The following is a 121896-nucleotide window of genomic DNA, read 5'->3' as shown; positions in this document are numbered from 1 at the left end:
ACCAATGTCTAACCTTTATCTCCGCAGCCTATAGGACCTACAAATTGCATAGTTAATTACCTCAAAATTGATTAAAAAAATCAAGAAACCCCCTCGGCTCAAATCTAACGGTAGGGACTGCCCATACTGTGATGCAGGCAGAGGACGCCGAGCAGGAAGCATCTGCCCCAAACAGAAAGAAGATATTTTCTCGAAGCCACAGCACCATTTGCCACATCCCCCCCCGGGTGTTGTTTTTCTTGGACAAATCCAGGCCCGCAGCCACCCACCAAATCAGCCGAACACAGGGTGCCCAAATCAGGAAGGATTTTAAGGTTAACCGGCAGCCACCGGCTACTGCCCGTGACCCCTCTTTTTTTCCGGCCCCCTCCTCTATATATTACCCGCCTCCTTTTCTCCCTCCCTTCGCACCCGTCTCGCCTCTGATCCCATCCCACCCTTCTTCCTCGACTCCGTCGGCCACCGCCACCGCTCGCCGGCGCTGCCGGAGCTCCGAAAGGTCCCGCCTTTTCCCGCCAAGATCCCACCTTCCTTCCACTGCTAGCTAGCCGCTGCTGCTGACCTCGCCTGCTCCGTACTAGCTAGCCGTAGTTGATTGGTGGGGCGTTCTTGATTCGTGAAGCGACCGTACAGTAGGATCGTGCTCCCGCCGTCTCCGGGTTGCGTGCAGGATGGTCGTCAAAGATTGGGAGTGAGGAGGCGCAGCTCGACCGGTCGTGGAGCCTAAATGTACCGCAAGAACGACTCGGCACTCTCCTGCTTCTACCTCTTCCTCCTCTGGTTCTTCTTCTTGAAATAGACCAGCCCGGCCCAGGGGAGAGCAACTCGCGAGCTGCGATTGGGATCGATCGCTATCTCGCTGCCTGGTCCGTGTGTGAAGCTACTGAGGTGGTCCTCCCCTTGTTGTTTGCTCCGGCGAGAATCGCGAGGTGCTGGGAAGAGATGGAGCTGGATCTGAACGTGGCCGAGGTGGCGCCGGAGAAGCCGGCGGCGATGGCCGCGAGCGACTCCGGCTCATCGGAGTCGTCGGTGCTGAACGCGGAGGCGTCCGGCGGCGGGGCCGCGCCGGCGGCGGAGGGCTCCAGCTCGACGCCCCCGCCGCGGGCCGTGCTCGAGTTCAGCATCCTCAGGATCGAGAGCGACGCGGCCGGCGCCGACGACGACGACGACGCCACGCCGTCGCCGCCGCGCCACCACCACCACCACCAGCAGCAGCCGCAGCTCATCACCCGGGAGCTGTTCCCGGCCGTCGCCGGCCCGCCGCCGCAGCATTGGGCCGACCTCGGCTTCTTCCGCGCCGCCGAGCCGCCGCGCCCGCAGCCGGACATCAGGATCCTGCCGCACCCTCACCCGCACGCCACGCCGCCGGCGCCGCCGCCCGTGCAGCCCCAGGCAGCCAAGAAGAGCCGCCGTGGCCCGCGCTCCCGGAGCTCGCAGTACCGCGGCGTCACCTTCTACCGCCGCACCGGCCGCTGGGAGTCCCATATCTGGTCAGTACACCAATCATCTGCAAGCTCACCTTGTCCTTTCAGGTACCAACCAATCGCTTCTCTTCTAACACAAACGTCTCGTCTTCTTGTTGCTCGGAAATGCAGGGATTGCGGCAAGCAAGTGTACTTAGGTGAGCAGATTGCCAACTAATCCGTTAAAATTCTTCTCCTTTTTTCTTATCATAAATCATCCGTGGTCTAACTGATCGAGTGATCTGACTAACACAGGTGGATTTGACACTGCCCATGCTGCTGCAAGGTATGCACAGAATTGTCCTCTGAACCCTGTACTGCACTGAATTCATCAAACTTTCACTTTTGTATCACCGGACTAATCTTGGAACTTGGCAGGGCGTACGATCGAGCGGCGATCAAGTTCCGCGGCGTCGACGCGGACATAAACTTCAATCTCAGTGACTACGAAGACGACATGAAGCAGGTGAGCAACCGACAATCCATGTTCTTGCAACATTCAGCGGAGTGTCTGTCTGCAACTGAATATACATGACATGGCATGGCCTGTCCTCTTTGGCGCGCCAGATGAAGAGCCTGTCCAAGGAGGAGTTCGTGCACGTCCTGCGACGGCAGAGCACCGGGTTCTCGCGGGGCAGCTCCAAGTACAGAGGCGTCACCCTGCACAAGTGCGGCCGCTGGGAGGCGCGCATGGGGCAGTTCCTCGGCAAGAAGTGAGAACACTTCACACCCTGAATCATCAAATTTTCAGGATTTTGCTTTGCTGTGAATCCTTGTGATTTTCCTATGTTAGCCTCATGCTAGAGTCATGAGTTCCTAGCAGATGAACTCCCATGATTTCGTTGTTTATAGTTCAGTAGTAGTATAGGTTAGATATGCATGTAGCTTAATGGCTGTTTCAACAAAAAGAAATTAAGAGAAAAAAAGGGAGGTGGATAGGGAATTCCTAAGTCCTCATCGGTTGGAACACCATGCTTGGGTGCAGGTACATATATCTTGGGCTATTCGACAGCGAAGTAGAGGCTGCAAGGTTGTTCATCTTGGATTCACCATTGATGCAAAAAAAAAAGAGTTTTTTTCCTTGTCTTTTGATTTCCAAAGGGTTGAGTACCGACTCGATTCTTCTCTCTCTTCTTTTCGTTACAAAATTCAGGGCTTATGACAAGGCCGCGATCAAATGCAATGGTAGAGAGGCCGTGACGAACTTCGAGCCAAGCACATATGATGGGGAGCTGCTGACCGAAGTTGCAACTGAAGGTAGAAACTCTTCTCATAATCTTCAGATAAAGTTATTAGCTGATGAACTTGTTTGAACCAAGGTATTGAATAAACTTGATTTTTTTTTTGTTCTTCTGCAGGCGCTGATGTAGATCTGAACTTGAGCATATCTCAACCGTCATCTCAGAGCCCGAAAAGAGATAAGAACTCCCTCGGTCTGCAACTCCACCATGGATCATTTGAGGGCTCCGAATTGAAAAGAACAAAGGCAAGTGCTCAGGCTCTCCTTTGACAAGTATCAAAAGCAGTAAAATTTTCTTGTCGAATTCTAGTGGCTACCTGATGCACCATGCGTAAAATAACCCAAGTTTCGCTCTCACCATGCTAGTGACGTGACTACTATGCCTCTTGTGGATCAAGTCTTTTTAATAGTTTACGTCGGAGATCCTATTTCTACAGCTGTTGTCCTGTTTACATTTGACTGCCCTCTCAAGTCGGAAGTAGGCAAATTATTTTATCGCGTAGTAACAAGTTTCTCTTTTCAGAGTGATCATGACAGCTGAGCAGAACATTTTTTTCCCTACCAAAATGAATTGTTTAAGGAATTATATATAGAGCGTGGACAAATATGCAGGTATCCATAATTCAACTGAAAAATCTTTTGCTTCTGATGCAGATTGATACTCCCTCTGAACTGGCGGGCCGTCCTCATCGGTTCCCTCTTATGACCGAGCATCCACCAATCTGGCCTGCTCAATCTCACCCCTTCTTTACAAATAATGAGGTTAGGCGATACTAAATTACTGAAATGAGGGCATTTAAATTAGCTCCCTAAATCTTATAGTTGCAAGTATTGTCAGAGCATCACATGATTGTGTCAAATTGTCCGTATTATGAAAATCTGGCATGTGATCTTGACCATCCGATGAGCAAATTGTGCAGCCTGAAGATTTTTAGTTGGCTTCATCAAGTTGCATTTCTTGTGCGGTTGTCAATTTGGCTCTAGTCTTACATCAACGCTTCATTTTCTTGAATTCTATAGTCCACCTGGTCCATGTCGATTTCGGAGATATTAATGCGCAGCACAATGTTTCATATAGGGTTTTGAATATCTTGAGTTTGCCTAATCTGGGAATAATTGTATTAGCAGCCTTACGAATAGAGATATGTTTGATTTTTTTCCTTTAAAAGGAACATCTAGACCAACGAGAATTCAACATTAGGCTACTCAAATGATTGGTCAACTATTCCTGTCTGCGGCCAAAAAACCTTTGAATGGTTCCTTTTCATGTATTGCCAGTTATAGAAGTGTGACTATTATTCAAACTTTCCGTGGGAACAAAAAAAACACTTATGAATTACCATGTTTAATGCAATTATTATAGAACAGAAGTACTAAATTTGCCGTTTGTTTCAAACAAGCATGTTTTTACTATTCAACTCCAGAGTTTGGTCAAATTGAACCGTGGAACCTTTCAGCTCCAAAACTTTAAGGTCAGGTTCACATGTGTCGTTTTCCGATACTATTGGACGGAAAGTTTGAGCTTGACGTTTGAAGCTCGGCTTTCTGTCCAACTGAACTGATGGAAAGACTAATTTGGAACAGGCTTCCATCAGAAAGCATTAGGATTTAACTGTTCAATTTGTTCCTGAATTCATCCATCCTGCATCAAGTTTTTTTGGAAGCTCAATCCATCCCATATTAGGATGTAAGCATGATGAACAAACTGTTGTTGCATTATGCAGGGTGCATCAAGGGATATTAACAGGAGGCCAGAGGGGGGCACAGGAAGTGGTGTTCCCAGCTGGGCATGGAAAATGACAGCCCCTCCTCCCACCCTGCCATTGCCGCTCTTCTCGTCGTCGTCATCGTCCGCTGCAGCATCATCAGGATTCTCCAATACCGCCACGACAGCTGCCCCCGCCACCCCATCTGCCTCCCCCCGGTTCGACCCGCCGTCGTCGTCGAGCCATCATCACCGCTGAAAAACCAAGAAGCCACGCTGTAAATTTGCCGGGAAGCTGGCATTTTTTCCCCCTCTGGGCGTTGCAACTTTTTCGGTTTTGCGCCGGGGTGGTTTCTTGTAGTGGATTGGATTCAACTGTATTCTCATACTGCCCACGTGAAATGCTTCTCTCTTTACACACCTGAGATTGACTAACTTCAACATCTGAGATCGATTTATACAATATTGTGTAGAGAATCATTTCTGAAACTGTTAACAGAAGTATAGGTATCAATAATCATAAAGCCCTGCATGCCCACTACTTGTGGAAAAAGCTCAGCTGGAAGATTAATATTCCAGTTTCTTTCTTGGCTGTCAATTCGATTCTTGTCTTTGCTTTGGATCCAATTGCCTGCTGTCTCGTCCTGTCGTTGTTTGTTCTTGCACAGAGCCAATTTACTAGCTCGAATGGACGCTGACGCATTAATACTTGGCGCAAAGGATATATGCTTGCATCTGTGTTAGAAATCATATATGACACTGCATTTTTTTTATAGTCAACTGAGATAAACCTTTCATGTTGCTCATGTCAACTGAAATCCGTCAGAGACGATCAAGTTTTTTTTTTTTACCTTGGTCATAATGTTGCTGACCCTGCCGTCGTCGTCCCTGAAAACTTTTGTCAAGGAAATGACCGCGCGAGAAATGCCGACAGCTACTGTCGGCGAAAAGCAAAGGAATCCGTCATTGAGAGGACACAATTCTTTGAAGCCCACTAGATGCGTACTAGATTACTTAGGTAGATTCCCTTTTGAACTCGAGGGCGCATCGAGATTCGAGCTCTGCCCCCCTGTTCATCGATTCATTCCCTCTCTCGATCATGGTCTCAATGCTGGAATTGCTTGATGATAGAAATGCTGCACACCAACATAGGTGCAGTGTATCCATGTGGTAAGATGGCATGTAGTACTAGAACCAATCCCCTGGCTCCCTTGGATATCTTTTTTACTTGTCTCCATGTGCCTCTGAAGTTGTATACTAACCGCGGCACACAAGTTGGCCATTATACATTTCGTTGTTCTGATGGGGAGGAAGGAGGCGGCATCAACTTTACTTTACTATGGAATTAAGCAACATTAGTATGCATGAGATCTTTTCAATCCACCAAGAAATTAAATGTCAAGTGCAAGATTATATATGTTTATTTACCAAGGGGAGTTGTGCTATAGCTTTGAGATTCAGGATGCTTTTGTTATAATATTTTGTCACAACAGAAGCATTTTTTTTTGAACGAGGCGGCAAGAGCTTTGCCGTAATTTTTATTAGAAGGAGCAAGGGAAGACAAGAATACAAGAACAAAAAGGAAAAAAAAACACAGAAGCATATTGACCTTCCTTTTCTTTGAAGGTATATAAATGTTATATTTTTCATGTATACAAATCGTGCCGGCCTTTCTCTCCTCCTTTTCTTTTTCTGCTAATAAGAAAAGAGCTTGATCAATAAGGCTTATTAGTTTTTTAGTACATATGATTTCCTTGCATATCTTGAGGGACGAGATGTATTATGTGGCGATCGTTGGTTATAACAGTACGTGGTCCAGGCGACTTGTCAACAATTAATAAAGATCTGACCGCAGGGATTCTGAAACATCAGATAAACAATAGCTAAGTGAGAAGTAGCATGTTGATACCTGTAAGTCTGTCCCTTCATTATTCCCTCCTAGAAAGGACCCATACAAATATTCAAAGAACAACTCATCCATTAGATCACCGACAAACGACCATCAGGTACCATCGAAAAAATAGCCGCAAAGTTGAGAGCACAACCGCCCATTTGCAACACCAAGATAGAGAATATAGTAACCCTAATTAAGCATCAAACAACAAGTTGTATGTATGATGTGCCATTTTCAACTAATGCCAATTATAATTTCTGTTAAAAATGTCGGCTTGACCCTGTAATGTTGGCGTTCGAAAAGAAAACAAAAGGCATAATCGACTAACATATAAAGTGGTGATCTATATATGAGCTACGTCAAACAAGAAAATGACGGAAAATTTAATGCCCACCTTCAGGGAATCGAGATCTATCCTTAGAATTTGTGTGGGTGTTGGATGTCAGTGACGGCTCTAGTGACTTGTAAGGCATTGTGTGTGGCCTAAGCGATAATGAGAGGGCAATTGACAACATCCTATTTGGATTTTTTAAGGATTGGAGGTGTCCTTGTTTTCTTCCATGTGGTGTGGGTCTCTCTCTCTCTCTCTCTGCTTTTGGCATGATTCCATTCCTCCTCCGAGAGGAAATATATTGCTATTTTATGCATCGCCGAATTACGTCACTGCTTACGTTAATTCCCAATCGGATAGTAATAATCTAACAACCTTGTTGCATGACATGTATTATGGGCCAACATAAAACAAATCAGGCAGGTACTGGTACTATATTAAGCCCGGAGCCCTAATGGCATTTGTTTATCCTCTGTTGGTGTGATTGATTCCTTGTATTAGGTGTACTCGAAGGATCAGTTGAGCTCCTTTTTAAAAGTAGCCCTGTGTATTGTTTGAACGCTCTTTGTTGGGTGGGGATAATCTTTTCTACTCTGTGAAAAGAGCAATGCATGCACACTACACATGTAATGGTACATGTGTACTGCTTCTTTTAGTATGCTGCCATACTTTTCTAAACAGCATGATTAGTACTAAGCCTACCTTTGGTCTTATGTGTGTGTGATAGATGGTCTTAAACTTTGTACTCCACATCATACATGCATATCAATTCCTGCCAAGTTAACTATATATTATACTAATCGATTGTAGTAAGGCGTCCATCAACCTGCTCAACCAAGCTGCTGCAAAGCTAATATAAAATACATGCAGAGAGTCAGATGACAGATGTAACTTGAACCAGCTTGTGCATTTCTTAATGCCTCGATTGGTGATCTGATGCTGATTCTTTCAGTTTTAAACTCTCTTTTTTTATTTTCTGATCCAGTTGATGAGACAGATTAAAGCCAGTTGTAGTATAACTTTAGCAGTACGATACTAGATCAGGATTGGCCGGCCGTAGAGAATTTAGTTCAGGTTAATTTATGTGCTACGATAAGCTGCTATAATCAGCCGTAATAACTAAGCATGATGAATTATTGGCAGCTAGCAACTTTGTTTTTTTTAGGAAACAACTAGCAACAAATTTAAGATCCTCCTTGCTACTCCCTCCGTCCCAAATTATAGGTCGTTTTGACTTTTCTAAATTCATAGCTTTTATCCGTAGCAAAATTTATAAATCTAGAAAAGTCAAAACGACACACTACATCAAATTTTAATTTTAGATGAAGTATAATTAAGGGTGTGCACTTAACCATTGAAATATCTAAATACGTGGCAGCTAAAAAGTAAATCGCCGTCTTAGTTGTAGCCATTTGGTTGGACATGCATGTGTATATATATCTTTGTTAACCTCGTCTGACACGATACGTCAATCACTTCAGCAGAAAACCTACAATGGATGTAGCTAGCATTTCAGTTGACGGAGACGCAGCACCACACAAACCATCCGTCGGCATCGCCTCTCTCGCCTGCTGTCACTCTCAAAATTGCCGTCGTCATTGGATTCACACGTGTAGCACTGTGCGGTCGAGTGATATTATCCTTATTCCTTGACGAAGTTTCTTCAGAGTTTTGGAAGTTTGCAATGCAGGAGGGACCATGCAAATCCTGAAAAATGCATGCATGTATATGCTAGAAATACGGAAATCTTTCAAGAAAAAACAATCCTTGGACCATACTAGGTGCACCATTTGCATATTAGCCACACAGCGGTACTGGCGTCTATTTCAAAGTAATTTCGGCACCTTTTATTTTGCTATTCAATATTTGGTCATTCATCTTATTATCTGCAAATATTATTTGTGTAAAAAGGCAGAAATATATGACATGATTAACGTACCTTTGATCAAATTTAATGATGCTTTTCTCAGTTTACTTGGCTAAATGTTTTAGTGATCCATTGGACATCACCTTTACATGTTCATACACACATAACAATTTGTTGCCACCACTTGCACATTATATATCCATTTGTTGGCACTAATTAATTATCACAATATTATTTGTTGACGTCATAAATCTGTAATAAACTAGTAATGGATGGTTGAGCGTATGGCTCGTGCGCAGCCGGAATTCAAAAAACTAAAAAAAAAGGACGTCGGACAAAAATAGTGCTGTGATAAATGGATCCAACACCCAGACTCACGGATAGTCTGATCAGTGTGTATTCAGGCCGTCAGTGTATTCAACCTAAGGCCCAACTCAAGAAACCTTTTGGGCTTGTAATAGGCCCATGCAATGCAATAAGGCGAATTTTTCTTATTTTTTATTTTAATATTTTGTAAAAATATATGTTCTAATAAAAAAATTAGAAATCTATACCAATTCCGCCGTTTGAAAAATGACATCGAGATGGATCCCAATGAAACTTTTTTTAAAACTTTGTCGATTATTTAGCATAAAAATAGCACCAAATGAAGATAGTTTGACTACAAAGTTATAAATCTTATCAAGAGCTATAATTTTTATATAAAACTTATCTCTATCTTAATTCATATGAATTAGTTATGATTTTTATACGTGTGCTGCCAAGTTTCAGATCTAAAATTTGAATTTTAGATATGAAGCTTGTGTTGATTATTTGAGCATCAAAATGATACCAAATAAAAAAAGTTTGAACTACAAAGTTGTAGATCTTATCGAGATCTACAATTTTTATACAAAGTTTATCTCCATATGAGTTCATATGAATTAGTAATGATTTTTTGAAAGTATACTGCCCAGAGGAGGAACCTACCGCCGATTCTACCGCATACTTTCCGCCGTTCATTTGATTATAGCCGTTTCAAATGGCGGTATAGGTATATATTTGTAATAGCGGTATAGGTATATATTTGTAATTTTTTCTGTTAGGATATATATTTTTGCAAAATATTAAAATAAAAAATATAAAAACAAAAAATTCTAATAAGCCGGATCCAGCAGGCCTGCATCCAAATGGAACTGATTGGATAACGGGTTTTAATCTTCCAAGCCCATTACTGCGTGTATTGGGCTTTTTTAATTAATCAGTCATATGGCAGTAGAAAGAAAGGAAGCCCGACCCATAATCTGTGTCCTCGGAGGCAAGAGATCGCACACTCGCATCCAGACAGAACCCTCGCCGCCGCCGCCGATGACGTCCTTGCGCAGCTCCGCCGCGTCCCTGGCCCCGTCGATCCGCGGGGCGGCGGAGATGGTCCGCCAGGAGGCGCTCCGGCGCGAGCTGGACGGGTGCCAGCTGCTGGCGGGCATCTGGTGCCACGGGCTCACGGTGGCGCAGCTGCGGAGCATCCGGGCGTCGCTGCCCCCGACGGCGCGGCTGGTGGTGACGAAGAACTCCGACATGGCGGCGGCCGTGGCGGGGACGCGGTGGGAGGCGCTCAAGCCCTGCGCGCGTGGCATGAACGCGTGGCTCTTCGTGCGCTCCGACGAGATCCCGCCGGCGCTCAAGCCCTACCGCGACTTCCAGAAGGAGTGGAAGCTGCAGCTCAACGACTTCACCGGCGCCGTCTACGAGGGCCGCCTGTACGGGCCCGACGACTTCGCGCAGCTCGAGGCCATGCCCACCAGGGCGCAGTCCTACCAGTACCTCCTCGGCTGCCTCCAGATGCCCGCCGTCAACCTCCTCGCCGTGCTCCGCGCGCGACAGGAGGCCATGCTGGCACAGGAGGGAGAGGCGGCCGCGCCGGCGACGGAGCCGGCGGTGAAGTGATCCGTCGACGAGGTTTCTTGGCGTTCGTTTCACTCTGGCTCTGCGTTCTTGTATGTTGCAGCCGCGGCTTGGTTTAAAAGAAGCTTCCTTTTTCTTTGTGCTGCCAAAATTTGTTCTCGGTTTGGGATACATGTAGTAGAGAAACTGATAAATCATAACGGCACATTGCTCTGATGCATTGTCATGTTCATGAACTCGATTTTGGAATTGGAGTGATGCTGAATGGCCATTGCTGGTTCAGAAACCAGCCTCAGAAAGTGTAATGTGCAGTACTCTGTTCACCAGTGTTGTATGCTAGAGCGTTCAGTGCTTCCCATCATGCAAAGATGGTTGCTAAATTGCTAATTGATATGGTGTATTTATTCGGAAAAAAAAATTGGTGGGTGCATTTGCTGTAATGAAGTTACAGATTCAAGAGAACGAGGCCATGAATCCGTGAACCCTGATGCTCTGGAACAACAGGAACATAGCAGAGGCAAAAGCTAGCTCAAAACAAGGAGTAGCAACAATCATGTTTCCAAGCTGTGCTGAAGCTTAAAGCATTTCAAGACACAATATCTAAACATAACGAGCTTCCATATTTGCAAATCAAGATCGAATATGGCACATTGTGTTCATACTGAAGATACAATAATCTCTACCATGTCTGAAACCTTATATAAATACCTAACACGTTGCTTTCCTCTTCCTATACATCCTAACACGACGGATATTTTCAATTTACAGAAGTGTGCTGGCGCGTCCAAATATATCTGCCATCTCTTCTCCCTGCGGGTCCAAGACGAATCAACCGGAGAGAAGCCATCTCAGATGCTCGGTTCCATCAACATGAGCAGGAGCGTCATCAGGAGCAGCTACCCTTTTACGCATCAAAGTCTCGACAGATACAGGTTTTCTCTTCCGGCCACCTGCTGAACGCGGTCGCTGTTCATCAGCCTCAACAAAATCACCCTGCAAGCAATTGGTAGGAAACCATAAACATCCCATTGCAAGCTGCATTTCCAAAGGGGAAGGGCACAATATAGACTTTTTTTTTCGAAATTGTTATTGGCTGGTTATCTGTGTTAGTGTTACCTCGGTGTGCACATGAGCACTAGACTTCTCATGGTTGTCCCTTACATGCTTGTAAGAAAACTTCTTGCCACACCCAGAGAATTGGCACACAAAAGGTCGGCGCTGCTCGTGAACTGCCTTAACATGCTTGTCCAAATTGGATTTCTGCAGTTCCAAGTTCACCAAGAATGAGTAGCAAAGTACTTTTGCCAATAAAATCGAGAGAACAAACCATAAGAGAATCAAACAGTGTTAGATTACAAACCCGACCTTTGAAAATGAACATTTGCAGTCCTCAAAGTGGCATTTAACCCTTTCAGTAACACAGGAGCCTTCATGCATTTGGCGATGGCGCTTGAAATTCCTCTTTAGTTGTTTAGTGCCACAGACATCACACTGAACATGTTGATGGCAGGATTGGTTATGTGCTTTGAGGCATTCCACATTTGTAAAAGTTTTCATGCAGCCTGGTTCGCAGCAGATAACCTCTGTGTAGTCCAGCTCGACTGCACCACATGTACCAAAAGTTCATCACAACAAAGTCAACTTTGGTAATTTTCCCTCTGATCAAGAGAATAAGACGTTTCAAACAGAGCATATGTACTAGTTGCAGTTCAGTTTTGTTATCGGAAGAGACAATTCTCCTGACTGGAGGAAGTAAGAGATTACAGAGAGTTCATATTGGTAAAGTTGGCTAAAAGGATGGAATAGACTAGAAGTTTTTACTTCCAAGTAAAATCAATAAACTATAAAAACTTCATTGGGCGTTGCAAAGTGTGCTATTTAGAGTCAGTATCAGAAATATGGAAATGGCTGCAAAGTGAGTTTCTCACCATGTGATTCTTCGTGCTTTTTTAACTTGGAAGCATATTTGAAAGTCTTCCCACAGTTAACCTCTGGACAAATGAATTCTTTCTTGCTTTCACAAGGAGAACCATCTTTATGCATTTCCTGAACATGTCTCTGCATATTACCCTTGATATTGAACTTACGGTCGCATCCTTCAATGGGGCACACAAATAGTTTCCCTTGATGAGTAAGTAGATGTCTGTTCAAATGGTCCTTCCTACTATAGCTTAAGGGGCAACCATCAATGTGGCAGGCAAAGGGCCTCTGCAATAGTTATCAGAAGGCATGCATCAATATAGTATACAAAGCAAGGTTTGCTAGAAATAATGTAATAGCGCAGCAAACAGTACCACAGAGGGGCATGCTACGACATGAACTTTATGTAGCTTGAAAATACATAGAAAGTACAGTTATAAAGCACATGTAAATAACAACAGCAGGCACAAAAGGAAAATCTTAGAATAAGCAAGTTGAAACAAATGAGCAAACCTGAAGAAGCGTGTGAATAAGGCATTCTTGATGGAGCTTCTCAGGACAGTCTCCCAATCCTGATACTAGTCCATTCAAGGCCTTATCGCATTTTGGAGTTCTTTGGGATCCAATGCTTCACACTTTTATATCTCAGTAGGTAGTCTGCAAAAATCAGAGAATCAACTGCCATACAACAATCCCAACCAAAAGCAGAGCCGAACAGCAACTACTACTTATCCAAACACCTCAACTTCAAATGATAATTAATTTGGATCTAGGATGAAATATATCATTTCCACTGTAGGACGTTGAGATCTGATCATTTTAATAAACACATAGCTTAAGTTCAGCATATATTGGCTTCATACAAGAAATTATGTTTCCCTATTTGTTTTACTATTCGATAATGAGAAGACTGTCGGGTTGTAATGGCTAGATATACTCAAATGGCGTTGTAGCGTGAATCTGTCAATGATCAAATATGACTAATAAGGTAGACACACGACTCCTCAAAAAAGACATTCCATGCTGAGAGTGGACCTTTAGCATATCCCACGTAATAGCAACAGAAAGAAACAAATAGCAAGTAGCTCAGAACAGAAGAGACAACCTGAAGAACAGCGTGAAAGAGGCACTCTTGATGGAGCTTCTCAGGAGGGTCTCCCCATCCTGGTACTAGTCCATTCAAGCCCTTCTCGCATTTTGGAGTTCTTTGGGATCCAATGCTTCACACATCCATATCTGAACATACAGACTGTAGAAATCAGAATAATTAATAACTAATGGACTAAACTAGCATACACAAGAACCCAACAAGGCCATGGATACACAGCCCAATGGAACTACTAGTCAACCACAGAACCAATTGTTAAAACAGGCTTGCAGCAACCACACCAGAAGAGCCTGTACTTTTCATTTTGGCTTTTTCTCACAGAGGATATTCACTGGATAATGAATCAGATGAATATTACTAGCCTGAGCATTCATTGAGCATATACTACAACCCAACATGAGCAAAATACCTCGAGTGAATGGCTCTGCATATGTTGCTTCAGATGGGCTGGCTTCTTGAAGCTCATGCCACACTCCTTGCAGCCATGGGTGACCTCCTTGCGCGAAGCACTGCCTCCACCTTCCTGGTAATCCTCCAGATCACCCACTTCATCCTACAGAACAGAAGTACTATTCCAATCACAAAGGAAACACGCATCTGAAGTGCAAAACAAGTGACGGTGCCATGAGCATCACCACTACCTTATGGTGCTGGAGGACATGGGCGCGGATCAGGCTCTTCTTCGACCGAACCACGCCGCAGAACTCGCACCTGTACCGCCGTATATCCCTCATCGGGGCCGCCGTGGCCGCCCCTGCGCCGCCGCCAGCCTCTTCGCCTTCCCCCACCCTATGCTCCCCGTCCCCCATCTGGCTAACCCCTAAAATCACACCGGAATAAACGAAAAATCAGCAGAAATTCCAGAATCAGGGCCTCGGGCAACATCAATCGGAGGAAACCAACCTCGAATCGCGGAGCAAACCCTGGAATCGGAAGGATCGCGCGGCGTCGAGACTCGAGAGGTAGCTAGCCGCGGTGCAAGAGAGAAACCCTCGACTCGCGAATCGTGAATGCCAAGCCTAGCGGGCCTGTCAGCCAGTAGTAGAGGCCGGCCTAGCGGTTTCGGGTTCGTTAACGGGTTACGGGTTTCGTTCCGGGCGCGCACGTGCGCTCCGTTTCGGTGGCTGCATCCCCCCAGTTCCCATCCGCTGTGGCTGAGCTCGCGGCCGTACGCTTCCGAGCTCCACCCGTCTCACCCCCGACGACCAACCTCGTCGCCGGCGATGGCTTCCGCGGTGGCCGCTTCGACTGCCACGCGGTTCCTCCCGCAGCTATCGGCCCCGTTGCTGCGTCGCGCTCGCGTGGCGCTCCTGCCATCGCCGCTCCCGTGGCGGCCTCTCGCGGTTAGGGTGGCCGCCGCGTCGCGCCGCCCTGGGGACGGGGAGGGCGGGCGGCGGGGGAGGACGCGGAGGCGGCGCGCCAGGGGTGCCGAGCAGGAGGAAGGCGTCTCGCTCAGCTCCGGTGAGCCGCTCCTCCCCTCTCCTCCTCGCCGCCCAATTCCTTCACTCTGCTCCTGTGAGCCTGCCAGCCAGGGGCGCTTTGTTCTGTTGGAACCTGGAGTATTAGAAATGCGCGATAACTCGTGGAATTGAGAACCTAATGAAATCAGATTCTTCAAAAATCGATTTACAGTGATCAAAGTCCAGAGCAAGCTATATGCTGAGCTTATTCGTGTGGTGACTTCGTGAAATTCCTCTCTGATGGCTGACCATGGATACGTATGCAGAAAAGGAGCCGGTAAATTCTACTCCACCACGTGCTCAAACTAACAAGGGCACGGAGCCTGTACTGGAGTCCAGCATCACTGGGAAAGGTTCGGCCATTAGAAGGGTTACACTGGTGGTGAGTTTCCTCTGTCCATAATTTTTCCGATACACCTTAGAGTTTATTCTGTACATGGAGTTAATATGGGTTGGTGCAGATTCTCGCTGCAGTGCTCTTTGGAATTAGCATCGCCTTGAGGGATGGATCTGAAAAGGCATCGGAGTATTTTGCTGGGTGTGTGCTATGCGTATCTCATGATCTTTAACATCGACACTGGTTTACAAAATGGTTATAAGTTTTGCTCCCATTTGCATTAGGATTTTCAGGATCATATATGAATAACAGCCCCTTTAAGAAGTATGCAGCACAGCACTGCATATTAGCTTTAGCTTGAGTTCGTTATCGAACGGATCCTCCATTGTTTTGTGCAGTTAATTTGGCTAGTTACTTCTGACTGCTGAACTAATCGTACATCTTGCCATCTTGCTGTTTCCATATTCCAATATCATTTCTTTAAACACTATTAATTTGCATATTTGAAGACGTGTTTTCCATTGTATCAAATTTTATATAACAAGATCGATCATGATAACACATTTCTTAAACTCTATACATATCATTGTAATCATGTCCTGTTATGTAACAGGTATTTATTGGAACAGAGTTTGTCGGTGGACAATCTCTTTGTTTTTGTTCTGGTTTTCAAGTATTTCAAAGTGCCAAAGGAATACCAGGTATGCTTGATGGCTATTGTAACAGTTAAGGTTCAAGTGTACTTTGTACCTTTTCTCACCATTTCTGATATCTGAAACAAGAACCGAGTGCTTTCTTATGGTATTGCTGGAGCAGTGGTCTTTCGGGCTGCGATGATCGTCCTTGGAATAGCTACCATTGAGGTCAATTATTCTCTCATGCTAAACACTGGTTATAATTTTTGTTGCCATATTATATTAACTGTTACGATATTCTCATGTTTTGTAGAAATTTGAGGCGGTGAATCTGCTGTTGGCCTTGATCCTACTATTCACTTCTTACAAGGTAAGATTGTTCATTTTCATGAAAAATGATGGGCCACACTAACCCCTTTCATAGTAACTTGGTTATTGTCCCTTGTTTTTAATATTAACATAATAGTGGTTAGCATGCATTGTTAACATTGTGACACTAGCAAGCTCGTAACTTGTTCATTTCCTGTGAAAGTACCCTTTGTGGCAAAAGCAAAGCCCTGTTTGCACTTTTTTGAATGTTGGAAAGGCTCTTCAAGACAGTCATATAAAGCTTCTTTAAGTAACTTCAAGATATTCAGTAAGGGCCATGACACTAATACTGTAGTCTTAACATAATGGCAGCTTTTTGCTGAAGAAGAAGAAGAATCTGATCTATCCGATAACTTCATTGTGAAAACATGCCAAAAGTTCATTCCAGTCACTGGTAATAAACTTTATTCAATGATTTTCAGTATTCCTTATCATTCTTCTATTTAGGTTATTAAAATGCTCCACTGTCCACTCCAGATTTTAGACATAATGATCAGCTCCTCACCCAAATTCTTTGATCAGATATCTGAAATGTTGGAACGACATCATATTTTTAGGAGTTATTCACTTGCTTCTTGTGTAGATTAACTCATTCCTCTGTTTCTCTTGTCAGATTATTATGATGGTGATCGGTTTTTCACTATTCAAGATGGCTTAGGGAAAGTAAGTGTTGCCCAGTTTAAGATGGATAATTTACTAGAGCTCCATGGAATGACTATGTCCGGGAATTTGCAATTTTTATCCATTCTCCATTGTTTTAGTGTGTTACTATTTCAGCGTCCATCATTAAGCTTCTTTTTACAACAACACAGATGCATAGTTGGGTGGATAATTTCATGGAATTTTTCTATATTCAATTCTTCGTAAAGTTATATATGTTCCTGAAGATGTGGTTCTTCTTTTGGTCAATGTATGCAGGCCACACCATTACTCTTGACTTTGGCAGTGATTGAGCTGAGTGATATTGCTTTTGCTGTAGGCTCCTTCCCACGTTATTTCATGTACTTTATTTTCATTGTCATGACCTCCAAGTGTATAGGTTAACATTTGTGTTCCACAGATTGACTCAATTCCAGCAGTCTTCGGCGTCACAAGGGATCCACTTATAATACTATCATCAAATATTTTTGCTATTTCTGGTAAAAATTCAGTCTGTTTTTTTTTTGGTATACAACTATTAGCATTTGTTAGCTTAAAATTTTTTACAAGAACCACCTCCGCCATAGTGGTGGATTTGCTATCTGCTTGGTCTAAATCTTGTGTATACTGCAGTTTTTCTGCACTTCTGTACAATGTTGAGAACTAACTTGATGGAACTATTACCATGTAGGTTTGCGGTCACTCTATGTGCTCATTTCTGAAAGCATGGCTGAATTAGAGTATCTACAGGTATATTGCAAGGTTTCTTGTGTTATTTACCTCTTAATATTAAATGTTTAGAGATTATCTATTATCTTCTGCTGTTATCTTTCTTTAGAACAAACAAAACATTTGATTTTACATCACCTATTGTGAAAATTAGGTCCATGTAGTGGTAATTGATGGTATTGGTTTATTGTTAGCTTTTGAAACTCGTGTACTATGTGCAATTGTGACTGGTCACACGGGTTCATATGTTACTCTATTATCTGACCGCACCACTTACTGCTGTTGGCAATTTGCTCTGCAGCCTTCTATTGGTATCGTTTTGGGCTTCATCGGGACAAAGATGGTCTTTGACTTTTTTGGTAAGCAATTAGAACCATCAACTAGCTCTTGTTTTCTCACATTAATATTCATTATTCACCTAATGTTTTAATCTCTCCGTCAGAAGTACACCCAGTAACATTGCTGGCTTTTAAGTGCTTTTCATTGCATTTAATTATGGGTTTCTACTTATGGCAGGCTATCATATTCCAACAGAAGCTTCGCTTGCTATCGTTACCACCTGTCTTAGCGGAGGTGTCATATTAAGTCTTAGGAAAGCATCAAAGGAGGAGGGGGACAAGTAGACAGATGCAACGACACACGCAGGTAAAACGAATGGATCAGATTGCTGCATTTTCTGACAGATAGTGAAACTATGAAAGAAATGATAATAAACACTCAGAAGCCAGGTAAACATGCCCTTTTTTTCACAAAACTAATTACTTATATTAAAAATCTAACCATACAGAATATCTTGTAATCCATATAGTTAGTCTCAGCTGAACGCCTTGTGGCCTTGTTCATTTAAATAGCTTAATGAGGAAATACAGTGATTGCGAAGGCCACCACAAAGTTGGGCTCTTTAGGGGCTCCCATTCGTTTAATAGCATCTGACCATGAAACCATCTAGCTCCACAGGTTAGCTACACATGACATGGTGCATGTAACGCCTCCAGAGGGTTTGTCGAGGTGATCTGGTCAGATGCTGTTGCGAACAGGATTACCTACGGAGTGTACTTTTGTGATAACCTCGCCAAACTTTGTGCTGAACCATCATCATGCTGAAACCCCTACATCACCTCACATGAAGCATTGGATTGCTAATACCTATAATAAACATTTTTAGTTTTAGTTAGTGCAAATTCTAGATGTAGATTCTATACCATCCTTTAAACGCCGCTCTGATTGCAGTGAGCAAGAATCGTGTCAAGTATCAACCATGTTTGAAACTGACGAGGACTTAGGTAAACTATCATTACTCAGAGTTCTACTGAATTTCCTTTCTGCCTTATCTTCCCTGTGTTTTTGGATCATTAGATTGGTCAGTTTTCTTTTGAGATGTTCAGATTAAACTGTAGTTCTCATTGCATACAAGTCCAGTAACTATTTCTTAAATGGTGCATAATTCATGTCGTGTTTTTTTGGCTGAATATTCATGTCACGAAATGTGAGGAAAAAAGTCCAAGGAATTATCCTACATTCCTCTGTCAGACCTTGCAGAGTGGAAATCTTTTTCCCATTCCTAGATATATTGGTACTTACATCGAAACTGTTCTTTTCCCATGGTGCAGTGTACTTCATTCATTGTTCATGTTTGGAAGTAGAAGGCCTTGAAGAATGAAGACACTTGCAATTTGCGTAACACCAGTGCTGCACTAGTGGTAGCCTCCACTACTTAGCTGACTTGGAAGCAGTTCAGCTTGACTGCTGAGAATGGCAGACGCGATCAAGGCATGACATTGGTGCCTGATCCTAATCTGGAAGTTCCATGAGTTTAGTTCTGAACCAAACGGTTTTGGGTCAGTGGTCAATCAAAGACTGCAGGGCAAAAACATAGGAATCCGGTCCTTGTAATGCCTGTTGCTTAAGGTAGCACATAGAGTATATTCTGAACATGATGGACATCAAAACCACAATTTACAGTGTAACTTAAACAATAGTATGCTCAAGCTTAATATATTACAGCATATGAAATTATTCATTATATTTCATCCTTGTAGCTAATGCTTCTGACCTGAGATGTCAAATGAATTTATCCCCTATGCATGTAAATATGTACAACATTCTGAAATTCAGCCCCTCCGGCATAGTGCCCCTCATACAGAAGCTCTGATATTTGGAACAAGCTCCCAGGATTACAGTCTCAGCATAAAACAGAGCGGTATAGCAAGGTTAAGTTCACTTTGGGAAGTAGCAAACCAATTGTATTGAGAATGCAGTTTATTGTTCACACTGAAATCTGAAAATGCAGAATAAGTAATAGCCTTACGACTTCGCAGCCAGCATCACACGTATATACAAATTTAAGAGAGCTACAGTGACTTTGTTGACGACATAATACAGTTAAGCGGCACTAATCATAAAACTCTGACGATGTGATGATCACACGGGCTCAGACCTTCGAGCCATCAACTTCAGCAGCGTAAACCTGGCCATATTCACCCTTGTTGTCATCCTCATCCAGGTAATCAGCCCTTGCATTGAGGGCCAGCATCTGGCAAACAAGCCAGAAGAGAGCAGCGTCTAGGGCAAGGAAAGCGGCGCCACCAAACAGGCCAGTCTTTGCAGTAGGGCACTGGTAAGTCATGTCGTGGTGGATTGTGTTACTGCGGTGAAGGCCCTCAGTAACAGTTGCCCAGAGCAACATTGCAATAGCCAGGGCCGAGACAAGCCTGATTTCACATAAAGCAAACAGAATCAACTATGTGCATATTCAGTACTCCAAATTAATTTAAGTGCAGGAAACAGCATGATGCACAGTATAATCATACAATGGTGCTAATGGAAATAAGACTTCAATAGATTGTATGCCAAAACTCCGAATCATCAAAGCAGAAGATTGCACAATACAAGATTTAGTTCAATAACCTTCTAGATGGGCAATTCTACACTTTTAGCATTGATTAGCATTATTATACCGAAGAGAACTCAATGAAATGACTTCAGTGTCAGGGAAGACAGTTCTGGAATGCAAAACTTGGATGGATCATTTGCAGTTCAATATCACCAAATGGCAGGAGAGGACCCAACAAGTGAGCCATAAAAGAAGTAATATATAACATAGAAGGCATAATGTTTCACGTGAGATTTTTAGCCATATAGCTGAAAGGATACTCACTCTGCAACAACGAAGAACACAGTCAAGCTGGTGCTTTGAAAGAGCGCTCCACGAGGTACTGACTTGCCCGAGTACGGGAAAAAGATAGCAACGTGTCCTACAATGGCAGCTACAACGAGCGCCACAAGGGACAGGCTTCCCATTGCAATAGTTGGATCACTTGGAAACTTGCAGATGACAACATCCTTTCCTTGGATAGGAGTCCCAGCAGCAGGCTGCAACAAAGGCAACATCACATCACAAGTATGTTTAGAGGAAATCCGCAATAACGATAGTGTGTGGTGTTCCGCCGAAGTTCATCATCCTTGATACAACGTTCATAACAGGAACCGGGCCTGACCTTTTTGTTTTCCGCGATGACGCCAAACACGAACGCCAGAATCCCAAAGAACGAAACAATGAGGGAAATCCGTATCGGCGAAGACAGAGCCATTGCTCCTGCAGGATAAGCGAATGGCCCGTTGAGATGAAGAGAACCAGTAACCTAAATAATGGAATACAGAGAAAGGGACAAAGAGCGCCAACAACGCAACAGCATCGCAAGCTCCTCCCTCATAAACTAGGTAAACTCCGGAGGTACCAAGTAATCCATTTATTTATTTTGATGATGGTGACATAGCCCAATCCCATCAAGTGCAGCAATCATAATCACAAGACAAGAAATTAAAAAAAATACAAACTGTTTTTCCTCCGTTTGATTTCATCTGCTGACTGCTGATGCAGGGAAACGGTGTCTATCCCCTTGTCAGAATGACGTTCCAGGCCAGAAATCAGATTGGGGGAAATGCAACAACCGACGGATCGATCCATCAATCAAAGTGTTCAGTGGGTCAAGAAGTCAACTGCCCCAGTGAAAACCCACTTCCGGATCCAAGACGACTAACAGATTCAGTTCGCATCCGTCCCCAACCGGAAGAAGAAATCAGGCGGGGAACGGACTTTCACATGGCCGCCGGGTGGGGGGTTCACTGCAGCTGAACCCGCCAGCAATCCCGGTCGCAGGCAACTACTCCCCGAGACAAATTCGTAGCAGACTGGACGGAACAGAGTAGAAGGCCCCGAACGGGAGCGAAAGATTTGGCGCTGATCCATCGCAAGCAGCAGCAAAGACCCTAGCCCTAGGGAAGAAGACGAGAATTGCCCCCGGTCCATCCATCCAAGCAGGTGGGGTACATAGGACAGGGCTCCTAGACTCGTAGCGGACGAGGCGGCCGTGGAATGGAGGGATACCTGGGGGTGGCGGTCGCCGGAGAGGGCCCGATTTCGGTGGTCAGTCGCCTCGCCTCGCCGCCGTCGCCAGCGGAGGGGGAAGACGCACGGTTTGTTGGGGGAAGCGGGGATGGATGGGTTGCAAGGCACGGGCGCACGGCGAGTTAGTTAGGGGGAGGTTTTATTTATTTATTTATTTTGGCGCCCTTTTCTTTTGTGTGAGAGGGGGAGGGAGGGAGGGAGCACGCGCGCATCTAGGCGATGGTTGCGTGCACGCGCGCATCTAGGCGATGGTTGCGTCTTGTTACGATTTTTGGTTTTGCCTGTTGTAATCATTGACCTGGAGATTTGATTTCGAGAGAGGCAATTTTAAAGAAGACGAAGAAAAGTGAAAAAAATTTAGAAAACAAAAAAAAAATGGAAGTTTAGATAAGCAGAAATGGGTGTACCCGAAGTGTTTCGGTGGTTTCCCAAGCGAGGATGGGACACTTCGTGGTTTTTTGGATCTCTTGAAAGATAAATCTGTTGTAGTAAAACGTGTTTGTAGAGGATTTTTAGTAAAATCAGTTTTAGTTAGTTGTTCCGTTAAATTGTGTTTTATGAGTATCTTGTTTGGATGACGAAGGATGAATACAAGTTTTGTGAGTAACTTGTTTGGCTATAAAATTAAAATATGACGTATATTACTCAAAACATCACACGACTTATTTCACTTTCTCTCGCCATCAGCCCAATAAATGATCAAATTATTCTCCACTACTGTTCGTTAGTAGAAATGATGTGCAGCGGTGCATGCATGGTCGCTAGGCAGCAGTGCTCCACTCCTGTGTGCAGGGCTCCTCGTGCTTTGCTCCACTCCGCCGCCTCGTCTACCGTGGATAAGTTCACCTCTCGTTCTTTCTACCGTGCCCTCTCTCTTTATCTTTCCCACTCACTTTTCCCCATCTTATCCGCTCATCGCCGTATCTTCTTACCGCCATCGACCAAATCAGGCAGCCTAGGCTCCACGGCGACTCAAGCGACGCTTCCTGGAGGCTGAGACATGGATTGTCTTACTCTAATTCCTGCGTGGCATTGGCATGTTCTACTTTGAAATGAAGTCAGAGAGCATTCCCGTGGCCCCGACGACGCATCGGCAACTTCGCGGCGGTGGCGGCGGCGGTGAGGGGGGCTCTTCTGGAAGGCGCCGCACCGGATCTCACCACCGAGCTACAATGGCTTCCTCTACCATGTGTATCTCATCAACGCCGTCACTCATACTTGATAACTTCCCTGTTGCCTATGTACTGGTAAGTTTGCTTCCCTTCTTACTTGCACGCTGTAGCTAATGATCCTATTTTGCCTTGGGTGTCATGTTAATTTTGCAATATTGCTGCCGCACTAGATTTAGATTCAGTACTTGCATATCCTGATGAGAAAGTCTTCTATAGTAACTGACAAAAGTAGAATGAATTCACATTTAGTTTATTGTACAAATAAAATTGGGCATGTGCTAGAAGCATAGCAGTACCTTGACTAACATGTTTCTAGTTGATAAATCAAACGTTCAGAACTAAAACATGAAGTTAGAAAAACACAGAGTAATGTATCCAATACAAGATGTTGCACTTAAATAATCTATTGTAACTAATAACAAAACTTGAAGCCTGAAGGTGATAAAACCATGACTAATCATCATGAGATGGATGTGCAGTACGTTGTTGATGGTTAGTCCACAGCTGCTGAGCAATGTTTCCACGGACACGCTCACCAGCAACCCGTTCATCTTCTCGTATATTTGATCGACTTCTTACTGGTTCATCACCAAGTTCACAATTCTCTTCCATGCCCGTATCCTCGTAAAGCCCAAACAACTCATCATTCCGTGTAGCCTTTCGTATAAAGTTATGGATTATACAACAAACCATAACAATTTTTACTTGAGTCTCATATGGATAAGGAATTCCTCCTTTAAATTTTAAAATCGAAACGCGGGCTTTCAGAACACCCAAAGTGCGTTCCACCACATTTTGTAGCTATACGTGTCGATGATTGAATAAATCCTTTTCACCTTTGTAGTGCCGGTTACTTCCACGAAAAGAGCCAATGTGATAGCGATCACCACGATAGGGTGCAACAAATTTTGGTGTATTTGCATAGTCCGAGTCCACTAAATAATATTTACCTGCAAAATAAAGCCATTTGTCAATCAATCAGGACTAGAGAAAGATAGACATTGTTAACACTTCACACAGCTTTTCTTTTTACCTTCTGGTACAACAAAACCTCCGCCAGTAACAGCCCATTTAAGCTAAGTTTGATCTGATGCAGAACCTTCCCAACCAGCAACTACATACGTAAATGTCATGTCAAATGATACTACTGCCATAACATTTTGAGATGGAAAACCATGCCTATTTCTGTAGGGAGTTTGCTCATCAAACTTGATTTTTGCTTCAATATGTGTGCCATCAATTGCTCCAAGACAGTTCTTCAATGTAAATAGTAAGATAAACTTTATTTACTGAAAGAATAATGGACAAGACAATTACAAATGAGCAAGCAATGATAGAAAACTTACCTTGAAATATGGGTAGTATTTTGAATCAGCTCTAATTTTAAGGGGCACTTCATTGGGTGGGTCTGTTATGTATATATCACGCAAACCATTTATCGCATTTAAAACATTATTAAAGTGTCGACTAACAGTTTCTCCCGAATGTTGATGTTTGTCATGGACGACATGATTCCTAATACTGTGACCGACAACATGGAGGAACATCACTAACTGTTCATCCACTGTCATTCTCAGTGTATCCTGAAGTAAATTTCTCTCGCACAGTTCATCCTTTAGCAAGTAGAAAGTGTGTTTATCAACACGTAGTTGCTCAAAAAATCTAATAGGATGGCCTTCAAGTAGTTGCCTTGTCCTTTCAGCACCACTTAGTTTCAAAGTGTTACGACTGCTTTTGAAAAGTCTTGTGAAGAACGCATCACGAAATAATGACACAGCAGCGATATTGTTAATAACCATCTGCTCTGAGTCAGAAATATCATCATCTAACACTTCTGATGAGTTCATCTCACCCTGCATGATACAATATTCTTAGTACATAAAAAAATTAATTTCACATGAGCATAGCAAACATGATTATGAAACACAAACAAATCACTCAAAAATGAAAATTAATAGAGATTGTTCTATCACAAGCTGGAAATAAAATGCATATAGTCTGCATTAAGAAACCAAATGTAATCTAAAGATCATAAACTAAGTTTCTAATTCATAAATCTAAAGTCCATGTATTCATAGAGTCTGCATCTCCTCATCCATCTCAACAAAGACTCATCTTTGTTCAACATTTATAAATATTGCTGCAGCCTTTACTTTCTTGCTTGGGTCAACACCACTCACACACTTTAGTATTTCCATGCAGGCTTTCACTGAATATGCTTCCTCCTGTAGGGCTGCTCTTTTCTACATTTCAACTATTTTGGTAGTTGCATCAGCAAGACTATCTATTGCATTTACAACATCATCAGCTGTGCGCTTTTGGCCTCTAGAATTATCTTGAGGTTTACTTCCACTTGCATTAGATGGCTTTATCTTTTTGTTGCCGCCTTTAGATTTTGAGTAGAATTGCTTGAAGTAACCACTTGACTAACATGTTTCTCATTGGATTCATTTTCCTTCACTTCAGCTTCCTCATTAAGATTAATTAGTGTATGCTTGTTTGTCAAACTTGCACCTTTCCCTTTGCTTGATGTAGCACGAGACCCTTGTGCAGTTGAAGTTGCACATATCTCTTGAAGATCTATCCAACTAGGCCACACTTTATCACGATATTCTTGAACCGCATTGTTTTTCTACAATGTGTTAATGTGTTGGTTAAATTGTGCACTGAACTTTGGAATTTAACAAAGTTACATAATAGAAAATCCATTAGATTACAACATACCTCAATAAGTTCCTCCCATTTTTCCTTGGTAGCCTTGATCATTTTGTCATCGTCATCCCAACCAAATCCAGTGTAACTAAGAAGTTTGTTCATGGTAGTATAGCAGGACCTGAAGTACTTATATCGATTTTTCAATTGTTGCAGTTCAAGTTTCTCAACTCTAGCACTATTGAAGGAAGCTAAGATTTCACGCCATGCTACCTTTGTGTACGTGGTACCTTCTTTTCCACCATTCAGGGTTTGATCTTTCAAGATGTTGAGGAGGGATTTGTCCTCGCTAGCTTTCCATGTGTGCCTCTTTATGCAAATCTTTTTGTCCACATAGTCCTCCATGTTTTTCTAAAAGGAACCCATATAGTATGGCGATTGCTTATACAGACCTTATTAAACATAAACACTACCATCTATAAGAGAAGAATTCAACTCTAGGAATCACAAGTGCGAGATTTGGCATTTACACTTGCATGTTCTAACAGCTAACTGTGTGTTTCAATTCTATGCAGGCAACAAGCTAGATGTGTTACTATTCAATGATGACCCATTATTTTGCATTGAATTTATGCATAAGAAGAAGATATTACCTGAGATCAATGCAGCTATTGGCTGTTAAATTGGACTTGAGTGATTGAAGGAGGTCACGAAAGGGATGGCGATTCACCAACAGTCCGGCTAGCGGTCCGGCGGCGGCGGGCGACCTTCTCCAATGTCGATTGATTAATTAGATGCTAACCTAGTTGGGGCTTCTTATATCCTGCTTAGGCGGCAACATTAGGCGTGAAAAGCACGATTGCAAGAGAAAGTTTTGCGCGTTGCAGTGGGAAAATGATGTATTATGTTGGCGCCGAAATCATGGTTATGGAAAACCAGTTCCGCTAAAAATGATGAGGATCCGTTTTTGTTAATATGCATTTTTTGGGTTTCGTGAAAATCAGGTTTCCCTTGAACGGGAGGTGGTTGCGGGATCCAAACACGATTTTAGCGGTGGTTACGGAAAAGCAGGTTTTACAGAATCTTATTTTCGTAAAACAGGAGATCCAAACAACCCCTTCAGAAGTCATCGTAGATGCGCAAGTCAGAACTTTGCAAGGAAAACGAAGTCAGAACTCTCCTTGGGGTGGCTCGGGCGGAACTCGAGCGCCGGTGCCGCCGCCCCTTCCATCCCCTCCTCGCCGTCGCCCAAGCGGCCGCTGGAAGCCCGCGCGGCCGCAAGGAAGGCGACGGCGGTGCTCCACCACCCTCCTCCTCTCCTTTCCTCCTCTCTCACGCTCTCTTTGGTGGCGGCCATGGCGGTGGCGGTTCCCACCGGCCGTCCGCGGCCGGATCCGCCCTGGCTATGGCCGGATTCGCACCCTCGACCGCCAGATCTGCTTCCCCGGAGCCTCGGCATGTTGGGGATTTGCGATGGCGGCGGGCCCAGCGGCGGTGTGGCGCGGCATTGGGCGTGCGGATTGGCTCGGCCACGACGACGCCGGTGACCACGGCTCGGGCGGCGTGGCTCGGCTACGGTGGCGTCGGCGGACGGTGCGAGGCGTGGCTCGGCTGCGGCGGCGCCCGCGGCCGGCGTGTGGCAGCTGCCCTCCGCATCAGCAGCGGTGGCACCCGCTGCCGGCGCACGGCGTCACCCAGCAGCTCCGTGGTGATGTGGCTGGGGCTGCGGCCCTGCGGCAGCTAGTCACTCCAATGGCGTTGCGGCTTGACCCTGCGGCGGGCGGGCTCCAAGGTGGTGTGCAGCGGTGTGTCGGTGACGCCGTGGTGGTGTCGTTGGCTGCAACCGCACGGAGGCTCACCAGCAGCGCCATGGTGGTAGGGCTGGTGGCGCCGACCGTCTCTTTACACCGTAGTGACGATGTGGGTGAAAACCATCCCTCCTTGGGACGGCGTAGATAGCGCCATTGGCGTCATGTCCTTCTTGAAGGTGACGGTGGGCATCTCTTGCGCGGGCTTTGGCTCCTGTCTGGGGCCAACGGCTTGGATGCCGGTCTTCCTGTCGGATGAGGCTGGTGAAAACCCAACCTAGTTTTGGACTGGCATCGACGACATCTTCGACGTCATGACCTTCTTGAAGGCGATGTCAGGCATTTCGGGCAAGGTGGCTTGCTTCAGCGATGGTTGCTTCCGAGAGGGTGCTTTCTTTTCTTTCTTTCTCTTTCTTTTTTTTTAAAAAAAGGGAACCAGTATGTGACGTTGGTTGTGTGGTGGCTCGTGTCGACATCCTAATCCGACCAGGCAGAGTTCGTGGAGACTCGGGTCGATGTCCCAATCCGAGAGCGGGCGGAGTCTTCATTGAGGCTCGTATCGATGTCCCAATCCGAGCGGGCGGAGTCTTCATTGAGGCTCGTGTCGATGTCCCAATCCGACCGAGCAGAGTTGAGAGAGATCCGATTAATGTCCCAATCTAACCGACCGATGTTGTGTGGTTGAGTTGAGTTGTACGTTGGCGTGGTACGGCGCAGGTTGATGTCTCGATCTAACCGGCTAATGTTGTTTCTTTATTTTATTGTCCGATCTAAGTTTATTCTTATTTTTAATATAAGCGGCAGCTCTCCTCGTTAAAGAAAAAGTCAGAAGTGAGAACTTGCAAGAAAACAAAGATGAAGAAGGAGACGATAAAACGATGGAAATGAAAAGCTATGGACGGGCCTAGATTACGAGGAACAACGTGGTGGTGGGCTCCGGGCAGGTCAGTAGAAGAACCGACGTCGCAGTTGGACGTTGGGCTTCTTAGTGGCCCATTTAGCACAGTCGATGGCCCATGCATTTGGGTTGTTCATGGGTTGCCCAATATCATCGTACCATTGGGCCATAAATTAAACTGCAACTGGAAAAAAGAAGATTCCGTTGCCGGGACTCGAACCCGGGTCTCTCGGGTGAGAGCCGAGTATCCTAACCAGCTAGACTACAACGGATCTTGACATTTGCAGGTTACATAGATCAATAGATTTCTTTCTTGTTGACTCTGCTAATTGAGGACGCCAAAATCTTGCCAAGTGTAGAAACCTACTCCACGGATATCAGATTTGGTTGTTGTTGGGCTGCCAAATATCATCGTATCATGGACCATGCGCTACCTACCTACTAGCAAAAGTTTCTCTGCAAAAAATGTCAAAAAAAAAAATTATGCATGCTGCATATTGTTGTTTCATTTGTCATGATGCACGCGTGCCTATGGCGGCGGTCCCGGCCCTGTCAACTACCGATATCAAGTGCATGCATTGTAATGCCGGATCGTCGTCCATCTCTGCAAGAGGCCAATTATGTGCAAACAAACCGTACAAACACGAGGTTGCATGCATGCTCTGAATTAATTGCTCCATATCTCTCAGCACCACACATGTGATGTGCGCCCGCTGCGTGACATGGATCGGATCATCATAATCATATACCCATCGATCTTAATGCCATTTCGATCGTCCTCACATGCATTTATAAAGCGTAGGGAGCAATATGATGTTTGCTACTAAAAGCAAGGATATTCCCTAATTACTACACTTGAAATGAAGCATCGCATATACTCCCTCCATCCTAAATTACTATTCGTTTTAGTTTTTCTAGATATAAAATTTTTGATATAGATATAGATGTATGTATGTCTAGATACGTAGCAAAAACCTATGTACTTCATTCGTTCCAAATTATAGGTCGTTTTGACTTTGCACTTAAATATAGTGTATATCTATATGCATACAAATATTTATGAATAAAAAATTCAAAACGACATATAATTTGAAATGAAGGGAGTATCTAAAAAAGCCAAAACGAATAGTAATTTGGGACGGAGGGAGTATTGAGTAGAATGCATGTGAGGACGAAAACAATTAAGGACAATCTACACGTATGCATACTTCTGGTCCATCAAGATAATTAAGGGCAGTCGTCTTGATTCGCAGATAAAACCGCACATGAAAATGAATTTTTACATGAAAATGAAAATGAGTACATCATATTGTTTCTGTATGCGTGATTAATTAACTTCTTGATGGTCGTAAGAGAAGCTAACGACCGAGAGTTAGACTTTTTATCCATCAGTTAGCTGCCTAAATTTAGCAGCTATGGATCCAAACAGGAGCTAACTTTAGCAGCTATGGATCCAAACAGGAATTCTTTAGCTAGTTGAACCCAGCTAAACTAGCTTAAAAACTGGTAAAAGATCATAGTGCCCCTCCATTACCTCGGGAAAATCTCTATGCCCCCACGCCCCCGCTAAACTAGCTTAAAAACTGGTAAAAGACCATAGCGTCCCTCCATTACCTCGGGAAAATCTCTGTGCCCCCACGCCCCGCGCTGCTTGTTGGAAATGACCAAATCTATCAGTCTCCTCACGAACTCACGAAACTCTATGATCGCTCAGGTGTATGGTAAACACGTACACATTCACAAGCAGAGGCACACACGAGAAGTCTCTTTTTCACGGCACTGCACATCAGCGCCCACATCACTTCTATTCTCTTCACCACAGCCTGATGGACGCGGCGATTACGACTTAAATAAACACGCAAGCACACACTGGCACTGGTTGAGCCACGTCTGGCCGCACGATCACCACTAACGACTCCATGCATGAGCTATCTGATCCACTTTTCTCGCCATGACTCGTTCACTTAGATTTGACCACAACTCCAAGCCAACGTGTGCCTGCATGCTGATCAGACTAACAAACACATGCATCTGCTGATTTTCTCCTAAGCAATCGCCATGTCTCAACCAGGCACCTGGCCGCACACCGCAACACATACTCACACTCACGTCATGGCTGCCGATCTGCTTGCACTTGTAGGTCCTGGCCACTACGCCATGCTGCACGACACACACACGAACGCTCCTAACTAGAACTCAACGATGCGCCGCCGCCCCGCCTGTCGCCGCCCGCGCTGCTCTGCCCACCGCCCGCCCCGTGGGCACGCGGAGAAGCTCTGGCCGCCACACTGCTACCAGCGCTCTTCGTCGCGTTGCCCCCGAGGCTGTCGGTGGTTGCCCTGCTGCAGCAGATTGTTCACGCGGAGGGCGCGCGCGTGTGGCTCGGCGCCTACGACACTGCCGTGAAGGCCGCGCCACGCGTTTCGCCTGCGCGGTTCCAAGGCCACCCGCCGCCGCTCCCCATCCCAACGCTGCCACCGCCGGCGACGAGACCTGCAGCGGCTCCTTCGGCGGCGGAGCGACGGAGGAGTCCCCCTGGAATGACGGCAACCGGAGGACGTGGAACGACGGCCCCGCCGGCGCCGCGGACGACGAGCGTAGGCCGCAGTCGGCGTCGAGCGCCGTGCTGAACCAGATCGAGTCCCTGGGCGACGGCGGCCGTCCGCAGATTGCCAAGGCGGGCATGCCTCACGTTTCTTGTCTCGATCTAGAATTGTATAGCTCCTGCCGCATGACGAGATTTTGGTGCTCCGGCCGAGCTGTGGAGAGAGAGATTGGAGAGATGGTGGATAGATTTTGGTGCATGACAAGATTGGAGAGATGGTCGCCGCTCCCCTGCCAACGCCGAGAGAGATGGAGGATTTCAGAGAGATTGGAGAGGGAGGGAATGGCAAAGGCTAGAGGATTCGAGAGATTGGAGAGCTGTACTAGGATTCGAGAGACTGGCGGGCAACCACAGCTGCTGGCTGTCGGCTGCAGGTCAGTAAAATCTCGACACGTTTCTGCCCTTCTTCCGGGTAGTATCTCCGGTTGGTACTTGGCAGTAAAAATGGTGAGGGGGTGTTTGGGAAACACCTCCTAAAGTTTAGGACATGTCACATCGGATGTTTGGATACTAATTAGAAGTATTAAATATAGTCTAATTACAAAACTAATTGCACAGATGGAGTCTAATTCGCGAGACGAATCTATTAAGTCTAATTAGTACATGATTTGACAATGTAGTGCTACAGTAACCAGTTGCTAATGATGGATTAATTAGGCTTAATAGATTCGTCTCGCGAATTAGTATAGGGGTTCTGCAGTTAGTTTTATAATTAGCTCATGTTTAGTCCTCCTAATTAGCGTCCGAACATCCGATGTGACACTCCTAAAGTTTAGTACCTTGTATCCAAACACCCCCTGAGGGCAACTGCCTGAATCATCATTCTACACGAGTGACGACGACGGCAGTCGAGGTGCCGCACGGTACGGTCCAGTACAATCCGTTACTTCACTTCAGGAGGCGACTGTTTTTTTTTCCCTCCAACCAAGGGGGCGTTTGGTTCCCTTTGCTTATTTTTAGCACGTGTCACATCGAATGTTTAGATACTAATTAGGAGTATTAAACGTAGACTATTTACAAAACCCATTACATAAGTGGAGGCTAAACGGCGAGACGAATCTATTAAGCCTAATTAATCCATCATTAGCAAATGTTTATTGTAGCAACACATTATCAAATCATGGACTAATTAGGCTTAATAGATTCGTCTCGCCGTTTAGCCTCCACTTATGTAATGGGTTTTGTAAATAGTCTACGTTTAATACTCCTAATTAGTATCTAAACATTCGATGTGACGGGTGCTTAAAAATAAGTCAAGGACCAAACCAGGCCCAAATCTTCAAGAATCTTTTTTTGTTGACCACCGTCCTCTTTTTTTTTCTTTTTAAATCTACAATACAATGTAGAGATATACGAAGATGCATAGGGCTGAGTGCCCCAAGCATTAGCCGGCCGGAGGAATGAAAACCGTTGAAGTTGGTGAGCTACTGGTACAGAGGACAGTGGCCAATTATGGAACTGGATGTGTAGTAGCTTCATCCATTCCTTCTGATCGATCTGATGTCTCCTCCTCTTACTTTGATCTCAAGCAAAGCTGATAACTGTCGCCGCTGGTACGTGTACTACGTGTTACATGATCCGACTCTTATCTGCGGAGACTCTGACAAAAAAAAAAGGGGTCATTGTCTTCTGTGAAAGATTCTCATCACCTCGTGGACTCGCGGTGGACTAGTCATGAGTGCCAAAATTTTACTCTACGGTGTCAAGTAGTAGAATATTGTGTGCAACATACCATATGCTAGACGATTCCCTTGCAGTGACAAAAGCTTCCCAAGCGAAACAAATATGCATGCAGCAGTACCTTTTTGCAGCACAAGACAAGGGCTAAATTACTAGTTTAGAAGAATACAAGTACAGTTAACATTTCCACCGACCATTGTTCAAGGATAAAAGAAGTGAGCATAAGAGGTGTGTGTGTGTGGGGGGGGGGGGGGGGGGGGGGGGGCGCAAAAATGTAAAGCATGAGGGTGTAGTCTCTGAATATTTGCTTGGGAAAAAAAATGTAAAAAGGATCAGTGTCAGACTATCAGAGAGATCATCTATCCACATGGCCCGTGCAGGGGCGCCAAATTAGCATCATGACACATGTACACACATACAGTTTGGACTCGGACATGCTGTAACATAAAACAAAGGCAGCAAGATTGCAGCGGGATGCAAGCTTCACGTGGCTACCACCTACTGTGTTTTCATCAGGCCATGACTCATGTGCCCCTCACCTCCTAAAGTTGTTGGGAGCACAAAGAAAGAACAGTCACCAGCCTGTAATTTCAGAGATCACACTTACAACTATTACTGAATAGTGAATTGGAACTGCTAGTCATAGTAATTAGCATCAAAGGTGTTTAGGATTGAAGCTGGTAATTTGCACAAATGCAGGGGGTGTTTAGTCTTAAATCACTTAGGGGCTGTTTGGTTCCAGGGCTAAACTTTAGCCCCTGTCACATCAAATGTTTAGATACTAATTAGGAGTAAACATAGACTATTTACAAAACTCATTGCACAGATGGAGGCTAAACGGCGAGACGAATCTATTAAACCTAATTAGTCCATGATTTGATAATGTGCTGCTACAGTAACCATTTGCTAATGATGAATTAATTAAGTTTAATAGATTCATCTCGCCGTTTAGCCTCCATCTGCGTAATTAGTTTTATAATTAACTCATATTTAGTCCTCCTAATTAGCCTCCGAATATTTGATGTAACATGGACTAAACTTTAATTCTAGAATCTAAACACCCACTTGGGAGATGTGAGCTTGTATTGTTTTTGGCGCGGATCCTGTCCAAGATGCAGCATTTTCACTTGGGAGTTTGGGCCCATCAAGGTGATATTCATTCAAGGACCAATGCAAGAGATGGGATGGGAGGTTATCTCAACAGCATTTTTTTTTATAATTAGTACTTTTATCAACACTTTAAAAAAAGTTTCAATCAGAAAGGAACCATTGGCCTAGAACAGTAGGGCTTGGAAAAGGACCCATGAATCCTGCATTCCTGTCAAAATCAACAGCAAACTTGTTCTTTTCTGTAAACTAAAAGGCATGAACCTTGGATGTTACATTTCCACCATTGAGTGTGACTACGTACCATAATTCATCAATTTATCATCCATGGTTATTAATGGGTGATTTATTTATCATTCATCTATTTACTTTTTTTCTTCTTTTTGCAAGGATATGAGCTTTTATTGTCAGCAGTTTTGACTAGCAACCAAAAAGGGAATATAGCAACTCTCAATCGCCAAGCTATGTGATTTTCAGGCACCGCCTCAGTGCTGACAAAAAGAATATGCTTTTATGAGCATTGAACATTGAATTTCGACAGTATAACGTAATTACTTGAAAATGTTATTTTTCACCTAAAATTCAATTTGATTATTTTCCTCTAGAAATAGGTTAAGTATCTTTGCCATTTAGGTTTAGTTACCACCTTGCTGCTTGATCGTATTTCCTTGACTGGCCCGGTCAAACGCATGAAAACCCGGTCAAAAGCAAGGTTGAGATTGATGGTTAACAGCTCATTGGGAAGAGTCGGTACACTAATCTACTCCACTGGTCATCAATAAATAAATTACAAAAGACATGTACATTTGGATAGATCTGCTTTAGCATACTCAACACAATAATCAAATCCAATCAACACCTAACAAAAGGAACACGAATAGACTAATATACTTTTCGTAGGATAAAAAAATGCAAATCATTGATTTGAAGACATTGAATCAAAATTTAACCCAAACTTTAGAAAATCCGGTCAAAATGGCATCAACGATTATTAGCTACAAATCGACTTTTTTTACTTCTGTTACTGGCTTATTGAAATCCAAAATAAATAGAAGGAAGAAAACGCCACCTGGAGAAAATCGTTTTTTTAACATACTAGGTATTATGACAGCGGAATCAACTGATGAAAAACTAAAATCTTGTTTCGGCAAAAGATCCTAGTCCAACGTACTCATCCATCCCAAATTATAAGTCATTCCAAGAATCTTGGAGAGTCAAAGTATCTCAAGTTTGACCAAATTTATATAATAATATAATAATATTTATGATGTCATCTAAGTATCATTAGATTCTTCATCAATTATATTTTCATAGTATACCTATTTGATGTCATAAATCTTTATAATTTTCTCTATAATTTTGGTCAAACTTGAGATGCTTTGACCCTCTAAGATTTTTGGAATGCCTTATAATTTGGGATTATAATTTAGGATTTGGGATTATAATTTGGGATGGAGCGAGTACATTTCTCCCTGAGTCCTGACACTCTGACAGCTTAGACATGGCAAACAGCTTGAGCGCGTCAGTATTACGAATTTGAGCTGCCTCCAAACAAAGGCAACGATAAAAGGGAAAAGGTGGAGAGAGAAAGAGCGAAGAGGGGGAGGCCATTGATAGAGACCACGAGCTGTTCTAGAAGTCACCGCGCTGCAGCTCAGGGGGGCCTGCTCCCTGGATCTCGCCATTGCCATTGCCGCTGCCCCCTACCTACTGCTCTGCTCCTACACCCCTAGTCCTGCAGGTGTTTTGGATCGCATTGCTTCGTGCTTGGATTTCCCGTCTGCGTGTGGGACAGTGTGAGCACCCCCTGCCTCTTGATTCGTCTCTGCGGTTGTGTTTCTAGAGCCACTGCTTTTGTTGCTTCATCTGGTATTGATTGATGGAGTGGTTTGGTGTGGCTTCCTGCGAGAAAGATTTCATTTTGATGGTCTGGGCGAGGTTCTTCGGCTTGATTTTGGCAGCTAATTAAGCAGTTGCAGTCTGCAGATACCATTTTTCTTCAAGTGTCCGCTCTTATTGGATTTCTGAAGTACTCGCAGATTATCTATCAGTCGCGTTGCCTCCTTGTTTCTGATTATCCGTTTGGTGTTTCAATCTTCTGTGCGTTTTTTTCCCTTTCGTAGGGTGAGAGTCAGAAAGATCTCGTTTTGATCTGCTAAACAGCTGCAATTGTATCTCATATTGTTTCAGTCTCCTCGAGTAAAGATCTCAGGGCGGTTTCTCCAAGATTTGCATCTGAATAGCCTTTGTCTCGATGCTATTGTCTGTTTCTGCGTTTTTTGCTCCTTGTGGCCGGCATTTATTTCTTTGGCTCTTCGTGCTGCTCTCCTGATCTGTGCCAAATTTTGACAACCAGTCCCCTACTGTCTGTCTTTTATTCTGATACCCAATCTGCTAGTTGTTTAGATTTATATTCAGTTCAATTGTTCGAGCAATTGGCAACCCGCTGAACTTGATATTGGCTGGGCTGTTGTTCAGAGGAATTGGAGATGGAGAAGAGGAATTGCCCTCCATCGCCATCACCAAGGTCGACTGAGAAGTCTGGAAGAGAATTGAGATCCGGGGAGGCCAATGGCGGTGCAAATACAAATACCATCCCAAAAGGTGATAAGGAGAAGGGTGTCAATGTGCAAGTCATCCTTAGATGCAGGTGAAGAGGGCTCACTAGTTTTAGTCCGTCAGTAAGTTCCTTGTGATTTTACTTCTGTTCTCACAATTTGTAATTTGATAAATTCAGGCCCTTGAGTGATGAAGAGACCAAATCAAATACTCCAGTGGTGATTTCGTGCAATGAGCGCCGTCGAGAGGTTGCTGCCACTCAAATTATCGCCAATAAGCAGATTGATCGAACATTTGCCTTTGATAAGGTACTAGATCACCTTCTAGTATCACGTTATTATGAAATTACCTGAGTTCTTAGTTATTTGATACTTCAAATTCACCTAGTGTTCCAAATTTTATGTGTGCAAGTTTTGGCTAAAATTGAGTGAACTTTTTTTTAATTATTTTGGTTAGGTCTTTGGCCCATCATCGAGGCAGAAAGATTTATTTGAACAATCAATATCACCAATAGTAAATGAGGTCCTTGAGGGCTATAACTGCACTATTTTTGCTTATGGACAAACTGGTACTGGGAAAACATACACAATGGAGGGAGGGGGAACAAGAAAAGTCAAGGTAAACATTTCCTTATTCATGCCATTCAAAGTTGTGTCTTGGATCTGCATATTTGTTATTGTTAACTAGTTCTTCTAATGTCTAGAATGGTGAACTTCCGACTGATGCTGGAGTTATCCCAAGGGCTGTAAGGCAAATTTTTGACATTCTTGAGGCTCAGTGCGCAGAGTACAGCATGAAAGTCACCTTTCTTGAGCTTTACAATGAAGAAATCACTGATTTGTTGGCAGCTGAGGAACCGAAATTCCCTGTTCCTGAGGACAAGACGAAAAAACCTATTGCCCTTATGGAAGATGGCAAGGGGTTTGTTTTTGTGAGAGGGCTCGAAGAAGAAGTTGTGTACTCTGCTGGAGAAATCTACAAGATTCTAGACAAGGGTTCTGCAAAGAGGCGCACTGCAGAGACATTGCTGAACAAGCAAAGCAGTAGGTCGCACTCCATATTCTCAATCACAATTCACATTAAGGAATTGACTCATGAGGGTGAGGAGATGATCAAAATTGGGAAGCTTAATCTTGTCGATCTAGCTGGTTCAGAAAATATATCACGCTCAGGTGCTAGAGATGTGAGTAACTTCTGAATTTCCTGTTCATAGATTAAAAACATTCAAAAGTACCCCCCTAATCTTTGAGATTCAACGAAGCACTTTTGATATTGAATCTGCATTGCAGGGTAGAGCGAGAGAGGCTGGAGAAATCAACAAGAGTTTGCTCACGCTTGGTCGTGTTATTAATGCTCTAGTTGAGCACTCTGGACATGTCCCATACAGGTAATTCTAAGGAAAGTCCCCATGGCAGTTTTAATTTTAGTAATCTATTGCTAAAGTGAACTTATATGTAAATCTATTTGTTTCAGAGATAGTAAACTGACAAGATTACTGAGAGATTCATTGGGAGGGAAAACAAAGACTTGCATTATTGCTACAATATCACCTTCAGTATATTGCTTAGAAGAGACACTGAGCACACTTGATTATGCACACCGTGCAAAAAATATCAAGAACAAACCTGAGGTTTTCATCTTTGTGTTTTTCTGGATATTTCATGGTGCTTCATTGTTTCAGACAGTAGAAAGTTCACTAACTTGTGCTTACCGTTAAAATCAGGTAAACCAAAGGATGATGAAGTCTGCTATGATAAAGGACTTGTACTATGAAATTGACCGTCTCAAACAAGGTTCTTCTCCTTGCAAGTTTTTGTACCTTGAAGTGATAAGTATCATACATCATCTATTCATTCGGTCTCCAATATGTCTTCAGAGGTATTTGCTGCAAGAGAGAAGAATGGTATATACATTCCAAGAGAGCGCTACCTCCAAGAGGAAGCTGAGAAAAAGGTTTATCTTGATTTTCCAGTTAAACCCATATTTGGATTTGTTCAGATGAAGTGAGCCTAGCTTTATTTTATATATCATCATCATCTCATCCTTTTCAAATTACCTTTGTCACTTAGGCCATGACAGAGAAAATTGAACGACTGGGAGCTGATTTAGAAGCTAGGGATAAGGTTAGTTGTTTCAGCATATGAAAACAAGCAATTATGTTACTATGACTGAAATGTAAATTTTCTGCTAAATCTATGACCAGCAACTGGTTGAACTAAAAGATCTTTATGATGCTGAACAACTTTTAAGTGCAGAATTGGGAGAAAAACTTGAAAAGACTCAGGTACCCTTCTAGTCTCAGTCATATGGCTTCACATTATCTCAGCAAATATGTTTCTTATCACTTCCACCATCTCTTGATTGTAGAAAGACCTGGAGGACACCAAGAGTGCTCTGCATGACCTAGAAGAAAAATACAATGAAGCAAAGTCTACTATTAAAGAAAAGGAATATGTCATATTCAATCTTCTAAAATCAGGTTTGTTAAGATAATGTCTTATCATGTTCTGCCCATTTACTTTATTGAGTTTTTTTTTTTGCTAAGTTTAACTATGCAGTTGATATCCAATTTACAACCTTTCAAGGGTTTCATGGTTCCTCCATGCTTCGTTTTAATAATCAGTCCCATGCCCATTTAATGCTTTTACAATCATTCAATAACCCTCCTTTTTGTTTTTCCTGCAGAAAAATCACTTGTAGACTGTGCATATAACCTTCGTGAGGAATTAGAAAATGCAGCAGCAGATGTTTCTGGGTTATTCTCCAAAATAGGTTAGGGATCTTAACTATTTTTTGAGGCCAGGGAACTTAACCTGATCAACTCTATTTTCTGACTGTCATGGACTCGGTCTCACTTCAGTGGACACTATTCTTGACTACTTGTAGAGCGTAAAGACATGATAGAAGATGGGAACAGATCGCTCGTACAGAGATTTAGGTCTCAACTGACCCATCAGCTGGATGCCTTGCATAATACCGTCTCCAATTCTGTCATGCAACAGGAGGACCACCTTAAAGAAATGGAACATGATATGCAATCCTTTGTGTCTTCGAAAGATGAGGTAACTCAATCTCTTAGTATATTTCTCGCCGCCTTAGTTAATTATGTATGAAATGATATGCAATAGTATTTATTGATATGCATCAGTTACCCATTTTTAGGCAGCACAAGGGCTCAGGGAGAGTGTTCAAAAACTCAGAGTCCTGCATGGTTCAGGTATTACTGCTTTGGATGGTTTAGCTGGAGAAATCGACATGAATTCTCGGACAACATTCGAGAGACTAAATTCACAAGTACAATCACACACATCAGCCCTAGAAAAAGTAAGCTCATCTTATTTGGACCAACGTGGATGCAGTAGATTTTGCAGCATTTCTTATGGTTCTTTCTGTTTACAGTGTTTTGGAGGAATTGCTTTGGAAGCAGATAACTTGTTAAATGAGATCCAGTGCAGCCTAGCGAAACAAGAAGAAAGACTAGCCCATTTTGCAAATAAGCAGAGGGAGGTCTGTATCTGAACTTGGAATCATTTGCTGTTCTCCTAAGCCACATTTTCTGTTCTAACTTCTGTTGTTGGCACAGGGACACCTGAGAGCTGTGGAAGCATCACGGTCCATCTCTAAGATCACCTCTGGTTTCTTCCACTCGCTAGATGTTCATGCATCTAAACTCACCAGTATTTTGGAGGACACACAAAGTGTGCAAGATCAACAACTTCTTGACCTTGAAAAGAAATTTGAGGTGATTATTACATTGGCTATGCAGTTCATCGGAGGATATGATTTTGCGACATAATATAATTTTATTCCTTTTAACAGGAGTGTGCTGCTAATGAAGAAAAGCAACTTCTAGAGAAGGTGGCGGAGATGCTTGCAAGTTCCAACGCACGGAAGAAGCAGCTGGTAAGGATTATCCATTGGCTCCCTTGTTTTGAATCCATCTGATTAATGTAATCTAGTATATTATGTCCCATGAAAAGAAATAGTGTTCTGATGGATGGATGACCTGAACTACCACTCCACTGATACACACTGTTGATCATGGGCATGTATTGCAGGTCCAAACAGCAGTAGGTAGCCTTCGAGAGAGTGCTGTAAACAGGACAAGTCACCTACAGAAAGAAATTTCGACGGCCCAAGACTTCACCTCGTCCGTGCGGGAAAAATGGGGCTTTTACATGGAAGAAACCGAGAAGAATTACATTGAGGATACCACTGCAGTTGACCGTGGAAGGTCTTGCTTGGCTGAAGTGCTCGTAGAATGGTTAGTAAAGCATCATCATGTGATGGTGGTTCCTTGTGTTTGAGAATGTGGATGTTTTGAAATTTGATATTCACTTGGAAATTTGTTGCAGCAAGGTGAAGACAACCATGGGTGCGCAACAGTGGAAGAATGCAGAGGACTCTCTTTTCAGCCTAGGCAAAGGAAATGTGGAATCTGTAGATTCTATAGTCAGGTATCAGAATAGGAACCGACATGGCAAATATTAAAATTGTCGAATTTGAATTGAATGGTACGCAGCCAATATGTGTTGAAGTGTTGTGTGTATGTTGACAGGACTGGAACAGAGGCCAACCAATTGCTGCGTTCCAAATTGTCGTCTGCAGTATCGTCGACTCTTGAAGATATAGATGTTGCAAACAAGGCGCTCCTTTCTTCCATCGACAGTAAGACCACACTCTGAAACTTGACCTACCAAAGTGCATCGCATAGCATGGACAATTCCTTTTTTCTTACGACAAATTCCTGCCATCTCAGGCTCATTAAAGCTTGACCATGATGCATGCGCAAACATTGGCGCGATTCTTACCCCATGCCACGGGGAAATGAGGGAGCTGAAGGGGGAACATCACCACAAGGTTGTGGAGATCAGTGAGAACGCCGGGAAATGCCTCGAGGAAGAGTATTTGGTGAGCAGTCGAGAAAAGCAACAGATTGTTAGAAAATGCATGTGCTCTTGATCTCCAACTGACGAAATCGCTGCTGTACCTTGAAAATTGACAGGTGGATGAGCCGTCGTGTTCGACACCGAGGAGAAGGCAGATCGACCTGCCAAGTGTGGAGTCGATAGAGGAGCTGCGGACCCCGGACTACGATGAGCTTCTGAAATCATTCCGGGAGTCGAGGGGTACCTGGAAGCAGGCAAATGGAGACACCAGACATTTGCCAGAGGCAACGCTGGAACCTCTCGTAGGAAGAAATTAGATTTACGAAAAGCTTGTACAGAGAGAGAGAGAGAGAGAGAGAGAGAGAGAGAGAGAGGCATTTGTTTAGATTACCCTTTTTTTCCATATTGATGTTGATAGTGGTATTGGATTAACTGCTGTTGCTGGTTGACGAGTTGTTTGTTCCTAGGGTGGTCTGATTGTATAGTGTGGCATATACCTGCTATCGCATCGTTGAATCTGATGTAATATATGCTAGGGTTCATCAGGTGTCGTCAGTTCTGTCACTCTGTCAGTGGCTACATGTTAGTTCTAGATGGCGTTAGTCGCTCTCATTCGTATGGTTGCCGTAATAAAAATGGGAGGATTTGTGACACATAAAAATGCTGCATTCATCTGTAATACTTTCATAACTACATACTTTACCACAATTTGTTTGTTTAAACTAACACAAGTTATTTGCACTCTTGTTTAACAGTGTAAGCTAGAGAAGAAATGCCACCAGACGGTAGTGGTCGGTTCGCTGGCTGCTCTTCCAAAGGGCATCGATGTAGCATGGTAACAAATCATTACAGAATTTCTGGCAGCTGCTTCTCTCAACAGAAGAAATTAAAATTACCTCATTAACGACATTCATATGTGCGGGCTGATGGGAGATTGGGGACTCTACTGAACTTTCTATTCCATTTCATCCGAACATGAACACACAAATACATGAGATGCCTAACAACTTCAGATTAGAATTGTGGCACAGCAGCTGCACAAGCCCACTAGAAAAGAAAAGGAGTAGTAAACTACAGAAGCTCTTTTAAATTATGGCAAGAATGTACAAGCTATCTCAACTACAAAAGATTGATTTTGGCAGAGTCGAGGCCTTGTATAGCGGTGCTTGCTATGGTGTTCATGTCCATATATATAGCAACAAGAAGATGACTCATGTCCATATATATAGCAACAAGAAGATGAACACCGCTTTCTACCCTGCAAAACAGAGAAAAAGCTGTCACAATGGGGTTCATGGATGAACGGACAGCAGATTTGTATTGTCCAATGGTTAAAAGACGAGTGCAGTTATCAGAATATTTGCCAAAACAATTAAGAAGCTAAATGGTACAACTGAATAAAAACTGGAAAAGGTATTTAAGTGACAGTGAGCGCGATGAGGACGGATGCTATCAGAAATGTGCTTCCCACACTTGATCTAGTTTCACGAGCTATTTGTACTCATGACTGGGACTTGAAACTATAAGGTGTCCCTGAAATTGCTTCAAGCAACACTAACTAATGAAATATATTAGAATGAAGCCGGGCTACCACAACCTACTAAGTGCAGCCTGCACAATGGGGTATCACACATATAATTACGATATAGGAATATCACATCGATGCTAACTTTATGTAGGAATAATACAAATCAAGTGACATATCAATAGAATGGTCTCCCTCTATCAATGAAAAATCTGTAACCAACATCTGAAAAGAAAGTTGCCTAGTATTTCACAAACCATTGCTATAACTACGGGCCACATTATGATAACTGCAGACCAAAACCAGTAAGCATTGCATTTGGCATGTTAGTCAAAACATGACAATTTCATTGTAAAACAGACTGAGCTGTGCCAGGAAAGCATAAACCATCTTAGCATTTCTAATTTACATTACTGTAATGTAAAAAGAGAGAAACAACACTAAAAATGAAACAAATTCTCCTAATACTAGCCAATTGCAGAACTAAGAATAGATGACACAGGTAAAATGTGATTTCTGCCGAAATTACCTATGCTGACACTTCAACACATGCACAGCTGATTGAACCATGACATATCATTATTCATGGAGAGCATCCATGCTGCTGGTGTTCTCAGGGAGTGCTGTGTTGATTTTATTCTGTTCTGGATTGTCATCAGCCCTGCTGCCTGGTTTTGCATCTACTGAATCTGAGCCACCATCATTTGGCCTTGCATCAACGTAAACATCTCCACCAGATTCTTCATGATTTTTTGTTGATGGAACAGCATTAAGATCAGGATCACCCTCCATGCCACCAAAAGATGGATTCTGAGTTGCATGATCTCCCTCATCGTTAGCTTCTCCTGATACTGAAGGATCTCCATGGTCTGTCTTTTGCTTTTTTGCATTGTTCGCCGAAGGGGTCCCAGTGCCATCATCATCAAAATCATCGTTTGCTGCACCTGGCTCTGCAGGATCAGAGGGATCTTTCCTCGGTCTCTTCCATTTTTTCGTAGATGACGTGCCATCATCCTCAAAATCTTCCTCCTCCCTACCCCTGTGTAGATAGGTCCACAATTTTTTGTCATTATCATACAGTACACAAGGGTCACGTTCATAGTGCAAGCGATCAAGAGCACCGCTGACAACTTGATTAATAGCAGCCTCTTTATTGGCTTCTTCATGGTTCAGGTATTGTGAATCTCTGAGCAGTGTGCAGACATCAGCTCTAGTTCCAGTTCTTGCAGGCAACCTAGAAGCAGCATCTCTTACAAGACAGAGGATAGTAACATGTGGCGGACGATCAGGTAAGAGCATGGGGTGACCCCTAGCTTTCGCAGTGGGCTTTCCACCACCTCTTCTCAAGGGAGCAACTATAGACTTCTCCCCGTCAGCAGCAGTATAGCAAAAGGCTCTATCAGGTATTGAGTACCTCAAAAATTCCTCACGCTGGAAATATGCCCTTGCTTCATCTGAGCTTGGGCTTATTGTGTTCAGACTTTTCTGGGCTCTAAGCTCCTTGAATCTTTCCTTCAAATCCAAGTTTGCAGGATTTGGTGGTGGAGGTGGTGGAAGGGATCCTATCTGCTTAAGGGTTTCCTGACCACTTTTCAGCCAATTAGAAAATGCATCAACCAACTTCACAAGCATCTTGTGTGGTATACACCATGCTTCCGCAGAAGTTTCTTCATCAGGATCATCATATGATGAAACATAAGGTATTGGACCAACCCAAAACCAACTTTTGTTTGCCTTTTCATAGGCAACTAGTGCTTTCCAGCCCTTTGCTCCTAGAGGAGCTGTTCTAGATGATAGTACCTTCAATACTCCTCGAACTAAATCCTGGAGGGGCTCCTGAGTTTCAAGTATCCTAGGATCTCCAGGATTTGATCTAATTCGATTGACAATCTCTTGAACAGTCAGTGCCGGTGAATTGCTCTGTGCAGCCTGCTCTGCAGCACTGGCATCTGCACCCTCAAGAACCTGCTGAGTTTGTTCTGTCGTATTTTGTTCTTGAGGTGTTTTGCTGTTCTCTTCATTGTTGAACCATTTTTTGCCTTCCTCTCCATCAGGCTGCTTCGCTACTGCTGGAGTATCCTCAGCAGGAGAGACCATAGCCTTCTTTACGGCAGTTAAAAGATGTACAACGGAGAATGAAAAGCCAGTATGTATAGTTGGTGATATCGGTACATACTTCTTCTTGGGCTTCTCAATCTTCTCAGGCTTCTCCAGCTTCTCAGGCTCTACTGCTACAACATTATTTTCTGGCACATCAGCAGCGGGTTCTGCTACAGTAACTGCATCTGTGGTGCTCTCTGGCTTCTTTTTGCTTTTCTTCTTCGAGCCACCGATGTTCTCGGTCATCTTTGAACCAGATGGCACATGCTCACTTTGCTCATCCTGGCTAGGAACTTCAACTCTTCCTTTTGTTTTTTTGGACCCAGAGCTGCCACTTACTCTTTCAGTACCACCAAAATCACCATTAGAATCTTGGACTGCACGATCTGACCTACTGGCAAGCCTTTCACTCTCTGTTAACCTGAATGGATCATTGGCATTTTCATTGATTTCATGCACTTCAGAGTTATCATGAACATGCGTTTCCAAATTTGCCATCCCTTTCCGCTTCCTTTCACCACTTGCTGATGGAGGTTTCATGACATCACTAATCTGTTCCGTCATCTTCACATCCACATCACGTAAATAACCAGTCTCTGAAACCTTTCCTTTGAATCCATTGCTCCGAGAGGGTTCTAAATCTGCATCAGCAGTAGGATAACTCGTTTTGACCACTTTAGCAAGCTTTTTTGACTTTTTGGCACCATGTGCTGGTCTATGAAACCCAGAATGGTGATGCTCTGGCTTCCGTTCGAGAAAATGCACGTCCCCACCACCTTCAAACTGTTCTGATGAATCAGATTCTGTCTCCTCACTTTGAGAATAGACAGCATTGCCCCTGGAATGCTTCTGGCCAATCCTATCAAATTGGCTGCTGGGTTTACCTGCCATCTTCACCTGTGATATCTTGCTTCTAGGGTCAGACCCAACGCGAGTGTCGTTAGCCTGTTGCTCAATGCTTTTATAGGACTTAACCTTCAGACCATGGCCAGCTTGATCTTTCCTGCTCCTGTAATCACCTGCCAACTTCCCCTTTTGCCAGTCATCTAAGTGACCAGTGTGAGTACCAGCTGTCCAGTGCATCTCATCACCTGTTAGAGCTTTACCCTGCGCACCTTTTCCACCTTGCACCCAGTCTCTCTCCGAGTACCTTGCATTCCTTCTGGTTTCAAAATATGGAGGATCATACGCTGCTGCTAGAGTGACTCCCTGATTAGCACTGGGATTCCTGCCATAGTAGTAAGGAGAAGCAGTATTGTCATCATGGTAGTTGTTTCCATACAGATTGCCATCATAGCTCATAGTCAATTCCTTCTTCTTCACTGGCTTTGGCAGCAGCCTCGGAAGCCGAGTTCTTGACGAATCCTGTTCATACCCTAGCTCCTCCGAGTAAAGTCCGTCAATGCTCCTGTGAAGCTTCCCTCTATGCCCGCTCGAATCATATCCATACGCATTATCTCGATGAGAAAGCTCAGCGAGTGACATTGCAGAATGACGGCCAGATCCACCCCCATACTCTTCATCCACTCCTTTCGGCATACACACCCGCAGCAAACCCTTAGATCTCTCCTTCACTAACTTCCCTGACTTCTTCTGTCCAATCTTATCTAGCTTCAGCTGATTTAAGACCTTTTCCCCAGACTCCCTGCTCTCCGAATCAGTCTCTGACGCAGCCTGCCGAGCCGAAGCCAGAGCTTTTCTCTGCTGCTGCTGCGCCTTCAAAGTGTCCAACATCCTCAGCCTCTCATCAAGGCTGTACCCCTCACGGCCCTTCCAGCAATCCTTGATCTCCCGGAGGCCCCGCACCATTGAGTTGTGGTAACTCTGCAGCCAGTAGTAATGCTTGCGCCGCTCCGCGAAGCGGGTGCCTCGGCGGTAAAGGTTGATCCTGGGGTCGCAGAGCCCCCCTTTGAGCCGCTCGAAGAGGGCGGCGAGGGGGCTCCCGAAGTGGAAGTTCTGCCCCCCGAGGAGCTCGACGAGGGTGCGGGAAAAGGTCTCCAGGTCCATGTCGGGCAGCAAGGCGGCGAGGCTGAGCCGCTCGTCCTCGCTGAGGAGGGTGTTCCAGGCGTCGAGCGAGAGCACGTCGCGGAGGCTGGCGAGGTCGTAGAGCTCCAGCGGCACTGCGAAGCTCTGGTCCCCGACCTGACACATCTCGGCGCCAGGCTCCCCGAGCTCCGTGACCTCCAATTCGTCGGACCCCATCCCAGAGTCCCCCCCCTCCTCCTCCAGCTCCAGCTCGTCGTCGCCGCCTAACTCCTCCTCCACCTCCTCTGGCTCCTCACCTCCGCCGCCGTTCTCCTCCTCCTCCTCGCCGCCGGTGAAGCCGTCGGCTCCGGACTCCTGCGACGGCGTGGCCCGCGACTCCTCCTCCTCGTCCTCCGTGGCCTCCGGCGAGCCCTCCCCGCCGCCGTCAAGCCTCGGGAGCCGGACGCCGGGTCCAGTCCTCACGATCGCCATAGAGTCTCCCGCCTACACCGCCGCACCAAAAAAAGACACGGCAACAAAGCCAACCAGTTAAAACCCTAGCCCCCCAATCCACTCCATTGCCAAGAAGCAACAGGGAGGAAGGAATCGAGCGGAGCGCAAGAACGAGCGGGAGGAAACTCACCGGAACCACCCGGGCCTCGGCGGCGCGGCGCGGATGCGGGCGCGGCGAAACCCTAACCCTAGCGCGCCGATTCGGACGGGACGGGGAAGGGAAAGGGGGGGAGGTGAGCGACGGGGGTGGGGGCGGAGGGTAAATAGTGGGTGGGGGAGGAAGACGACGGCGACGTGGCGCGCGCGGGAGCCGTCGGATCCGGGGGGAGCCGCCGTGGGGGTGGGGTGGCGGCGGGCGGGTGGGAATAGCGCGCGGGGGCAGGGGGCCGGGCGCAAAAGTGTCCTCGTGTGCTGCGGAGGAGACGGAGGGGAGGAAGAGGAGGGAGCCGAGCCGAGAGGAAGGGGAAAGGCCAAGAGCGGGCGAGCGGGCGCGGGGCCCGGTAGCCCGGGTAGGCTGGCAGGTGGGTCCCGGTGGCCCTCCTCGCGGGTTCCCGGGTTTGCGCGGGAACTTAAGCATCGCGTGCTTTGTTTGGCTGATAATAATTTGGGAACTACGGTTCACACGGAGCAACCAAGCACGTCAACCAACACAAAACAAGCCCTTCGTAAAAAAATATTGTAGGCTACATGGTTTTGGCAAGCATTGTACTTGTTTTTATTTTTCTCAATGACTCGAGTTGCTTATCTCCTTGGCCACAACTCGTATGTCAACACACGCTGGTATACTCCTCCATCGAAAAGAAACGAAACCTCAAGTATCTTCTTTCTTTATCGCCTTTCTCATGTATATGGCATGTTTGCTTAACAACAAATTGTTGCATCTAGAACGTTTTTTCGTGGACATGTCTAAAGAAATAGGAGAAATGCCCACACGAGGAAAGTAGCCTACTGTGCCTAGATCAAATTCATGTGAGGGCAGAATAAGATAGTTGAACATATCACCATGGTTAGAGGTCGTTGGATCAAGATCATTCAAAAGAAGATGCGAATGTGTCAATAAGGATTACAAAATCTTTTTTATAAAGACAAAAAGGGTTGAGAGAAAGAGAGAATGTACTCAAATATCTCGATAGATTAACTAGGGACACTTTGGAGAATGGATGGGGTAATTGATTGCGTCCTTAGGCTAAGAGATCATTTGACAAAATACTGAGCGACAATGTTCTCTTCTGTGTTATGATTGAGGGGGAGTCCTATATGACTTCTAGTAGTTGTATAAACCGTATGGCTATAAGGCCCACGAGGGCCCAATTACGTGTAGACAACCAGGTAGCACAGCAGTCAAGCAGCGCCAGCGTCAGAGGCCCAACGCACTAGTAGTAGGACGGAGGAGGATAGGCCGGTGGCAAGTAACATACGTAAGCTTTCTTTTGCTTTGTTTTCTCTAATCCATGTTAATGATTCATTGTTTTTGTTAAATATTTATGATCTCGCATGTTCAACATTTTAAACTACTTGATTCAACATTTAATAAAACTAAGTTCAACAATTCTAATAAACTACTTCAATATTTTCATATAAAATGTTGAAATAGTAAATCGAAATTGTTGAATGAATATATTCAAAATGTTGAAATTGTATATTCAAAATGTTGATTCTTAAAAAGACACAAAATATATTCATATTCAATCTTATTTTGTTGTATAAATTCTAAATAACATAGTGGGAAATGGAATCTAAAACGTATTTACGATTTGAAAGAAAATTGAAACCAAAGTTTCAAAACCAAAGGTCCGACGGCTGCTAGTCAGGTGGCAGCATCTTTTCCTTCTGCGGGCAGCGCCCGCCCATATGCTGGACAGCTGGCTCGCGCGTTTCGTAGTCGTTGGATGTATACTTTTGCACGGATCTCAAAGTGGAAGTTATATAAGAAAAAAACTTCCGGAAGGTTTGCAGAGCCCATCGAAAGCCCATGAGCGGCAGCAGAGCAACAGCCCAATGAAAGCCCATGAGCGGAGACAGACCAAAGGCCCAACCCTTTCTCGCCCCTAAACCACCAATTAATCCTTCGCGCCAAATCTGGACCGTTGAGCTTTCGTATCAGACGGTCATCTCCGCCGCAGACCATCCCAATTCACAGTATCTCCAACCAATCCATGCCCGCCGCCGCCGCGACCCCCACTGCCGGCGGCGACTGGACCGTCGTCCGCCGCCGCGGCCGCCGACGAGGCCAGGCCCCACCCACCGCCTGCCACCCCGACGCTCCTCCGCCTCTCCCCGTGACCCCAATCCCCTGGTCCCCCTCCGACCACTCCCTCGACCCGGCCCGCGTCTCCCGCCTCGTCGCCCGCGCCCACGCCGCCATCTCCCGCGTCGCGGCCTCCCGCCTCTACCGCCGCCTCCTCCTCCCGGACTCCCCGCTCCAGCGCCGCCTCGCCGTCCTCGCCCCCTCCCGCCTCTCCCTTCTCGGCGTCGGCAGCTTCGATTCCTCCCCCGCCGCGCGCGCCCAGCTTGCGCTCGCCGCACTCCTCCGACGGGACTTCCTCCCTGAATCCGCCTCCGCGGACCTCTTCGACCCCGTCCTCTCCGCCGTCGAGTGCGCGGTCGCCGCAGAGCTCGGGTTCTCCGTACCGAGCGTCGACGACGGGTGCCGCCGCCGCGTGGAGGAGCCCACGCTCTTCTACATGCCCCACTGCGAGGCGTCGCTCTACGACGCGCTCCTCGCCGCCAACTGGGACTCACCCGCTCAGCTCCGACGCGTCTGCGTACTCGGCAACAGCTTCCGGCGGTACGCCCTCCAGGCCGAGGACAACCGCTCGGGCCCCGCCGCCAAGGCCGCGCACGTCCTTGCGGTCGGGCGGTTCGCGTGCGAGGAGCGGGTCGGCGAGACGGGGGATTTGGATGACGACGATTGTTTCGCCCGCGCGTTCAACGAGACGAGCTGGCATTTCTTCGAGGTGGACGACGACGTCGACCTGGCAGCCTCCATTGCTGGAGGAAGGTAATAAGTGCCAAAGCTCTGTTCATTGAGCAATTGTGAACTTGTAGCTGTATGTTTGCTTTATTGGATGCAATGTCGATCAAGATTCAGAATTTGAATTTTACCGACACTATGTGGATCTCTAGTGGATGCAAAGTTGCATATTGGCTGATATTTTCATGATGCTGCTTGGATTAGTAGGCCAAAGGTTCACATCAGGTTCGGAGCAGTGGCACAATTCTTTAGCAGTGATCAAGATCCAAAATTTACATCTTGACAGTATCTGATCCTTGATTGGATGCAAAGTTGGACGTTCATTGGCCAGTTTCTGCCTAGATATTCAAGGTGCGCAATAATCACTGGCTACACACTCTGATGTGAGTTTGGTAAAAATAATTTGCAGAAGTCCTGTGCAATATGCCATTTTGATTTTTCTAGCCTTTGGTCTGTTGTACAAGCCCACCAACATGTATGTGATAAAATCATAACGTGTCTGTACCGATAGAATCTGAAATAACATTCCTAGCACTCTTGCTCTAATCACTCCATATCAAGATTTCTTATTTGTCTTTGCAACACAAATTAGGAAAAGGGTGTTGTGTAAGCCAAGCTGCCAGCATTCGAACCATTATGGATTGCTGGCAGTTAGTTATCTTTATCTTCTAACTTTTGCATTTATCCTTCAAGGACATGAAAAGTAGTATGAAGCTTACACATGTCAAAACCGAAACATATTATCTGGCTGGCGAGCCTGATGAATCTTGATTTTTGTTCTAGCCCTTGTTATTCAATGAAAAATGGCAATGGGGTTCTTTTTTCTTAAGGCAAGAACACTGCCTAAAGAGGAAGATCCTTGCTCCTGGCAAAGTCTGAGTACTGTTAACAAACTGAAAGCCGCAAAAGAATCCATCTGAAAATGGGCTGATGCAAAATATGAAGTAAAGGTTACATCAGTTAGAGCTCAAGCTTCTTGATAGCACTTCCAAAGGATAAGTGCCGACTGGGGATCAGCTTCTTGTCATGCCAAACACCAGCTTCTTCGGATTTAAATCCTCTGTGGTGAGGTTTAAGAATATCAGTGTCGTTTGTGGACTTGTTTTTCGGAATGTGTGCTCTGCTGCTCCTGTCTGTCCAACTGTCCAAGTGTTTCATGACATGTAGATATCTTAGTGTTAAATCCTACCAGCTGCTCCTTTTGGAAAAAGAAAAAAAACTTGCACTTATTCTCAGTGATGTTTTTCTGGATCATATTTTGGGTTGAATGAGTGTAGGATATCTTGGGGTGTGTTGCTTTCCTTGGCCTTGTTTGAGTGGACTGAGTTTTTGTTCTGGCTAAGTATTTTCTGCTTTCCATCATTTGTGTCTTCTTACAGTACTGTCAGGCATGGCAAGTGAAATCTTTTCCCTGGGTTCAACTGCTAGAAATACTGATCATATGAATTATGATTTCTAAACTACACATGTAAACATTTTGATTTCTTGTGATCACTAGGAGCTTGCCTTGCTCTCGCCAGTAACTGAATACTGGAAGTGAAGTGGTTGCGGCGATGGTTTGCTCAACCAGATTACGAAGGATCCAAACATTTGCAAGCATTTTGATTCAACTGAGTACCTGGACAGTGGAAACATACTCCAGATATTCTCCAAACTGACAAGCTGATGTAGGATCTTGCTTGGTAGAGTTCCGTCTGATTCTCTGGAAGAAGTAATTCTATGGCTGAAAGTGATTCTCTTTGATTCTCTAGCGTAAACTCTTAAAATCAGGATATTCTTTTTGATTCTCTAGCATAAACTCTTAAAATCAGGATGGAGAATCACTTCACAGAATCAAGAGAAGTTACTTTTTTCAGCTCCCAATCTCTTCTCTCTAAAAAACTGTTCATTTTAGAGAATCACTTCACAGAATCATCATTTCTCTCTAAAAAACTGTTTGGCAAAGCTTTTGCTGGATTCAGCTGAGAATCAACTCTGGAAACTCGGCCAAACAAGACCCTGCTATTCCGTGGCATTTTGCTGAACTCACCTGATCGTAATTGGAATAATCTGGTGGAAGAATATCCGTGACTCTCGATTATCCAGGCAGCTAGAATCCAGTCGTCCATATTTATTTGAATTTGATATTTTTTGAAAAAAGAATGGAGTATTTGCTCCAGCCCAATGCTGGTTATGTACTTTTCCAGTCTGCCGGACCAAAGGGCCATAAACCATAGTAATAACTCCAGCCCATAGTTACGTGGGCGGTAAGTAGGGACCTGGGCCCTTACATAATCCATGTAAGGCCCAATGCTGTCTTTGGAAGCAGCCTGCAAAGTGCAAAAGTAGGCCATTCACCGTCGTGGAAAAGCAGACTTCGGACTATCGTGTATATCAAGAGCTATGTATCTAGAAAAGTCAAAATAAATAGTAATTTGGTACGAAGGGAAACCTCTCAAATAAGAAAAATTAAAATATATAAACTAAGTGGCAGATCGATAGGAGACCACCTCGTGATAGGCAATAATCGACATTGTTTATGATACATTAATATTATATCTATGTATAGCTTTTGTATCGTATTTCTCCTTCCATACAAAAACAAGTGACCCTTTGAGGTTTTCTAAAAATAAATCATTTTTTTGTGTGTGTTGAATTTGGACATTTGAAAATTATTATGGAGATTGATATATATCAAAATGTAGTGTCATAATAGCATACTTTTTGCTACATGTTACAAATACATTATAAAAACCAAAAGGTGATAAAATACAAAGCTAGCATGCACTTCATATGAATGAAGCCAAAATGAACCTTTTTTTAGATCAAGCCAAAATGAACTCGGGCGTCACCTCATCATCATTGCTATTGTAGCTTGAGTCATCATCGGATTCCTCCTTTGGTAGCCGCACCTCCCCCCCCCCCCCCCCCCCCCCCCCCCCCCCCCTGGTGTTTCCATGCCAAGGTCATCCTCTCGAAGGAAGAATCATCGATCTAGTTGGAGTCAGATATACTCTAAATCATGCAATTTTTTTTTATAAATATGACTAGGGCTATGTGGGCTAGTTTGGATGGTTTAAACGCTCTGGTAAGTAGCCCTAGGCGTGGAAATCCGCCATCTCAACCACTAGTTGGAGCAAAATACAAGCCCGAACCCAACATTGATTTATGTCTGAGCTTACGCTGATTTTGATGGTCTGAAAAAATAAGGCTAGATCAAAATACTAAAATTAGTTAGTTTAACATTTGAAGGTTGGAAAGCACGGTCTGACCCCGAGCCTAGCCCAAGGATTTATCGGACAAACTAGCCACTGGATTCAAGGAACAAAATAAAACGAAAGCAATTTTTTTCGTCGGTCCGGCCTTGGCCTTTTATCGCGAGTTCTCTTATCGCCATCGCCCATCATCATCATCACCCTCGTTGACAATCATTGAAGAGTGATGGCAACACCTATTTAAGCCATGATAAGCACCTGAGAGGCACAGACACTAGTGGAAACAGTAATACGACAGGACCATCGTCTACATGATATATCAATCACAAGCTGGGAATATTTTGTTGCCATCTTGTGATATATCTCATTAATTGCCTCTATGGCATTGGTAGCAAATTAAATGTGGTGCCAAATCCCAAATGCATGCAGGAAAAAACATCAAAATGAAGTCGGGCGTCACCTCATCATAATCTTTATTGCACCTTGAGTCTGACAACCGCTCCTCCTCATATTCCGCCTCCTCTATCTCCAAGCCAAGCCTACCTCTCTCGAAAGAAGAATCATCCATCGATATGGAGAAAAATACAGGCCCGAACCTAGTGGACTAAGCTTGACCCAACTGAGGCCTTGTTTAGTTCACCTCCAAATTCCAAATTTGGCACTATGCAAAAAGAAGATTCTCCATCACATCAAATTTGCGGTACATGCATGGAGTACTGAATGTAGACGAAATCAAAAACTAATTGCACAGTTTTGTTGTACTTTGCGAGACGAATCTTTTGAGCCTAATTGGTCAATATTTGGACAATAATTTACAAATACAAATAAAACGCTACAGTGTTGCTACAGTAATTTGGGCATCCCAAAGTTGGGCAACTAAACAAGGCCTGATTTAAGTCTGAGCTTGCGTTGATTTTGATGGTTAGCTTGAGAAAATAAAGGCTAGATCTGAAATATTAAAATTCGCTAATTTCACACTTGAATGAAGGTTGGAGAGCCTGGCCTGAGCCCAGACTTATTGGACAGACCAGTGGTGGAGGCAAGGTTTAAGGTTAGGAGGGCTTGCTTCTTCCTCCTCCTCTATCTTCACCCCTTCTTCCTCTTTTTTTTTTCCTTCATTTTCCTCTCTTCTCCTCCTCTTCTTCCTTTGCTTTATGGAGGTCTTGTGCAGTAGAGCCCCCTAGCCCTCCCTTAAGATCCGCCCCTGGGATGGACCAAAAGAAAGTGGTTTTTTGTCCAGCCTGACCCTGCCCTTTTACCCCCGAGCTCGATGCCATCCTCCTCCTTGTTGACATACGTTGAAGAATGATGGCAACACCTATTCAAGCCATAACAAGCACTTGTGAGCCGCGCGAACTAAGCGCTCAGCTGGTAAGATTTATTGTGGTGGAATATGCCTACCAGGGTTTGAGCTCATAACTAGTGCTCGCACGTACAATCTCAAGATTCTGCCGATTCAGTCCCTTGGAGGTCCTCGTAAAGGTAGGATTGCGTGTCTATTCATAGGATTGAGTGTGCGTGAGTTTGTGAGCGTTCGTGTTTGTACTATTTCGGAGAGAAAAGTACTCGTGAGCCGCAAACACCAGTAAAAACAGTAGTACGAGAGAGGACCATCGTCTACATGATATATCAATCACAAGCTGGGTTTTATTTGTTGCTATCTTGTGATATCTCGTTGATTGCCTTTATTTATGGCGGTCGTAGCAAATTAAATGTGGTGCCAAATCCCAAATGCGCGCAGGAAAAACATCTAAGAATTTCGTACATATATGTGTTGTTATGGCAGCATCTATTCCACTGCTTGTACCCTGGTGCCCGCGCTTGTACAGCCCGTGTGCCCCACTGATTGGTAGGCGTTAACTTGATCGGATGGGCACTTAACTGAGCTAGCTATGATCCAAGCACAAGTCAATGCGTGACAGGATTGTTAATTCGCTTTTCCAGTGGAGCCAGAGGCGCGTCTCGTCGACGAGGAGCGAGAGGCCAGGGCTGCCACTGATCTCTGCCTGCGACCTTCATGGAAGGGATCAGTGTTGGGCCCACGTGCCTGCGGGTGTAAGAGGGAGATGACAACACTTGGAATGTTATGGGTAAAGACAAAACATTAAGATTGCGTCGCAGCAGCAGCCGGCCATGCAGGGGCAGGGTGGGGGTGGTCCTTCGATCTCTCTCTTCTCTCCCCCTCTTCTCTTCTGCGTCGCGTACACATACACAACACGGGCACATGCACGCAGATATACACATACATGTACAGAAGCGTGCAGTAGGTTCGGCATTGAACTAGCTGCTACTCGGCGTGCATGCCACAGCCAGGCTCTCTTCTGCCGGCCTGCCCTGCAGAGAGAGAGAGAGAGAGAGAGAGAGAGAGAGAGAGCTGTGTACATGCTGCTGTGGCCGGCCGGCCTCTGTGTGGCGTGAGGAAGAAGAGAAGAGAACCAGAGAGGGAGGGAGGAATGAGATGGATATGATTTAAGAGATGATGAGGGAGTGGTCACATCATCACACATCCAGTACATCAGAGGATAGATCGACCGATCGATCTCAGCTATAGCGGGTAGCCTGCTGCTGTGTAGGATCCGCGCCTACGTCCGCATGCGCATGCACGCAGCGGTGCTGCATGCGACGACGACCCCAGCACGCACGCACAGACACGCATGCGTGGCCATATAAGTCACCATGCGCACACCTACATATATGTCGTAGTAGCAAGTACACACGCGTCACATGCATTGTACGTGGAGTACGTAGTAGTAACCACTAACCAACCAGTTCTCTCCTCACCTAGCTGCTTGCTCAGTACGTACGTATATACGACTGCGTGTAGCCGTGTACGTACGGAGTGCTGTTGTGTACAGTGTACTTGTGTGTGTAGTGTGTACATACATGCAAAGTGGTGCGCAGTTTTTTTTTGTGAAGTAAAGTGGTGTGCAGCTTTTGGGGCTTCGGTTCCCTTCTACTCCGGCCTTGGCCTCTACCGCTACCGTCACCTTCCACTGACATCTCCGTCCCTCCCTCTTCGATCCCTCCAAGCGTTTTAACCGGTGTGTGCATCGTTGCTGCCTGCTCTGGGGCTCTCTCTTTTCCATGCATGAATCCGTGCGTGCATTGGCAATAACTCTTGTGTGTTGTCCAGTCACAACTTTAGGGCTTAAGATAATGTGGTAGTCACTACCGAGTAGTTCAAGTCGTCACGTACTACCATATTATCTTAAATAATTTGGATAGGCAATTAAGCTTGCATGGATGCCAACAGTTCATCTGGAGATGGAAGAAACTGACACCACCGTTAGAAGTAAAAAACTGAAAAGAAATTTAATTAGCAGTGTGTACGCACGCACGCACGACCGGCCTATCTGCTGGCTCTCTAGCTACGATCTATGTGCGCGGTAGATGGAATCTCATTCAAGTCAGTGGCCAGCAGCATGCGGCCGTCGTCCTATCCTGTTTTCTTTCAGAAACTTTGATGCAAGATCTCAGTCCCTCTCGCAGCAGGGAGTAGCTGCAGACCCCTTTCTGAGAAACAGGGCAGCAGCCGTGTCTCTCTGTATTTGTATATATACAAAACCAAAAGGCTACGTTTTGCATCTACATGGCGACGCGTACGTACATATCAACTGATCAGAAAGCTAGCTATGGGCATGCATGTACAGTTACTAGTAGTAATTGCACCATCACAAACTGGGCAATGGAGCGTAGGGCTGCAGCTCCTGGCAAGGCATGCAAATTAAAGCTATGTATATGTAGGAGTATGTATATATCTTTGTATACACATATTAAACTAATAAGCTAGTATAGCACGAATTGAGATGCACGAAAGCAAGCAGCATGTAGCGCAAGCACAAGGAGCACAACGAATTGAATGGGTGAGAGAGATGGATCGAGAGGGACAAGATGTTTATTTCACATGCAGATGACTTGAATATACATGCAAAGGCACAGCTAGCACAGGCGCACAGCTCTACTAGCACGCAGCATGCAGCAAGCTCGCAGTCGCAGGGCCGGGCCGGCCATAAAAGAGCGGAGTCTGTTTTGAATTGGAGATAGGTCAGTTGCGGGCAGTGAGTGAGTGAATACTCTACTCACTCAGTCAGCCACTCCAGCCACTGATCTGATCAGCAGTAGTAGTACTGCTGAATCCTTGAAGAAAGCAAGAGAGTTGTATATATGCATATGGCGAGGCAGAAATCAATGCCTGCCTAGTTATTAGGAGTGCAGGAGCACGCAGTATATCGCAGTGCGAGAAGAGGATTCATGAAGGAGAAGAAGCTGCTACTGATCGTCTGATCCGATCCACACTACCATGTTTTGTTCTTGTCAAGTTATTGCATGCACTATCTAGTGGCTACGTACCTAGCTTTTGCTAGTGGCACTACTGTGGTACATGTCTTTTGTAGGATAGGTTGTGTTGTGTGTGGAGTTACTGCACGCAGACCGGGATGCAGGCCAGCCAGCTTTCCTTTTCCTTTGGTCAGATGATAGACAGAGAAACCTAGAGAGAGAGAGAGAGAGATGCATGGATGATCAATGGATGGATGGATGGTGCATACTACATACATGTACTGTTCTTAACATTTCAAACCTTTTTAGCAGCAGTACCATGGTACTGTGCGCGAGTGTGTCCTTCGGTCCTTGGTGTTGCCATTGCTGTGGGCCGGAATTGATGCCGCAATGCAATAGCGACCCTGCTCGGCCGGAGCTGTACAGTGTGCACACGGTATACACACTAGTATAATATTCTTCGAGATGGAATCATCCGTCAGATCAGAGATCAGAGGGATGAAATGTTCCGGGCGAGAGGGAGACGGCGATGAGGGCCCGGCCCGGCCCGATTAATGGTGCGCGCAGGAGCGTTTTGATTCGGCTCTTAGTACAGCAGCACAGCATAATACCATGATAAGAGAGTACGCGCCTGCCCGGAGACTCATCACGTGAAGCCCTGCCTTGCGTGCTTAACTTCTCCACTAGCTGCTAGCCTGCTACTCGATCTTCCTCGCTCTGCTGCGGTACTTTCTGGAACCTCGTAATTGTCTCTGTTCCATCTTGATTTCTCCCAGCTTCAACTCCGTTAGACAAGTGTTGTACGGTGGTAACTCAAATCCTACTTAGATTAGGACTAGATAGGGGTATGCTAGTAGAACTTCTATTTCTACTAGGACTTGAGCGTCGAATTCTCCTAGGTGTATGACTCCTACTCACATGTATGGAGTCTTGGAGGGGAATATATATATATAAAAGCGGGTGGAACCTCTAGGAATAAATTAAACCAAAGGTAAATACTAAGGTCTCATCCAAGGCTTGTAAGAGGCAATTAGGAGCGCTCAAGAGAGATTCTATAGTACTATATTCTTGTATAGGGCAAGAATCAAAGGGTCCTAGAGGGTTGAGCAGGATTGTGAGGAGTGACAATCACCTCTACTCTTTTGGAGGTTGTGCTTAAAAAAATTTGCGATCGGCTTCGCCAAAACCCTATTCTCTTGTCGTGGTTGCTTGAACGCCGTCATCTACAGTTTTCTATGAGATTCATATACGTTGTTCTTGATACAGTACAAACTCGTGTCCTACCTGCAATATACTTTTCAGATTCAGGACAATATCCTTTCGAGATTCGGGAACTGCTGCGCATGACGAGAGGTATCAGATCTCCAGCGAGCGAGCTAGGTCGTCTCTTGCATCCCATGGATATGCAATCATGATGATTTTTTGTTAACGTTAAAGCAAAACATGCAGCTGATGGATGGACATTTTCAAGAGCAGGGAGATGGCCAGCCAGCCAGAGCTTGAAGAGGGAGGAACAAGACAATGGAAAGATGGAAAGGTTGAGTGGAGAAAAACAGCTTCTGACAGGCATTAACTTTGTCAACTTTGTCGAGCCAAGGAAGGCAGGAAAGAATGAATAGAATTATTGTCTCCGTGTAAAAAGGCCGAATTGAAACAGAGCAGCGCATGACGTTGCCTCTACTAGCTGAGCTGCGTGTGACACTGACGGCCTCTGCTCGCTTGCTACAGTAGACCGTAGCTGCAGCCAGCCTGCCGGTACTGCTGCCGCTGCTGTACATGGATCGTATTCCCGAGACCCAGACATCTAGAAACCAGAGAGGAGAGAGAGACTCGGCCACGGCCTAGAGAGAGAGAGAGTGAGAGGGATGCTTCTACCGCTGTGCTCGCACCAGCCAAACAATAAATACCTTTGCAGCAAGCAGCAGCAGCAGCAGCAGGCCATGCCAGCATCTAGCTTCGACTATACAAGTATATACTATCTCGGTCAACTGGGTCCGTGATCTGTCAAATCAGCCGATTATTTATATATATGTATATTTATATGTATATTTATATGTATATGTATATGTACAAAGCACCTGCAGGTACGCGCCGGACGCAGCGAAATTCGTGACCCGTGTAGTGCATGCATGCAGACGATGTATGAAACGAGGAGCGGAGCCAGCTGTAGCGACACATGCACGACGGCACCGTGCGGCCGCAGCTAGCAGCATGCGTGCGTGCATGCCCACACGGTATCCTCCAGCAGAGGGCACCACCCACAGGCGGAGGAATTCATTACTGCAGGCGCCGCCCGGCCTCAACTCCCGGCCCCTGTCGTCTACGGACGCAGGCACCACGTACCTTGTGCTCGTACGTATTGCATATTCGCATCACCTCCCATACGTCATTAGCTACGTACTGTTCCAGGTACACGTACACGATGCACGTACGTACGCATTGCTCTGGTCCTGCAACTAATGTGTCTGAACGTGATGACCCATGGATCTGGGATCGACATAAAAACTACATGGCGGCGGTACACGTGCATTTGTGATTCATCAGTATATGCTACACGCGACATGAATTGAATCACTGCTCTCCGAACGAATCGAATCTAGCTTCTTAATTCCCGACGACACAGTAATGCGATACACGTACCGTGATTTCGAAATGCCGTGCCTGCCTATAGCCAACGTGTGTACGTTATTCTATAATAGGTGATGCAGAAGTACTACCTGATGGCAACTATGCATGGGACTAAAATGCAAACAACTAAATCCAGCACCACTGCATCACCTCCGTACGTGTTCCCCCTCTCTGGTTCAAAATATTAGTTGATTTATATTTTTGAAGAATATATATGAACTGTACGTGGTAAAAAAAATTAGTGTTCAGAGAACAACGGGACAAGCCCTGAAGCTGATGTAAAAGTGCACGGTGATACCATGCGTAAAAGTTTCCAGCACCCGCAGCACGGCAATCTCAAGTTATTAGCTAGGCAGCATGCAGGCAGGCCAGAAGGATTGGAGCAAGCAATGATGCACCAATGAGTAGCTGTCCATTTAGCTAGCTGCTAGCAAGGAATGTAGCGAAAAGGAGTAGCATATGCCAGCAAAAAAAACGAATTTATGAATTTTGCAAATAAATCTGCATGCATATGCCAATATGCCATGCAGTACGTTGCCTGCAGGCAGAGCAGTGAGAAGGATGGATACATATATACGCATCGTCATCGATCAGCAAGAGAGGACAAGGCATTCAGCCGGGGGTCACTCGCAGCATCCACGTCGTACGTCCTTGTCAAGAGCTCTAGCTCCGATCCCTCCCTCTCTCTCTCTCTCACCCGCAGCTGCGGCCAGTTTGTGTAGTTTATGACGCCGCCTGCTGCCCGGGCCTGACTGACTTTACAAGACTAGTCATCGGCCGCGGCCGGCCGGCCGGCCGGCGACGTCGATCGCTTGCCTCTGCTCCTGTCCCTCTGCATATGGCTTCTCCGTTCAGTTCAGGGTTCAGGGCCAGGCGAGACAGCACATCGCATTCCGATCGATGGATGGACGTATGCGAGCAGCACTGCAGCAGCATATGCCTTGCCTTGAGCTACATGTACGCGCGCACCTAAGATATATACATACACACATATGTATGTATGTGTATGTCTACACACATGGAGAGTATACTTTATGGCCGACCATGTAATAGCTTATTCTGTGGCCAGTCCATCCAACGCACTAGAATAATTACAATAACTTGAATGGTTTCAGCATTCTTTGATGTCGTAATTTACTATAAATCGATTGTACCATAATTTGGATTAGACGTTACCACAATTATTTAGTGTCAAGATGCTTTTTTTTTGGTAAATTATGGTACAATCGATTTATAGTAAATTATGATGTACAAGAATGGACATATCAGTTCTAGTAATTTGACTACATTATTGTCTGAAACCATTCAACTTATTGTAACCATCCTAGTGCGTTGGATGAGCTGGCCATATAATAGTATACTCTATGATCGGTCATAGAATAGCTTATTTTATGGCCAGCCCATCCAACGCATTAAAATGGTTACAATAACTTGAATGGTTTCGGACAACAATGTGGTCGACTTAGTAGAATTGATATGTCCATTCTTTGATGTCGTAATTTACTATAAATCAATTGTACCATAATTTACTAAAAAAAAGCATCATTAAATATAATTGTAGGTAACTCCTAGTCCAAATTATGGTACAATCGATTTATAGTAAATTAACAAGAATGGACATATCAGTTCTATTAAGTCGACTACATTATTATCTGAAACCATTCAATAAATTGTAACTATTCTAGTGCGTTGGATGGGCTGACCACAGAATAAGCTATTCTATAGCGGAAATAGAGTATACTATATATATATATATATATATATATATATATTAACGTACTACGTGACCTAGTAAACTTTGCAGTGGCGTACCGCAGGCCTATATGCCATATATGTAGTATTTACCTCGAGCTCGTGCAGCCATGCTCGCTCGCTCGCGCTCTGGGTTTCTGAGTAATTGGATTCCGTGTCTAACATTTCTTGCAGGCCGGACGGCTGGCCGGACCGGACGGCCGTCCATTCCTCCTATTTACTCCTCGGCATCGTTGCTCCTATACGCTTCTAGCTCATTAGCTTCTTCTGTCAGTTTTCTTGTCTGTTTCATCCTGTCAAATCGAGTTTGAATTCAGATCTCGTACGCTTCAAAACTGGACGTTTAACTACCTCTGACTTATTAGTTTGAATCGAGGTTTTAAGGTCCCGTTTGCTTCCGTCTCGCCGTTTAGCCTCCACTTATATAATTGGTTTTGTAAATAGTCTACGTTTAATACTCCTAATTAGTATCTAAACATTCGATGTGACACGTGATAAAAATAAGTCAGTGGAAGCAAACGCCTCCTAAATCTCCTGCCACCATGGTTTGCTATAACTGGTTGAGCCATGGTACCACTACGTATATTCATGTACAACTTAACCGCTATAGTCCGCTATAGCCCTATTTAGTTTCGCTATTAGCTGTTTTAGAGTGCCTCCGCTAAACCCTTTAACCCGCTATTTAAAACATTGGTTTGAATTAACTTCTTATCATAGAGATAGAGACCCCTACTTATTTTTTCTTGGAATTGACTATGTTATTTCGAATAAAAGAGTTGCATATATTTTATAAAATTATTTTTCATTATGATGTGCTAGCATCAACCTTGACTTGCAAAGCTATTTAGATCTAAACTATAATGATGCGATCAAAGCAAAAATTGTTTGACTTAGGATGAATCTAAAAAAACTTTGTATTTCTGATCAGAGAAAATAACTCCCATCTATATGTGATCGATAGGAGTATAGTACACCGATGATGGAGCGAGGGTATAACGCTAGCCCGTTTGGTAGACAATGCCGCCAAGCTAAGCCATCTACGGATCTACCCACCGAGCTCGAATCTAGGTGTCACCTCCTTCATCTAAAATTCCATAACATAGCTCCTGCCATCATGCATATTCCACTTTTTTTTTAAAAAAAAAAGGAGCTATAAATTAAGCTTGATCCAGGTATAAATACAGCATATTTTGTTCATGCTTGATCTATTCCGGCAAGCAGTACCATTCTACTTGCTACGATTGGTGCATTCTTACACACATTTACTCATGGGATGCATTAACTTTGCGTCCTGGGCTGCAATCGACTGCCGTGTTGCAAGTACACACAGGCCGGATCGGCGACTGCGGCCTAGCTCATCGATCATTAAGCTAGCTTCACATAGCTTGCTTAGCTTATTAATTCTTCCAAAGTTTAAGTACGCAATGAATGAATGGCTAAACACGCGGACAGCGTTCAATTGCGGTGGTCCGTCATGTATCGATCGCATTATATTCTGAATTTCCGATGAGTACTCTCGGCCGGATCCGATCCTAATATAAACCGCGTCCATCCTTGATTGTTTGCCACATTTCCCGGCGGTGTGCTGCTACGGCGTGCTACACGCCTACACTGTGGTTGTGGTACGGTCACGTACTGTACGTGTTGCACATATATGTAGGGAGTGAATGCAAATGAAGAGCTAGCTTCTGGGGATAAGCCAAACTAAATCTTCTGAGACACTGTAGCACCAAATGGTATGTACATGCACGTATCAAATTCAAACCATGGTGGGGCCCAACAGAATATATGTTTTCTCTTTGCAGATATATATATAATAAGCTAGCAAAATTAAAGTATATGTCGGCACGCACACAGAAATAATCGAACAATTAATAATTATGTAGTGGACAAAGGGCGGTGGTCTTAAAAGGCACAAGTGTATAACCTAGCTTGTATTCTACTTCATCAGCTTACAAATGAGTTTATCCTATATGCCGCAAGGGCTAGCTCTTGTTCAAGAGGTAGTATATAGTAGAATACAAGTCAATTATCGTTTGCACAATAATATGCAAGCATAAATAACAATAAGAGACAATCTTATCGTTTCAAAGAAAGAGAAAGACAATCTTATAGTCATGCTTTAGAGAAGTTGACTTTAGGGCCAGTGTGGTAGAGTACACTCCTCCATGAAGTGATTATCTAGGAGAAGTGTTTTGTGACTAGAATGATTCTCCAATATGAATTGAATCAATACGTAGAAGCTAGTTTTTTTTTCCAGCTCTCATGCCCTTATTTCATTTAAATAAACACTTCACAGAAAACATTCTCTGCAAAATATCATAGACGAACTAGGTGCTCTATGATCTTTGTCGTACAAGCTTTTTAGACCTGGTTTGGTTTCCCTGCTTAATTAGGCTTAATAGATTCGTCTTGTCGTTTAGCCTCCACTTATGCAATGGGTTTTGTAAATAGTCTACGTTTAATACTCCTAATTAGTATCTAAACATTCAATGTGACACGTGCTAAAAATAAGCAAAAGTAACCAAACGCCCCCTTAGTGTACATGCACACTCTTAGAATCAGTCTAGGAGTATATCTATGGCCACTGTAGACTCTCTAACTTTTTAATTATTAAAAGATGACAATTTGGGCAATTGCAGTTGTTGTATACAGTACACTACTACCATCAACTCTTTCTTTATTTGTAGGAGTACTACATCTAGGACGGGATTAATATAAAGCAAACATAGTAAATGATGTACATCCCGACCATATCTAAAAACGTACTAAGGACTTCGTAGAAGTATAGGAGGGAGTAGCCGATACTCTAGGTATAGGTAGGCATGCAGGAAATACAAAAAGGATAGAAGTAATTACTCACTGAATTCTGTTGATCCTCTACAGATCCCTACAACGGTAGGCATGGATCCGGTGCAGACGTAGAGGCGCCCTAGAGTCCTACGGCGCCATTTAGTCAGCCTTGCAACTGTGCAAGGACGCAGAGAGGAAGAGCGAGTGGAGCACGCATCACGAGGCAACGCAAAGTGTACGCGGATGCAGGGCCGGGGCCATCATCACCTCATAATTCCCAGTTTCCCACTGCTGCTGCGCACAAGCTCTCTCCGTCTCTCCACTGGTTTCTGTCCGAAATCCTAGACGGATCTCCAAAATCCGACGTGTAATTCTATCCTTAAATGCACGCATGCACGCCGCTAGCTGTGTGTTCTCTCTCCTGCTTTGCATTTCATCTCTCTCGTCGCTCTGATCGGCGCTCTGAGAGATCAGACGCAGAGGGGCAGAAGACACGACGTGCTAAATAAATCGCCATTAGAAACCATTCATGGCACTCGCAGGCAGTGCATTGTATTTCAGACATTTTCTAAAGAGGAATGTACAGTACTAGGACGTCCATAGCTTACCAAAGACAAAAATTGGGAGTAGCTAGTCCCTGATCTTGCACCATTAGGCATTATCACTATGTTGGAGGTTAACCTTGTGACTGAAATACTGAATGTTCTAATATCTCTTGATGAACAACATAACATGGAATCAACCCAACTAAACGCGTGCTGTTTAACCTAGCTATAGCCTGTAGCAGAGCATAGTATGGCTGGTACTGACGCTTGGCGCTTGTAGATGAGGTAGCACGAGTGACCAAATAACTCTGCACACACAACCACACAAGGACGTACCACACGCTCGCGTTCAAGCAGGAAATCAATAGCGACACGACGTACGTGTACGTGTAGCCTAGCCATAAATCCAGCAAGGAACGGATGATCATCCAGCAGCTGCGTCTCCTCGCGCTTGTCACGCATTCAGACTTTCAGAGGTATCTAATAACACAGTTTAAACGCAGACTCCATCGTCACAACGGGATGCATATTTGATCGCCGGCCGGTACAGGATATCCTGGATGTGGTGTTAATCTACCAGGAACTCATGGATTAGGAAAATCCATCACACAACAGTACACATTATTCACTCTTGATTACTACACAGTAGCTACGTACCTAGCTGGCTGCTGCTCTGTGTTCTGTGTCTGTGGGCAGAGACAGAGGAAGAAGACCGTGTAGCTACCTATGAACAGTGCCACACAGCACACAGGCCGCTTTGCTTTGCATATGCCATTGCCACATCTCTGTGCTCTCTTTCTCTCTCCAAATAAACAGCCACTGCAGTACTGTTCTCTCTCTCTCTCTCTCTCTCTCCTCTCTCTAATGTCTGAACTCGGTTGTGGTGGTGGTGGTGGGCATGTGTGTGTGTATGCGTATGTATAGTGTCGGCATCCATTATATATACTGCAGACAGGAAGGAAGCAATGGCCCTCCATTATATGCTTCTCGTTCGTTTCATCCTCTTCCTCAGTCCTCAATCTGCAGCAGCTACCAACAAACTCTCTCCATCCGCCGATCTGCTTCTTCTCCCTCCCTCCTAGTACCCCTTTTGTCTCTCCACGCCCAGCCAGCCAACCACGAGCTTAGCAGCAACAAGCCAAACTGATCCGACTGCTCACAAATAGTCAAAGCATCATCAGCCACAGCAAGATTCCTAGTAGTAGCGAGAGCCAAGTATAGTAGCCGGCTAGAGGTAGACGACGACCGACATGCCGTCGCAGCAGGGCCAGACGCAGGCGCAAGCGCAGGCGGCGCAGCAGCCGGTGGTGGCGGGGTCGACGCGGTGGTGCCCGACGCCGGAGCAGCTGATGATCCTGGAGGAGATGTACCGGGGCGGCCTGCGCACGCCGAGCGCGTCGCAGATCCAGCAGATCACGGCGCACCTCGCCTGCTACGGCCGCATCGAGGGCAAGAACGTCTTCTACTGGTTCCAGAACCACAAGGCCCGGGACCGCCAGAAGCTCCGCCGGAGGCTCTGCATGAGCCACCACCTCCTCTCCTGCGCCCAGTACTACGCCGCGGCGCACCACGGCCACCACGGCTTCCTCGCCGCCGCGCCGCCGGCGCTTCCGGCGGCGCCGTATGGCGGTTGCGGCGTCTTTGACCAGACCGCCGCCGGCCAGCTGCTCTCCCCGACGTCGCCCACCCCGGCCGCCGCCGCTGCTGCCGCGGCGGCGGCTGCGGCCTACGGTTACTACTACCCCGCCACGGCGGCCTTCGCTCCTGCACCGCCGAGCAGGTGCGTCGGCGCCGCCACCCCTCCGTCGCCCACCCAACTGTTCCACTATCAGGTACTACCACACCACGTTACTGATCACTGATAGCTAACAAAAAAGTTTCGATCTTTATCTAACCCGTCCATGCAACGACGATGTCTCTGACAACACAGGCTGGAGGAGGAGGCGGGATTGCGCCGGTGGAGGCGCTCGGCCGGCCGGAGTACTCCCTAGGGAAGCTGGACAACTTCGGCGTGGCGCTTGACGACGTGGTAGTGAGCTCCGCCGCCGCCGCCGCCGCCGACATGGCGCCGCCGGGGTTCGAGGTGGCGCCGCCGCCGGCGGCCTTCTGCCGGCCGCTCAAGACGCTAGACCTCTTTCCCGGCGGGCTCAAGGAAGAGCAGCACGACGTGGCTTGATTGACCAAACAAACACTAGCGCTCTCGTCTCGATCAAGCTATAGCGATCTTATTAGTCAATTAATCTGTCATGTCATGCAGTAGTACACTGACATGACTTGATCTTCTTCATTAGCTCGCCCCTAGCTCCTTAGCTAATGTCGTCGTCGTCGTCGTCTTCTTGTTCGTTCTAGAGAGTGTACTTAGGTTTTTAGAGATCAGTGCACGTCTACTGGAGAGTAGTAGTAGCAGCTAGAGTAGAAGAGGCCGGGATGATGTGCATTGATTGCTTAGTGAGTTATGGTCCTCATGGAATGTGACCGTACGTACGTGCGTAGCTAGGCATGCAGTATGGGATGTTGCAGCTTCTTCTGATGCTTTTAGCTGGGTAGCTAGGCTTTGCAGAGCTCATTAACTGGTGGAGAGGGAGATCAAACTAAGTGTATGATGAAATGGAATGTTCCTTGCATGGTCCCCCAACTCCCAACCTCCAACTGATCTTTCATTATCCTCTCTCTCTCTCTCTCTCTCTCTCTCTCTCTCTCTCTCTCTCTCTCTCCCCCCCCCCCTCTCCACCCCCCTTTGTGTGTGTGTTGACTTTTGTTTTAAATTCTCATAAAAAATTCAACCTTGCATGAACTCTGCCGTTTCAAATATTTTCTAGGTAATTTTTGCATGTAGCTAAAATTGTTCTCTTCAGAAGCTAATTAACTTATTTTGGACTAAAATAAAAGCAGCACCAAAACGTAAGATTCATTGTTATATATATGCACTGCTCTTGAGAATATAACTACAAAAGACAGATTATTCAGCCCCAAATTAAATGATCTACTCAGTTTTCAGATGCACAACGCAAAATATGCAATCTTGTCCTGGTGGTGATTTGCAAGTGACTCACGGTTATATAGTTCCTAGTAGGAGTAAAACTTTTCATGTTTAAATTATAGTGCCATTATATTTGTAAAAATAGCCACGGTAAAAATGCAACGATAAAAGAGTATACGGACAATGCAACTATACAAACTAAAGCATACGGGAAAAAAAAACTGTTGCGCTATGACATCTCCAACAGTAATCGGTACACATTATTAGACAATGTCTCCGGTAGCCTCGATCGCAAGTCAAATTGACTTTTTTTTTCTGATGTTCTAGCTATTCTTCTCTCGATTTGAATCTGAGACACGCGCAAGCAAGTAGTGCTAGCACGCACTGATTTGATTAAGAAACGAGCAAGGTTGCAAGGCCAGACTTGCTTGTACATTCGTGCAGGAGCTAGGTTGTTGGTTGCTCCAGCCTCCAGAGCCGGATCGGAACTCCGGGTGGTGGGAGAAGCTTGATGGGTGCTGCGGCGGCGGCGGCGGCGGCGGCGGCGTTTGGCAGATAGTCACCGGAGTGCATGACGATGACGATTGGTTCATTCATGATTCCGATCATATAACATTTCCATGCATACACGCGTCGCCAAAGGTTCCCAATTTGGTGATCCGATCAGATATCGATGTTAATCCTTCCTTATAATAAAAAAAATGTTAATCCATGTTTCCTTCCTACAGTTAACAAGTAATTTCCATCTTAGCATTAGTATATTCCTTAATCAAGCTAGCAAAGTTGGCATATATCCGGGCCGAGTACGTGTATACCCCCGACGACATTTTGCAAAGTACGTGCGTGCATGTTCGTACGTACAGATCTTCGAAAAGGAATTGTTCTGACGTACAGATGTACGGCTGCTAGCTAGGATGCCTCCAATTAATCCAGGGCCACGCATTTCTAATAGCAAGGACCGATTAGACGACAACAATACGGCATGTTTAATTTGGCTGGTCGTTTGTGGCTTATTAGCCGCTTAATCATCATTATCCCTCGCACGGTTAGTACGTTAACAAATTGTATTCTTAAGTTTACAAAATACTGCATGGAGAATGGAGGTTTTATTAGTAAAAAAATAAATGTGAAAATTTTGAATCTTGATAATAAATTTTCCATATTTTTAAACATTTATTACGGAAAAAATATTTTTTCATGCGTGCGTACTTGGGGAAATAAAGACGCATGGATCATCACGGGTTTTCTTCTTCTTGAAGGAAAGTAATAGAGGAGAAAATACAATTTTTTTTGAGAGCGTAGGAAAATATACAGTGGGAAACAACCGGGAGCAGCAATAACCACGACACGAGTCGAATCGGCCCACCGAACAAAAGTCGTGGCCCATATAGGGAGCCGATCCAAACCAAGCCCATATTAAGCCCAATGTGTAGCCGCTGAAACAAACAAAAGGCCCATGGTGTTGTAGGAAGTCGGCTTGGACTTGGACACGGCTGGTAATGAGGCCGATCGATCGCCGGGCTCCAAGCAATCCGCAGCCGTTCCTCGTCCTCGATCGCGCCCGTCGCCGGATCCCTCGGCACCTCGGCTCCCAACCCCGCTTCCGCCGCACGCACGCCAGAGCGATCGGGTTCTTCTTCCCCCAAGGTAAAAAAGCCTCACCTCTTTCCTCCCCTTGCTGCGGCTGCTCTCCTTAGTCCGGGGGCCGTTCGTAGATGCTGATTGATCCGAGGCGGAAGTCGATTTTTGGTGCGCTGATCTCGAGCTTCAGCTGCTGATTGCTAGGTCAATCAGTTGGTTTCTGCATGATTTGTTCGATTCGCCGGGCAATTAGTTCAAATCTAGTGAAAAATCTGTTATTCCCTAGCCGATTGCTGTCTCGCAGCTTAGCCAGTTGGCCCTAGTACCTGCGGCAATTGTGTTGTTCGGTGATGCAATGTAGATTAATCTCACTTTTTTAGGAGTAAATAACCATTATCCTGCTTTGTTTGCTGTGGTGTTTCACTGTTAACTTAGTTTGCTCACCGTGATTTAGCTGATCCGGAGCAATTAGTGCAAATCTAGTTAAAATTTCTACAGGCTGTTGCCTATGAGCTCCCAAACAGATCCTTCCTAGCTGACTGTAGTCATGGTAGCTTTTCCCTAATACTTTTGTCAATTGTGCTGTTCGGTGCTGCAATGTAGAGTACTTCTTTTTTGCTTGTTTGTGCGAGGAGTAACACGTATTGCAATATTGCAGAATAATCCTGATCATGGGCTGTCGCTCCTTTGGTGTTGAAGTTCTGTCAGCTTGTGTAGATCTGGTTTGAGAATGTGAAATCGATTTCGGAGATGCGGGGTACTTCAGTTTCAGCTTCAGCCAAGTTAAACTAGTATGCCTGCATTTTTCTGGTAGTTTGATTTGATTCACAATAAGGAATAGATTTATAGACCTTGGAGTGGGGGTAAACAGAGGAACTTTGGATATTGGATTAACATTGGAAATTCGAGGCACTAGCAGTAGTTTGATAGGCATTCAGTGCTCAGGTTAATGAACTATTTGATTAGGAGGTTCTGTCTTCTGTGAAACTGGTTTAGTTTACTGCATCTTACTTTTTGATTGGCTTACTGAAAAGCTATATGCCTATGTATATACCATTGAAGAAGGGGAATCTATCCAGTTTCTCATGGAGTCTTTAACATTTGGAGGCATGGAGGGGCATTAATTTAGTTTGGTTGCCTCCTGCCACTCCGTTTTGTAGTCTTTGTCCCTGGTCTGATCTAAGGCGAATCTTGAGTTGTTAAAAGGCCTTAACATGGTGCATGAGGAATTCGGGCAGGCCTTTTGATTATTTCTCATTATATGGTTGAAACACGTAGTTGCTAGTATGTGCGCATGTATGGCCATACTGTTTTTTGTTTGATTCGTCTGTGCTTTCAGAACAATATTTTTGCTGCTAAAATTGTCTGTTTATAACTCTAGCCTTTACAGTTATGATGAGAAGTTATAGTTGATTCTGAAACTTAATATGGTATAATCAGAGCAATCAATTTCTAGCAATTTAATTCATGTTTGATTTGTTTCGCTGTTCTTCAGATAATATGTTGTTGTGCGCATAAAGGTGGATAACTTGCTGTTGTTGATGGAAAACGTTAATAATAGGATCAAAATAAGAAAATTTTGTTTGTTACCAAATTTTACTGGTTCCTTGTCATGCTATTTACTCTGAAATAATACAATAAAGTCAGAACTTCAGCAGCACATGTGCATTTTTTAGTTTGCTAATTGATACACAGCTCCTAATCCTAACTACTCAGCCCTCAAAGAAAAACTATTCTCAGAGCTTGTTTAGGTATTTGGGGAATCCTCCTTAATATGCTGCATCGATTTGTCAAGTTAGATTGAGCTCAGTATCTCATAGTTGCTCATTTTATTTACAACCTTTTCTTTGTTTTTCCTCCCTGCAGGTCAGTTCTGATGGGGTTCCTGCAAAGCACTTTCTCCTTGCTGATCGGCACCGGCTGCGGCATCTACATCGCTCAGAACTACAACGTCCCAAACATAAAGCTTTTTATGAAGGGCCTGATGGGCGAGGCGAAAAAACTTGAAGAATCTTACAAGAAGCCCGGGGACGGCAAGAACAAGGATAGCAAATAGCTTTGATACATCTGCGCTCCACCATGGTTAAGAAACCGCTCGGTTTAGCAGGCTAACTGTTCTAAGAGTTCTTGTTTGAGGGATCTCATTGGTCTACATTTTGTTTACTTGCTTTAGAAAAAGATAATCGCAGTATACTGCATATTCGTCTCAAGTATGGTACTTGAAAACTCTTGTCCCGGATGGATTCTGTCTAGATGGCAGTAGAATTTTTGAGGTGATGCAGCTGGGCATCAAGAGCTGAGAGGTCTCTGGCCTGTTTTCTGGATTATGAAAAGTGTCATGATTCATGCTGGCTTAACTTGACTGCGCCATGATTAGTTTGTTCCAAGTGTCCCATCTGACATGATGGCTGATATCTTTGTTTGGCTGGCGTCTTGTTATTTTATAATAGGAATCCATGAGCCTGGATTTGCGGTGGCATGTGCAGGAGCCAGGAGGCCACTGAAAATGCTTGACAGCAGATGGAGCCTCAACCAGAAGAAGGGTGGGTTCTGTTCTTGACGATTTGCTGTGTTCTGTAGATCAAGGTTTGATGATGCTGAGGATGTCCCAACTCCCAAGGTTGATTGATTTGTTTACAAAGCGTTTGTGAACAGGAGTCTGATGCTTAGGGAAGTGGGCATCCCACATATCAGCGTATCTTTTGGCCTGCTTGCTCTGAGTGCCTTTTTATCGTGACCTCCACTGAAGACTGAACGGATCGATCAGCTTTCTGCACGGAAAAGCCACCGGCGGCCGGCCTCACGCACACGCACGGCACCGAGGCAGGCCTGCGTGGGCGATGCGCCTAGCCGCCTACCGGTTAGGACACGTGGGTGGCACGTGTCCGCCGTCGCCTGCCTCCGGCCGGCGACGCCGAGTTGACCGCGCTTGGACCCGGACGTACCTTACCTGCTGGCACATGCGCCACTGGTGCGGTAGCACGCCGCCATGTGGGGCCGCGGCGGACATCACCGGTCGTATGTGTCTCTCGGGATCCCCAGCCTTCCCCACGTCGCACCGGGAAGGCAAAGCCGCAGGAAGACTTTGCCCAGGGGAGCGCGTGCTCCGCTACGGTACAAAGCCGTACGGTCCCGCACCTCACCAGCCTCCACCTCCACCGCGCCGCCGCCTGCCTCACTTCCCCCCTTCCCCCACCGCCGCCACCACCTCCCTCCTCCTCAAGACCCCACCGCTGAGGCCCTGCTTTCTTGGCCGACTGACAACTGCGTTTTGCACCCCGCGTCGGCAGAGGAGGCTCCGTTCCACCCGGCCAGTGATGGAGCGCGCGGCGGCGTTCCTGGAGCTGGTGGCGAAGCAGGTGGACCCGGGCGCGCCGGGGTTCTGGCGGGACTTCCTGGTGGGCATGCTCAAGCCGGTGGCGGCCACGGCCGTGGTGGCCATGGCCGTCGCGCTCAGCTTCTCGCAGCGCCTGGGGCTCGAGGGCGAGATGCTCTACGCCATCGCGCGCGCCTTCCTCCAGCTCTCCATCATCGGCTTCGTCCTCCAGTTCATCTTCACCCAGAAGAACGCGCTCTGGATCCTCCTCGCCTACCTCTTCATGGTAATCACACAGATCCATTGCTGACAGACATCGCTGCTACTGAATTCATCGTCCCCCAAGTACAAGACAAATGATCGATTTCGTCCAGTTTGATCCCAGTCAAAGCAAATTACCCCATCATCTCAATAATTCAGGTCATCAGCACTAACAAGCTCTCAACAATGGGTCACTCTCACAGTCCCACTCACCATAATTTCTGCATTTGGTTTCAATTCAGATTCGTTAGTCACTGTGATTGGCACATGGAACCGCTCAAATGTCCATAGCCCCGCGTTCAACGTGGCTGACAGCACCTCGAACACGTCGTGCAGGTGACGGTTGCGGGCTACACGGCGGGCCAACGCGCGAAGCAGGTCCCCCGCGGGAAGTACATCGCCTGCGTCTCCATCCTGGTCGGCACCGCCATCACCATGTTCCTGCTCGTCGTGCTCAACGTCTTCCCCTTCACGCCCCGCTACATCATACCCGTCGCCGGCATGATGGTCGGCAACGCCATGACCGTCACCGGCGTCACCATGAAGAAGCTCAGGGAGGACGTCAAGATCCAGAGGAACCTGGTCAGCTCCGAGCTTATTTGGATCCCCCTCCCCACTTGTTTACTGCTTAATTCTTATTTTTTTTAGCCCATTTGCTTGTCTAATTCTTCTTCGTCCTGAGACACCCAAGAATTGCACTACTGCAAGGACAAGAAAGTCAGAAGCTGTTACATCAGGAACAGCTCTGACTGGCTCATAATGCACTTAATAATTAGTCAATTAGGCTGATCAGTTGCACGACACGACAGAGCTGACTTCAATTGGGTGACGACTGATGAACACCACCATCAGCCTGCTGATGTTGAGAATCTATAATGTTCTGTTTGCAACTAGAGCATGGAGAAGATTCATTGGCATCTTATTTTTTTTCCCTCCTCTCTGCAGGTGGAGACTGCACTTGCTCTGGGTGCGACGCCGCGTCAGGCGACACTGCAGCAGGTGAAGAGGTCGCTGGTGATCGCGCTGTCCCCGGTGATCGACAACGCCAAGACGGTGGGGCTGATCGCGCTGCCGGGCGCCATGACGGGGCTCATCATGGGCGGCGCGTCGCCGCTGGAGGCCATCCAGCTGCAGATCGTGGTGATGAACATGCTCATGGGTGCCTCCACTGTCAGCAGCATCCTCTCCACCTACCTCTGCTGGCCGGCCTTCTTCACCAAGGCCTTCCAGCTCGAAGACAAGGTCTTTGCCGACTAGAACAGAGTACTAGGGAATGAGGTCTCTTTCTTTCTGAGAAAGGAGAAGAAAAGGAACGGTTTAAGGCCACTCAAATGCCTGCATTTTCGTGTGAAAGAAAAACTGCAACTTTCATTGTCAGTTTTGCTGGTGAATTACTGAGCTGTAACTGCAGTTTAGAGATTGTCAGCGCCTGTGCGTGGCTGTGTTTGTAGAATTTGTAAATCACTGCTTCTGCTTCCTTTTCCTAACAAGAAGTCCAAGAGGAAATGTCACGCTGTTAAATTTTGTGGAACCCTCGAGATGACGATGGAGCTGCTTTTTTAAAGAAAACGAGAAGCCAGAAGAACTAGTTTATTATTCTGGACACACCATGTAGATACGGAGAAAATGAAGATGTTTTGATCACTTAAGATTTTATGATGAACAAACCGCGATGCTTCTGAACCTAAAATACTTGAGATTTGGTGATGAAGGTGTGACAGTGTCGCCGCTCAAACTGACGACGGTTCAAAAGTTATTAAGTAGGGTGAAAAATCATTTTACTACCCTTAAAAATACACTTTATCCTCTTAACCTCCTAAATATTATTCCTTTAGATTTAAATTTCATAATCAAATTGTCATTGGGCCGATTCACTCCATCGGCCCACCCGACTGCGCGAGCATAGTCGCCCAGGCCTTCCGGCCCAGGATGAAGGCCCGCCTTTCTCGCTCCTCACCACCCTCGGCCTTTCTTTCCTAGCGGCGGCGACAGGGCGAGCCGTCACCTTGGCCAGGTCTTCGCCGGCGACGAGCCGACGAGCATCCGACAGGTCTGCCCGCCTATTACGTTTCCTTCCCTTCCCTTCCTGCTGTGCGAAATCGAACACTCAAAACCCTATCCCCTGGTTCAGTTAATCAGTTCGTTGTAGGGGTCGAGATCAACCTAGCCAAGGGGACCCAAAAAATATTTGGGCATTCTTGAACTGAAGCTCGCCCCGTGTGTAGAGAGAGCTTGAAGATGATGAACCAGCACAGGGAGGAGGATGCCTTGAGAGGGCGCGCGGTAAACAACAGAAGGTGCGGAGCCTCCTTCTACCTTCCTTTGCTTTCCTTGTTAACTCGACAGCGTTGCGTCAGTGTGCTAGATATATTTGCTTTTAAAATTCTCACCTTTCGAGCTATGTTCCTGAAGGCGATATGGGACAAGACTCTGGAGATGGGATTCTTGCTGCAGAAAGCATTCTCCACTTCTAACAAGCAAGTTGCCCCAGGTCTCACTCCCTGATTGCTGCAGCAAGCATCTCCTTGTTTTCCCCCCATAACCGCTCCCCTTTCTGATGCAGGATTTTCACTAGGTTGAATCCTAAGCTCAAATTTATTCTGATTGTGATCTCTTGAAGGAGCTCATCAAGGCAAGGTTTTGCAATCACGATAAGGAGGTAGAGCAAGCCTATAGGGACTTGTTCGATTCGTCAAAGCAGACTCTGGGTAGCATGATGAAACTGCAGGAGGTTCTGTTAGTTGCATACCTTATATTTCCTTCAATGCTATGGTTTTTGATCAATATGGTTGAAGGATTTCTTACTGTATTTCTCTGAGACTACCTATAGGCTTTGCTGGAGACTAATCAGGATGCCAATGGTATTCCTACTCTCCAAACAGTCTTGTTGTACTGTAAAAACTGTGGCATGCCATTTATATATGTTCATAATACTTGACTTGATAGCGAAACATTAAGAACCCCCGCGTGGGCGACACGGGCGGGCGAACACCGCCCCACCTCCCACTCCCTCCCTTCTCCCTTCCCTTCGCCAGGCTGCCGCTCGAGTCGGCCGCCGAAAGGCTGAGAGGCCCGCAATGACGGCGGCGGTGGGGTGACCTTTTTCCCCTCCTTCGTGGCTAGGCGAGCGTGGCCGCCTCGATCGTCGGAGGAGCAGCCCGTGGCGGCGCCGGCGAGGATGGCCAGATCCGGCACCGGCGGGTGCGGATCCGGTGTGCCTGAGGCCGGATCCGCCGCCGCCGAGGGGCGATGGTCGGCGACAGGCCCCCGAGGCGATTGGTCCCTGAGGCGCGGGGGGCGACGGTCGGCGACGGGCCTCTTAGGCGAGTGCTGCCACGGTCAAGGTGGCAGCTCGGGGAGGCGGAGGTTGGACCCGAGCGTAGAGGTGAGGAGGCGATGGCCGGCCCAGCAGCGCGCTGCGTGAGGGGAGGAGATGCGGCAACCACGGCGGCTCGCCCAGGCGGATCTAGGAGGCCGCGGAGGCAGTGGCCAAGTGCGGCTGCGGGAGGAGGGGGCCGATGACGCGGCGGCAGCCCCGTGCAGGAACAACGGCAGCTGATTGAGGAAGCGGAGGCCGCGCGTGCGCGACGGCGCGCAGCCTATCGAAGGAGCGGACCGGCCAGCGGTAGTGGACGGAGGGCGGCCGGTCCGGCGTGTGGCTGCACGGCGGCAGCGCGGTCTCGGCCAAATGTGGGGCGAGCGATAGGCTGGCGGGGAGCGTGGAGCGAGCGTGGCGCAAGGACCGTGGCCGAGACCTAGGTTTGGCGCACGCAGCTGCTCGGGGCTAGCGGCAACAGCGGCCGCGGATTCCTCTTCTCCCGCCTGCGTGACACGGCAGCTACTGTGTCTTCAATGGTGGCGGTGTGGTGTCGCAGCCGAGGTGGCCTGTGCAAGGCGTGCCAGTGACACCATGGAGGCGCGGCAAGGACGCCTGGTCAGGGGCGCACTGGTGGCACCGAGGTGGTGCTGCGGGCGTCGTCGGGCCACCTCTCCTCAGCTGGGGAGTTGCGGAGGCGGCGCGGGAGAGGGAGGCGGCTAGGCGCTGGTGGGGGCTCACGCGGCGAGGCATGTGCGTAAGGTGGCAACGCTTCAAGGAGACGCCCGACGACGCGTGATGGTGAGGTGGTGTGACGGTGGCCGCGTGCGAGGAGTGGGGGTACGGCGGTGTGGTGCGTGGAGGCGCGGCGGCGACGCCGCCCCGGATGGGCTACCGTGATTGTGGTTCGGGAGTGCCGAGCCGTGAGCGTGCAGCGAGTGGTTGGGATGCTTCAGGTGAAAGCTTGCGCTGGTGTTCTTGTTGGTGGAGATGACGGCGGCACCCTAGGGCATCGTTCTCCCCGTTGGGGCTGTCATGTCTGAGCTACAACCATGCTACACGGGATCCTCTGGGTGAAAATTCTGTCTAGATCCTGGACGAGCGACGGCGGCGCCATTGGCGTCGTGCCCTCCTTGAAGGTGTCGTCTCTAGATACTCATCTCGGTTTGTGGCATTGCTAGTCCATTGGTCATGGGCGACCGCAGCTGGTGGCGGCAATTCCGTCGCGTGGTAAGCTGGACGGGTGTTGTTGAGGCCACATGGAGGCGATCGCAGTTATGGTGGCGGCCAGGGGTTGTCACATAGTCGCAGTCTTGGCTACTTGCAGCGGACCGTGGCGGCTGGCGTGGGACTGCGTCGGAGGATGGCGCTTGCGGCTACGGCATCGTGGGACAACTAGGCTTGCAGCGAACCATGGCGGGTTGCTCAGCTTGGCTGGGCTACCCGGTGCGGTATATCGTCGGAAGACGGCGCAAGCGACTTCTCTGGCTTGCTGACATGGTGGCGGAGACTTTTGCGTGGGTGAAGTAACGAGGTGAAGTTGACCTGTGGTGGCGGCTGCTTGGCTGATCGATGGAGATCTTGTGGAGCGGGGCAACATTGCTCACCACTCTGATGGCGAGAAAAGAAACGGATCTGTGACGTGGAGTACTGTGGCGAGCGTGGCAAGGCCCTCGTGCGCGGTGTTTCTTTGAGGTGACGAGAGCGAGGTGGAGTCTAATGGCGGATGTGGCGAGGCCCCCACGCATTGTGTTATCGTGGTGGCGACTGCGAGGCAGCCTGCGAAAGGTCCGAATTTGGTGGTATCACTCTGTCAGGTGGAGTGTGGTGCTGCAACGGCACTACAATGGAGGGTCCCGCATGGCGGTGACCCTCTCGGTGTGGTGCAGTCTGCTTCTATCGGTTCCCTGTCGATGCAGGGCCACGCCTAGAGGTTTCGGCGAATACATGAGCGTGAATGTTGGTGGATGCCGCCATGGTGAGTGGAGTGGTGAGGCCGCGTTGACGTCCCAATCCATCTAGTCTGGTGTGGCGGTTTGGAGTTGAGTGGTTACCCGCGTTGATGTCCCAATCCAACCGGGCGAGTCTGTTTTGTTTTTCTTTTCATTTCCTTTTCTTGCCTGTGGCCTCCCAGGGCTGTAGTATTTTTCTGCTATATCAATGAAACACGCACTATCTTGTGCGGTTCGTTAAAAAAAAATACTTGACTTGATGTCAGAAATCCCTGCTGCTTGAAATGAAGAGAATGATGAGTGGTCAGAAGTACGGCGATTGCAGACAAGGTAAACTTTGCATTATTAATCATCAGTGCTTGAAAAGAAAAGAAAAACAGGTGACGACGGGTGCTGCTGCACTGAAAGGAAAGCTGCACGCATTTAATCAGGTTGCCTGAATACTTATTTAGCTACTTTGGGTATTTTCTTACTGTTTAAAAGTCTAGATCTAAAGCCTCTACTCTTTCCCCTTGTATGAGAACAGAACAAAGTGACCAAGTTGCTGGTTACATGAGAGATCCAAGCCGAATGATTAACAGGATGCACTTGACCAAATCTGCTGTTAGTGTATTCGGAGAGGTATTTTTGATGCATAGCATAAAGGACCACCGATCATATTTGCGCACCTTGTTAACTATTAGCATGTTACTTTTGCCATTTACATTTCAGGATGCTGGAGAACCTGGAGCAGCTGAGGTTTGAGAATTTTACTCATTCTCTTGAAATTCATTCAAATCTACCTGCGTCTCCTTGAAACTACTGAAATTTTACAGTTTGTAGTTCATTTCTTCCTTTGAGATGACACATAAACTTTGATATCAGAATGTTTTTGTTTATCCAGTTAGACGATATATATGTGGATTGCATTTGCTGGCCTCATTTCTCCTTCTTGCTGTAACTTATTAGGGGCACATAGTAGAAGGTGATCCTGAACTTATTGATGATTCTGAGTTTTATCATCAACTTCTCAAAGAGTTTCTTGAGTCATGTGATAGAGGAGCATCAGGTTAGTTCATTTTCAGCTATTGGGCTTATTGTTATTTATATCTACACGCATTGGCCTGCCCAGGCAAAAGACATTAAATTCTCAGATACTTACTGCTGGCAGAAAGAGTCTCTGTCAGCTCTGGTTATCTAGCAGATTAGTCTTAAATTTCTGTTGCAATTTGAATTTGTTTTGTTGTTTATATCTATATCAATGCACACACCAAAATTTGGTTCATCTGGCAAAAGATACATGTTTTTGATTCTTCTATGGTAATTTCATTCAAGTTTTTTTTAACATGTTACTGTTCCAATATTTGTAAGAAATGTATATGTTTCTACTATCACCTTAAACACCTGCCAAATTCCTTTCCATGCATGCAGAGTCGGCTTTTTATGCTCTACAGAAGCAGCAGGTGAAATAGAGAAAGCTTGTTGATCGCGGTGCTTCAAAGAGCAGAAAGATAAGGTGAAAGAATATTCGCATGCATGATGTTGCTATATTGAGACTATGAATCCAACATTTTCAGGGTCTCGTCAGTCTTATGCGCCGACAAGCAAATGTGAGTTTAGCCTGCCATTTAAATTACCTGTATTTGGGCCTAGCGAGTGGCATGGGCTTGCAGCCTGGTGTGTTGACGTGATGGTTGGCCCACAGTTATTTTTTTTTTCGACGAATAATATAGTACATTGAGAAATATATTTATAAGCACTCCACCGTAACAGTCCGCATCATTTCATCACAAGGGAAAAGAGGATCTTGAGGTAAACACATCACTAGTGTGCGTATGCATAGTATACCAACACAAGGTTACTCAGTTCTGTGCTTATTAGCAAACCATGTGGTCATTAGGGGCACAAACCTCCTCTAGGGTGGTACACAAACATACTATACACGATCATCTCCCTGCTAAGCAGCTACTCCCTCCGTCCCAAATTATAGGTCGTTTTAACTTTATTAGATTCATAGACTTTGTTATGCACTTAGATATACCCTATGTCTAGATACATAATAATATCTATGTATCTAGAAAAGTCAAAACGACCTATAATTTGGAACGGAGGGAGTAGAAAATACCCATATCACAAAAGGCAGAGGCTTTAATTTCCTAACATGATCGATGGAGGCAGTCCTGAAAGCGAAGCAAGCCTCCTGCGTCAGAGGATCCATCGTAACGGATCGGAAGTTTATTTACGGATAGTATTTATACTATAAGGCGATATGGCCCTTCCATCAGGGTGAGAGCTTGGAGCTCTCATGTGTCCAGGACCGTGACGGGGGACTTGGCAGAGAACTTGCCTTGCGCAGCATGCTTGTTGTTGAACTTGCCGTCGTGGCGAGCATAGTGCTTGAACTTGCCCTGGTGTTCGTGCGTGAACTTGCCAGCATGGTGGCCATAGCCATGGCCGTAACCACCACCGTACTGATCCCCACCATGCCCGTGGTGCTTGCGGAAGCGGTGGTACGCGCCGTAAACTCCAGCCCCGGCGGCGGCGGCGGCTCCGGCTCCGGCTGCTAGCCACCCCGCGTGCCCTCCGTAGCCGTGCCGGCCCCAGTGACCTCCTCCTGGCATGGCATCAAGGACTAAGTCCGTTTAGCCTCTCTGGATCGATCACATCGCCATAGCACAACTGATGAACGAGAACAGCTTACCTTGGTGTGGCGCATAGCCGCCGCCGTGGTAGTCATCCCAGCCCGGCTGAGGAGGAGGAGGGTATCCATGATAAGGCTCTTGTGGAGGGGGGTAATCGGAAGGCGGGTAGTAGTAGCCGCCGCCGCCGCCGCCCCAGCCCGGCTGAGGCGGCTGAGGGTACCCATACACCGGCGGCGGCTTGTTGCGAGGTGGGTATGCCGGCGGAGGAGGGCGGTATGGGTATGCGGCGGCGGTGTACGTTGAGTATTCGGAGTAGTGCGCCACCGGTTGGTGGTGATGGGCTTCTTCATGCTTGTTGCCCTGCTGGGCAGGAGGTGGGCCGTTGTAGGTGTGCCCAATGTGATGGAAGTTGAAATCCCTATCAGGCATCTCTGGCCAATCGAGAGACGATCGTGCTAGTGGCTTTCTTTCGAGGGAGAAGGTGGAGGTAGCTGCATGCAGTTGCTGATCTTGTGTGCGCGCGCTGCCATGGAGGACGGACTAGCTCAAGCTATATATAGGCGATCGAGGAGCGAGGCCGGGAACGAACGGGTCCGGGCAATCCAACGTGACTGCCTTGTGGGCCCCCCATGCAGCGGCTCATCAGGTACGTAGTTCGAGAGGATGGTATGGATAGGCTTCGATTTGTGCTAGGGACTCAGACGACAAGTGTAAAGAATTCACCTTGCATGCAGGGGATGGATAGGATATGAACTTACTCCATTTGTTCATATCAACACACAAGCTGGGCACATCTTTGATTTACAAAGTCAAAGTTTGTATGCATGTTTCGCATACTATACAAGTTGCAGTACATTATGGTGTTTAAGACTTCTTATTAGCTAAAGGGGTCAGTGGTCAGGATCTCTTTCCCTCTCCATGCATCTCGCACCAAACATTATATACACAAGAAGATAAAAGCGCAAGAACATATATGTTCTAAAAATTAGTATGTCCACGTACTCTATGTATGATCACATACTCAATTAACGTATATATGGTTTAGTATCATCACATACTACGTGTACATATTTTTTGTTCGATCAGATTCATCGTATATCATGAGATATGAGATATGGAAGGAGAACCGCTGCTCTGTTTCTGTATCACGTTTGTGATCTTTTTTTCTCGAAATACAACACATATATGTTTGCACGCTGAACCCCCTACATATATATGAACACAGCACTGTGGCGCTGGGATGTAGGTTGATCGATGTCCTCACGGCCTCGGATAAGTGTTATGATTATTTCACCTGCAATAATTAATGGATGGATAGACTAGAATATATTCCACGACAATGAATAGAGCACCAAGACCTGCACCGGAAACGGAAGAATCACGTCGACCATGAAAATAAACCACGCATCATTCCCAAGAAGCAAAGCCAAACGGAAATTCATACACTTCCTTAACAAAATCTCGGTCATTTTACTTTAATCCCAGATCTAAATTTCATGATCCGTGGAGCTAATTGGGACTAAAGAGTCCCCACAGGTGAATTCAAAGGATAGCATCCCCTACTTAATTGGATGGGTTGTGTAGGTGAGATGGTAAGAAAGTTACGCGTGAGGTAAGATGTTGCTGGTTCGAAACTCACGCACCGCGCACGCGCATATTTCACATGAAAAATTATGTGACTTGCGATGTTGCGCGTGGGGAGCCTCTGGGAATTTAGAATATTTTTTTAGGGTGGAAACCCTTGGTATTACCAACCGATGAAAGACTCGGGACTAAAGAGGATCTTTATCCTGGTTGGATTTTCGAAACCTATGCGTCTCTCCAACCGGGACTAATACTCAATTTTCTATCAGTGATATACGCCAACTTCACAATCCGGCTAATTGAGAACTTGTGACTCGAGTCATCACTGAGACACAATGTTAAACCAGAAATATGTTGAGGGGCCTACCAAACAGAAACATGAAAAGCTAACAGTAACAAAATAAAGCAAATACTCCACCTGATGCTCAATCGAAACATGCATGAAGCCAAGTGTTACCAACTTTGTTCACCAACACAATGCGTACTTTGGTTTTAAAATGTCAAAGTTCGTATGCATGCTTTTTTTTATAAGTGGGTAACATTTCTAGTATAGTTTTTTTTAGCGAATATTTCTAGTATAGTTGGTTAACTAGCTCTTAGTAAACCCACCATACCTAAACTACACCGGCGCCACAAACAGGACAGATGCGATTGGTTGATAACGAAGTTGCAGCTGCCACAGCTTCTACAGTTCATTTTCTCACCGAACTTGAGGCGCCGAGGCCTAACGCTGCATTTTTGCAACGCCGCAAACGAGGCGTGGCGGGTTAAGATTGGCCACCAAACACGCCCTAGGTCATTGTTGGCAATCGCCAAGGCTACTGGACAAGTAAAATAATTATACCAAGAAAAATGTTGATCAATCCACTAAAGATGCTAGTGGGTACTACTAATACTATAGACCACTTATAAAAGGACTAAATTAAAAAGGCGGGAAACTCTTGTAGCGTTGAGCCTCCGCAAAGATTAACCCCTTCCTGGATTCGATTTGCAAACGTGTAGATATGATACACGTGAGGAGGCATCACTCCTCAAGGCAACAAGTGACATATACCATTCGGCTAACGTGTCCGTGGGATCCAAATTTTCTTTTAAAAGAAATGTATATAATCCCCGTGAATAAGCATGGCTACTCAAGGCAACAAGTAAAAATATTCGGATTAAATAATATCGTTGCGCAGCTGGAGTCGATACTATCCGGATTCGATACAAGTGTCCATCTAACCCAAGTATCATGTGGGGTCATAAGATAAAATAACGGAATTCTTCATTACGCACTCAACCATTCACTATTACAGTCTTGGCTCGTACTCCCTCCGTCCTACAACTATTACAGTCTTGGCTCGTACTCCCTCCGTCCTACAGGACGGAGGGAGTATAGCTGTATGCAGAGATATGCAAAACAAAGTGCCAACAAATAGTAGTAAATAGTAATTAGTAGCAAGCACCTCACATTCATTCTCAGCATACATTTGCACGTACATATTAATTATCTTACGTAGTTCACACATGACATAGTCTGGAAATGTTTGTTGTGGAAAAAGAGGTTTCTCATATCGACAGGAAATGCTTACAGGTAGCAGGAGATGCATCACGGTGTTGCTTCTTTTTTCTTAGTGGGTTCCCTTGTCGGATTGCAACCGAATGATACCGTTATGGTTCTTCCTATCTAGCTGCTGTGGTCAAGTCTTGCTGGGTCGCTGGGGTTAGATATTTCCCCCCTTTGCAAGATCTGTTAGCGAAGCAATCGTTCCTGTGGAAGGAATATTTCTAGTCATGTGAAACGTGTATCTATCCGAAATAATTGGCAAAGTCATTGTATTGGATTGCCACGTGAGAAAATAAATCTATCTTCAAGAAGCATGGGTTAGATCAAATTTGCCTGCCATTAAAATGATGCAAAAAAAGATAAATTTTGATCTCATTCAGTGCTATTGCATCTAAGATTTGTATTTTTATCTTTAAAATGGTCAAATTTCAACTTGAGACTTGCCTGTGTATCGAATATGCCTACACCTATATATGCAAATTTCTTTTAAAAAACTGTTTGGTATGTTTTTTTACTTAATATTGTAAGGAAATTTAATGATCTTTCGTTTAGCAATCCAATATTCAAAGCACAACACCAGCACCCATCGACTCACAGACTTTTTATTTTGCGATATCAGTACTCAGTGTTAGCGTCGACGCACAAGAGAAATTTAATTTTTTTACGGCCGCATCTATCCGCACACTGGTGGAGTTTGGTTTAGTGGACCGTAATGTAACTGCAAAAGAGTTCAGATTACAACGGGGTCACTGGTGGAGCTAATTATCATTGCATCTTTTGTTTGGTGCTAACGGCATTAGATGCCTGAAAAGATAATAAGCACGATCGGCCAACAAAATATAGTCCGTACCGAACACAAATCTCATCATATAATGAAATAAAGATATCATCTTTCTCCTCTGCCGCTGGAGAAGAATATGACTATGTGATTATGCTTGACCTTGACCTGAGTGTCTGGACCCACAAAATGAGTCTGGATCCGTCTCCCTGTCCCACCTCAACTCCTATATGAAGAACGGAAACACGCATACTCTACCTTTATGAATCTTTTCAAGAGAAAGAGTTGTTTGATCTTGAGGTTGATGAAGTCACCACAGAAGATGACTCATTTTCGCCGAGCACATTGAAAGAATAATTAGCATCGTACCGAGTTGGAGACTCGAACCCGAATAGGTAGTTTTTATCCGAAAGAACCTAAGCATTATTTCCTAAATAATTGACAATTTTTGTTTTACTATTCAAACATCAACTATCAATATTTGTTCGAATATTTAGTTTAGTGACAAAAGTATCACTAGATTATTTTATCAAAAAGGTACTTCAAGCATAATACTTGTTCGAATATTTAGTTTAAGCATAATATTTGTTCAAGTATTTAGTTTAGTGACAAAAGTATCACTAGCTAGATTCTTTTATCAAAAAAGTACTTTAAACATGTCATTCATTCCCATCTATTTGTCCAAATATATACTTAGAGAAAAGATGAATAGTGGTAGTCCATGCACGGCCCCTTCTTTTCTAAACCATATTCTCCATATATGTAGTTTGTTGCACTGTACATTGATTTTCATTTTTCATGTTCCTTACCAATTTATTGCTATGTTTTTCTCTGCATACTCGTTTCTATTTTCGGTGAACCCAAGATTATTTTAGCCCCGTGCAATTACTGGCAATACCCCAAGTGGTTTTTTGGGCAAACTTCCACAAGTTTAAAGCTTTGGCCACCAAATGAATGCTGCAACAAGATAATTAAGACAAATTGTTGTACGAAGTCAACAAGTGATGCGGTACTAGTCGCAGTAAATGTTTGGTTAGCATGTAACCATAATAATGAATTAAATTTCAATATTTGTGCAAACGTTGGATGAAGAAAATTAGCATAACACTGCTATGCATTGGGTCCATGTGTCGATTTCTAAAAAACCTGTACCCTGTTTTAGGTGGGCCTATGGAACAAGCAACGGGTCATATAACGAGTTTTTTTATTTTTTATTTTATTATTTTGCAAAAATATATGGCCTAAAAAAATTGCAAATTTATACCGCCGTTTGAAACAGCGGAAGCAAACTGGCGGTACACTTTCAAAAAATCATAACTAATTCATATAAACTCGGATGGAGATAAACTTTATATAAAAATTGTAGACCTTGATGAGATATACAATTTTTAGTTCAAATTTTTTTCCTTTGGTATCATCTTAGTTCAAATAATCACACAAGTTTTAGATCTAAAATTTAAATTTTAGATATGAAACTGGGCAACACACATTTAAAAAATCATAACTAATTCATATGAACTCGGATAGAGATAACTTTTATATAAAAATTGTAGCTCTCGATGATATTTACAACTTTGTAGTTCCAACTATTTTCATTTGGTGTCATCTTTGTACTCAAATAATCAACACAAAGTTGTAGATCAAATGAAAAAAAATTGAACTACAAAGTTGTAGATCTCGTTAGGATGTACAATTTTTATATAAAGTTTATTTCCATCTGAGTTCATATGAATTAGTTATAATTTTAGTTTAGCTCCATTCAAATTCATATGAATTAGTTATGATTTTTTGAAAGTGCGGTTCAACTGCCGGTAGCCTGCAACAATACACACCTGCAACAATACCTCTTCTGCCCTTTCAAACGACGATATAGGTATAGATTTGCAATTTTTTTATTAGGCTATATATTTTTTTCAAAATACTAAAATAAAAAATAAAAAAATAAAAAATCTCATATAACGAGCCTGCTAGGCTCTCTTCTTTTCAATTCAAAGTCCACTAGCCACCCGGCCCATTCCCTGAAAGGTCGCACACTCCGCACAAAAACATTTCTGCTGTGGAACTTCAGGCGAGCTACTAATTTCACTGGCGTTGACCAAAGGCATCGCGGCGATCGGAACCCTCCCGTTGTAGCTGACGACCGATGGAGCAGGCGACGGCGTTGCTGGAGCAGGTGCCGGGGTTCTGGCGTGACTTCCTCCTGGGCATGCTCAAGCCGGTGGCCGCCACCGCCGTGGTCGCCGTGGCCGTGGCGCTCAGCTTCTCGCAGCGCCTGGGGCTCGAGCGCGAGATGCTCTTCGCCGTCGCGCGCGTCTTCCTTCAGCTCTCCGTCGTCGGCTTCGTCCTCCAGTTCATCTTCTCCCAGGAGAACGCGCTCTGGATCCTCCTCGCATATCTCTTCATGGTAACCAACTCATCCGTTGCTGACATCGCTGTTACTGATCAATTTCCTCCAGTTTGATCCCAATCGAAGAAAATTATCCCATCGTCTGAATAATTCAGGACATCAGCAAGCTCACCAATTTATCCACGCTACAATCTCAACGATGGGTCGCTCTCACAGTCTCACTCACCATAATTTCTGCATTTGGTTTCAATTCAAATGCATTTTTTTTGCGAGTCCTCCAGCTGAGTTGGTTAGAGTGCTCCAGTAGCACCTCTCAGATCTTGGGTTCGACTCTCCGTAGGAGCGAAATTTCATGCTGAGGGTAAAAAAATCCCCTATCTACAGGTGGGGTGGGGTAGGGGTTCAGAAATTTTCTCAATTTACGTGAGAAAACCTTCTTCTTAATACAATACTCCGGACGGCTTGCCCTCATTTTCAAGCTGATTGGCACGTGGAACCGCTCGAATGTCCATAGCCCTGCGCTCAACGTGCCTGACAGCACCTCGATCGACACGTCGTGCAGGTGACGGTCGCCGGCTACACGGCGGGACAGCGCGCGAAGCGCGTTCCCCGCAGCAAGTACATCGCCTGGGTGTCCATCCTGGTCGGGACGGCCTTCCCCATGCTCGTACTCTTGGTGCTCAAGGTCTTCCCTTTCACCCCGCGGTACATCATTCCGCTCGCCGGCATGATGATCGGCGACGCCATGACCGTCACTGGGGTCACCATGAAGAAGCTCCGGGAGGACGTTGAGATTCAGAGGAACATGGTCAGTAAGCTCTCCAATCCCACACCCTCCCATTGCTTGTCAGTTCTTATTCCAGTGTTGTGTATCAGAAAGAAAATGTTCAAGAAAATAAAAAGTCAGCTGCAGTTACATCACAATACGAGGACCATCTCCGCTCGGCTCACAAAATATCACAATGCACACGTAGTATAACACAGTCAAGAGACACGTGGTCCTAGAAAAAATGCAGACTCTGAGCAAAATCATCATGGTCATCATCTGCATGGCAGCTAGAGTACTCCAAAGATTCATCATTTAATTAGCTTATTTTTCATTCTGTTGCGTCCGCAGGTGGAGGCTGCGCTTGCTCTGGGCGCGACGCCGCGGCAGGCGACGCTGCAGCAGGTGAGGAGGTCGCTGGGGATCGCTCTGTCCCCCGTCATCGACGCCATCAAGACGGTCGGCCTCATCACTCTCCCTGGTACCATGACGGGGCTCATCTTGGGCGGCGCGTCGCCGCTGGAGGCAATCCAGCTGCAGATCGTTGTGACCAACATGCTCATGGCCGCCAACACCGTCAGCAGCATCGTCTCCTCCTACCTCTGCTGGACCTCCTTCTTCACCAAGGAATTCCAGCTTAAAGACGAGGTCTTTGCTGAAAAGTGACTCGGGAATTGTAGTGACATGAGGTTCATTGCCAATTGACGATGATTCGCTGCGCGCAATTGTAGTGATGTGATGAAGCCTATGTTTGTTCTCTGATGAATTCCCTCCTGTTTGGGTCAAGATCGGCTTTCATGATCACGTCCATTTTTTTATGAAACATGTTCACGTCCATTACGAGATTTTGGAAGCAATAATCTGAAAAGTGCTCCTCGCGGAACCTGTCAGCGTATTACTTTTGCAAGATTGCATCTATTATTTGAAGCAATTTATCAGGAAATAATCTCCAAAAATGTTTAATTGGCGGCAGGAATACGCGGACGCAAACACGCCTCCATGCACTCCCTGAAAATTGAAAAGAATTCGGACGCGCCATACAAAAACATTTCTGCAGCTCCCTGCCTCCCTCGCCTCCTCTGCTGGAATAACGGCATGCGAGCTGCTAACTTCATCGGCGTTGACTAAGGAATTGGCGGCGATCGGCGGCGCATGTCTGATCGGAACCCTCCACGGCGGTAGGCCGGTAGCTGACGACCGAGATGGAGCACGCGTCGGCGTTGCTGGAGCAGGTGCCGCGGCCGGCGGACCTGGGCGCGCCGGGGTTCTGGCGGGACTTCCTCGTGGGCATGCTAAAGCCGGTGGCCGCCACCGCCGTGGTCGCCATGGCCGTGGCGCTCAGCTTCGTGCAGCGCCTGGGGCTCGAGCGCGAGATGCTCGTCCCCGTCGCGCGCGGCTTCCTCACCATCGTCGGCTTCGTCCTCCACTTCATCTTCACCCAGAAGAACGCGCTCTGGATCCTCCTCCCAACTTTTGCTGCCTAATTATTTTTCCTTGTTTAATTTTTCTTCCAACACTATCAAGAAGAAAATGTTCAAGAAAGATAAAAGTCAGCAGCTGTTACATCATAAACAATTCTGATTAGCTCACAACACACAGTGCACTTAGTATATACAATACAACACAGTCGCATGATACATGCTAGGACTTGTGAGTCTTAGAAAAACATATAGCAGACTGTGTGTAACCGTCCGTCATTGTCTTACACTAGCCATTTGACGTCAGAAACTTTGCAATTTTCTTGGCAACTAGAGTACTCCAAATCAGAGATTCATCACCAGCTTCTGTTCATATTGTTGCTCTGCAGGTGGAGACCGCCCTGGCTCTGGGCGCGACCCCGCGGGAGGCGACGTTGCAGCAGGTGAAGAGGTCGCTGGTGATCGCGTTGTCTCCGGTGATCGACAACGCCAAGACGGTAGGGCTGATCGCGCTGCCGGGAGCCATGACGGGGCTCATCATGGCCGGTGCATCGCCGCTCGAGGCCATCCAGCTGCAGATCGTCGTGAAGAACATGGTCATGGCCGCGACCACCGTCAGCAGCATCGTCTCCTCCTACCTCTGCTGGACCGCCTTCTTCACCAAGGCGTTCCAGCTTAAAGACGAAGTCTTTGCTGACAAGTGAATGTGAAGCATGGCCTGGTACTAATGGGCGTGCCTACACTTCCGTGTGAGAAGGAAGGAAGGAAAAAAATATTGTAAAAGTGGTTAGTTTCTGACGTGATGCAGCTTAAATTATGATCCTCTGAAACGGGCGTAGCCAGGATCGAGCAGTGGTAAAATTTTCAAAATTTGGTTAAATTAAAAAAATTTCAGTGGAAAAATGCAAGACATAGGGGCCTCGCCCCTGCCCTTCTCCCTCCGCCACTGAAATATGTTCTGTTTAGTAATGGCAGTCAGACATATTTGGATCCAAAATCTATGGGTTTTAGACCCGATGGGTGCGAGGGTGGGTCTATTTTCTGTGGCGGAACCGTCCAACTTAAGCTGGTTTAAGTGCGCTAATCACCGTCGGAACAGCAATTATCCGAAACGCACCTAAAACAGCATAAGTCCGGTAGTCCGTCGAGTGTCTCTAGGACTCCTCGAAAGATCCACGACGTGTCTCATAGCCATACATCAGGATAGTATCCGCGATGGGATAATATCAACAAACATTACATTTTTACATACATATAGAAGGTACGAGTTATTACAGAACATAGATGGAAGCAAACTTAGCAGTGCAGGGTTAGACAGAGTTCTAAGATTTAAACATAAACAGTTCAGGAGGAGATGAGCATTTAAAACTTCTTTTCTAAGGGTATTGTGAGACTCATAACAATACCCTAGAGCTTCGGGGTTTCCTCCTCTGTAGACTCCTGCGGAGCTTCTGAAAAGATAGCCACAAGGGAAAACCCTGAGTACGGGGTACTCAGCAAGTCTTACCCGACTAACCAATATAATAGTTTTCTTGGGATGTATATGATAGATTTTGGTGTACTGGGCTGATGCAACTTTTGCCGAAAAGCTTACTATAAGTGATGCCTTAGTTTTATCTTTTATTTTGGTTAAGTCATTACCTAACCATTCTAAATGATGAGCAGAAAGTAAAAGCAACCATAGATACTAAGTCATACATCAAATATTAACAGGAGGATATATATATTGCATGAATTGATACTACGATGCTCAACAGTGATCAAGTGCATTCATAACCGAGAATTGCGGCGATCCGGATCAATTTACATCCTGCAGGAGAGTACCCTGATCACCAGTTTTATACGACTGTCCAGGTCGTACATAACAACCTCTCGATTAGCAAAATCAATGATTAGGAATACGACTACCCGGACCCAGGGATGCACCCCCACATGGGACCCCACGTCTAGCCCGATCACCATGTGAGTTTCAGGCTACACCCCTGCCAATCTCCAGCACGTCAAGCGCGGGTACGAAGTATTACTGATCATAGAGTCTACTAACCTACTGGGCTTTACTGGTCCCATACCTAGTAAGTGATCAGATGCTTATCACTTGATCAAAGGTTAAGACAACGAATCGGGCCTTAACCAAAATAATCTAGCAGACAAAACTACATCTCTAGCTTCTGTCCGCTTTCAACTTTCCAAGTTATTTCCATAAGCAACATGTATGACTCAAAAGTTTTCCTTAAGGTTGGTAAACTAAGTATGTAAGCAAGTAAGCAATTCTAGACTTGGGTATTTTTCTAAGGTTTGAACAAGTGGCAAAGATGTCCTTAAAACAAGGCATGATCATACACAAGAATAGGTTTCAAGCAACTCCTAGACTTAGTGCATACATATATCAAATAACCGATAATTGGACACATGAAATAATGACTCCAAAATAGATAGGTATAAATGCACCGGGGCTTGCCTTGTTCGCTTAAAAAGTTAGTATTCTCCGACGGGTTGGCTTCACAGGGGACTAATTCAAAAACTTCTTCGAACTCCGAAGGTCCTTCTGAGAATTCCAAATAATCTCCTTCTGGTGCTTCGGGATCTATAGCACAACACATGCAGGGGTTAGGAATGCAAAATTTTGAATAAAAGACTATACAACTTCCCTTCATGATAAAGTTGCAAGCCAACAAGGACTATACAATTTATCATGATAAAGTTGCAAGTCCACACACAAAAAACCCTAAAAGACTAGCCCTCAATTTTATTTTCTTATTTAACCCTCCTTAAGGCTTTTTCTTTTATCTTTAGAAAAAGTTATAATTAATTTCTAACTTGAAAACCTAATTTCCTATGAGTTAAGAATAATTTGTGATTAAGAAAATGTTATATTTTATTTTATACATTTTATAAATGTTAAGTAATTATTTAATTACCTTAAAAGGAAGGCATTAAATAAATACCCAAATTTTTTTATTATTTTCCTAGGGTGTAAAAATTTTAATGCATAAAGGGAAATAAAACAAGCCTAACAAAATTGGTTTCACTAATTTTGGACACTCCTAGAAATTTCTGTGATTTAAATGGTGTAAATCGGATTTAAACTAATTACTCTCTAAAGGAAATCTAATTTTCCTGAAAAACACCCGGAAAAAACTTTTCTCACTCAGCTCGACGCTACCCTCTCTCACGCGCACTGGGCCCAACGGCGCGGACCCACCTATTCACTGCTCCACTTACCCGCCGGCCATTTCTCCCCTTGACGGGCCCCGTGGGCCGTTTTCTTTTTCTTTCCCCTTCTCCGGCCCGACACCGGCCCAACGGCCTTCTTCCTTTTTTTTTCCTCTTTCCTTCACGGGCGCGGCCTGCTTCCACTGGGCCTCCGGCCCCTTTCTCTTTTACGGCCGACCGCGTGCGCGCTACTGGGCCTCAAGGCCGCGGCCCAACAGACGGCCGCGCCCCGGCCTCTTTCTCCTTTCCTCCTTTCTCTCTTTGACGCGCGGGCCTGAGCATCCAGGTGCTTCTTCCTCCTCCCGCCAAAACGCGCGCGACAGGGGGCAGCGCGACTCGCCGGCCGGCGCCCCACCGGCGGCGAAGCTAGGTCAGGACAGCATCCCTATGCCTTCACGCACCCGCTCGCGGCAACAGCTCCTCGGGAGATGGCCGGAGCCATTCCCTCCACGGCGGCGGGCGGCGACACCCTCGGCCGGTCGCGTCTACTCACGACGACGGCACAAACTACTCGAACAACTACTCTCACACCATCCTAGGACCCTAAGGACTCGCCTACGACTATTTAAGAAGGAAGGGGAACAGCGCAAGGTAGTGCTCACCGTGAGCGGGAGGCGCGGCGACGGCGGACAGAAGCGGCGGCGGTTTGAGGTGTGCCGGCGGAGAAGCTGGGCAACAAGTTGCTAGGGTTGCTGGTGGGGTGTGGTCGGAGGTGTGGACGGAAGGAATCGACGGGAGGTGCGGTGTGGCGGTGGAATTTTGCTTGGCGGCGGCAACGGGGACAGAGGCGCTGGCGGCGGTAAAAAGGAACGGCGGGGAAACGGCGGCCCGGGAGCGGTAAATATACGAACTGTTTACCGCGCGCATGGGCGACACCGTGGCCTACTCATAGGCTGGCGTGGTGAGGAGGTGGCCTAGCGGGTTGCACTGCGAGCGACCGAGAGCGGCGGCGGCGACACGTCCTGCTGCTCTGTCACCGCTCCTCTTTCCTTCTTCTGACGCCCGTGACTTCAGAGCTAAATTGCGGTCGATCTTCAATCCAACGGTCCCCAAGTGTCTTAACAGAAGTTGGAGATAAACTTGAATCCTTCACTTTTTGTTTTGGCTCTGACCCGAGATAAGCATCAAATACAGCTAAATTTTGAATTGTTTCTCGTGTTCTTCTGAATTTTACTGAAATCGATATTCAGCTCGTCAGTTAACTGACAGTGTCATTTGCTTCACTTTGGAGCTGAGTTTAGTGATCCAATTCCTCTCCTTTCAGTCCAACTTCTTCCCAAATGTGTTCTACAACATCCCAAGGTTCCATTTTGCTCATGAACAGGTACACCTTTTGATCTACATCTCTCTGAAATCAATTCCAAAGTCGGCCATTCACTGTCATTTTCAGACTTAGTTGTTTCAGTGATGCTGTTTACAGTGACAAGATGCCGACTTTAGGCCTTTATTTGAAATAGCTCCCTCTGCTATTCTTGATCAACAACACCCAAATCTTGTAGTCCAAAGTCCATACTTTCATATGGTGTAGTTGTTCTTATTCACTTACTTGAAAAATTTCTCAGAATTCAATTTCCAAAATGGACTCTGAGGCTATTTTTCTGAATTCCTATTTTCGGACAGTGAACAGTAAACTCAATTTTCCTTTTTCTTCCTTTGATTTCTCTGAGATATTTAGCACCATTTCTGTTCCAAATTCTTGATCCTTAAGTTCTAGTCACTCCTACACTTGTATTCTATATTTTTGCCGAATTTTTCTGAATTTCAAATTCAAAATTCAAATTTCGGCCAAATTTGACCCGAATTTGATTTTTGGCCAATTTCTTTCCCTTTTCTTCTCGAATTGCTTCCAATTCTTCAAAGTCACTTGAATGACTTAAATGGCAGCTGTTACAGCCTCTCCCCCTTAACAGAATCTCGTCCCGAGATTCCCGGGGTTAAACCCTCGGTTTTGAGAATGGAAAGGAAACTGCGTCAGGTCAATTATTCTTTCTTTTTCTGTATAAGGATAGTGGGGTGGTGGCTTTTGTTCATCTGTTCCTGACGGTTCCAAATAATTCTGGATATTTAGACTCTAGGTCCTCAGCCTGTTCCCAAGTAGCTTCATCCGGAGTATGATTTTTCCATTGTACCTTGTAAAACGTGATACTCCGAGTTCGGGTATCTCGTGTCTTTTGATCCAGAATTTTAATGGGTCTTTCTTCATAGGTTAGATCGGGCTCGAGCTCAATCTCTGGATCTTCTAAAATTTCTTCTGGAACTCTTAAGCACTTTTTAAGCTGGGATACATGAAATACGTCATGTATAGAAGTAAGTTGGTCTGGCAATGACAGCTTATATGCCACTGGACCTTTTCGTTCCAGAATTTCATAAGGACCAATATATCTTGGGGCTAACTTACCCTTTACTCCAAATCGTTGTACTCCTTTCATTGGAGATACCTTCAAGTACACAAAATCTCCGGTATGAAATTCCAAGGGCCGTCTTCTTTTGTCCGAATAACTCTTTTATCAGGACTAGGCTACTTCCAAATGTTTGCGAATCTTCTGGACCTTCTCCTCGGTTTCCATAACCAGGTCTGATCCAAAATGTGTCCTTTCTCCTACTCCTGACCAATTTAAAGGAGTTCGGCATCTTTGACCATACAGGGCTTCGAAAGGTGCCATTTTAATACTAGCTTGATAGCTATTATTATAGGAGAACTCGGCTAGGGGCAAACATTCGTCCCATAGCTTAGAGAAGGTAAGGACACATGCTCTTAACATGTCTTCCAAGATTTGATTGACCCTTTCTGTCTGTCCTCCAGTTTGGGGATGATAAGCAGAACTTCTAATTAGGGTAGTACCCATGTCCTTTTGCAATCGTTCCCAGAATCTGGAAACAAACTGGGAACCTCGATCCGAGATAATGGTTTTTGGAATTCCGTGTAAGGATATGATCCGGGCTATATAGAGCTTGGCATATGTCGACGCCGGATAAGTAGTCTTGACTGGAATAAAGTGAGCTGACTTAGTAAGGCGGTCGACAATAACCCAGATGGAATCATACCCCTTTGAAGTGGTAGGCAATCCAACTATAAAATCCATGGAAATATCTTCCCATTTCCAGACAGGGATTTCTGAAGGTTGTAATAAACCTGCCGACTTTTGTAGTATGGGCTTAATTCTTTGACAAGTATCACATTTAGCTACATATCTTGCAATTTCAGGTTTCATCTTGGCCCACCAAAACCTTTGCTTTAAATCTTGGTACATTTTATTGCTTCCGGGATGAATAGCAAACTTAGACAGATGTGCTTCTTCTAAGATTAATCTCCTTAGGTCCTCATCTTTAGGAACTACTATCCTTTTCTTGAAGTACAGTCCTCCATCTTCTTCTTGATTAAATTCGGGGATCTTCCCTTCGGCTTTTTGCTGATAAAGTATCTTAATCCATGGATCTTCTCTTTGGGCTGTCATAATCTTTTCCTTTAGGGTATTTTGGATCATAATATTCTGAAGGGTGCCTTGTCTCACTATTTCCAAACTCAAGTCTTCCATTTCCTCACACAAGGTCTTAAGATTAAACTGGACGGTAGTGCAGTGGCATTGGGCCTTTCTGCTCAAGGCGTCGGCCACTACATTAGCTTTACCAGGATGATAATGGATTTCTAACTTATAGTCTTTAGTCAGTTCTAGCCACCGTCTTTGCCTCATGTTCAAGTCCATCTGAGTAAAGATATACTTCAAGCTCTTGTGGTCAGTAAAGATACGACATTCACCGCCCAAAAGATAGTGTCGCCATATCTTTAATGCATGCACTACGGCAGCAAGTTCTAAATCATGGGTAGGGTAATGCTCTTCATGACGCTTCAGTTGGCGAGAAGCATAAGCAATAACTCTGCCTTCTTGCATAAGAACACACCCTATGCCTGTCCCTGAGGCATCACAATATACATCAAAGGGTTTTTCTATGTCAGGTTGAGCTAGCACTGGGGTTGTAGTCAACAATTTCTTTAAGACTTGAAATGATTCTTCACACTCAGGTTTCCATTCAAATTTCACTTCCTTCTTTAATAATTCGGTGATTGGTTTAGAAATCTTTGAGAAGTTGGGGATGAACCTACGGTAATAGCCGGCCATTCCCAAGAAACTTCTTACTTCATGAACAGAGGTTGGTGATTTCCAATCCAGTATATCCTTGACCTTTCCGGGATCTACTTCGATCCCTTTTTCGGATAGTATGTTCCCAAGGAATGGAACCTTCTTTAACCAAAATTCACACTTACTGAACTTGGCATACAACTGGTGTTCCCGGAGTCTATTTAGAACAATGCGCAAGTGTTGCGCATGTTCCTCTTCATTTTTAGAAAAGACAAGGATATCGTCTATAAAGACGACCACAAATTTATCTAACTCTGGCATGAATACTGAGTTCATAAGGTACATAAAATGCGCTGGGGCATTTGTTAGTCCGAAAGACTTACATCAAAGGGTTTTTCTATGTCAGGGTTTTTCAATATACATCACAATATACATCATTTGCTTCACTTTGGAGCTGAGTTTAGTGATCCAATTCCTCTCCTTTCAGTCCAACTTCTTCCCAAATGTGTTCTACAACATCCCAAGGTTCCATTTTGCTCATGAACAGGTACACCTTTTGATCTACATCTCTCTGAAATCAATTCCAAAGTCAGCCATTCACTGTCATTTTCAGACTTAGTTGTTTCAGTGATGCTGTTTACAGTGACAAGATGCCGACTTTAGGCCTTTATTTGAAATAGCTCCCTCTGCTATTCTTGATCAACAACACCCAAATCTTGTAGTCCAAAGTTCATACTTTCATATGGTGTAGTTGTTCTTATTCACTTACTTGAAAAATTTCTCAGAATTCAATTTCCAAAATGGACTCTGAGGCTATTTTTCTGAATTCCTATTTTCGGACAGTGAACAGTAAACTCAATTTTCCTTTTTCTTCCTTTGATTTCTCTGAGATATTTAGCACCATTTCTGTTCCAAATTCTTGATCCTTAAGTTCTAGTCACTCCTACACTTGTATTCTATATTTTTGCCGAATTTTTCTGAATTTCAAATTCAAAATTCAAATTTCGGCCAAATTTGACCCGAATTTGATTTTTGGCCAATTTCTTTCCCTTTTCTTCTCGAATTGCTTCCAATTCTTCAAAGTTACTTGAATGACTTAAATGGCAGCTGTTACATTTTCCTTCTGCGGATTTGTGAGTTCGGGGACCCGAAACTGGCCGGGGCGGGGGTAGGTTTCTAATCCCCCCGCGCGGGTGACTCACGGGGCCCCGAATTACATTCTAGCCCAAAAATTAGACGTAGCCCAGCCCAACAAGCAATTGGAAACCCTAGATATATAACTCTCCCAACCCTATCCTCTTCCACACACTCCACCGTCTGGCACTCGGCCTCGCCCGCGACTCCGCAAGTGACACGCGGGTTTCGGGGGCGGGTGCACATTGTCACCCGAAACGAGGTTCGGGTTCGGGGTGGGTTTTATTCTCGGGTTTCGGGAGCGGGTTTGCAGAAGCTCCACCTGACCCAACCCGCTTCGTTGCCATCCCTAGTTCTGTTCTACTTTTTTTAAGACTAGTTTACATGTTCATATCCGTTACCAACTTTTTCATCATAAAAAAATTGTTCCCTAAATTCTAAATTGTGTCCATAGGTATAATATTGCTAATATGCAAATTTATTAAGTTATACTCGTTCATTTTAGTTTTATCATATGTCAAACTTATCTAACTTAGACTAAGCATATACAAATATATTAACATTTAAAATACGTCGATACCAAATAAATGTAACGAAGAGTATCTTGGCCCCTTTAGTGGGTTTTGATGAATTAATGATGCAAGTTTAAGTGTCTAATGAAGTTTCAAGTGCATAAGCAGGTTTCAAAGGAATGTTGGACATGGAGCACTTGTGATTGACCCCTCAAAAGGAAATGAATAGATAAACGGCATACTTTGAAGGCTAAATTTATTTTTAGTTTCAATTTGAGTATAGGAATGCCGCACTATTAAGAGGGATGCGTAATCTCTGGTCTTTACGTTGAAAAAGGTGCTCAAGATGACCTAACAAACCTATAAGAGACACCTTTGCACCTGCACATCACATGGGGATACTTAGATTGGTGCTAACTTGAGAGCTCCGGACTTTTTCGGAGAACCTTCCGGAATATTCTGGAGTTTTTGGAGTTTTCGGAGGAATTCCGGATGTCAAGAGTTTTCCGTAAAGTGTTTTCCGTAAAGTGTTCCGGAAGAATCCAGATTCCGGAACTTAACTCCCAACGGCTAGTTTCGGGGTGGAAGGGTATAAATAACCCCTCACCCCTTCCCACAGTTACTCTCTTGACCTAACTTCGTGTTAAGCTTCTGAATAGCATTCAAGTCCTCCTCTTTACTCCTCTTTGACATTCTTAGTGAGATTTGGTGAAAATTTAAGGATGGATTCAAGGGAAGTGCAAGAGAGAGTGCTAGTGAGCTTATTTCCCATCTCTTGAGCACCTTGTTCTTCGCCAAGCTGGTGGTTTCGCGTTTGTTACTCTTGAAGCTTCAAGCTCCTAGCTGGCTAGGCGTTGCCCGTGGAGTATCCAAGGATTGTGGCTGCCCACGAGGAGTTTGTATTACCCCGACGATTGAGTAAGTGACTCTAACTTAATCTTTGTGGTCGCTAGAGGGAGGAAAGTGGCTTAGGAGTGAAAAGCCCACCTTCGTGAGTCCTCAACGGAGACGCAGGCTTCAAGGTGTGAAGCTGTACTCCGGTAAACAAATCCTTGTGGCTCTTGTACTTGTTTTTAAATTTGTTCATATTCAAGCATACAACATATTTCTAGAGTTTGTGCTCGATCTACATTTCTAGCAAGTTTCCAGCTATTCTATCTTGTGCCAAAGGTCTAGAATATCCTGTTGCTTAACCTATATTCGGCGATTTACATTTGAGCAAGCATTTCATAAGGTTGTAGTTGAAATCCTTGTTTCTCCGGAGAATCCGTAGATTTCTCCGGAAATTCCGTAAGTTGTGAAATTTTCGAAACAATTTCCGAAAACTCCAAAAGTCGCTGGTAAAATTATTCGAAGTTACAAAAATTTTCAGGTTCGACTATTCACCCCCCTCTAGTTGACATCCTAGATCCTTTCATGTAATATGATACTTTTTATAAATTAAATTTAGTCAGAGTTTGACTTAGCACATAACTAAAATGATCTATAAATTTGAACAAAGAGAGTAAACATCAATTTTAAAAACATGATGAAGGAATTTAATTTTGGGGGGAGGGGTGAGGGATGGGACACATGACCTCTTTGATCTATATGTAGTTTCTCTAGGGTGTGTTAGGGTGGGAGATTTTGGATTCATCGTCCTTCGCTGCAGGCAAGGAAGGTCCCAACCAAATGTTCATGTCAAATCCGACGTAAGTATAGATAGTGGACCGACGTTTGTTAGTTATCACGAGGCAACTAGCAATTAGCTGATTTTTTATCCTTAGTTAAATTTTGCATCCAATGAAGATATATCATGCACCTTTTTCTTTTTAGTGTCACTAGAAAAATAACTTTTTTCTCTTAATTCAACATAATTTTTATACAGTAAAGTAAAAAACGTACTAAGAAATCATGCTCCCAAATGGTTTTTCTCACCAAGGTACCATAACAATGCAAGAAGGTACCTCACTATTACTATAACAGGTTCTATTGAAAATTCGGTATCTATTACACCCTATCTAGTGCCACGAGAGTGGTCAGCAAAAGGACAAGAGCGGGCCTTCTCCAGCAATCCAGTTTGTTAGTGGTCATGCTTATGTTAGTCACCATGGAAAAATATTATGGATAAAGGGTAATTAAATTTCTTTCCTAACCTTCAAAATAGAATTGAATTACATGCTGTAATGCCAACAGTTTGCAGAGAAAGGCGAAGCAGGATTCATTCACACGCAAGACTTGTCCGGACTGATCGTGGATACCTTCTAAATTTCTCCACAAGCAGCTTTCCTTTATTGCATCTTTGAAATATCTGAAATAAAAATTCACATAGTAACGGGACCTAACCAGAGTTCACGCAGTGGATTCAAAGGCTGAAAATTTATTTGTTGGTCGGAACCTAATCTGACGAACAAAAAGTTAGTCGGTTGTTGTTCAGAAAATCCGAAAAAAAAAGGTTTGTGCTATGCTATCAGGCCTACAAGGTTCTCTTCACATTCGGGCCCAATCTACTTTCAACCTGGGCCTGCTGAGAGGCTGTGAGCCCGAAACATTGTTGAAAAGTCCACCTGTCCACGGTAAGTCACCATGAAGAAGCTCCGGGTGGACGTCAAGATGCAGAGGAACATGGTTAGCTCCGAAGCTTAACGCTCTCCAACCATTTCCTCGATTCCCGCTTGATTCTTCCTCTTCTTCCAACGTGATCAGAAGTAAAATGTTAAACGTGATCAGAGTAGCTGTTAGCCTGTTACCGCAGATTTATCATATCATGTTGCACGTACTACAGCATATAGTCGCACGCACGTTACAGATTCGCGATTCGGAACCACTGCAATTGTCAAATGATTCTTCCTCTTCTTCCAAAATAATCAGAGTAGCTGTTATTAAAGATTTATCACACGCATGTTGTAGATTCGAGATTTGGAACCACTGCAATTGTCGAATATATTGTACTACTATATGTGGCAATGTGGCAATGTGATGATGAACCACTCCAACTGTAGTCAGTGCTCCTCACATAATCTGTCTGCGTATTGCTTTTCAAGATCCCATAATATTTGAAGCAATCGATCAGAGAATAACCTTCAGGATTCTTACTGGACATCATCAACACACCGCACCAGCACCAATCAACCAGATAATAATCTTCAGCAATGTTAAATTGGCGGCAGGAATACGCAATGTCATCATCAATTCACATCAGAAGAATATCAGTGGACCCGACAAACGCAGGGTATCAGCATCACCCTACTTGAGAAATGAAATAATCTTCACAGAACAACAGCTATGCACAACAACACAGCATCAACGCAGGGAATCGACAAGGTTATTCAGTCACTTATTAGCAAACCATCTTGTCACTCGCGCACAGGCTATAGTACCCCACCAAACATATAGATGAAGGATGAACAATCACCCTGCTAAATACATCGCAGAGGCATTCCGGACAACAGAAGTTCTGGAAGCCTGCATAGGAGTTTAGTATGATCAACCACTGGGAGCACATCACTTCCACTTCTTGAACTTGCCACCGAACATGCCGTGCCCATGCTTGCCATGCTTGAATTTGCCGTGCCCATGCTTGAACTTGCCGTGGTGGCCGTGGCCGTGCTTGAACTTGCCGTGGCCGCCAAAGCCGTGACCTCCATGGCCATAGCCTCCAAAGACCCCATGCCCACCGTGTCCGCTATGCCCATGAGAAAGCTTGTGTGCTCCATATGCAGCTGCAGCTGCGGCGGCGCCCCCAGCTAGAACCGTACCCATCCCTAAGCCACCATGGCTGCCCCCATGGCTGCCTCCATGACCTGCAACCACAATATCCCATTAGCATGAAATGAGCTTCACCATTTGGCTGATTTGACGCAATAGGACTACAGATTTCTGAAATCACAATGGTAGCTGCTTGTCAGATAATGAAATCAAAGTTGGTGCACCTTTTGGAGACAAGTACAGAACAATTATGTAATTAGGAATAAAGCGCAATCCAACACAACAGAGCTAGAACTATTTCATCATACCAAAGTCGATGCGTTACTGATCAGCTTAATTGTTTCTTGCAGCATAGCATGATTAGGAACAAGAAGCAATCCACAAGATCCAAAACTCAATGTAATGAGCCAATACCATTTTTTATTTGGAAACAAAAAAAGCACAAGTACTTGATGGAGTTCAGTAGGAATGCTATTGCTATCCATTCTGATGACTCTGTACTTTTAAAAGCTAAGCATAGAATGGAAGAGCAATTCATACCCTGGTGAGACGAGCCCGGATAACCAGCAGGGGGATAGCCACCGTGTGGCGGGTAACCACCTGGTTGAGGGTACCCATGCTGTGGTGGGTATGCCCCGGGTGGAGGGGGGTAAGCCCCGGGTGGAGGAGGATACGCTCCAGGGGGAGGCGGGTACGCCCCTGGTGGTGGTGGGTAGCCTTGAGGAGGGTATCCCTGATGCGGGTACCCATGGCCACCGCCAACACCATGCATTATGTTTGAGAAGAGCCCCTTGTCACTCTCGCCATGCTTGTCCTTGCCTCCTCCCATTGTCTCCCAAGCTACCTGGAGGAAGAACATGCAGAGGCAAATTGTCAGTCCACTGAATGTTGCAGATTGTAACAAGATGCACTGAGCAGGTCTTCAACATATTCACAAAAAATGCACTGCGATGAACTAGTGTGAATATGTTGTAGCTTCACTTTGGATGTGGTATCAGACGCTGAACTAGTGTGGTCTAGTAAGTAAATTGAACAGTACAATTTTGAACAAGATGGAAGGCATACTAGTAGGAATATTTGATATCCACAAACTACGTTCAACGAACAGGCAACACAGGGATAAATTTGAACAAGATAGAAGGTATACTAGTAGCTTCATTTTGGACGCGTCATCATCTAAAGTGGAACTAGTGGTCTGTTCCCCACTCATGACACAACTTCTGACCCAACTTTACATGTTCAACGGGAAATAATGATACTTCACTAGTAAAGGAAAAATATGATGCACTTAATATATGATAGTTAACCGTGCCTTGCAGCATGCACCTAAACGTTCACACGATCAATTGTTTAAAAAAAGTTGAGCAGATATGGATCCTCCATATAAAAACAAACAAAAGTAATCTGTGGTCTCCAATTTCGTAGCGCGCTTTACTTCAGCATGCTACTGTATCAGGAGTGGCCGACTACGAAACCGAATAGATCTTATTTGCTCTACGATGAACTATGATCAAGCAGGAAATTTAATCCCATGCGTTATATTCATACAAGTAGCAGGATCTACTGGATACTCAAATTGAACTCCTAAAAAACATAAACAAAACATTTCGAAGTTCCCGTCCTGATCATCGCTCCCCACAACCCACAAAATCCCCACCTAGAACTTGACCAAACAGAGGAGTAACTTCCAGGATCATCAACCCCGCTCCACGGATCGACAGATCTGGCCGTCCGCACCCTAGTTCACCGAAACCGCCATCCTTGATAAGCAGAAGCGAGGACATGATAAAGCAGAGCATCGATCGCACGCAGCACCACCACATGCGCCCCCAGAAATCGTGGAGCCAAAAAAAAAATCTACGGAATCGCGCACAGGTAGAGAGAGAAGACAAATTCAAGGCTGAGACTCGGCATACCAGACGGCGACGAGAACTCCGGCGATCAGCAGCAGACCAAGCAGCCGATCTCAGGCGATGTCCCTGTGGGCGACGGGTGATGGTTTTGGCCGCCCCCCTTCCCCGGCTATATACCCGAGGAGGCAACGCGGCGCAAGGCAAGTTTTGAAGGCTTGCAGCAGGATTCTGGTTCGGGAAGGGAAAACGCGTGCCGCCAGCGCGCGGTGTGGCTCGCTGACGCGCGGGCCCGGGGCGCAGTTATTCGCGGGGCCGGGGCGCCCGCCGTGGGTGGAGTGGATGGATAGGCTTTGACCCCGGGCGCCGCGTCGCTGCCATGCGGGCCCCGGAGCACACGTCTTCGGTTGCGAGTTGCGACCTGCGCGTCGCAAGCGCGTCGTGGTGCGGTCACGAGAGCGGGGAGGGAGGAAGAAAGCAACGCGACGAAGGAACCGTATCTACCGCAGCCGATAGGTCCCACCGCGCAGTGACTCGGAGCAACGAGCGGACGCAGATATTTGCGTACGATCCACGGCGCGCCGACGCGTGGAAAGAGGTCCATGCGCGGCCCAGCTGGCCTGTTCGGCCGTTTGGTTTGTTGGGCCAGATGGGACGAGTTGGGCCTCATGTGTTGCTTGCCCTGCTTTGCCAGTGAGTGAGCCTGCTGACTGCTGCCCTCTGTTTTCTTGCGCTGACTTATCACGGAACACTGATGACAAGCGAGGACTAGTAAACACAGTAGTAAACCAGAGGATTAGGGGCATTAAATTACTCCGAATCACATTCAGCGCCCCCATTTCAGGGTGCAGGCATTTTGATTCTCATTGGACAACGAAATCTGTTTTCTCTCTCTCAGGTAATACTGGCAGATAATCAAAACAATCACAAGTAGTTAGCAGTTAGAGATGTTAAAAGCACGAAGTGTATGGTATATCTATCGTCCTTGGATAGAATTAGCTGGTTAACAAAGCTAAACACTTCATGTCCCACAAGCGAACAGTCTTCAAGGCGCGCGCATAAACTTAGTTCATGACTAAGCTACTGACAGCCTGCGGGTCCCATCTTCAGTCGCAGTAGCTAGAACAAGAAGCTTCATACTAGTTCCCTTGTGTATGTTTGCTTCTTCTCTCTGTTGCTCTGACCCAAATCGAAGTAGCTGGCCATGACTAGCAGCAAGCGGATTAGGACGACGAGACGCAGGCAGGATGGGTGCGGAGACGCGCAGGGAGCGCGGCCAGCGGGGGATTGCGACGACAGGGCGTAGGGAGGGCGGCGCAGCGGGAAGAATGCGACGGCGGGGCGTAGGAAGGGCAGCGCAGCGAGGGGACTACGACGGCGGCGCCACGGTGGTCAGTTCATCTTCGGCTTGCTGTCCAGTTTCTCTCCTTTCTTCACGTTCGCCGCCTCGGCTTCCGCATTCTATGCACACTGTTCACTCCATGAATCTACAGTTTCGTGTATGAAGGAGGTCCCCCGTGTCGCTCCCCTGCTTCTGAATATGCATGATTTGGACATGCGAACAGCGAAGGTTTAGCCCTTGGTTCCTTCAGTCCATCCATACCTCTGCATTGATGCTGATAAATAAAAACGATATTGCTTCTGTTTTGAAGATGGAAACTCCTGCTCACCATCTTCTCACAGTGACCACCGAACCGCCTCCTTCCCACGCAGCAAACGGCGCCCAACCACCAGCACATGCGTTTCCCGATTCCCACCAAAAGCACCCCTCTGCTTCGTTGATTACCTGCGCCGCGATCCCGCCGCTTCGGCCATCTCCATGGCCGCCTCGCTTCCTCCACCGCCGCCGCCACCACCATTTCTAGGACCACCGCCGGAGGGAGCGTGCTTCTAGGTCCTCCGCCGCCAACGCCGTCGAACCACCACGTGGGCCCGTCATCCTCCGCTACCGCTGGGGGCACAGACGCCGCGCTCTCGGCTTTCCTGCACCGTCTGTTCCTCTCCTCCCCAGCACCGCAACTCCGATCGCCTCTCGCCGCTCGGTCGCAGGCGTCACCCTCGCTTCCGCCTCTCGTCTCGCTCGAGGACCCCGACCAGCACGCCCTCCGCGACGCCGCCGACGCAGGCTACTTCGCCGGCGGCACCTCCTCCGCCGCGGCAGGCGGGAGGGCGGCGGGGGCCGGGCGGGAGGGAGCAATAAATGAGGACAGTGTCCTCTACCTGTTCACGTTCTATTCCACCTGTTTAGCATCATAGGGTTTAAAATGAGCTAAAATAGGTGGACTTTATTCATAAATTTTAGTCCATATAACCAAACATGCCTTTAGATTCCCTGATTGCAGCCAAAGAGGAGCATCCGGAGCTGCAATCAATCAGGAGGGTGAATTCCTCCGAATTGCTTTCTTAATAACCTTCTCGAATTCTTCATGTACCTCCTTCTTTTCATGTGATCCAAATCTGCCTGCATCCGTCTCTCCATAGCTCTTTCAGTTCCCGCTCCAAGCCTCGATCGAATCTTATACTCTTGGGCGACCAAGCCCTCACGGAACTCCTCCCGCGGAAACACTAGCGATCTTTTTGCGGAAGATTGTACATAATTTTCTCCGATCCCGTATCTGTCGTCGGGCCTCACAGGAACGCCAGCGACGCCGTTGTCGAGAGAGCCCAACCCAAAACTCTTTCAAAAAATCCTTGTTCTCCGTTTTGGATTGCGATTAATAGTCGCGATAGGTAAAAATAACCGCATATTATTTTTTTCAAATAGACCCTGTATTGGATAATCGCGATCCGATAGTTTTCACATTACCCCCTGGTTGGGTCCGGTTTTTTACATATTAGTCCTCATGTATCCGGGCAGATGGCTGGCCTCTCTCGCTCCTCCGTTCGCCGCCGCCCGTCCTCCGCCTCCCGGCGGCCGGCGCGCTCGTCGATCAGCCGTTCATACCTGGCCTCGCGCGGTGAAGGATGATCTGGCATGTTAGCCCGCCTGTATGTGCTGATGGCCTGGCTTTTCTGTCTCCCCCACCGCCGTCCGCCGTTAGCCATCCCGCCACGTCAACCACACTAGCGGTTCCAACTGAGCGAGAAGACGGCGAGCACTCAAATTGGGAATGTTGCAGGGGCTGCCTCTGGCCTGGGCAGGCGATCCACTATTCCCCTGGATCTCGCTTAGCCACGGCGCGCTTGAGGCCGAGGTGCCAGGGACCTGTTCGATGGCATGCGGCGCCAATTTGACACAGCCTTCAGGGTCTTTCGCTCAGGTGCGTGCTTTCCTACCAGCTTCAAAACCTCCGTGTTGCTTGCACCATTTTGTATGACTGAGCTTGTTGTCTTCTCTTCTGTCTTCTTGTACTTTGCTGAGTCTGCTTGTGCCATGCAATAAGCCTGAATTCGGCTGTGTTGTTCAGTGTGAAGTACTTCCATTCGCCCCTCACCCAATTCTGTGATCAACCGTTCGCGGCCTCAAATTACAAGGTACTTACCATTTACCACCTGCTGCCATAGTGCACGTATTTTGACCCTTAATGAATGACACAAGTGAAATTTGTCATGCGATACCCTGCCAATTAAATTTAGTTCAGCGCACATGTACACTGCTATGGAAATTAAATTTTTCTATTTTCTAAATTATTTCACAAGCTATAGATGTCAAAAGGTACAGAGTATTCATATCCCCCTTGAATAGACTCAACTGGTTAGCAAACGTTAATTGATCCCAGTGAGTGCATTGCAAGAACCTTAACATAAGCCGAACATAGCATTCTGGCATCAGGACAAAACCTAATATTACTAATTTAAAGTTCTGCTTGCTACTTTGCTGGCTTGATGATGACTTTCGTTCCATCTGGAAGACCTGATCATAACGATAATATGTTAAGCCAAATCACATACTAATATAGGTGAAATTTGAGGCATTTGGACAAATTGGCATGCATACCTAGCTCATTTTAGTGAAGAATGCCATGTCACTATTCTGCTTTGAAAGAAGCGTTGGATTTACACATGCAAACAGCGATGGTTTCTTTTTCTTGGCTGGAAAGAGGAACATCCGGAGCGGTACTCTTGATTTAGAGGGTGCATTCCTCCAGGTGGTGCTAGATTTGGGCCCAGATAAGCTGGTGCTCAGTATCTTTGCCAAAACCTTTTCAATTTCTTTTTGTAGCCCTTTCACATGATCCAAACCAGCCTGCAGTTCATCAGCAACTTTGTTGTTCTCCTGCTTCATGTTCAAAATCTCCCCCTGAAATTTTGCAACATGATATGAAGTGAATCTAGCTCTGTCCACGGTGTCTGCATCCATGTCCATGGTTCCTTCAATCTCCGCTTGTATGCTGCATAGGGAATCAAACTTACACTGGAGTTCCCCTTTGAACATTGCATTCTGTTCCAACCATACTTGCAGTTCAATCTTGAGTTCTCTTAGCCTCTTTTCTGTTGCTTCCATTTCCAATTTTGCAGGTTGATCATTGGTATGATCCTTGTTTGGCTTTAGCTTACTAATCTCAGCTTGTAGTTGATCATACTTGGTCTGAAATCCTTGTATCTGTTGGAATAACATGCTGAACTTCATCAAGAATGCTAGGTTCTCCTCCAGAAGCGTATCAATGTCTCTTCTGAACTTTTTTTCAAGAGGTGATGCTTTATCCATCTCAACTACATTTGTTGATGTGGGCTCCTCCTGAATAATGCTTTTCTGATTTGTAACAGCATCATGTGATGCATCAATACTTGGTTTATTTTTCAGGCTAGAACTATTTATTATTCTACTGGGAATAGAGGAAACACTTTGTGCCCTCTGATGAACTGACAAAAAACTTGGAGTCCTTCGGTGACCCCTAATCATTCCATTCTTCTCACTTAGGGACATGGTTGAATTCAATTGATGACCACTTTGCAATGCATCTTTGTAAGTTAAAGATTTCAAGAGCTCATGGAGTGACCGAATCTCTGCATCCTTCATTCCATTGGCACACTCTAGTTCACTTATCGTGGCTCTCATCTCATTCAAGCATTCCTGGTTCATTGTCTCTGCTTCTGTAAGCTTTCGCTTTGCATTCTTATAGTTTCGGAGGATGGAAGTGTATTCGGCCAATAGTACCTTTTCCTTATCTTGGAGTCCATTCATAAGCAACTGCTGTAGATTAATCATGCTATCCTCTTGATCTCCAACACCAGCAACTTTCCCATTTGTAGGAATTGGATTTTTGATGATATATGAAGCTTCTTCTTTGTTCATCTCTATCTTCTGTTCTGAGCTGCCTTCAAAGATGCTGTTACATGGTGTTGAGTTATCTATCATATTGTCCTCTTGTTTCAAATTTTCTCCTTGACTATTGGAGGAAATCTGATGCACGTCTTCTAATGAATCGCTCTCATGGCAGTGCACAATATCTTGTTGCACACTGCTTCCAGTGTTACTAGTGATTTCGAGAACATGATCTGATTCTCCATTGTTATTATCATCAGATGAAGTCTGATCTGCAGTTTCTGTTGTTCCCACATCCACTGGTACTGATGCAGCTTCAATTAACTTATCTTCAAACTCACAACAGCTTAAGTCCTGTATTTTATCTACGTGACAATGCTTTTCTGCTTTACTCTCATGGTAGCCACTAGATGACTTACTGTCATCGCTGAAGATAGCTGGCTCTGGTGTATCTGGATGATCAAGAAATCCATCTACTTGTGGCTTCCTTGCAGCTTCATCCATCTCAGGATCTTCTAATGGGCTTGTTTTGCTATGCTCACCTGATTGTTCAGTGTCAGTGGATGGTGTTGCTTCATCAGTCAGCATGCATCTTGAAACAACTGGGTGCTCAATGAGAGGTGATTGCAGCATATGTGAAATGTCACAGAAACTATTTATTGTTTCGGTGAAATTTGCACAGACTATTCTTTCTTCTGCATGGTAGGATCTCTCAAGGTTATGCACTCTAATAAGCTCCTTTTCTGCCTCCTTGAGCTTCTCATTTAATTCACCTGAGTCATTTTGTTCTGTCTCCTCTTCCTCCAATTTCTGCAATGACTTCTCCAGCTCATTGTTTTCTAGACACAGCCTATTTATCTGTGCAGTCTGTGTTGAAATCATGAGCTCCAAATCAACAACTTTGTTGACTAGTTCATCAATTTTCTCTGCAATCTCTACCACAGAAAGATCAGAGTCCATCTCAAAGTATCCCTTGATCTTTTCTACTAGTTCTTGCAGTTCAAATTTCTCCTGCTTCATGGAGAACAATTCATCTCTCCTAGCACCGGCATCGGTTTTAACATTCTCATCTGCAGAATTTCCTGAATATGATAGAGATTTACCATGTACTCTCATGATACCCTTCAGCTTCTCCCTAGAAACCTTAACTCTTGCGGACTCAATCATTGCTTGGCTGAAAAATGACTTCTGTTGCTCCTGCATTTTGATAATGGCGTCTTCACATGATTTAAGAGCAGTTGCTGTCATCAAAGCCCTGGCCTCATCATCCTCTATCACTGCACTTTCATTGAACTCGTCTTGGAAGTAGCAAACTTCTTCTTGCATTTCGTTAATTTGTTTCTCAAGATCCCAGTATTTTGCAATTCCACTCTCGTAAGAGCTTTTGATGAACTCTTTCTCCGTCTGCAGGACTAATATCTCTTTCTGTAGCCTGCTGATCTCAGCTTGTGCATTATCCTTGTTCATTGGAACTGCAGACTTCTTTCCTCCATCTTTTGGTCTTGATTTCTCTCTATGCTTCTTCTTCATTAGTCCCTCCACTGTTGACTTGTGAATTTTGCGAGGATCGACCTTGGTATAAGCTTTTGGGAGATTGTCATCATCCTCTTCTAGCAATGAATACTGAATCTGATCAGGGAAGGTAGATGCAATTGTATGGTTTGCTTTGTGTAACTCCCCTGACATATGGTCATAGCGTTCAGCAAGGGCCCTGTATGCCCGGTATGCTTCTTCCACTGAACTGATCACCTCTGGTCGTCGCTTGTAATACATTTCTGCCCTCTTGGCAAAAGAATCAGCTTCCTCCCCAAGGAGGAAGAGAATACACTTGACCCTATCTTCCATATCTGCACATAGACAAACATAAGGAGATGCTGGCTGTTTGGAAAGAAATGCTAAAAAATCATTTTCCAAATTGTCAGGATTGCACAAATACATCTTGAAGGATGTTTCATTATACTCAATGTAGAAAATAATATGTAGAGTTCAAAGCAATTGTAAATGTTAGGGAGTTGATTTGTAACAGAGGTTTCAGTTCTTTTTATGGACTTAACTGCCTTGAAGTTTGTGACTATCTATTGCACAGAATGATGTACCACGTTCTGACTGTGAAGAACTGTAGCATACATCACTACTAGCATGAAATGCATAGTATTTCTTGCTCTGAGTGCCCAGAGTGCAGACATCGTTATACTTCTTTTTGGCATGCGACTATATACCTATGCTTAGCTGATACATTCATGAATTACATAATCATCTGGAATAGGATATGTGTATTTACTATAGACCAGATGCTCTTTTGCAGGTAACTATGCAAGTTCGGACCAAGAAATGAAACTGTTCAGATAAATCATTTTCTCCTTGGTCACATCGTAACACTACGATGAAGGTAATGTTGCTTATGAATCAGCATGCATTGACTTGCTAAAATGAAAAACAAAGCAATCGGACCCAGGTGTTAATGACTTAATGTGTTAAGCTTGTATGTAAATGGATTGGATGGTGAGTTCAAGAAAGCCAAACCTTTGAGGTTGTTGTCGAGCCATTTGGACTGCTTGGTGCGGACATGGCTCGCCCACCACCATGAGTAGGCATTGCTCGCCGCCCGCTGCAGCATCCTGTTCCTCCCTCCTTCCGCTCAAGAGTTCTTCAGCAGGGTATCTGGCGCTTCTCTTCTGTGTAAGTTCACCTTCTGTGCGTGAGCATGTCTCACTAACTACTTGTCTGAAATGCACTCAGGACTAATCAATCTGAATGCCTTTCTGATCTTGGTGGTCCTTGATCGTTACCTTCTTTGCAGGGCAAGAAAGGGACGAGGTTATCAGAATCCGCAAAGAAATTAAAGCAGGGGAAAAAATGTCATTAATGGTCAATGTTTGGTACCTGCATCCTCTTAGTTGGCTGCACAAGAGAGTAATTGGTAGGTGGTAGTGGAGACGAAGTGGCAGGACTCGTAAGAAGTAGTCTCTGGGTCGTGGGCCCCTTGGCTGTGTGAGGTACTGTTCACGGCTGGTGATGCTCGGCACGTCCGCATTGGCTCGAAATTTCTTCTGGGATTTGTTCCTCCCTCTTTCGAGTGAAACTTGTGATTTGGCCATGCGTATATAATCCTGTAAAATTTCTTGGGGCCTGCAGTTATGCGCCTCCATACTGTTGATTCCTGTATGTAAATGGAATATATATATATATATATTATAAAACGTTATTAAATATATACGGGATACCAACTGAGGACATGTTTTAAGCCGTTCGCGTTTGTGAGGCAACAGAAAAAAAAAAGGAAAGGTAGATGCTACATGAAACAACAATTCTGAACTGCATAACCATATCAAGCGCTGCCATTCTGTTGAACAAACTAACATGCCTGTTTAATCATCTCCCTTTTGCAGACCTGCGCAATAAGCGATAAAAGAGGAAGCCAAACATTTTTTTTTCTCGGCAGGACTGACAACAAATTCACTTATACTCCAAACATACTTAACCACAGAACAACAAAAAACAGATGATCTATCATCCATGGTTTCATTCTGCAAGCAAAATGCTCATTTTTTTTTGGTGTGTGTGTGGGTGGGTGGGGGGGGGGGGTAGGGTATATGCGGTTCTCCCCGCATATCATTGCTTAAGATAGAAGGCTAAAATAGCCATACAACACACACTTGCCCCGACGGGGGTTGTTTAAGTCGCGAGGTTGTTAAGGCCAAAATGCACATTTTTCATCACCTTGCCATTTTCTTTTCATGAGATTGTCTTTTGTTAGAATAGCCTTTTGATATGCTAGCCACATGAATAGAGAGGGCATTTTGCCATATAGTTAAGCACTATACTCTAGATTCGTCATGTACTTGGAGATGCCACTAGGGCAGCACACGACGCGTTCACCAATTGGGTCAGTGGCCAAACTCAGCTGCGCCTTGCCTTGGGTCAGTGTTCCTCGTGTCAAGCGCGAGAACCCATCATGCCTTGGGGTGCAGGAATTTGACCCTGGCCATCAAGTAAACAATGTCTTCATGAGCAGCGTCGATGCCAGGGGCTGGGTCAGACACCAAAAGGTTATGCAAGGCTCGCTCGGCACCATCAATGTCCCCAGGTGGTCTGCACAGAAGCAATCCAGAGTCCAGCAACTCTGAATTAAACTAGCCATCGATTGTGATATCAGAAGCTTGGACCTTGTGGCCCTTGTCCCAGTCCTCCCAAGAGCTCGACATCTTGGTGTTGCTCCATGTGGTGATCGCCCAGTCATGCATCAGGACGGAGCGGAACCCGGTTTCTTCGTCATCATAAGGAAGCTGAGTGGCTTTAGCTTCCAAGTGAACAAGCTTGAGGCAGCGGGTGCCTAATTTGTCATCGCTGATGAAGGAAATGCCACGGAGGGACTTCGGGCAGCCTAGTTCAAACCCATTGCCATTCTTGCCGCTCATCCACCGGCATCGGCAGTGGCACGCCACGGAGCGTGGGCTCATCATGGAGCACGTCGCCGAGCAGGATGCCGCGCCAGAGATCGACCCAGCCCATGGTCCCCCCTTCACCACCGATGGTGATCACGGTGGTCGTGTCATGGTAGAAAAGCCGGTAGCAGTTCCTGGGGACTTTCAACGGGAACTCCCCCTGTGGCTCCTCCACCGACACATGCCGGCAGCTCCATGTCTCGGCCTCTCGGGGGACTCGGAGTGGAACAAGTGGAGGTCGTACACGTCGAGCGTGGGCGTGGCAGACAGCACGGCGATGGTGTAGTGGTCGCCGCGGGCGAGGAGGCCGACGTCGTCGTCGTGGAAGGAGGCGTGCGGGCGCGACAGCCGCTCGAGCGACGGGCCCCTTTCGGTGTCGGCGCGGTAGACGAAGTAGTCGCAGTCGTCCGGCGAGACGTAACCCCATGGCGACGCGGAGGAGGAGGAGGCCTTCCGCCGTGCGGATGATGCGAGGTGGCACGGAGAAGTAGGCGGGGTCCAGTCCGGGGCAGTGCACCAGCAGATCGGAGGGGAGCGGCGGGCGGGCCGGACGCAGGGATACCTCGGTGGTCTGATGCTTCCTCGTGGTGGCGCTGGCGGTGGTGGCGTTCGCGTGGCTGACTATACTGACGTAAGCATGTGCGTTGAGATTGAGATGGTCGAAAGGACCCATAGAGCCCGGGGACAAGCGGGGATTCGGAAGGCGGAAGCGGTGGCTGATGGCGGCGCCGCCGGCGCGCCGGGTACCAAGCAGGAAGGGGAAAGAATTGGAAGAAGGCGTCCTCCACGTCCACGAATAGCAGAGCAGCGTTTCTTGGGCCTCCCGCACATGTACGGGGCGCAGAGGCCCAAGAATGGCCTATCAGCTGCAACGCGGGCGTTTGTTTTTTTCCTTTTTTTATTACATTATTACAGACTTGCAGTCCAGTCCTCGATTGTGGCATGGGCTTAAATTGTGGCATGTGCTTAACAGGCCCTTCACAGACCAATCACCCGCTTTGTGATGTCTCAAGATCAGAGAAGACGGCGGCATCATCATCTGAAGCATGCCGCAGGCCAGTAGTCTGCTGGGCAACAACTGAAAATCAGTACCAATTGTTTAGCAGCAGTCACAGTGTTACGGTTTTTTTTAACGAACGGCATAAGATAGTACCTATTTCATCGATAAAGAATCCTAGTCTTTTTGCCCCTGCCGTGACCTAAGATGACGCCTTATCTTTGATGCGCGCTACGATGTCAAGACACTGATGATTCTCGATGTCTGAAGATTCTGGAATTTCTTTCCTTCCATATTTCCCAGCAGACTAGCAGCGCTAGGCTACGGATGGCCTTGCAGGGGATGTCCGCCGTCCTCGTGAGGTTTGTCCACCACCCCAGTGGTGTTCTGCTCTGCGTCCAGGCCGCTGGGTCTAGATTAGGTTGTCCCACCCAAGCGGCCACCTGACTCCATACGCATCTTGTGTAGCGCCGTCTCCGTTGTGTTTCTGCATAGTGGCAGGTTGGGCTATGGTCCCAACCTCTGCGTACTAGCCTGTCCGAGGACCAAACTCGGTCATGTAGGATTAGCCATGCGAAGAACTTGCATTTCGGTAGGCCTATAGTCGCAATGCCCGGCGTGTTGGGGATAGATCCCCAGTATCCATAAGGAAGGAAGAAGACGGACTCCTATTAGGATTTCCCTATAATCCTACTAGGATCTGTACCCTGTAATCCTACTAGGACTCCTCCTTATAACCGACTAGTAATCCCGCCCCCGGAGTATATAAAGGAGGGCAGGGGTCCCTAGATCAGTAGGTGAAGACCTCAGAGAACAACAACAAAGGACCAAATCCTCAATACCAAACAATACCCAAGCGCAGGGCGCAATATACAACACCACAAACAAGATGTAGGGTATAACGCTACTCTGGTGGCCCGAACCTGTATAAATCAGTGTCTTGTGTCCTCGCTTTTACCTTCGAGTTCCAGGTCCGACGATCCCCCATCAACCAATCTACTACCTCGGGATACCCCTCGGTAGGTTGCCGGGTATAAAACAACGACATGGTGTTGTGGTGCAGCCAATAAATTGGGCATTGTAAGCTGGTTGGGCCGTAGTCTCGCCATGCGGGGTTAGTTTCCAGGTTATGCGATCTTGATGCTCTGGTTGCAGAGTTGTTGTTCTAGTTAGGTTCCAGAGCGTTGCAAACTCCATTAGATGTGCTGTCGTAAATCCCGTTTTATGGTTGAGGTCACGAATCCAGTTATTGTTGTGTAGTGTGTCAGCCACCAATCTTTTCTTTCTTCTTGTCTTGGCGTAGTGCAGTGGCACAATATCCTTCAGCCGACGTCCTTGGATCCAGTTGGACAACTAGAAGCTTGTTTTCTTGCCATTGCCCATTTGGATGTGTGTGCAAGCCGCGAAAAGGAGTCGATCTGCTTCATCGCACGGTGTCTCAGTTCCCACCCATGCCTTTTCTGTAGATGTCCACTCATGCCATAGCCATCGGAGATGTAGGGCCCTTGCGAATTTCTCTAGATTGAGCACCCCTAAGCTGCCATACTCTTTCATGAGACTGGTTTTGGTCCAATTCATCTTGCATTTTCCTCCCGAAAGTTCTTGATCACCGGCCTAGAGGAAGTTCTTGCGAATCTTGTCCACTTCCTCGAACACCTCTTTCGGCGGCTTTAACACAGTCATGAGGTAAACTGGCTGGGTGGAGAGCACCGATTTAGTTAGACTGACCCTATCTGCTTGCGTTAGGTTTTTCCCGCTCCAGTTGGAGAGTTTGCCGGTTGCTTTGTCAATTAGTGGCTGAAAGTCAAGTTTTCGTAGTCGTCTGGGCGATAGAGGCAAGCTGAGGTATTTTAGCGGGAAATGTGATCGCGCAACTGGCAGATCCGTGAGGATTGTGTCCAGGTCTATGTTTTGGCAGCTGATTGGCGTGACGCTCATTTTTTGCAGGCTAGTGGAGAGACCGGTTACCGCACCAAATTGTAGCGGAAGATCTTTCAAGTTTGTCACATCTCTCATAGTCGGCTTGATGAATATTGATGCGGCGGCCGCGTACAAGGAGGCTCTCAGCCTAGCAATGCGGCCGTTAAGCTTGTTGAGCAGTCCTCTTTCTGTAGCAACATTGAGGAGTTTGCGCAAAGGGTCGATGGCCAGGATGAACAGTAGGAGGGAGAGTGGATTGCCTTGGCATAGACCTCGACCATGTTGGATGGGGTCCAAAGGAATTCTGTTCAGCATGACACGCGATGTTGAGGTCGATAACAGGGTTGCAACCCAGTTCTTCCATTTTATAGGGAAGTCTCTTTGCTGAATAAGCTTCATTAGGGAGTCCCATCGCACTGAATTGAACGCCTTGGATATATCGAGTTTCAAGAGAAGGGACGGTGTCTTGTTTCGATGGAAGCGTCTTGTCAGGTTACGTAAGGTTGAAAGCGGGAACGGGAAATTCCCGTACCGACCGACACTGAATATCGGAATTCCCGATCGGATATCATTTTCACGCGAAAAAACGGATTCAAGAAGAAATCCGGGAAAATATGGCAAATCCGGGATCGAAATCGGTTAGGGTGTTTTCCCGACCGAATTAGCGGATCCCGTATTTGCTCAGGAAATTTCCCGTGGGAAATTCTCGTTTTAAGGCCTCCCTAGCTTTCCTGCCTGCGGTCTGCCCACAAACAGCCCAGCCCACCCCGACCAAACCCCACGCTGCATGGCCCACTCCTCCAGGCAAAAGAATTAGCAAACCCTAGTCCCTACCGCCGCCCTCCGCCCCTCCCTAAATCGGCACTTCGGCGGCTCCCTACCGCCGTCCTCCGCCCCTCCCTAAATCGGCAGTTTGGCGGCTCGGCGCCCTCCCTACCGCCGCACACCGCAATCCTCTTCCTCTCCCATTCTCCCTCTCAACTCCCAAGCCATCGGCGTCAAGCTCCTGCGTGGTTGTGCCTCTCCTCTCCTGGGCTCCTAGCCTCCATCCTGGTATGGCCGTGCGGTGCCTTGGCTGGCCGGTGGCCGCCGCCGCCCGCCGCCCACCACCAGGCCACAAGCCCAAGACAGATCCATGACTTGGGGGGCCTAGGGAGGCAGGTCGGATGCCAAGATGAAGCCATCACCAACTGAGCAAGCTTCTAGTTCTGCATCTGCCTCATCCGCCTCCAAGCGCCGCCTCTTCCTGGAGCCACCCCCGCCGGTGAACAACAGCACCCTTGCGCCTTTTCCAACACCAGGTAAAGATGTGTGAAACTGTGAATTAGTGTATCTGTGTATATTTCATTTATTGGCAAAGATGTTAGATGTGTGAATCACTATATGGGATTGCTTGTTGTTAGGGATGAAACTAACAGATGAACATTGTCCCCTTGTGTTTTATTGCTTGTGTGTTAGATGAAACTATCAAACTAAAAGATGCATGAGTAAAAGTAATTGAGTAAGGTCCAATTGCTACTGTCATTTTGATGTCTTCTATTCTTGTCTTGGCAGGATCTAAGAAGTCAAGTGAAAGCCCTGGTAAAGATCTTGGTATATGTCTGCCTGTATCATCTGCAAGTGCAACTCCTACATCTAGTCCAAGTCAAGGTGGCAGTGCTATTGGTGGTGGTAGTGGTTCAGGTTTAGGTGGTGCTGGTGGCAGTGGTTCAGTTGGTGCTGGCCTAGGTGCTGGTGGTAGTGGTGCTGCTGCTGCAAGTGACATACGTGCTGCTGGGGCAAGTGATATAGGTGCTGCTGTTGCAAGTGACATAGGTGGTACTGGTGCAAGTGATAGAGATCTTGTTGCTGCTGGAACAAGTACTGCAAATGCAATCATCGTTGAGGGTGATGAGCCTGTGCAACAGGGAGACTTACCTTGTGGAAAGAGGCACAAGAGGTGCACATCCAATGTATGGTAGTACTTTACCAAAAAGAGAGTGGTTTTTGAGGACAATGGCAAGACATATGTTCAGTTGTGGGCTTATTGCGATTGGCCCAAATGCAATCACAAGGGCAGATGTGAGAGTAACTACGGAACAACTGGATTTTGGACCCATCTGAGGGTGGCACATAGTATAGTGAAGGGCCAGCAGCAGCTCAAAGTGGAAAAAGATGGGGGAAAGACATGACTGTTGTGGTACCATACAGGTATGATGAAGAGGCTGGCTTGAGAAAGTTTTACTTGGCAATAGTCATGCATGAGTACCCATTTAATATGTCTGAGCATGAGTAATTTGTTGATTTCATCAAATCCCTGCGTCCTACCTTTCCAATCAGATCTCGAGTTACCATTAGGAAGGAAATTATGAACATGTTCTTAGCTGAAAAGGAGAGGTTGTATAGCATGTTCAAATCTGTCTCTTGTCGGTTTAGTGCCACCATGAACATGTGGACTTCAAATCAAAACAAGTCATACATGTGTGTTACTGTACATTGGATAGATGACAATTGGTGTATCCAGAAAAGGATTGTGAACTTTGTGCATGTACAGGGCCGTCATACTGGTACAAAGCTCTCTGGGACATTTACTGAACTTATGGTTAAGTGGTATATTGACAAGAGAATGTTTGCTCTGACCTTGGACAATGCATCAGCAAATGAAGTAGCATTCAAAGACATCATCTCTGATCTAAGGGCCAATGCTAGTTCAACATCTTTGATATGTGATGGACTATTCTTCCATGTGAGGTGTGCTTGTCACATACTAAACCTTGTTGCTAGGGATGATTTGAGTGTAATTGCACCAACAATTGAGAATATTAGACAACTAGTTCTTGTTGTCAAGGGATCTCCATTGCAATGGGAGGAGCTCATGAAGTGTGCAACTGAGTGTGGGCTGGATACAAACAAGGGTCTTTCACTTGATGGTTAACCAGATGGAATTTCACATATTTAATGCTTCGAGATGCTTTGTACTACAAGAATGCATTCATGAGGCTTAAATCATCAGATCACCGTAGGTATGAAAAAAATCACTCCTTCTCCTGGTGAATGGGCCATGGCATTTAAATTGTTCCAATGCTTGAAGAAATTCTTTGATCTCACTGAACTGTTGTCTACTACTTTATATCCAACTGCAAATCTGTTCTATAGAGGGTTTTGTGAGATAAATATTTTACTAGATGAATGGTCTATTTGTCAAGATACCACTATTAGTGCAATGGCTAGTTCTATGAGTAGGAAGTTTGAAAAATATTGGAAGAAATCATCCACTACACTTGTTGTTGCCTGCTTTCTAGATCCTAGATATAAGAAAAGGCTTATAGAGTTCTGCATGAGAAAATTCCATGGCATCTCATCTCAAGTTCATGTTGATGAACTTGTTGATGTCATGAAGAAATTGTACCAGTTCTATGCTCCTCCTCCTCCTTCATCTTCAAGGTCTAAAAGTGGGTCATGCTAAGGATAGAGATACAATTGACATGTTAGTGGATAATGGAGATGATGAACTAGAGAACTTCTTATATGAGTCTAGTGGGCATGGTGCTGATGATATGAATGAGCTAGACAAGTACATGGTAGATCCGCCTCTGAGGCTCAGTGGTCAGTTTGATATCTTGGCATGGTGGAAGAACCAGACCGATGAGTATCCTATTCTTTCAAAAATAGCTCATGATTTGCTAGCTGTACAAGTCTCAACTCTTGCTTCTGAGTCTGCTTTTAGCGCTGGTGGACGTGTTGTTGATCCTTTCCGTAGCCGCCTTGACCCTGAAATGGTTGAAGCTTTGATATGCATGAAAGATTGGGTTGCTGTAGGAAGAAGAGGTTAGAAAAACATCTTAGTTTTAGTTGTAAAATATTATATCATAATCATGTTTGTTGATATATGAGTCTTGCCTTACTTTGAATTTCAGATCAGAAGATTGGTTCTATTGTTGGTGATCTTGAAGTTATTGAGGCCCTTGCTTCAAAGCTGAACATTGAAGTCATTTTGCTACATTATTTGTTACTGTAACACACTAACACTGATGCCTCCTATTTTTTGTAGGACGATGATGTCGCGGACAGCAATGACGAAGTAGATGGACCACATGGAGATGATCTGAGCTTCTTTGACATGTAGTGTTGGCAGCTGGGCATGTTTTATTTTTAATTTGGACTTGTATTTGTGAGTTGAGTGTTGGATCAGTAGTGTGGTTGCCTTGCCTCATTGCCTGTGAACTGTGATGTACTATTGTGACTTGTGTGCTATGTGGCTCAGTGGCTATATGACATACTATTGTTTTGTGTTGGCGTGTTGCTGTCAACCTGTCATTCTGTCAAGCACTGATGCTATGGTGTGGATATGTTGTTGTCATTTGTTTGAATATGGATTATGCATGGTTGCAATTATTGCGTTGAGCTAACTGTTTTAAGTGGTTACATGTATATCGATGTTCCCGTTTTGTGTTATCAATTCCCGATCGTAATCGACACATTCCCGATCGAACTATTCCGTTCCCGATATCCCGTAATATCGAATTCGTTTTCCCGTCCGGCTTTCCTGTTCCCGCTACCGTTCCCGGTTGTAAAATGCAGGAGCCGGAATGGTTACGGTATTTTCCCGATCGTTCCCGACCGTTTTCATCCCTAAGGTTACGCACGTAGAGGAAATTGTCGTGGATGCTTCGCTTTTTAATGAAGGTGCTTTGGTAGGGTGATATCAGCTCATTGATGAATGGCGCTAGTTGCAAGGCTAGGGTCTTTGTTATGATCTTGGTGATGGCGTGGATTAGA

General features: G+C 45.6%; 17 protein-coding genes, 2 long non-coding RNA genes and 1 other non-coding gene across 25 annotated transcripts; 12 read left to right on the top strand and 8 right to left on the bottom strand.

Annotated features, from left to right (window-relative positions):
- The first annotated feature begins 389 nt into the window (after nucleotides 1-389).
- Nucleotides 390-4828, top strand: LOC117848711 (APETALA2-like protein 1). 2 transcript variants are annotated; one of them, XM_034730227.2, is made up of 10 exons: nucleotides 390-1490; nucleotides 1596-1621; nucleotides 1719-1749; nucleotides 1842-1929; nucleotides 2031-2176; nucleotides 2449-2493; nucleotides 2617-2720; nucleotides 2822-2949; nucleotides 3358-3465; nucleotides 4428-4828. In XM_034730227.2, the coding sequence occupies exons 1-10, from the start codon at nucleotides 943-945 to the stop codon at nucleotides 4665-4667; spliced, it is 1464 nt and encodes a 487-aa protein (XP_034586118.1). In that variant the 5' UTR covers nucleotides 390-942; the 3' UTR covers nucleotides 4668-4828. The 2 variants fall into 2 exon arrangements, with proteins under 2 accessions (XP_034586118.1, XP_034586119.1); XM_034730228.2 differs by lacking the exon at nucleotides 2449-2493.
- Nucleotides 4829-9771: 4943 nt separating this feature from the next.
- Nucleotides 9772-10771, top strand: LOC117847388 (large ribosomal subunit protein uL10c). The gene has a single exon (XM_034728594.2). It carries the CDS (start codon nucleotides 9848-9850, stop codon nucleotides 10424-10426), a length of 579 nt encoding a protein of 192 aa, XP_034584485.1. The 5' UTR covers nucleotides 9772-9847; the 3' UTR covers nucleotides 10427-10771.
- Nucleotides 10772-10985: 214 nt separating this feature from the next.
- Nucleotides 10986-14456, bottom strand: LOC117847386 (transcription factor IIIA). The gene is made up of 7 exons (XM_034728592.2): nucleotides 14316-14456; nucleotides 14054-14232; nucleotides 13822-13965; nucleotides 12313-12592; nucleotides 11750-11985; nucleotides 11501-11644; nucleotides 10986-11377 (listed from the first exon to the last, which is right to left on the bottom strand). The coding sequence occupies exons 2-7, from the start codon at nucleotides 14219-14221 to the stop codon at nucleotides 11213-11215; spliced, it is 1137 nt and encodes a 378-aa protein (XP_034584483.1). The 5' UTR covers nucleotides 14222-14232; nucleotides 14316-14456; the 3' UTR covers nucleotides 10986-11212.
- A 113-nt stretch (nucleotides 14457-14569) lies between these two features.
- LOC117847385 (thylakoid membrane protein TERC, chloroplastic) lies at nucleotides 14570-19611 on the top strand. 3 transcript variants are annotated; one of them, XR_004638614.2, is made up of 15 exons: nucleotides 14571-14873; nucleotides 15139-15254; nucleotides 15334-15410; nucleotides 15823-15910; nucleotides 15992-16072; nucleotides 16158-16214; nucleotides 16526-16607; nucleotides 16827-16876; nucleotides 17132-17188; nucleotides 17274-17352; nucleotides 17544-17602; nucleotides 17883-17940; nucleotides 18098-18226; nucleotides 18812-18864; nucleotides 19192-19611. XR_004638614.2 is itself a non-coding variant. In XM_034728590.2 (14 exons), exons 1-13 carry the CDS (start codon nucleotides 14636-14638, stop codon nucleotides 18202-18204), a joined length of 1149 nt encoding a protein of 382 aa, XP_034584481.1. In that variant the 5' UTR covers nucleotides 14570-14635; the 3' UTR covers nucleotides 18205-18226; nucleotides 19192-19611. The 3 variants fall into 3 exon arrangements, 2 of the variants coding, with proteins under 2 accessions (XP_034584481.1, XP_034584482.1); XM_034728590.2 differs by lacking the exon at nucleotides 18812-18864 and having other exon boundaries at nucleotides 14570-14873; XM_034728591.2 differs by lacking the exons at nucleotides 18812-18864; nucleotides 19192-19611 and adding an exon at nucleotides 18539-18751 and having other exon boundaries at nucleotides 14570-14873.
- A 186-nt stretch (nucleotides 19612-19797) lies between these two features.
- LOC117847387 (uncharacterized) lies at nucleotides 19798-22128 on the bottom strand. The gene is made up of 4 exons (XM_034728593.2): nucleotides 21969-22128; nucleotides 21079-21176; nucleotides 20739-20953; nucleotides 19798-20292 (listed from the first exon to the last, which is right to left on the bottom strand). Exons 2-4 carry the CDS (start codon nucleotides 21169-21171, stop codon nucleotides 20013-20015), a joined length of 588 nt encoding a protein of 195 aa, XP_034584484.1. The 5' UTR covers nucleotides 21172-21176; nucleotides 21969-22128; the 3' UTR covers nucleotides 19798-20012.
- A 1486-nt stretch (nucleotides 22129-23614) lies between these two features.
- On the bottom strand, nucleotides 23615-26218 carry LOC117848133 (uncharacterized). The gene is made up of 7 exons (XM_072292264.1): nucleotides 25886-26218; nucleotides 25593-25793; nucleotides 24684-25014; nucleotides 24508-24569; nucleotides 24261-24417; nucleotides 23969-24111; nucleotides 23615-23818 (listed from the first exon to the last, which is right to left on the bottom strand). The coding sequence occupies exons 1-7, from the start codon at nucleotides 26216-26218 to the stop codon at nucleotides 23615-23617; spliced, it is 1431 nt and encodes a 476-aa protein (XP_072148365.1).
- Nucleotides 26219-28718: 2500 nt separating this feature from the next.
- TRNAE-CUC (transfer RNA glutamic acid (anticodon CUC)) lies at nucleotides 28719-28791 on the bottom strand. The gene has a single exon. It is a non-coding gene; the product is annotated as a tRNA-Glu (tRNA).
- A 6693-nt stretch (nucleotides 28792-35484) lies between these two features.
- On the top strand, nucleotides 35485-41904 carry LOC117849585 (kinesin-like protein KIN-5A). The gene is made up of 23 exons (XM_034731183.2): nucleotides 35485-35707; nucleotides 36390-36561; nucleotides 36649-36778; nucleotides 36927-37088; nucleotides 37174-37653; nucleotides 37760-37857; nucleotides 37944-38100; nucleotides 38194-38263; nucleotides 38347-38423; nucleotides 38540-38593; nucleotides 38674-38754; nucleotides 38838-38949; nucleotides 39156-39242; nucleotides 39357-39532; nucleotides 39633-39794; nucleotides 39870-39977; nucleotides 40054-40212; nucleotides 40290-40373; nucleotides 40529-40734; nucleotides 40826-40927; nucleotides 41029-41138; nucleotides 41230-41381; nucleotides 41476-41904. The coding sequence occupies exons 2-23, from the start codon at nucleotides 36401-36403 to the stop codon at nucleotides 41674-41676; spliced, it is 3129 nt and encodes a 1042-aa protein (XP_034587074.1). The 5' UTR covers nucleotides 35485-35707; nucleotides 36390-36400; the 3' UTR covers nucleotides 41677-41904.
- A 397-nt stretch (nucleotides 41905-42301) lies between these two features.
- On the bottom strand, nucleotides 42302-47745 carry LOC117849584 (uncharacterized). The gene is made up of 3 exons (XM_034731182.2): nucleotides 47593-47745; nucleotides 43414-47453; nucleotides 42302-42617 (listed from the first exon to the last, which is right to left on the bottom strand). The coding sequence occupies exon 2, from the start codon at nucleotides 47439-47441 to the stop codon at nucleotides 43464-43466; it is 3978 nt and encodes a 1325-aa protein (XP_034587073.1). The 5' UTR covers nucleotides 47442-47453; nucleotides 47593-47745; the 3' UTR covers nucleotides 42302-42617; nucleotides 43414-43463.
- A 1491-nt stretch (nucleotides 47746-49236) lies between these two features.
- Nucleotides 49237-52299, top strand: LOC117847324 (protein SENSITIVITY TO RED LIGHT REDUCED 1). Of its 3 annotated transcripts, XR_004638598.2 has the most exons (3): nucleotides 49243-50463; nucleotides 50641-50787; nucleotides 51935-52299. XR_004638598.2 is itself a non-coding variant. In XM_034728514.2 (2 exons), exons 1-2 carry the CDS (start codon nucleotides 49619-49621, stop codon nucleotides 51957-51959), a joined length of 870 nt encoding a protein of 289 aa, XP_034584405.1. In that variant the 5' UTR covers nucleotides 49237-49618; the 3' UTR covers nucleotides 51960-52299. The 3 variants fall into 3 exon arrangements, 2 of the variants coding, with proteins under 2 accessions (XP_034584405.1, XP_034584404.1); XM_034728514.2 differs by lacking the exon at nucleotides 50641-50787 and having other exon boundaries at nucleotides 49237-50463; XM_034728513.2 differs by lacking the exon at nucleotides 51935-52299 and having other exon boundaries at nucleotides 49244-50463; nucleotides 50644-51218.
- Nucleotides 52300-66593: 14294 nt separating this feature from the next.
- Nucleotides 66594-68261, top strand: LOC117847690 (putative WUSCHEL-related homeobox 2). Its single transcript, XM_034728942.2, has 2 exons — nucleotides 66594-67458; nucleotides 67557-68261. Exons 1-2 carry the CDS (start codon nucleotides 66877-66879, stop codon nucleotides 67800-67802), a joined length of 828 nt encoding a protein of 275 aa, XP_034584833.1. The 5' UTR covers nucleotides 66594-66876; the 3' UTR covers nucleotides 67803-68261.
- Nucleotides 68262-69983: 1722 nt separating this feature from the next.
- On the top strand, nucleotides 69984-72070 carry LOC117847011 (uncharacterized). Its single transcript, XR_004638517.2, has 3 exons — nucleotides 69984-70253; nucleotides 70846-70978; nucleotides 72054-72070. It is a non-coding gene; the product is annotated as an uncharacterized lncRNA (long non-coding RNA).
- Nucleotides 72071-73504: 1434 nt separating this feature from the next.
- Nucleotides 73505-75295, top strand: LOC117848132 (UPF0014 membrane protein STAR2). Its single transcript, XM_034729460.1, has 3 exons — nucleotides 73505-73789; nucleotides 74101-74346; nucleotides 74710-75295. Exons 1-3 carry the CDS (start codon nucleotides 73505-73507, stop codon nucleotides 75019-75021), a joined length of 843 nt encoding a protein of 280 aa, XP_034585351.1. The 3' UTR covers nucleotides 75022-75295.
- Nucleotides 75296-75706: 411 nt separating this feature from the next.
- LOC140222326 (uncharacterized) lies at nucleotides 75707-77305 on the top strand. The gene is made up of 4 exons (XR_011897706.1): nucleotides 75707-75814; nucleotides 75896-76061; nucleotides 76177-76255; nucleotides 76328-77305. It is a non-coding gene; the product is annotated as an uncharacterized lncRNA (long non-coding RNA).
- Nucleotides 77306-80818: 3513 nt separating this feature from the next.
- Nucleotides 80819-82193, bottom strand: LOC117847393 (uncharacterized). Its single transcript, XM_034728599.2, has 2 exons — nucleotides 81713-82193; nucleotides 80819-81625 (listed from the first exon to the last, which is right to left on the bottom strand). Exons 1-2 carry the CDS (start codon nucleotides 82080-82082, stop codon nucleotides 81315-81317), a joined length of 681 nt encoding a protein of 226 aa, XP_034584490.1. The 5' UTR covers nucleotides 82083-82193; the 3' UTR covers nucleotides 80819-81314.
- A 5361-nt stretch (nucleotides 82194-87554) lies between these two features.
- LOC117850289 (UPF0014 membrane protein STAR2) lies at nucleotides 87555-89560 on the top strand. The gene is made up of 3 exons (XM_034732117.2): nucleotides 87555-87968; nucleotides 88474-88719; nucleotides 89029-89560. Exons 1-3 carry the CDS (start codon nucleotides 87708-87710, stop codon nucleotides 89341-89343), a joined length of 822 nt encoding a protein of 273 aa, XP_034588008.1. The 5' UTR covers nucleotides 87555-87707; the 3' UTR covers nucleotides 89344-89560.
- Nucleotides 89561-89675: 115 nt separating this feature from the next.
- LOC117848131 (UPF0014 membrane protein STAR2-like) lies at nucleotides 89676-90349 on the top strand. The gene has a single exon (XM_034729459.2). It carries the CDS (start codon nucleotides 89880-89882, stop codon nucleotides 90159-90161), a length of 282 nt encoding a protein of 93 aa, XP_034585350.2. The 5' UTR covers nucleotides 89676-89879; the 3' UTR covers nucleotides 90162-90349.
- Nucleotides 90316-90799, top strand: LOC140222081 (UPF0014 membrane protein STAR2-like). The gene is made up of 2 exons (XM_072292263.1): nucleotides 90316-90327; nucleotides 90485-90799. The coding sequence occupies exons 1-2, from the start codon at nucleotides 90316-90318 to the stop codon at nucleotides 90797-90799; spliced, it is 327 nt and encodes a 108-aa protein (XP_072148364.1).
- Nucleotides 90800-102317: 11518 nt separating this feature from the next.
- LOC117849423 (uncharacterized) lies at nucleotides 102318-104794 on the bottom strand. The gene is made up of 3 exons (XM_034730964.2): nucleotides 104637-104794; nucleotides 103261-103564; nucleotides 102318-102815 (listed from the first exon to the last, which is right to left on the bottom strand). Exons 2-3 carry the CDS (start codon nucleotides 103547-103549, stop codon nucleotides 102517-102519), a joined length of 588 nt encoding a protein of 195 aa, XP_034586855.1. The 5' UTR covers nucleotides 103550-103564; nucleotides 104637-104794; the 3' UTR covers nucleotides 102318-102516.
- A 3381-nt stretch (nucleotides 104795-108175) lies between these two features.
- LOC117848010 (protein NETWORKED 2A) lies at nucleotides 108176-112650 on the bottom strand. Its single transcript, XM_034729316.2, has 3 exons — nucleotides 112300-112650; nucleotides 108508-111623; nucleotides 108176-108423 (listed from the first exon to the last, which is right to left on the bottom strand). The coding sequence occupies exons 1-2, from the start codon at nucleotides 112391-112393 to the stop codon at nucleotides 108508-108510; spliced, it is 3210 nt and encodes a 1069-aa protein (XP_034585207.1). The 5' UTR covers nucleotides 112394-112650; the 3' UTR covers nucleotides 108176-108423.
- Nucleotides 112651-121896: the final 9246 nt, after the last annotated feature.

This window comes from Setaria viridis, chromosome 3 (genome assembly GCF_005286985.2).
Source record: "Setaria viridis chromosome 3, Setaria_viridis_v4.0, whole genome shotgun sequence".
Taxonomy (NCBI): domain Eukaryota; kingdom Viridiplantae; phylum Streptophyta; class Magnoliopsida; order Poales; family Poaceae; genus Setaria; species Setaria viridis.
Note: the sequence above shows the minus strand (reverse complement) of the source record. Positions and strands in the feature narration are given on the sequence as shown.

What these genes read in the sequence shown, in the direction of transcription:
- LOC117850289 (XM_034732117.2), top strand. Translation starts at nt 87,708, where the DNA reads ATGGAGCAGGCGACGGCGTTGCTGGAGCAGGTGCCGGGGTTCTGGCGT. An exon ending in TCCTCGCATATCTCTTCATG is followed by an intron (nt 87,969 to 88,473) that starts GTAACCAACTCA and finishes CACGTCGTGCAG; the next exon opens with GTGACGGTCGCCGGCTACAC. An exon ending in TTGAGATTCAGAGGAACATG is followed by an intron (nt 88,720 to 89,028) that starts GTCAGTAAGCTC and finishes TTGCGTCCGCAG; the next exon opens with GTGGAGGCTGCGCTTGCTCT.
- LOC117847387 (XM_034728593.2), bottom strand. Translation starts at nt 21,171, where the DNA reads ATGGCTCTGTCTTCGCCGATACGGATTTCCCTCATTGTTTCGTTCTTT. An exon ending in TCATCGCGGAAAACAAAAAG is followed by an intron (nt 20,954 to 21,078) that starts GTCAGGCCCGGT and finishes CCTTTGTTGCAG; the next exon opens with CCTGCTGCTGGGACTCCTAT. An exon ending in GTGTTCTTCGTTGTTGCAGA is followed by an intron (nt 20,293 to 20,738) that starts GTGAGTATCCTT and finishes ATGTGAAATCAG; the next exon opens with GCTTGTCTCGGCCCTGGCTA.
- LOC117849584 (XM_034731182.2), bottom strand. Translation starts at nt 47,441, where the DNA reads ATGGCGATCGTGAGGACTGGACCCGGCGTCCGGCTCCCGAGGCTTGAC.
- LOC117849423 (XM_034730964.2), bottom strand. Translation starts at nt 103,549, where the DNA reads ATGGGAGGAGGCAAGGACAAGCATGGCGAGAGTGACAAGGGGCTCTTC. An exon ending in TCCGGGCTCGTCTCACCAGG is followed by an intron (nt 102,816 to 103,260) that starts GTATGAATTGCT and finishes TTGTGGTTGCAG; the next exon opens with GTCATGGAGGCAGCCATGGG.
- LOC117848131 (XM_034729459.2), top strand. Translation starts at nt 89,880, where the DNA reads ATGGAGCACGCGTCGGCGTTGCTGGAGCAGGTGCCGCGGCCGGCGGAC.
- LOC117848133 (XM_072292264.1), bottom strand. Translation starts at nt 26,218, where the DNA reads ATGGAGGACTATGTGGACAAAAAGATTTGCATAAAGAGGCACACATGG. An exon ending in AATACTACCCATATTTCAAG is followed by an intron (nt 24,418 to 24,507) that starts GTAAGTTTTCTA and finishes TTTACATTGAAG; the next exon opens with AACTGTCTTGGAGCAATTGA. An exon ending in TGTAGTTGCTGGTTGGGAAG is followed by an intron (nt 24,112 to 24,260) that starts GTTCTGCATCAG and finishes TTTATTTTGCAG; the next exon opens with GTAAATATTATTTAGTGGAC.
- LOC117847385 (XM_034728590.2), top strand. Translation starts at nt 14,636, where the DNA reads ATGGCTTCCGCGGTGGCCGCTTCGACTGCCACGCGGTTCCTCCCGCAG. An exon ending in CTGAATTAGAGTATCTACAG is followed by an intron (nt 17,603 to 17,882) that starts GTATATTGCAAG and finishes TTTGCTCTGCAG; the next exon opens with CCTTCTATTGGTATCGTTTT. An exon ending in GATGGTCTTTGACTTTTTTG is followed by an intron (nt 17,941 to 18,097) that starts GTAAGCAATTAG and finishes TACTTATGGCAG; the next exon opens with GCTATCATATTCCAACAGAA.
- LOC117848711 (XM_034730227.2), top strand. Translation starts at nt 943, where the DNA reads ATGGAGCTGGATCTGAACGTGGCCGAGGTGGCGCCGGAGAAGCCGGCG. An exon ending in CGCTGGGAGTCCCATATCTG is followed by an intron (nt 1,491 to 1,595) that starts GTCAGTACACCA and finishes TCGGAAATGCAG; the next exon opens with GGATTGCGGCAAGCAAGTGT. An exon ending in GGGCAGTTCCTCGGCAAGAA is followed by an intron (nt 2,177 to 2,448) that starts GTGAGAACACTT and finishes GCTTGGGTGCAG; the next exon opens with GTACATATATCTTGGGCTAT.
- LOC117848132 (XM_034729460.1), top strand. Translation starts at nt 73,505, where the DNA reads ATGGAGCGCGCGGCGGCGTTCCTGGAGCTGGTGGCGAAGCAGGTGGAC. An exon ending in TCCTCGCCTACCTCTTCATG is followed by an intron (nt 73,790 to 74,100) that starts GTAATCACACAG and finishes CACGTCGTGCAG; the next exon opens with GTGACGGTTGCGGGCTACAC. An exon ending in TCAAGATCCAGAGGAACCTG is followed by an intron (nt 74,347 to 74,709) that starts GTCAGCTCCGAG and finishes TCCTCTCTGCAG; the next exon opens with GTGGAGACTGCACTTGCTCT.
- LOC117847388 (XM_034728594.2), top strand. Translation starts at nt 9,848, where the DNA reads ATGACGTCCTTGCGCAGCTCCGCCGCGTCCCTGGCCCCGTCGATCCGC.
- LOC117847393 (XM_034728599.2), bottom strand. Translation starts at nt 82,082, where the DNA reads ATGCCTGATAGGGATTTCAACTTCCATCACATTGGGCACACCTACAAC. An exon ending in CGGCTATGCGCCACACCAAG is followed by an intron (nt 81,626 to 81,712) that starts GTAAGCTGTTCT and finishes ATGCCATGCCAG; the next exon opens with GAGGAGGTCACTGGGGCCGG.
- LOC117848010 (XM_034729316.2), bottom strand. Translation starts at nt 112,393, where the DNA reads ATGCTGCAGCGGGCGGCGAGCAATGCCTACTCATGGTGGTGGGCGAGC. An exon ending in GCTCGACAACAACCTCAAAG is followed by an intron (nt 111,624 to 112,299) that starts GTTTGGCTTTCT and finishes GTCTATGTGCAG; the next exon opens with ATATGGAAGATAGGGTCAAG.
- LOC117849585 (XM_034731183.2), top strand. Translation starts at nt 36,401, where the DNA reads ATGGAGAAGAGGAATTGCCCTCCATCGCCATCACCAAGGTCGACTGAG. An exon ending in GGGGAACAAGAAAAGTCAAG is followed by an intron (nt 37,089 to 37,173) that starts GTAAACATTTCC and finishes TCTAATGTCTAG; the next exon opens with AATGGTGAACTTCCGACTGA. An exon ending in TCTGGACATGTCCCATACAG is followed by an intron (nt 37,858 to 37,943) that starts GTAATTCTAAGG and finishes TATTTGTTTCAG; the next exon opens with AGATAGTAAACTGACAAGAT.
- LOC117847690 (XM_034728942.2), top strand. Translation starts at nt 66,877, where the DNA reads ATGCCGTCGCAGCAGGGCCAGACGCAGGCGCAAGCGCAGGCGGCGCAG. An exon ending in CCCAACTGTTCCACTATCAG is followed by an intron (nt 67,459 to 67,556) that starts GTACTACCACAC and finishes CTGACAACACAG; the next exon opens with GCTGGAGGAGGAGGCGGGAT.
- LOC117847324 (XM_034728513.2), top strand. Translation starts at nt 49,619, where the DNA reads ATGCCCGCCGCCGCCGCGACCCCCACTGCCGGCGGCGACTGGACCGTC. An exon ending in GCCTCCATTGCTGGAGGAAG is followed by an intron (nt 50,464 to 50,643) that starts GTAATAAGTGCC and finishes TTGGATTAGTAG; the next exon opens with GCCAAAGGTTCACATCAGGT.
- LOC117847386 (XM_034728592.2), bottom strand. Translation starts at nt 14,221, where the DNA reads ATGGGGGACGGGGAGCATAGGGTGGGGGAAGGCGAAGAGGCTGGCGGC. An exon ending in GCAAATGTTCATTTTCAAAG is followed by an intron (nt 11,645 to 11,749) that starts GTCGGGTTTGTA and finishes TTGGAACTGCAG; the next exon opens with AAATCCAATTTGGACAAGCA. An exon ending in GTGCTCATGTGCACACCGAG is followed by an intron (nt 11,378 to 11,500) that starts GTAACACTAACA and finishes AATTGCTTGCAG; the next exon opens with GGTGATTTTGTTGAGGCTGA.